The sequence below is a fragment of the Zootoca vivipara genome, chromosome 6, assembly GCF_965207765.1.
Source record: "Zootoca vivipara chromosome 6, rZooViv2.hap1.1, whole genome shotgun sequence".
NCBI classification, from domain to species: domain Eukaryota; kingdom Metazoa; phylum Chordata; class Lepidosauria; order Squamata; family Lacertidae; genus Zootoca; species Zootoca vivipara.
In genome coordinates this window covers 80,154,575-80,290,206 of record NC_142589.1, presented here as the reverse complement: position 1 = coordinate 80,290,206, position 135,632 = coordinate 80,154,575, and the positions used below count along the sequence as shown (strand labels likewise).

General features: G+C 45.0%; 7 protein-coding genes across 13 annotated transcripts in view; all 7 read left to right on the top strand.

Annotated features, from left to right (window-relative positions):
• Window positions 1-21,584: 21,584 nt before the first annotated feature.
• Window positions 21,585-41,313, top strand: LOC118086689 (cytochrome P450 2G1-like). Its single transcript, XM_035118614.3, has 9 exons — window positions 21,585-23,707; window positions 27,694-27,856; window positions 27,967-28,116; window positions 30,055-30,215; window positions 30,537-30,713; window positions 32,945-33,086; window positions 34,300-34,487; window positions 37,494-37,635; window positions 38,434-41,313. The coding sequence occupies exons 1-9, from the start codon at window positions 23,528-23,530 to the stop codon at window positions 38,613-38,615; spliced, it is 1,485 nt and encodes a 494-aa protein (XP_034974505.1). The 5' UTR covers window positions 21,585-23,527; the 3' UTR covers window positions 38,616-41,313.
• Window positions 41,314-47,685: 6,372 nt separating this feature from the next.
• Window positions 47,686-58,356, top strand: LOC118086693 (cytochrome P450 2G1-like). Of its 7 annotated transcripts, XM_035118624.1 has the most exons (11): window positions 47,686-47,698; window positions 49,129-49,269; window positions 49,744-49,769; window positions 50,501-50,663; window positions 51,381-51,530; window positions 51,655-51,815; window positions 52,594-52,770; window positions 54,035-54,176; window positions 56,795-56,982; window positions 57,126-57,267; window positions 58,175-58,356. In XM_035118624.1, the coding sequence occupies exons 1-11, from the start codon at window positions 47,686-47,688 to the stop codon at window positions 58,354-58,356; spliced, it is 1,485 nt and encodes a 494-aa protein (XP_034974515.1). The 7 variants fall into 7 exon arrangements, with proteins under 7 accessions (XP_034974515.1, XP_034974514.1, XP_034974512.1 ...); XM_035118623.1 differs by lacking the exon at window positions 49,744-49,769 and having other exon boundaries at window positions 49,129-49,295; XM_035118621.2 differs by lacking the exons at window positions 47,686-47,698; window positions 49,744-49,769 and having other exon boundaries at window positions 49,107-49,295.
• Window positions 58,357-66,366: 8,010 nt separating this feature from the next.
• On the top strand, window positions 66,367-84,352 carry LOC118086687 (cytochrome P450 2A13-like). Its single transcript, XM_035118611.3, has 9 exons — window positions 66,367-66,657; window positions 70,704-70,866; window positions 73,874-74,023; window positions 75,991-76,151; window positions 77,475-77,651; window positions 78,036-78,177; window positions 78,339-78,526; window positions 79,110-79,251; window positions 79,500-84,352. The coding sequence occupies exons 1-9, from the start codon at window positions 66,478-66,480 to the stop codon at window positions 79,679-79,681; spliced, it is 1,485 nt and encodes a 494-aa protein (XP_034974502.1). The 5' UTR covers window positions 66,367-66,477; the 3' UTR covers window positions 79,682-84,352.
• Window positions 84,353-85,854: 1,502 nt separating this feature from the next.
• LOC118086690 (cytochrome P450 2A13-like) lies at window positions 85,855-102,049 on the top strand. Its single transcript, XM_035118615.3, has 9 exons — window positions 85,855-86,104; window positions 95,145-95,307; window positions 96,398-96,547; window positions 96,843-97,003; window positions 98,785-98,961; window positions 99,212-99,353; window positions 99,474-99,661; window positions 100,094-100,235; window positions 100,917-102,049. Exons 1-9 carry the CDS (start codon window positions 85,925-85,927, stop codon window positions 101,096-101,098), a joined length of 1,485 nt encoding a protein of 494 aa, XP_034974506.3. The 5' UTR covers window positions 85,855-85,924; the 3' UTR covers window positions 101,099-102,049.
• Window positions 102,050-104,887: 2,838 nt separating this feature from the next.
• LOC118086694 (cytochrome P450 2A3-like) lies at window positions 104,888-112,292 on the top strand. The gene is made up of 9 exons (XM_060275495.2): window positions 104,888-105,114; window positions 106,238-106,400; window positions 106,786-106,935; window positions 107,273-107,433; window positions 108,343-108,519; window positions 110,418-110,559; window positions 110,787-110,974; window positions 111,498-111,639; window positions 111,731-112,292. Exons 1-9 carry the CDS (start codon window positions 104,935-104,937, stop codon window positions 111,910-111,912), a joined length of 1,485 nt encoding a protein of 494 aa, XP_060131478.1. The 5' UTR covers window positions 104,888-104,934; the 3' UTR covers window positions 111,913-112,292.
• A 3,488-nt stretch (window positions 112,293-115,780) lies between these two features.
• LOC132592281 (cytochrome P450 2A13-like) lies at window positions 115,781-126,120 on the top strand. Its single transcript, XM_060275497.2, has 9 exons — window positions 115,781-116,010; window positions 117,132-117,294; window positions 117,679-117,828; window positions 118,165-118,325; window positions 120,408-120,584; window positions 124,254-124,395; window positions 124,531-124,718; window positions 125,242-125,383; window positions 125,475-126,120. Exons 1-9 carry the CDS (start codon window positions 115,831-115,833, stop codon window positions 125,654-125,656), a joined length of 1,485 nt encoding a protein of 494 aa, XP_060131480.2. The 5' UTR covers window positions 115,781-115,830; the 3' UTR covers window positions 125,657-126,120.
• A 5,504-nt stretch (window positions 126,121-131,624) lies between these two features.
• Window positions 131,625-135,632, top strand: part of LOC132592282 (cytochrome P450 2A13-like) — a 5,314-nt gene continuing 1,306 nt past the window's right edge. The window contains exons 1-7 of the mRNA XM_060275498.2: window positions 131,625-131,831; window positions 132,091-132,253; window positions 132,635-132,784; window positions 133,118-133,278; window positions 134,053-134,229; window positions 134,757-134,898; window positions 135,034-135,221. Coding sequence (XP_060131481.2) covers window positions 131,652-131,831; window positions 132,091-132,253; window positions 132,635-132,784; window positions 133,118-133,278; window positions 134,053-134,229; window positions 134,757-134,898; window positions 135,034-135,221 — 1,161 coding nt within the window. The 5' untranslated portion in view covers window positions 131,625-131,651. The remainder of the gene's footprint in view (window positions 131,832-132,090; window positions 132,254-132,634; window positions 132,785-133,117; window positions 133,279-134,052; window positions 134,230-134,756; window positions 134,899-135,033; window positions 135,222-135,632) is intronic.

Genomic DNA, 135,632 nt, shown 5'->3' with positions numbered 1-135,632 from the left:
AATGGAGCTTGTGGATGGCAAATGGAAGGTTGCAGAGGCCTTCAAGGAGGGGTTTAGAAGAACCAAAAGTTTCATTTTCCATCCAGCAACTCTATCCATTCCATTGCCTTTTCTTTTTAAATCCAGATTATAGCGGTGGGGAGAGCAGCTTGCCTCCTGCTCAGGGCTCTGATACCAACCTCCAAGCAAATTTTTATGCCCCTCCTCCTAGACATCATTGAATTTGACAGTAGCAGCAGCAGCAAAACAAAACAAAACAAACTGGAGGGACGAACATATAGTTGAAAGAGCGAAAGAAACGCTGGTAGAATTCTTTGAAATTAATAAAAACCAAGGATCAGATATAAATGTAATTTGGGACATAAGCAAGGCCTACATGAGGGGTTTTGGGATACAACAAATGGCTAGGATAAAGAAGAAAAAGGAAAATAACATACAGTGGTACCTCGGTTTATGAACACAATTGGTTCCGGAAGTCTGTTCATAAACTGAAGCGTTCATAAACTGAAGCGAACTTTCCCATTGAAAGTAATGGAAAGTGGATTAATCCGTTCCAGACGGGTCCGCGGAGTACTTAAACTGAAGCGTTCATAAACTGAAGCATGGGTGTAATTGGTTCCGGAAGTCTGTTCATAAACTGAAGCGTTCATAAACTGAAGCGAACTTTCCCATTGAAAGTAATGGAAAATGAATTAATCCGTTCCAGATGGGTCCGCGGCGTTCGTAAACCGAAAATTCATAAACCGAGGTGTTCATAAACCGAGGTTCCACTGTACAAGAAATAATAAGACAGATAAGAGACATTGAAAAAGAACTGATTAAAAATCCAAAAAATGAAAGGATAAATCAAAATATAAAGATCCTACAACCACACATTTCCAATCTATTAAACAAAGAAGTAGAAAAGAAAATTAAATGGAAGAGACAAAGATATGTTGAATCTGCCAACAAGCCCAGCAGGATGTTAGCTTGGTTGATAATGAAAATGCAAACAGAATTATAAATAAAATAATAGATCAAGGGGAATAAATAGTTGACCCTGGAAAAATCAAAGAATTTTTTAATAAATTATTACAAAAAGTTATATAAAAAGAACAAAAAGATGGAAATAAAATAAAAGAGTATTTGCTACAAAATAAATTACTGGCAATTGTAGAAGAAGAATATAGACATCTAAATTCTAACATAGAAATAGAAGAAATTGTACAAGTAATAAGAAATATGAAAAATAGTAAATCACCAGGCCTGGATGGGATTACTATAAGTTATTATAAAAAAAATAGAAGGGGTTATACTTCCAATCTTGAAAAGAATTATGAATAACATAATAGAGGGAGGGAAAATTCCAGATTTATGGAAGGATGCATTAATAACACTAATCCCAAAACAAGGCGCAGATTTGAAAAATTCAAAAAATTATAGACCAATCTCACTATTGAATTCAGATTACAAAATCTTTACTGGAATACTAGCAAATAGATTGAAAAACCTCTTGAATAACAAAGACCAGGCTGCCTTCTTGCCGAGAAGGCAAATAAATAACAACACAAGGACAATAATTGATTTATTAGAATATGTGGAAATGAAACGTAGCAAAAAAGTAGCAATGTTACTAGTACATGCTGAAAAAGCCTTTGATAGTGTTTCATGGGACTTCCTATTGAAAGACTATCAAAGGGATGAGAATAGGAAACAAAATAGTAAACAGAATTAAAGCTCCAGTATTTATACTAGCCAGAAAGCAAAATTAATTATAAACAATTAAATTACAGAAGAGTTTGACATCTGTCACCACTTCTATTTATCATCATATTGTTGTTGTTTAGTCGTTTAGTCGTGTCCGACTCTTCGTGACCCCACGGACCATAGCACGCCAGGCACTCCTGTCTTGCACTGCCTCCCGCAGTTTGGTCAAACTCATGTTCGTAGCTTAGAGAACACTGTCCAACCATCTCGTCCTCTGTCATCCCCTTCTCCTAGTGCCCTCAATCTTTCCCAACATCAGGGTCTTTTCCAAGGATTCTTCTCTTCTCATGAGGTGGCCAAAGTTTTGGAGCCTCAGCTTCACGATCTGTCCTTCCAGGGAGCACTCAGGGCTGATTTCCTTAAGAATGGATAGGTTTGATCTTCTAGCAGTCCATGGGACTCTCAAGAGTCTCCTCCAGCACCATAATTCAAAAGCAATCATCATCATATTAGAAACACTATTTAAAAAGCTTTAAGGAATGAACCAAAAATAACAGGTATCAACTTAGGTAACCAGTATTATAAGCTTAAAGCCTTCTCAGATGATGTCATTATAACTACCAAAAACCCAATTGAGAGCATACAAGAAACTCTTTTAAAAATGAATGAATTTGGGGGAGTTTCCGGGTTCAAATTACATAAAGATAAATCAAAACTATTAGTGAAAAATATGCGTATAGAAGAACAGAAAGATTTAGAAACAGTAACAGGATTAAAAACAACAAATAAAGTAAAATATTTGGGGGTTTGGATTACAAATAGGAATTTAAATCTATACAAAGATAATTATGATAAAAAGAAAAAGAAATTAGAAAGAAATAAAAAAAAGATTTGGAGATCTGGGGGAGATTAAATTTGTCACTGTGGGGCAAGGTCTTTTCCAAAGATTCTTCTCTTCTCATGAGGTGGCCAAAGTATTGGAGCCTCAGCTTCACGATCTGTCCTTCCAGTGAGCACTCAGGGCTGATTTCCTTAAGAATGGATAGGTTTGATCTTCTTGCAGTCCATGGGACTCTCAAGAGTCTCCTCCAGCACCATAATTCAAAAGCATCAATTCTTCGGCGATCAGCCTTCTTTATGGTCCAGCTCTCACTTCCATACATCACTACCGGGAAAACCATAGCTTTAACTATACGGACCTTTGTAGGCAAGGTGATGTCTCTGCTTTTTAAGATGCTGTCTAGGTTTGTCATTGCTTTTCTCCCAAGAAGCAGGCGTCAGTAATTAAATGTCAGTATGGGGCAGAATGTCAGTAATTAAAATGATGGTACTTCCAAAGATGCTATTTCTATTCCAAACTATACCAATTATAAGCGGAGTTAAATGTTTTAGGGATTGGCAGAAAGACCTTGCGAAATTTATCTGGCAAGGGGAAAAGCCGCGAATTAAATTTAAATTATTAACGGAGATCAGTGATAGAGGAGGCTTCGCGGTCCCAGATCTCAAATTTTACTACGAAGCATCAAGCTTGACCTGGATTAAAGATTGGATACCAATACAGAATACAGAAATATTGGATTTAGAAGGCTGGGATAATGTTTTTGGATGTCACGGATACCTAGGATATGACAAAGTAAGATCATGTAGAGGATTCTTAGGCCATGTAGTGAGGAAAGCCCTGCACGCTGTTTGGGAGAGATACAAACTACTACTGGAACCGAGAACTCCATGGTGGTTCTGACTGACCGAAGCAACAGCGGTTCATAAGAAAAATATGAGTAATAACTGGTCAGTTTACAAGGACTTAACAGAGGAACTAAGTAACTGTCCAAAATTGAAGAACCACGAGGAGTTAAAAAGATAGGAATAACCTGGCTAGAACACCACCAATTAAACACTGTTTTTGAAAAAGACCTCTCAGACAAAGAAAAGAGAAAAGGAAAAAGTTAGCTCTCTTCTAGAGGCCTGTAGGCTCTTCTTGACCAGACTTGCTGATAAGGAGGATAATTTCAAAGGAGGGAAGTGGACCAAGGAGAGGATAAAAACAAGGCAGGTTTATCCATGCTTGGGTGGAACTGGAGGAGAGGACTGTACAAACAAACCCTCCCTTCCTGGCATTTGGCACACTAAGGCACTCCTGGGTTACCAAGGAGGTGTGCGTGACACTGAAAGAACTGTGAGAAAAGAGCTGGCAAAAGAGGCCAAAGCCTGTTGAATGACAGACCCCAAACTTAGATGGATGTCCCAACCTAACTTGCAAACATTTCCCATTTTACCATGCCAGACTTGGAGTGTGAAATTCACTTTCTGCAAGTGAAGCTTTATCTCAAAACTAGCTGGCCCTGCCACGCGTTGCTGTGGGTTATTTGTGTGATTTCCCCTACCCTGTGCCAATCCATGACGTATCTCTGTGATTCCTCCACTCCTCCCCCCACCCCCGGCTTATCCTTGTGATTCCCCCGTCATCCCCCTCCCTCATCCCTGTGAATCCCCCAACTCTGTTCTGATCCATGACCTATTATGACCCCTCTTGCCCCCACCCCGGCTTATCCCTGTGATTTCCTCCTCTCTCCTCCCCCTAACCCCCCCCCCACTTACCCCTGTGATTTCCATTCTCTCCTCCGTCCAACCCCCCCCCCCCCGGGTTATCCCTGTGACCCGTTCATTTTGCACACAATCATTCCCCCAATGCGCATGTTCTGTAAAATTTTGCCCTGTCCCAACGCTGACTCCCCTATCCACGTGTGTTATGTGAAATAACATTTATTCTACCCAAAGGCCCATATTCCGTTGATTCTATGCTGATTCTATATTTGACCCCCCACCCCCCACCCAGGAAGGCCCCTAAATCCACTCAGCCTAGTCTGCAAAGCCGAGGCGAGATACTGTGGAGAGGGCAGGTTTCATCCCTGTGTCTCTCCCCCCCCCCCCGTTCTGACCCATTACCTATCCCTGCCCCCTATTCACCGCCCCCCGGCAGGCCCCTACCTCCACTTGGCAATGTTGGGCCTTGTTGCTGCAAAAGGCCTGTTTTCAGTTGGTTGCTGTGGAATTTTGTGATGTCATCTGGTGGTGCGGCTTTGCAGGCAGCAGTGGGCGAACTGCCTTTCTATTGGATGCTGCTGGAGTCTTCAGAGCTTCCGCTGGTGATGTCTAATTTGGGCGCCACTTTTTTGTGTTTAATAATTATTTTAGGTGTGAAAGGTGTGGGTTTTTGGATTTTTTGAAATGCCAAATACCTCCCTGATGGGCAAGGTACGTTGTGGCCAAATTTGTTACATTACGGTTCAGCGGTTACGGTGAAAGGCTGTTACATCTGCGTCCGCAATGCCTACATTTTTATATATAGAGATTCAAGGCTTGGGTGTTCTTGATGTTTGGTGCTTATTGCGATTTTGGCACAAATCAAAGAAGTGTCTTTGGGCCCTCCCAGATGTCCTTTTTATTGCACATCCATCATGGTTTGTGCTCTTGGTGTTATTGGGGCGGCTAATGCACAGGGCCACTTTCAATCCTGTTTGTGCCTGCAAAGGGCTGGGCATCTGGGAAAGCTCAGTCTTTGGAGCATGAGCCTCTTAATGTCTGGGTCATGAGTTCAAGCCCCACACTGGGCAAAAAATTCCTGCTTCGGAGGAGGTTGGACTTATATGACCCTCATGGTCCCTTCCACCTCTACGATTCTACATTGCTTCATTTCCAATCAGTGCATACCCTTGCTGGAATCCCCCTGCCCCTTTTTGGCCCCACTTTTCAAATAGGAAATAAATGGAGGCTAAGAGGTCCCCTCCTTTTTGTGCCAGCTGGTCAGATCAGCTCAAATCTGAATTTAATTTGCTTATCACAACTGATTAACATTCAGAGATTTTATGCAATCCATCTGCTTGCTAGAAAGGGCTAAAAGGTAAACAGAGTGCACCATGAAAGGTAAGCAGGGCAAAGGACAGGTGCCTCAGATAACGGCAGCGTGAGAGCAAATTATAAGCTGTGGAACGGCAAGAAAAGGGGATCAATTTTACACAGAAAGTTCAGAACCTCTAGGGATTATCAAAAGAGCCTGAATTCCCCCCCCCCAGCCCATTTATATCCCATCCCACACTTGCTAATTTTTGGGTGGTTAACTGTAAAATCACACCAAAAAATTGCACTAAATTTGCAACAGAAAGAACTCCTCAGACAGTATCCAAGGACAGAGGCAGGAACTGCCTAATGGCCAGAATTTGAAAGCCAGCAGTGTAAGGACGCGGGTGGTGCTGTGGGTTAAACCACAGAGCCTAGGGCTTGCTGATCAGAAGGTTGGTGGTTCGAATCCCCATGACAGGGTGAGCTCCCGTTGCTCAGTCCCAGCTCCTGCCAACCTAGCAGTTTGAAAGCACGTCAGAGTGTAACTACATAAATAGGTACCACTCCAGCAGGAAGGTAAATGGCATTTCCGTGTGCTGCTCTGGTTCGCTAGAAGCGGCTTTGTCATGCTGGCCGCATGACCTGGAAGCTATACGCTGGCTCCCTCGGCCAGTAAAGTGAGGTGAGCGCTGCAACCCCAGAGTCGTCCGCAACTGGACCTAATGGTCAGGGGCATAGCTGCCAAGTCTCCCGTTTTTCATGGAAAACCCCCGGATTTTAATCCGTTTCCCGCTGTTATCCTGAATAGAAAAAAATCCCGGAAATCCCCCGGATTTCCTACCTGCCAGGGAGGCTTCATATCGGGTGCTGCTCTGCCCATATCTGGGCACCAGAAATCGGGCAGAGTGTCACTGGAAGTCGCTTCTACGCATGTCTGTCCCACCTCCCTACAGAGGGGAAGGGTCATGGAGAAGTCCAGTTGCACCAGGTAGTGATCTGACCATGGCACTTCTTTAGTTTTGCTTTTACTTAGTGTCAGATCACCAACATCCATAGAGGTAAACACCAGGTCCAAGGCATGTCTGCGGCTATGAGTTGGGCCAGACTTATTCAGGGACAGCCCCATGGAGGCCATGCTTTCCACGAAGTCCCGAGCAGCCCCTTGTAAGGCTGTGTCGGCGTGGATGTTAAAATCCCCTAGGACAACCAAACTAGGTGTCTCCAGGAGAACATCTGCCACAACCTGAAGCAGCTCGGGCAGGGAATCCTTGGTGCAGCGGGGAGGTCGGTACACCAAAAGGAATCCTGTACTGCCCCTATTGCCCAACTTCCAGAACATGCACTCAGAGAACTGGGTCTTCCCAATAGGACGCCTGGTGCAAACTAATGACTTCCTAAAAATCACTGCAACCCCCCCTCCCCACCCACAAGGCCTGGGTTGCTGTGTGTAAGAGAAATCTGGTGGACAAGCAGCAGCTAAAACAGGCCCATCTGTTTCATCCAACCAAGTCTCTGTTACACATGCCAGGTCAAGTCCTCCATCCACGATCAAGTCATGGATGGCAGTGGTCTTATGAATCATTGACCAGGCATTGCACAGCAGTACCTTCAGGTCGTGTGGGTATCCCTTGCTGATTCCAGTATCCATCCGGTCAAGACCAGACCCGGGGGCAGGGATAGTCCTCTGACAACGGCTAAGCCTGCCTCCTCAGTAATTACATGGTCTGGTCTTAGCGTAGCTCCTCCTCCTACCCATGATCACTGAGATCGGTTATCCCAGTACACCCCCCCCCCCGTGGAACCTGCCCCAGCCATTTTATTGGCTGGGACCCACTTCCAGGCAGCCCTGACCCCTCCCCCTAAAAACAAATTAAAACCTATATAAAACACACAATAAACTCAATAGAACAATACAAACCAAAAAAATAAAAATTACAAAAGTAACAAAATTAAACAAATTCCCAAACCCAACTAAACATCCAACCCACCCCCCACACCACAGCGTATTTAGAATGGTAAAAAAGGAAATTTTAAAACATTTTAAAAAGAACTCTGCACAGTTCAGAGTCCTCCTGGACAGCAACAGCGTTGGGGGCAACAGTCCCCAGGAGGCCCGCCCTGGGCCAGGTGGTGAGTGGCAGGAACGGGGCCCTCAGGCACTCATGCAGGGGAGTCCTCCTGGGCAGCAGCAGCGTTGGAAGCAGCAGTCCTTTTGAGGCCTGTCAGGCCCCATCCTGGGCCAGGTGGTAAGAGGTAGGGACAGGACCTGCAGGCACTCACGCAGGGGAGTCCTTCTCAAGATTAGTACAGCATGCAGCTGGGACCATCTATAGGGAAATCTTTCCTCAGAGAGCCACGTGGCCCTCATGCTGCCTTTCCACAGCCGGTTAAGCGAAGCGCTAGGCTTTGGGAAGCAGGAGCAAAGCTCTGGCAGGGTCCTCCAACAAAGCTGGGAGAGTGCAAAGTAGGCTTTAGGAAGGAGGCACAAAGACTCCAGGATCCTGCCAGTATTAGAGGTTACCGACCTTAACCACTTCCCAAAATGCCTAGCAGAGCTTCCTGGCAGCAGACGACAAGAACTGTAGTCACACTCAAATGCACTTTCAAGAACTACGGTACTTTATGCAAGCATTTGGTTATACAAGCAGTTTCTTTTTTTCCTTTTTTTTAAATTTTAAAAATATCTTTATTAGTTGTTTCAGATAAAAACACACATGAACAATTACACGCACGTACTCATGAACAAATGTTTGTAAGTTATGTTTCGAAACATTAATAACAAAAACATCTTTGATCGAAAAAAATATATATAGACAACTTAAATAAAGAAACTCGGAAAAATAGAAATAAATAAATAGGTAATCAAGAAAGAAAGAAAGGAAAAAGAGAGAGAGGAAAAGAAAAAGTAAAGGGCGGAGAAATCAAAAGAAACAGACAGAAATAGAGAAAGAGGCAAAGATTGAGAAGAGAAGAAAAGAGAGAGAAAAGAAAATAATAATAATATTGACTTCCACCGCTTCATCGTACAGTAAATAAATTGATACATTCTTAATTTAACTGTCTTTTTATCCTTTTGTCGACACTAAAATAAATTTTTCTTATTTACATCCTATAAACATCTCATTTCATCAACGACAGGGTTAGTCCAAGCATAGCCAGATTTTAGTTCCCAGACCTTGTTTACCTAGGTAATCATTTAGATATCCCCATTGTTTCCTTATCAAGGCTTTAGGTTTATTATTAATTACATCCGTCAATTTTGCTAATTCCAGATACTCGCAAATTTTATTAATCCATTCACCCTTTGTCGGGATGTCTGTGCTTTTCCATTTACTCGCGACTAGCATCCTGGCGGCAGTTGAAGCGTACATAAAAATGTTCCTCCTTTCACTAGGAATTTCGTTGTACAAAATGCCCAGCAAATACATTTCGGCCTTTTTGGGAGGAGACATTTTGATCAATTTTTTGGTCTCTTCATGAATTAATTCCCCAAATTTTTTGATCTTGGGACAAGCCCACCATATATGAAAAAAATTGCCCACCGCATTATCACATCTCCAGCATTTACCACTACACGAATTATTCATTTTTGCCAATTTGCTGGGCACCATGTACCAACGATGGTGCATCTTCATATAATTTTCCTTTAGAGTAACGCTAGCGGTAAAGTTTATACCCTTTGTCCAAAAATTACTCCAATTCTCGAATGCAATTTCATAACCCAAGTCTTGCTCCCATTTCAACATCCATTTTCCTTTTACATCTTCTTCCGATTCTGTGGGGCCTAATAATTTGTACATTTTGGCTATTATTTTTTCATTACTTAACAAAACCTCTTTTTCAAATTTGGTTATTTTAATTCCAATTCCATTACGTTTAATATCTTTCTCATATGTCGCTTTTAACTGAAAGAATTCTAGCCAGCTTATTCCTTTTGTTTTTAATATTTCATAATCTTTTAATTTTAAAGTATCATTTTTTTCCTCAATCATATCTCTATAGGTTGGCCAGACTTCTTTTTTATTGACTCTCAGAGTGGCATTTGCTTCTATCGGAGAAGCCCAACCAGGTATTCTATCTATGATTTTATCTTTAGTTCGATCCCATACCTCTAGTAACGCTTTCCTTACTAGATGGTTCTTAAAAACATTATGCATTGGGACTTTTCCATAAAATAGATAACCATGCCATCCAAATAGTTTATCCCATCCTTCTAGATTTAGAATTTCTATGTCTTTCAAAATTAGCCACTCCTTGATCCAACTCCAGCATGCTACCTCATAATATCTGGGAGTGCAAATCCGCCATTTTCTCTTGGTTTTATCAAATTCTCCATTTTTATCCTGGCCTTCTTCCCCTGCCAGATGAAGTCGGCTAGATCTTTTTGCCAATTCTTAAAATGTCTCAATCCTATCACTACTGGAATGTTTTGAAAAAGGAACATCATTTTCGGTAGTATCATCATTTTAACCATTGCAATTCTACCACATATTGTTAATTTTAATTTTTCCCATTTCCCCATGCTCTCTTTGATTTCTTTCCATTTTTTGATATAATTATCTTTAAACAAATTAGAATTATTGTTCGTAATCCAAATTCCTAAATAATTCACTTTATTTTCAATTTTAATTCCTGTTAATTTGGCCAATTCTTCCTTATTCTTCCCTCTCATATTTTTCACCAATAACTTTTCTTTATTTAATTTAAAGCCCGATACTTTACCGAATTCTTTCATTTTTTCTAATGCTTTAATAATGCTTTCCATGGGGTTTTCAGTTATTATAATCAGATCATCAGTGAAAGCTTTTGTCTTGTAGCAAATTGGTCCTAGATTTATTCCACTAATTTCTTTATCTTTTCTTAGTGCTATTAGAAGCGTTTCAAGTGTTAGAATAAATAACAGGGGGGACAGAGGACAACCTTGTCTTGTCCCCCTTTCGATGTTAAAGTCCTTTGAAATCTCATTATTGATAATTAATTTTGCTTTCTGTTGTTTGTAGATGGCCCGAATTCCGTTCAATATTTTACTCCCCATATTCAGACTTTCGCAGGTCTTAATCATAAATTGCCAAGACACGCTATCAAACGCTTTTTCTGCGTCCACTAAAAGCATTGACATCTCTATACTTGGGTTCATTTCCGCATACTCTATTATGTCTATGATTGTTCTCATATTATCTTTTATTTGTCTTCCTGGTAAGAAGCCAGCTTGGTCTTTTTTGATTATTCTATGTAGAACGACTTTTAATCTATTCGCTAATATGCCTGTGAATATTTTATAATCTATGTTAAGTAGCGAAATTGGTCTGTAATTCTTTATTAAATTCAAATCTGCGTCTTTTTTGGGAATCAACGTAATGAACGCCTCCTGCCAAGAATTCGGAATCTCACCCTTCTTTAATATTTCATTCATTAAAATCCTTAGTTTTGGTATTAATATTTCCTCTAATTTCTTGTAATAACTCATCGAGATCCCATCAGGACCAGGAGATTTCCCTTCTTTTAAATTTTTAATAACCTTTTTTATTTCATCTTCTTTAATATCCGCATTTAATAATTCATATTCTTTCGCATTAATTTCTGGTATATTATTTTCCAATAAATATTTATTAATTTCATTCTTATCTACACATTCTTCCTTATATAATCGTTTATAATAACTTACGAATCTATCTTTAATTTGGTCTATCTCGGTTATCTCATTTCCCTCTTCAACAATTTTATTAATTAGCCTTTCAATTTGCTTTTCTTTTACTGACCAGGCTAACAATCTTCCCGGTTTATTTGCCTGTTCGAAATATCTTTGCTTCGTCCATATAATTTTATTTTTCACCTCTTTATTAATCAAATCCTCTAAATGTGTTTGTAACCTTTTAATCTGTTGTTGAATCTCTTCATTCTTTGGGCTTTTGACTAATTCCTTCTCTTTCCCTCTAATTTGTTCATTTATCTCCATAATATTTTTCTTTTTTTCTTTTCTAATCCTGGCCATTTGTTGCATTGCAAACCCCCTCATATACGCTTTGCTTGTTTCCCAAATCACATTTTTATCTGTACCTTGACCCTCATTTATTTCAAAAAATTCTTTTAATAGCTCTTTGGCTTTATTTACCCTTTGTTCTTCTCTCCATATTTCGTCGTTGAGTCTCCATCTCCCTTTGGTTTTATTCCTAAATTTTATTTCAATTGTCACCGGGTTATGATCCGAAATTGATTTGTTTAATATATCAGCCTTGTCTAGATATAACATTAATTTTCTTGTTAGCCAAATGGCGTCTAGCCTGCCACCTGATTTCTGCGCGTCTGAATAATGGGTTATGTCTCTCACACTGGGATTTTTTGTTCTCCATGTATCATGCAAGTCAAAACTTTCCACCAACTGAAAGAAGGATTGTGGTAGTCTGCCTGAGTTGTTTGGTCTATCCCTTTCTGTTCTGTCCATTTCTGTGGACACTACCCCATTCCAATCCCCCATAATCATTATATTCTCTCTTACTTGGTCCCATAAAATCTCCTCTACCTTTTTATAGAATTCATCTTTTTTATTATTTGGGGCGTATATACCCACCACCGTTATTTTCCCTTCACAAGTGTTTATTTCGATTCCCAGAATTCTGCCTTCGTCATCTTTAAATATCTGTTTTGGTTTCAATTTTTCGTTTATATAAAAGACTATCCCTCTTTTCTTTTCATCTCCCGAGGATATAAATTCCAGTCCCAACCTGCTATTTTCTAATACTCTAGCATGATTTTTAGTTATATGTGTTTCTTGTAAACAAATGATGTCATATTTTCCCTTTTTCAATATGCATTCAACTCTGTTCCTTTTGTGTTTGCTGTTTAATCCATTGACATTCCATGAAATACACTTCATTATAATTACCCTTTATTGTTAAAAGATAGAAAAAAGAGATTGTGAAAAGAAAGACAAATGGCTCCCTTTGGGCCCTCCCAAACTTGTTTGTGGGAGAAGACAAAGAGAGTCTTTAAAAAAGAAAAAAAAGCATCAATTCATAGAAAATAAGAAGAAAAACACAAGCCCCAATTCAATTTATACATTCGGGTACTAGCTGAATTTCGTTCCTACACTTATTACTTGCTTTCCCCCCCCACCTCAGGCAATTTTTCTCCCCCCAGCTCCTCCCAATATTTCCTCCAAAAACTTCGTGTGTCATCAACCGATCTGAATGTTCTTTTCCTGTCCCTATAGGTAAAAGTTAGCCCCTCCGGGAACTCCCATTTAAATCTTATGTTGTTCTTCCATAGCGCCACAGTCATAAATTTATAATTTTCCCTTTTCTTTAGAATTCTTGACGGGATTTCTTTCATTATCTCCACTGTTGATCCATCGATGATGAGTGGATTAGATCTACCTTTCATAAGGAGTTTGTCTTTGAGCAGTCTTGAGTTGAGGAACATCAGGCAGTCTCCTGGCCCTTTCCTAGTTTTATTTTTACTTGAACGTATTCGGAATATTTTTTCGATGTCTAGTTGTAAATCTTCTTCTTCCACTCCCAGCCAGTCTGCGATAGCCTTTGTCAACTTTTCTGCGATGTCCTCATCATGGTTTTCCTTGACTCCCCTCACGCGGAGAGTTAGATCTTTCTGTTTCATTTCCAAAACTGCCATGGTGTCATATATTTCTTCTTTCATTTTCTTTAATTCATCAATCTCCTCTTTGTTTTTTTCCTGGAATCTTTTTAAATCCCTTTGATCTTGTTGCATTTTTTTCATTTGCTCTTCATGTTTCTGGGTTTTGACTTTGACTTCTTGTACAGTAGTTTCCATCTCTTTGTTTTTAACAGTCAGTTGATTTATTTGTTCCGAGAGGTCTACAATTAGTTTTGAGTTCTTTTCTATTTCGGAACCCATGTTGCCCATTTTATTGTCGAGTGTCTTTATATTTCCGTCCATTATTGTAATTTTATCTGTTATATTCTTTTCCATCCTCTCCATAAAGGCTAAGAGCTCCTTCGTGTCCATATTGCTTTCAGGCTCTAAAGTTGTAGATGTTCTGCGTTGGTTGCCTGCAGCAGTGTTCAAACCGCCTTGTAAGAGAGAGGGCTTGCAGAGAGCAGCCCACTCTGCTTACTTCCATCAGATGGGAGAGCAGCAGCAAGTCTGGGAGTTCAAATCAGGAACAGGAAGGGTTAAGACGGGTCCAGGGCTCTGCAGAGTCCTGGTGGCTCAGCTCCAGGTTGGTAGCAGGGGAGCAGGGGAGGAGCTAGCTTCAGCAGGGGCTGGAAAGGAGGGAGGAGAGGGAACGGCACCTCAGGAGCCTGGTTTGGGACCACGGAGGACCCATAGAGCAAGGAGGAGGGGCGTTTGGAGTCTTAAAAGGGGGGTCAGAGCCCACGAGACGCCATTGTGGGCTTCTGCCCCATGCAGAGCAGACATGATTTGAGACATCTCACCACTGTATATAGCATGCACAATAAAACTATGAAAATCCAGAGGATGTGTGGAGTGCTTACTCGGGAGTAGCCAACACCCCATCTGTGACAGCAAGCCCACAATCTTTTGATGGCTACCCCGAGGGAAGAGGGCTGCAAATGTAGCAGCCGGCATGAAGTTGGCAGCATCTAAAGCAGAAGAGAGAGATGCCAAGGGAGGATTGGCATGCGTGAGGGGTGTAGCAGAGAGCAAGCTGCAGCCAGCACCCTGCAACTATGGAACGGCTCAAGCACCAGGTAGGCACCCGGGCACAGGGGAAGCCAGGCTTAGTGAACCGAGCAGCTCTGAACACAGCCAAGACGGAGGAGTGGAGGCTGGACAAGCAGAGAGGACACTCGGGACGGGCCAGCACTTTGTAGGGCGACCCTCAGCACAAGCTGGCTCTAAGGCTGAGAGGCATGGTGGCGTGGAAGTGCAGGAGGCTGAGAGGCGAGTCCGGGCAGAGGGGACAGACGGAGGGGAAAGGCAGCGGCCACAAGCTCCCATACAGTCCCTGGAAGGCAGCTACAGCTCAGCACAGACCCCTCCAGCCAGATGTGATGCAGAGGGACAAAGCCCGCGCGCGGGTACTTTCAAACGCTGACGCGGGAAAACAGAGGGAAGAGAAAGGCGGGAGATGCCTTTACAATGCACCCAGCCACTGGGTGGAACACTGCCCCCAGAGGAAGGAATGGCGAGAGCAGGCAGGCACAGACACAAGCCTGGATGCCAGATCAGGAGGGGAGGGGCCAGGCAGAGCACCAACAACTGAGCCCTCCTGTAACACCCCACAGCACGACAAAGAGATGGAAGTAAGTCTGCAGCTGCCAAGAGGCCAGACCCAGGAGACAGTCGGGCTTCTCTGCAGGGGCAGCAGCAATGATTTCCTATCGGTGGACTTTGCTAGGCAGAATCAGATTCCCCTTTTCCCAAGGAAGCTTCCCATGAGCGTCTCGGCCATAGACGGCAGGGAATTGCAGGAGGGTGAGGTCACGCAACAGACCCCCTCTCGGAAGATGACAGTGAACAAGCACGCAGAAGTGCTAGCTTTGGACTTAATGGACAATGACCCTGTGGGCAGCCAGCGCCGGGGAGATCTCACCTTTGGAGATGCAGACGGCAAGGAGCACTGCAGGAAAGAAGGAGAATCCTCAGGATCGCACCACATCAGCTCCCCAGGCGGATGGAACGACGCCGAGGCGGGGATGCAGGAAGAGAAACTGAGCCAACTCACCAAAGAGGACACTTTTACCCAGAACATACGGAGGGACTTGAGGGAGGGAGAAGGGGCAGGGGAAGGGCTTGCAGAGAAAGAGGGGTTACTCTTTAGCAATGATGCCCGGTATATGCCCCAGGACTCCCTCAGAGGGAAGATTCTCAGGCAATATCATGACAACCCCACGGAGGGGCATGCAGTACATGTCTTCACGAGGCTCACACCCAGTAAGGCCAGTCTTGGGCGAAACCCCAGAGCCTTCCCAGAGCAGGGGGAGGGGGAGATTGGGGGACCACCTATTGAGGCATGGGGTGAGAGGAGGGAGACAGTACACCAACAACTGGATGGAGACGTGGCAAGGAGCAATGAGGCTTACAAGGAGGGGGCAGACCATCACGGGGGACTGGAGAAGGTCTTCCACGGAGGGGACAGGGTCTGGCTGTGGTCAGAAGGCCTTCCCATGGGGGGAAGGGGGAAGAAGCTGGCACCCAGAAGGCTGGGGCCCTTCAAGGTTCTGACACAGATCAACCCTGTCACCTTCAGGGGGGAAGTACCTACAGCGAGAAAGGTCCATCCCGTGGGTCACAGGTCTTTGCTCTCACACTTTAGGGAAAGCCCAAGGTTCAGAGGACGTGACACACATCCAACACAAGACGCTGACAGGAGGGAGGGGGAGGAAATCACACAAAAGACACTAGACAGAAGGGTGGAGGGAGAAGGCAGCCAAGAGGTTCCAGAAAGAAAGGAAGAGGAGGAGGTCTACAGTGCCACAGCGAGCCCGGGCTCCCGGTGGGGGGAGGGGGGGTTAAAATGTCTGATGGCCAGGCAGGGCACTCCTGCTTCCCAAAACGCGGAGGCAACCACGCACACCATGCAAGGGGAGGACCGCACACTGGAACTGCACGCTCCTTTCTCCCACAGACCCAAACCACCACACGTCAGTAGCACAGGGAACACAGAGGGGGAGGGCGATCCCAGGTGGGGAGCAGGGGAGACGCAGACCCAAGGAGCCCTCCGGGAATTGGAAGCAATTTTCCAGAGGGAGGAGGAGGATGACAACGGAAGGAACTACACGGACCAGCCACCCAGCACCGACTGGGAACAGGATTTTACACACACTACAGAGGAGGAAGACCTGTCAGGCTTCCAGCCCTCTTTACAGACATCAGACCAGGCAAACCAGGCCTCAGAAAGGGGGGGGAGCCTGGAGGGGGGTGGATGTAAGAGAGAGGGCTTGCAGAGAGCAGCCCACTCTGCTTACTTCCATCAGATGGGAGAGCAGCAGCAAGTCTGGGAGTTCAAATCAGGAACAGGAAGGGTTAAGACGGGTCCAGGGCTCTGCAGAGTCCTGGTGGCTCAGCTCCAGGTTGGTAGCAGGGAAGCAGGGGAGGAGCTAGCTTCAGCAGGGGCTGGAAAGGAGGGAGGAGAGGGAACGGCACCTCAGGAGCCTGGTTTGGGACCACGGAGGACCCATAGAGCAAGGAGGAGGGGCGTTTGGAGTCTTAAAAGGGGGGTCAGAGCCCACGAGACGCCATTGTGGGCTTCTGCCCCATGCAGAGCAGACATGATTTGAGACATCTCACCACTGTATATAGCATGCACAATAAAACTATGAAAATCCAGAGGATGTGTGGAGTGCTTACTCGGGAGTAGCCAACACCCCATCTGTGACACGCCTGTTAGACCTTTTCTTGATCCCATTGAAGATTATTTCTGACAGTCTTTTAATATCTTGTCTCTCTTTGTGACGGTCTTTATATATTAGGGAATTCCCTTCTGAGTCGTTTTTATTTGTCCATTTTAATTATCTATTCGAAAAATAAAAGTCTATTTAACAGTTGGCTTCTCACAACAGTCTTTGATGTGTAAATCTAATTTTCCAATTTTTTTTATATTTTCTTTTATTTTTGTTGTTATTATTAATTTTTTTTTATTTTGCAAGCAGGTAAGTTATTTTGTCAAATTATTTCCACCTGCCTTTCTCTTTTTAGCCTGAAGGTGGCGTTTGTCTCAATTGCCTGTGTTTCTCAATTGCCTGTGTTGTCTCAATTGCCTGTGTTTCTCCTATTCTCTATGTTGTCTTTACACCAGCTGGCCACCTGTGTCGCTGTTCTTAACTGCTGTTACTGCAAGGTCCTCTGGTTCTCTCTTTGTTATTCCTCTCCTCACCTTCTCTTCCGTTTTGCTCCCTATACAAGCAGTTTCAGTTACTACTATCTACAAACTATTTACAGTCCTTCTTCCTCTCTTCGGCACGGTATACTTTCAGTCTACTGCTCAGAACCTACCAATGAGATTACTGCTTGATTATCTTCCCATACTTGTACTGGATAATTACATTTCACACCTAAGTCATTGAGGATCTGTACATAATGTTTCATTTTGTTACATACGGTAGTTCTGATAATGCACAGTACTCAGCTTCTCCTGTTGAGGAAGTAGCCACAATTCCCTGTTTTCTGGATTTCCATCCCACCAAAGAATTACCAAATTTAAACACCATTCCAGACACAGATTTCCTATCTGGTAGATTTGCCCAATCACTATCAATGTAACATTGTAACTCTTCAGATTCTGTAGATGATAATTTAAAACAATACCCGGTACTCAATTGTATTTTGCAAATAACAAAGAATATGTTTCAAACCATTCACACATTTTCAGTGGGGTTACTTACAAGTCTACTAAGGATTCCAATTTTTGTTGTTGTTTAGTCGTTTAGTCCTGTCCGACTCTTTGTGACCCCATGGACCAGAGCACGCCAGGCACTAATGTCTTCCACTGCCTCCCGCAGTTTGGTCAGACTCATGTTGGTAGCTTTGAGAACACTGTCCAACCATCTCGTCCTCTGTCGTCCCCTTCTCCTTGTGCCCTCCATCTTTCCCAGCATCAGGGTCCTTTCCAGGGAGTCTTCTCTTCTCATGAGGTGGCCAAAGTATTGGAGCCTCAGCTTCAGGATCTGTCCTTCCAGTGAGCACTCAGGGTGATTTCCTTCAGAATGGATAGGTTTGATCTTCTTGCAGTCCATGGGACTCTCAAGAGTCTCCTCCAGCACCATAATTCAAAAGCATCCATTCACTTTTAGGATAAGACCCACGTTTACTCTTTGATTCTTTGCATACATTGCAATCAAGGAAAACTGAAAATTTTTTTTTCATTTTTACTCCTTTACTCAATTCAGGTACTTTTGCTATGCTGTGGAAATTTGAATGTCCTAACCGAAGATGCCACAAATGCCGAAGAAACTTCTGGAATGCTTTTTAAAAGTTTCCAGGAACTATTGATCTGTTTCGTGAAGAATGTATTCCTAACAGCCAGATCCCTCACGCCTCCTTCCCAAAGCCCAGCTCCTCACTTACCCAAGTTTGGGAATGCAATGTGAAGGCTGTGGCAGCTGGTGTGTGTCCAATGTTGCTGAGGACTGGCCCTTGGGCCATGTGTTGGACAGCCCTGCTCTAACCACTGTACCACCACTGGCTTGTGGTGTGAACTCAGGGAGGTAGTGACAGGGAGGGGGCCTTTTCAGCCGTGCAAAGTTCCTCACCCGGGAGAAGTTTTCCTGGTGTCAACTTGGGTGACCTTTGAGTGCCAGACACATCTCTGAGATCATCTGCAGGAACGTCACTGATCATTCTCTGATTTGGTGAGGTTCACTGGAGAGCAAGAAACCGAGACTTGGGCATCTTCGGCCCAATCCTGTGGAACACTGCCAACAGAGATTCAGCAGGCATCTTCTGTGCCAAGTTCTAAATGCCTGCTGAAAACTTTTCTAATTGATGTCTGTTTTTAACAACTTTTATGGTTTGTTTGTTTGTTTGTTTTATTAATTTTCAATAACACACTCATAAACAATCCAGCACTTTCCAAAGAAAAACAATACATATTCACAAGATATTCCATTTCAACCAATATACCCCACCCATTCCCAACACCAAAGAAAGACTATCATTCCCACCCCCTCCCTTCCCCCCCTCTGTTCCCACATTAGACTTCCTGTCAGTCTTAGATATATATCCTAAACTTAAAACAAATGTACATAACTCAATAATGATCTCTTACATCAAACCTCTAATACATTATTTTCTCTTAACTTGCCTCGGTAGAAACAAAGATAGTTTTCTTTAAAAATTAGCTCATTTTACAAGGTCATTCAAATGCTTGCATAGACAGTAAACCTTTACTATATTTTTGCACATGAATCTTAAATCTTTCCCAATTTTCCATGAATTTCTCTCTTGACTTGCCTCTTAATGAATTTGTTAAATATGCCATTTCCGCTAGTTCTTGCATTTTACCCTGCCATTCAATTATTGATGGGGTCTCCTGTTCTTTCCAATCCTTAGCCACCAACATTCTAGCCACCACTGTTGCGAAAAGGAAAATTTCTTTTACTGATTTTGGTATATCTTTTCCAACTATGCTCAACAAAAAAGCCTCAGGTCTTTTAATAAAAGTGATGCCCATCATTTTCTTCAACTCTTCATATATTTGTGTCCAAAAAATCTTAATCTTCCCGCAAGTCCACCACATGTGATAAAAATCAGCCCCATTTTCCCCACACCTCCAGCCTACGTTTGATAAATTATTATACATTTTTGACAGCCTGGCAGGAGTTAAGTACCAACGGTGCTGTAGTTTCATCATATTTTCCTTAATGCCGTAGCTTGTGGTGAAGTTCATATTAATCTTCCATAGATTTTTCTACTCGGACATCAAGATAGGACGCCCTATGTCTTGGGCCCATTTTATCATAGTGGCTTTAGTGCTTTCTTCTATCACTTCAAAATTTAAGAGGAGCCGGTACATTTTTGATATTGTTTTTGTTTTGCTATCTATTAAATCAGTTTCTAATTTTGTGGGTTCTGTTCCAAATCCTACTTTTTTGTCTTCTTTAAACAGTTCATATATTTGGTAATATTCTAGCTAGCTTGTAAGGAAGGTCTTCACTTCTTCATAAATTTTAATTTTTAATTGACCCTCACTTTCAATTAGTAGATTCTTATATGTTATCCAGCTCTCTTTCATGTTCTTTTCTTAAAATTGTAATTACCTCTTGAGGGGAAATCCATTTTGGCGTTTTTTGTTCTAAAAATCTTTTATATTTTCCCGAGACTTTAAACAAGGCATTTCTTATTTGAGAAGCTTTTGTGAGCCTTTATTTTTCCATAATTCAGATAGGCATGCCACCCAAATCAAATGTCATGTCCTTCTAAATCAAGTAGTTCAGTATTATTTAATACAATCCATTCCTTCAACCATGTCAAACACACAGCCTCATAATATAGTTTTAGGTCAGGAAGTCCAAAACCACCTCTATCATTAATATCTATCAGAACTTTATGTTTAATTCCAGGCCTCCTGACCATATAAATTTTGAGAAAGGAGTTTTGCCAAGCTTCAATATGTTGTTGTTTTTATTATTATCAGTATTGTCTGAAACAAAAATAATAGTTTCGGCAAGACATTTAACTTTATTGTTGAAATTCGTCCTAAAAAAGAAAGATGTAATCTATTCCATATTTCCATATCTTTTTTGATTTCTTCCCATGTTTTCATATAGTTGTCTTCAAAGAGATTAATATTTTTTGAAGTGAGCCAAATTCCCATGTATCTAATTTTGGAATATATTTTTAGTTTTGTTTTATTTTCAATTTCTTTCTGTTCTGCCAATGATAGGGGTTTTTTTGCTAATAATTTAGTTTTATTGATGTTTAATTTAAATCCAAAAACGTTTCCATATTCTTTCATAATATCCATTACCTTAATCAAACTTTCATTCGGCTGCTCCGTTGTTACAATAAGATCATCCGCAAATGATCTTATTTTATATTTATTTCTTCCCAATTGGATACCCTTGATGTTCTCTCCCTCTCTAATTTTTTTTACATAAAATCTCTAATGTCAAAATAAATATTAATGGTGAGAGGGGCATCCTTGCCTCACTCCTTTACTAATTTCACATTTCTGGGCAATGGATCCATTTATCAAGATTTTAGCTGTTTGTCTAGTTAGTATAAATGGCTTGAATACCCTTTTGATAAAGGTAAAGGGACCCCTGACCATTAGGTCCAATCGTGACCAACTCTGGGGAGCCGGCGTATAGCTTCCAGGTCATGTGGCCAGCATGACAAAGCCACTTCTGGTTTAACCACAGCGCCACCTGGGTCCACAACCCTTTTGATACTACTCCCCAAAATCAATGTGGTGGAGTAACCCTCTCATAAATTTCCAAGAAACCCTATCAAAGGCTTTTTCTGCATCAACTGCCATTAAGACAGCCGGTTTGTCAATTCTCAAATCTAAATATTCCAAAAGATCAACTATAATTCTAGTATTATTCTGTATGTGTCTTCTGGGGAGAACATCTTTTTATGGTTTTTATTGTATTTTTTTATGTTTTGTTGCTGTAATCTGCTTTGAAGATTTTTATGGCATAGTGGTATACACCAGTAAATATTTTTATAAATAAATCTTATTGCTAGTTCCAGAATTGTTTTACTTCTGTGGGATTCACTTGACTTTCTTGCCAATTGCTACATTAGTCATTCCCCCCCCCCCCGCCCCTTCAAATGCAGTTTTGCAGCCCAGGCCTATGCACATAGAATCATAGAATTGTAGGGACTCTTAAGGGTCATCTAGGCCAACCCCCTGCAATGCAGGAATCTTTTGCCCAACATGGGGCTTGAACTTACAACCCTGAGATCTAGAGTCTCATGTGCTACTGATGTAGTGAAACCAGAACCTACCTGTCTCCATTTAACACAGGGGTTGGCAACCTAAGGCCCATGGGCCACAAGCAGCCCACTGGGGTCATTTAACTGGCCCATGAGCCCCACCCCCGAACTGAGCCGCCTGCTCGGCAAGTCCCCGTGTGCTGCGCTAAACCGGCGCAGCACGGTGTGCGGACTAACTTCCACAGTGCCGGAAATCGTGTCTGCACAGACGCCGACACCAGAAATCGCAGGCGTGGGGGCGATCTGGCCAACTGAGGGCTCTCCACTGGAGTTAACCGGCCCAGGCGAGGTAAACCTTGCTGACCCCTGATTTAACAAGTTAAGTGACCCACCCAAATCATATTGAGTTCAACTGGAGTTCCTCCAAAATAAGTGTCCCCACGATTGAATGCTTGCATTGAGCTTCTTAAACATTGCCTTTTATTGTGTGTCACCCTGGGAGTCTGGCATTGCAGACTGGTCATTTGACCAGTTTGCATTTGGTTCTGGCTTGCATTTGGCCATTGATAGGTGACCATTAAATCCCAGCTGTTGTATGATGTGCTTTAGTTAGCTGGAAATAAACAGTAAATTGCAAGAACTCGGGCCAGAAGAAAAATGGATTTCAAATATATCTTCACAAGGTTTTATTTGTGTGATGAAGAGTTCAAATACTAATCAATCCCAGTATAGTAGGCAAATAAAAATAAATTCCAGTAAAAAATCAGGACAAGGCCCTGTTTCGACAATTCTTCGTCAGCAAAGATTCACAGGTCAGAGTGTACCAAGTCTGTTTCACTTTATCACTACCCAAAGGAGTCTCAAAGCGGCTAACATTCTCATTTCCCTTCCTCCTCCACAACAAACACTCTGTGAGGTGAGTGGGGTTGAGAGACTTCAGAGAAGTGTGACTAGCTCAAGGCCACCCAGCAGCTGGATGTGGAGGAGCGGGGAAGTGAACCCGGTTCACCAGATTACGAGTCTACCGCTCTTAACCACTACACCACACTGGCTCTCACTGGCAAGCTGAAAACAAATTTTAATTTAGCTGTAACATAGAATATGTTAACTATGAGCAACCTTCCTCTGCTACTCTGGCCAGGCCTCTCTTCACTCCTTGTTCCTTCCAGCCCCTCCACTTAAAGGAGGCTTTTAGTCTTGCAATCATCTTCAAAAAATAAAATTTAATAGTTACAGGTAGGTAGCCGTGTTGGTCTGCCATACTCGAAACAAAATAAAAAAATTCCTTCCAGTAGCACCTTAACAACCGTGGAAGCAATAAGCAATTATCAGGAGTCCAAAAGGCGGACAACATGACTTTTGCCTAGACATTTGCGTAGAAAACACTAGATAAAAAAGTTAAAAGGCGATTGGCATGGGAATCGTTTACTCACATGTCACGAAGAATGTGCACACAAACTCTCGTGCTCCTGGAACAAATATTCACAATCCTGATAACCAGGAAATAGATGATTAACGTTTGGCATAAGTTTATTGGGATTAAAGCTCTCAACAGGTTGGCCTAGTACAGTTACATAATGCAGAAGGTGGGGCCAAATCCAGCCTTGATTCAGTATCTAGAACCCTGTCAAAATGGGACAGTTGTCGGCACTGCAACAGACTGGTAGTGACCCCCATCATGGACCTGGCCGGCATTGTAACTCTCCTCCTTGTCATCTGCTTGACCTGGCTCCTCATTTCGGCAGCAATGAGGAGCATATCGAGCCATGGGAAGCTGCCCCCGGGACCCATGCCGCTACCTGTGATTGGAAATTTCCTGCAGCTCAAGTCATCAGAAACCTTGAAATCCCTCCTCAGGGTGAGTTTACTGACTCTGGGAACCAGGGACAGAAGGCACAGTTCGGTTTTGGTTTTCTGTTTCTCAGTTTTCCAATCTTAAATTCAGTTCTCAATATTTCTGGAGAAATGTGCAAACTATTTTTTTTTTTAAAAAGAAATCTTCATGGAAATCTACCAGCATTTTATAGTGCAAATCATAGAATCATAGAGTTGGAAGAGACCACAAGGGCCATCCAGTCCAACCCCCTGCCAAGCAGGAAACACCATCAAAGCATTCTTGACATATGCCTGTCAAGCCTCTGCTTAAAGACCTCCAAAGCAGGAGACTCCACCACACTCCCTGGTAGCAAATTCCACTGCGGAACAGCTCTTACTGTCAGGAAGTTCTTCCTAATGGTTAGGTGGAATCTTCTTTCTTGATGTCTCCTTATGAACACAACCCCCCCCCCCCGCATACTGTTTTGACTAATGTGCACATTTTTTCAAGTGATTTCCCTGAATGTTTTAATTTGCATGCACCCTTTCCTGTGGTATCTTCATTTGTCATTCTTTGGCTGGAGATCTGCATTGCAAAACTGGGATCCATGTGCTTCAGTTTGTGCATGGTTTTGGAAAGTGAAAGGTTGGTAGATTAGCCTTCCAATGGAAGCAGAACCAGATTTCTCCCCTAGCCCTTCTAGGAACAGAGCAGCAAGAGCAGCGCCCAGGAGTCAAAAGGGAATTCAATTAATTAAAATGCACCGAGGCATCAGTTTGCCTCCATCTTTCTCCTCTTCCATTTCCACCCTTTCTCTTGCACAGGAATATGCTCAGACTACAGTGCTTCCCCAACTAAGTGTCTCTGTGTCTTCTTTGTGGCTTTCTGGATATTCTTGTCTCTTTGCCTCTTGCCAAAACACCTTCCTCCATCTCTCTCCTTGTATCCTTCTGCCTGCCTCCAGTTGGGTAGATTAGATGACGGTTGCCCTGTCCATCCAAAAGGTCTTTTATAATGAGCAACAACTTTGATGAAACCTGGTCCCCTTTCTTTTCATACACAAGGGAAGTAGACAGCAAATTTCTCCCACCAATTTTTGCAAACATGTTTATGGACAACCTACACTGACACCTTAATGTTTTAAAATGATGTAAAATGGCACGATAAACTCAATGCTATGTTTATTATTATTATTATTATTATTATTATTATTATTATTATTACAGAGACTGTATTAATTTTTATTAAAAGGGGAGTTGACACACTTGGTAATCTTTTGCTTCTGTTTTCTTTCGATCCATATGTTCACCCATTTGCCTGATGTTTGCCTGATGCCAACTTAGTTTAATAACACAAAAAAACCCCTTATCCACTCTTACCTTTGCACTGCCTTTTCTTGGCACAGGTCTGTTTTTGAAAGCTCCCTGTTTGAACACTTTCCCTATTTTGCCCTGGTGCTTTCCCCATGAAAACCAGCTCTTTACTACGGAATCAATCAAACTGCAATTCTTAAAAAAAACAAAAAAAAACACAAATTGCTGTTTGTTCCAATTCAGTGTTAAAGAGCAGGTTTTCCTGGGGCAAGTGGAGGTGCAAAAAGAGCATTACTGCGAGTAGAAGTAACAGTAGTAAATCCACTTGCCTAGCTTTGCAAGGTTGTTGTGAGGACCAAAAGTTGAGATGCACTTTCAGCACACCATGCTAAGCATGATTCTTGCTAACTTCGAAAGCATTTTTTTAAAACAACAACAACTTAACAGCAATCCTACATGTTATCTTTCACAACCCTCCCCTTCTTTTCAAACTTTCCAACCTGTTTTGCATTCTGGTAGGCAGCATTTTGGAGACTCTAAATTTGGATAGAACCATAGAATTGTAAAGTTGGAAGGGACCCCCCAGGGTCATCCAGTCCAACCCCTGGCAATGTACGGATCTTTTGCCCAACATGGGACTCGAAACCACGTGTGACGAAAAAGTTGGTTTTGCTGGACTGGTTGGATCTACAAGTGTTTCTTTCTTTTTCTTTCTTTCCCTGCCAGCAAATGGTCAATGAACGGCAGCCTCTGATTGGCTATGGTTCCAGGAGGGAGCGTTTAAAAGGAGAGGATTTGAAGAGAGACAGGAGGGTTGAGAGCGTTGGTTGAGGTGGGTTGGAACTGAGGTTGGAGAGGGCTGGAGATAGGTAGGGAGACTGGTTAGGAGACAGGTTGAGCTTGGCTTTAACCATTTGCTCTGCCTTTGAGAAAGAACTGTGTATTACAGTGGAAATTGTTAAGCAACACCTGCCCCCTTTCGATGCTCAGCTTTTTCCCCTTGGTGATGAAATACTGGTGTGTCAACATAGTGAGGCTTTTTGTTCAGGCGTTGCTGGCATCATATTTCATAAACGTCTTCATTTATTTAAATATTTTTACTCTTACGTTTTTGTTCAACAGCAGGATCCTCATGGCAGCTCGTTGGAGGTCTTGTGGTTTATTTTCCCCTGCAAAGAGAAATGGATCAGGCGGCGGGGAGGATTTTGAGCAGCAAAATGGACCATGAAAAAAGGATTAAGTGCCTGGGAATGCCAGCCACTGCTTTAATCAAATTTGCCCTCCCTGCCAGCGCCTGTTGTTTTAAAGAAAAATAAAAGTGTTGGATGATTCATTCTCCCACCTAATATGGAGTTTGGCTCTATATGAGAGAGTATGCTCCTCCAGCTGATGAAACCCTGAAGTGGGACTCTGAGCCAGGTCTCATAGAATTATAGAAAGGGAGTTGGAAGGAACCCCCAGGGGTCATCTAGTGCAGAAATCGCAGCCCAAGAACCCCTGGCAGATGGGCATCAAACACCTGTTGGAAAACCTCCAGTGTAGGAGAGATCAGCACCTTCCAAGGGAGTCTGTTCCACTGCCAAACAGCTCTGACCCTCAGAAAGTTCTTCCAAAGGAATGCTCACTCCTCCAATTGTGGGTGCCCTTTGTGGGACCACACACAGCCACTGGCAGAGGAACGGGGGTGAGGTGGGTGTTGTCCGCCCCGCGTGTCATTCCTGAGGGATGTCATGGCTGCCCTGCCTCCTGGAACATTTGCCATTTGCCGCAGGGGCGCCCCGTGGGATGCTTGTCCCACCACCATGGGTGGCTCGCTCCGCCCCCAGGTGCACAGCATGTGCTCTGCTCCAGGTGCCGGAGCAGTTAGCTCTGCCTCTGCGCACAGCACCCCCGAGCCACATAAGACTTGCCAGCTGGTTGTACTGGTCTGCCTCCCTGACGTCACAGTCGTTGGGGGTTCCTGCCAAACCCCGGTTCAAATAATCCAATCAGCTGCTTTGGTGGAGGTGGGGCTTGAGGTGAATTTAAGGGGGGCAGAGCCAATAGTAAGTGTGCAACTCCCGGAGCTTCACCCATCCATTTGTCTAATGCTTGATTGCAGGTTAACCATTTTCCTTCCAGGTAAGCGGGCGTTGCTGTGATCTTATGATGGTTGCTGTTAAAGGACCAGGAAGGAATTTTCCCTGCATTGGCAGGTTTCACCTTCCCCGTAGCAATTGTCACAACTTTGGCGGTTCTATGCCTTGGGCAGAATCCTTTAGTCTATCTTCCCTAAATGGGGTGGGGGGGACGTGAAGTGGTGACTCCAGCTCCCCGTGGCGGCAATTCCAGGGTTCCCCGTTAAAGGGTTGTTGTTTTTTAAAGGGAGTCACTGGGCATACACTGAAAGGTTATCAGTGAACTCCCTTGCATTGTGCGGAAAAGGGGGCTGGCTGGCTGGCTGTGCCCCCTCCCTGGATCCGATTAACCCTGATGTGCCTCAGCCCCCTGGCCAGGGGGCTGGGAGGGATATATGCCCAATGCCTGAGCCAAGGTTTTCCTACATCTGAAAGGGTTAATAAAGTTGTGGCCAATTTTAATCCCATAATAAGTTGTCAAGATAAAAAATTTTTTAAAAAATTGTCTAGTAGTACCTTATAGATCAACTAAGTATGTTCTGGTATAAGCTTTCGTCTGCATGCACAAAAAGTAGCCTTTGTCCTTTCTCCTGTGCAGCTGCGCGACAAATATGGCCCAGTGTTCACCGTCTACTTTGGAAATCGCCCGGTTGTGGTCCTCTGTGGGCATGATGCTGTGAAGGAGGCCCTGATTGACAAGGCAGAAGAATTTAGCGGAAGGAAAACCAACCCCACACTGCAAAGGACCTTTGATGGTTATGGTGAGGAGAAGGAACCCAGGGTGGTCCAACTTGCAAGGCAGGAGTCTTGTGTCTGCTGTTTCCTGGCTGCTATTCAATCCCTCTCCCCTTTCTCCTCCCCATGCCTGCAGGGGTGGTGTTTTCTGAGGGAGAGCGCTGGAAGCAGCTGCGCCGCTTCTCCCTCACCATCTTGAGGAATTTTGGCATGGGGAAAAGAACAATTGAGGATCGGATCCAAGAGGAAGCCCAGTTCCTGCTGGAGGAATTACATAAGACCAAAGGTGAGTAGGTCAAGAGAAGGGGAGGGAGGAGGAGGTCAGCCCCACCAGGCTGGGCAGAAGCATGAGTTCCAAAGCCCAGACAGGCTGGGGCAGGAAGGCTTTTTGTCCCAAAGGCAATGGCAATTTCTGGGCTCAAGAAGGATAACAGGCAGGGAGGAAAGAGCACATACTGTACTTTGCCCCCAAAATAGGGGTAAGTAGAGATAAAGGGCGGAGAGAGAGAAACAGTGCTGTACAGGACGAGGAATTTCCACCTTTCAAAACTAATTATTTATTTAACTTATATACCACTTCATATTTCAATAGAAATCTTTAAGCTGTTTACATAGCCTGAGAAAAAAATGCTCCGCAGAGGGAGCCCTGTGCCATCTAACCAGTAGAAAGCTCTTAGGCATGGATGAGATGGTTTTAATTTGGCCGCCCAGTAACAGAGGTTCTCTTGGGCGATCACAAAAATGGTGGTATTATTATTATTATTATTATTATTATTATTATTATTATTATTAGTACTCTGCCCATCTGACTAGGTTGCCCCAGCCACTCTGGGTGGCTTCCAGCATATATAAAAACACTGTAAAACCATAAATCTTAAAAAGTTTCCCTATACAGGGCTGCCTTCAGATGCTTCCCAAATGTTAGATAATTGCTCAACTCTTAGATAATTGCTGTAGAGGGAAGTGAGGGGCAGATGGGAGCCCATCTGGGAGAAGGAAAACTGAGCCTAAACTTTTGCTGCCTTGCGGGAGATCTTTGGGAGAAGAAAAGGCCAAGGAGTGAACCTTGCACAAACCCAGAGCAGAGTCCCTAAGACGATTCAATGGCGCCTTGTACGCTTCCTTCCAGCAACTCCTGTAGCCAAGCTGGTGCCAAACATATTGCTCTGTTTCCTTTGGACCACACCAGTATGGCTAAGAAGAGGGTATTGTCACCTGCGCAGCCCACGACCTCTATACAGTGGTACCTCTACTTACAAATTTAATGCGTTCCGAACGCACATTCATAAGTCGAACAAAATTGTAAGTCGAATCCCATAGGAATGCATTGGGAGAAAAAATTCGTAAGTCAAAGCAACCCTATATAAAAATTCGTAAGTAGAAAAAATCCTATCTAAACCGCATTCAAGATGGCGGACGGAGCTCTGTTTGTAAGTAGAAACATTCGTAAGTAGAGTTATTCGTAAGTAGAGGTACCACTGTACATACTGCCCAGGCTTGCACCCCATGGAGGTCACTTCAGTGCTGCTAACATAGTAGTTTGACTTCCTCTGCAGAGGTGCCCTCCACCTTCTCTGGAAACAGGTGGCCACCAACTCTGGTTGGCCACTATGAGAGCGGCGTAATGGCCTAGATCAGGCATCTCCAAACTCGGACCTCCAGATGTTTTGGAACTACAATTCCCATCATCCCTGACCACTGGTCCTGTTAGCTAGGGATGGTGGGAGTAGTAGTCCCAAAACATCTGGAGGGCCGAGTTTGGGGATGCCTGGCCTAGATGGACCTGATCCAGCAGGTTCTTCTAATATTCTTAATTAAAGTAATAAATTGCAACATGCATAATACTATTAAACAATAAAAGTAGTGTTCGGAATAGTTCGCTGTGGCAAATATGTAATGAAACATGGATGGAAAGCCCAGAGCCAAAGCACAAATTGTTTAAAAGGCCTGGGTGAGTAAAAAAAGGCATTCACCAGATGCAACAAAAGTGAGACCATAATGATAGCACTGAGCGAGCTCTCTCGGGAGGCTGCTCCATAGCCAGTGAAGGTCTTCATTCTAGTAGCCTGGAAATAGATATCTTAAGTTCTGGGTAGGTACTGCAGATGAGAATAGTTTGGGAGAGGACTTTGCAGGTGTTCCACAGTTCCTCACACTTCCCAAGATATCCTGGCCCCTTCAGCACAATGAGTCTTCCTTCTTTTCCTCTGCCCTGGCATTGCAGAGAAGCCTTTCGACCCGACCCTCTCCCTCAGCCGTGCCGTCTCCAACGTTATCTGCTCCATTGTCTTTGGCAACCGCTTTGACTACGAAGACAAGGATTTCCAGTCCCTGATGCAGATGATGAATGACAGCTTCCGGGAGATGAGCACCGCCTGGTCTCAGGTACCTGGTCGCAAAGCAGACAGAGCAGAAATCCATTTCCCAATCACACACCTTTCTGATATTGTTGGAATGGAGCTCCCATCAACTTAATCATCCCTGAGCATTGGCCTTGCTGGCTGTGCTCTGTGCCTGATGGGATTTGGAGTCTAATCTCATGCGGAGAGCAGAAGGGCACCAGGCTGGACAAGGGCCTGAAAGCCAGCCATATTTTATAACAGCCACTTACCATCTAGTGTGGCCTCCTTGGCTTCCAAGGAATCTCTCCTGACCCTCAGGAGGCATTCCTGGTCAGCTGCCGCTGCCTGTTCTTTCTTCCTGCAGTTCTATGACATATATGCCAGCATTCTGAAGTACTTTCCAGGGCCACACACCAAGATCTATGACATTCTGGAAGACATGAGAGCCTACATTGCCAAGAGAGTGGAGAAGAACAAGGAGACCCTTGACCTTAATGCCCCTCGTGACTTCATTGACTGCTTCCTCATCCAGATGGAAAAGGTACCCTGTTGGCGTATGAAATGAGGTGGGATTTCCACAGGGAGCTGTAGGTTCACACAAGGATCACTAAGTCGCACATCACTTACAGAGAGATGTGATCTCTAGACTGCCACAGGGGCTCTGCATATTCTGCTGCTTGCTAACATACCTTGCTAATAATAAAGGTAAAGGGACCCCTGACCGTGCTTTCGAACTGCTAGGTTGGCAGGAGCTGGGACCAAGCAATAGAAGCTCACCCCGTCACAGGGATTCAAACCGCCGACCTTCTGATCAGCAAGCCCTAGGCTCAGTGGTTTAGCCCACAGTGCCACCTAGTTCCCTACCTTGCTAATAATACACTTTGCAAATACTTCATGATCAGGTGTGCTACCATTTCAGTCCCTGGTGAACCTAGAATGTGCTAGGCAAGCATGTAAAATTATCATGCAACGTTCAGTGAATGCTGCTCACCAACTGAGAGACCCCTCCAGGCTTGTGCCTTATCACTGGGTAAATTCTGCAATGTGTTCTTGACACAGTGCATTAATGGTGGGTCTATTTTGGTTCCCTAATTGTTATGTAATGCTTCTCCAATGCTACCATGCTATTGCTGTCCGGAGGGGCTGGAGTGCTACAAAAGCGGTACACAAAAATAAAATATTAATTTTGGTAAGAAGTTGCAGGATACACACTCCTTTGAAATGAAGCAGTGTGACCACCCCAAAACCTTTGCAGGTGCAAAGAGTATTGAAAGCTGAATTGTGTACATTGTGAATGCACAGTAAAAAGGATCTCTAGAGCAGGCATCCCCAAACTGCGGCCCTCCAGATGTTTTGGCCTACAACTCCCATGATCCCTAGCTAACAGGACCAGTGGTCGGGGAAGGTGGAAATTGTAGTCCAAAACATCTGGAGGGCTGACATTTGGGGATGCCTGCTCTAGAGGGACCATAAGTTGGTTCAACTAAACCTCATACATTTTTTTAGTTGCTTTGTCTCTCCAATGTACATTGGAAAGCCTTCTGGCAGTCCCCTCACTGTGAGAAAGTCTCTCCTCTTCACAGAGGGGAGGGCTTGTGAGTGGAAGCCGCTCCCGCGTAGACAAGGGGGCGTTTTGGCCCCTCGCCTACTTGCCCTCGCTGCCGCACCTCCAGGAGCCAGCCAATAGGACTGGCACAGGGGCGGGGTTTAGCTGCACTTATTGCAGCCACGGCAGACCTCAGCCTCCATTTTGCGTCAGGTTTTTTCTTCGGATCTCCCGCCCACCCTCCCTTTAGGTCAGGCTAGGTTTTGACATTACTACGGACTTCGGTTGGTCGCCTTGGTTGCCCAAGGGGTCTGGTAGGAGTTTTTTGTCCATTTGGCAAAATTGGCTTATGCCTCTTGGTTTTTCGTCTACCTTGTAGAAAATCGTCACAACTTTGTTGGCGGTTAGGCATTGGTATATCCATGATGTGTTGGAGGGGCCAAGGTTCGGGCCATCGCCTACCCCTCCATCTTTAGGGTATTCTGTTAAAGGAATCCGGCCGTTGTGGATTCCGTCCGATGCCCTGCTGGTGGCTAGGGCCATGGCACAACCCCCGGTGGCATCAGGGGGAGCTTCCAGTTGTATTTGCATCAACAGGCTCCACCTTCTGGTTGCTAACCTTTGATGACTCCACGCCGAGCGGGGGGAGTCATCTAGTCTGTCCAATCCAATGCCTAAGCCAATACCACTCACATGCTGTAACCAATATAGTTGTGGCCTTTCCCACCCATTAACTATAATACATTGTGTCCGTGTGTCTTTATTTCCCCAAGTGGGTGGCAGGTTCTCGACTCACAAGTGAAACTACAGGGAACCAGACAGAAGACCTTTTTGGTAGTCACACCCACCCCATGGAAGGCCCTCCTGGAAAACGTCAGAGTTCAACAGCTATATAATTTTTCACAGACATCTGGAGGCAGCCTTAGTTTGAGAAGCTTTTAATGGTTGTTGTTGTTTTTCCTGTATTTTTGTTGGAAGCCACCCAGAGCGGCTGGGGCAACCCAGTTCGATGCGTGGGGCATAAGAAATTTATCATCATTATCATTAATGATCTGATGGGGTGACATGTGGCCAGTCTGCCTAGTTTCTCTTCACCCCCAACAGACAAGTGACGTCCTTCTTCCATAAAAGGACTATAACAGAGGCAGCAAACCTAAAACCAGCTCCCCCTACTTCCCACCTACATGGGGGAATCCTAGTGACACTGGCTTCCTGTTTGTTTTCAGGAGAAAGACAACCCGTCCAGCGAATTCAACACCAAGAACCTAGAACTCACCACACTCAATTTGTTCTTTGCTGGGACGGAGACCGTCAGCTCCACCCTGAGATATGGGTTTCTGTTTCTGATGAAATACCCCAAAGTGCAAGGTAAGGAAGGGAACCAGCACATTGCAGCCATGCTGATTAAAGCCCAGCCTAGCCTGTTGGGGGGGGGTGAGAAAGGGGGAGATACGACAGAGGTGTGTAAAGTTAGGCTTGGTGTGGAGAAAGTGGGTAGGAACAGTTCTAATCCAACAGAGCCATCCAGTGAAGCTGAATGTTGGGAGATACATAGTGAGGAACTACGGAACTCAACAACACAAGATGTTGTGATGGCCACTGGGACAGATTTAAAAGAGGACTAGACCAATTCATGGAGGGTAAGACAAACCATGGCTCTTAATCATGATGGTGATGCTGTACTTTCACTGTTGGAGGCAGATATGCTTCTGGGCCCCAGTTGCTGGGAATTGCAAGTCAAGAGAGTCATGCTTGTTTGCTTTCCAGGGGTGTCTAGTTGGTGACAGGGAGACCAGGTTGCTAGACTGCATGGGTCCCCCTTTGGCCTGCCCCAGCAGGGCTTTTTATATGTGCTGTTTTTATTCTCTGTATTTTAATAGACTTGGTTTTTTTTTTAAAAGAATTGTTTTTTAAACCACTGAGCCTAGGGCTTGCCGATCGGAAGGTCGGAGGTTCAAATCCCCGCGACGGGGTGAGCTCCCGTTGTTCGGTCCCAGCTCCTGCCAACCTAGCAGTGCGAAAGCATGTCAAAGTGCAAGTAGATAAATAGGTACCACTCCGGCGGGAAAATAAACGGCATTTCTGTGCGTTGCTCTGGTTTGCCAGAAGCGGCTTTGTCATGCTGGCCACTTCACCTGGAAGCTGTACGCCGGCTCCCTCAGCCGATAATGCGAGATGAGCACCGCAACCCCAGAGTCGGTCACGACTGGACCTAATGGTCAGGGGTCCCCTTACCTTTACCTTTACCTAATTATTTATTAAACGATTGCCTTCTCATATGCTTTTAGCTTTTTGTAAAAAAAAATATCTTTCTTGTTTTAATTTGCCTAAGCTGCCTTAAGTCTGGAGAAATAAAGAAACATTTGGCTAGGTTCAAGCTGAAAACTGAACTGCATTTTGGTGCTAGAAGTCTTAAGTGAACGGATAGCTCAGGCAGTGGACTACGAGACTCAGGGTCATGGGTTCGAGCCCCATGTTGGGCCAAAGTTTTCTGCATTGCAGGGGGTTGGGCTGGATCACCCTCGTGGTCCCTTCCAACTCTGATTCTCTAATTCTTCTTTGATTTAAATGCATTGGACAGAAAAAATCCACCAGGAGATTGACCAAGTGATTGGCCAGAACCGTGCCCCAAACATTGAAGACCGGAGCCAAATGCCTTACATGGATGCTGTCATCCACGAAGTACAGAGGGTCAGTGACCTCATCCCTATGAACGTGGCCCACTCCGTGATCCGCGACACTGAATTCAGAGGCTACATCATCCCTAAGGTATCAGTTGTGGGGCAGAGGAAATAAAAAGTGTGTGGGACACAACAAAATGGGTTGTGTGGACCACGCGCGGACTGTCTCACCAGAGTGGTGCATGCTCTAGTTATCTCCCGCTTGGACTACTGCAATGCGCTCTATGTGGGGCTACCTTTGAAGGTGACTCAGGAACTACAACTAATCCAGAATGCGGCAGCTAGACTGGTAACTGGGAGTGGCTGCCGAGACCACATAACACCGGTCCTGAAAGACCTACACTGGCTCCCAGTACGTTCCCGAGCACAGTTCAAAGTGTTGGTGCTGACCTTTAAAGCCCTAAATGGCCTCAAAGGCCCAGTATACCTGAAGGAGCATCTCCACCCCCATTGTTCTGCCCGGACACTGAGGTCCAGCTCCGAGGGCCTTCTGGTGGTTCCCTCACTGCAAGAAGCCAAGTTGCAGGGAACCAGGCAGAAGGCCTTCTCGGTAGTGGCACCTGCCCTGTGGAATGCCCTTCCATCAGATGTCAGAGATAAACAACTACCTGACATTTATAAAACATCTGAAGGCAGCCCTGTTTAGGGAAGTTTTTAATGTGTGACATTTTAATGTATTTTAATCTTCGTTGAAAGCCGCCCAGAGTGGCTGGGGAAAACCAGCCAGATGGGCAGGGTACAAATAAAAAAATTTTTTAAAATTATTATTATTATTATTATTATTATTATTATTATTAGAGATTAGCAGTATTCACGTTTGTGCCTTGCCACCAACATCTGCCCACAACTGCAATAGTTGAGTCTTCATCTGACACAGAATCAACCTGTTGGAGGCGGGATGAGGTGATGTTGACTTCTGTTATTGGTGGGTATTTGGCAAAGGAAAAGGACTGGATACCCTCCAGGAGAGTGGTAAAGATTTGTCATTCCATTAAGCAGCCTTCACCAACCGGGTGCCCTCTAGATTTCTCGCATGGCCATGCTGGCTGGGATTGATCAGAGTTGCATTTCAAAACATCTAGAGGGCACCAGGTTGGCAAAAGCTGACATTAGCCATAGTACTTAAAACAACAACAACCACAACAGCCAATCCTCAAAGGATGGCCAGGGCCCAGCTGATAAAGTCTCACCCTGAACAGGATGTAGGGGATAAATTTGATCCCATTTGCCTTGAAAGGCAATCCTACCAAATTTGCATTTCCTGCAACAATACCTGAATTGAAACACAACAGCCATCCATCCTTTGAAATTTGCACGTTTCTGAATTTTGAAGCCCAGTTACCCAGCCACATTACTTGTACATTTACTAGGGTGAAATGTGCATAACATGCACATATTAGTGAAAGTAGCATAGAAAAGTGCATTAAATCAAGTGAAATGGCCTTGCAAATTGTGTTCTTGACATCTGTTTGTCTATGGAAACAATGGAGGATTGAGCCCTTTGGGGGCCAAGTCAGACTGTTGGAAGGTTACAGTACCTGCTGTGGCTATAAAGACCCTGATAAGGGAGAGACGTGTCTTGTTGCCACTTTGGCAGGTGCATATACGGCAAAATTGCAGGCAGAAATGTGCACATTGGGAGGAATTTGCACTAAAAATGCTGGTGAATTTTCATGACAACACTATTAAAACGAACAAAAAGATTCACAAACTGATGTGGAAATATGGAGAATTGAACTTAAGAGGTTGGATGACCATCTGTCATGGACACTTTAGTTGAGATTCCTGCAATGAAGGGGTTTGGATCTCGGGGTCCCTCCTAACTCTACAATTCTATGATATTTCATAGAACTGAAATGGCCTTGCAAATTGTGTTTACATATTCTATGACATATGGCTGGGAGAATGCGGAAGTGAGAGACACTGAAACAAACAGCTCCCCCATCCTTTAGAGCAGGGTGGTCCAACAGGTCAATTGTGATCTACCGGTCATTTGCGGGGCGTTTCTTGTGAATTGCGGTCAATTGCGTGATCCTGATGGATCGTCCCAAAATTAAAATAAAATAAAATGGGGGGGGGGGGGAAGAGCTCAACAACTTTGGTGAAGCCTCAACAAATGTGAGTGTTCCTCCCCAAAAGAAGCTCAACAACTATGGGTCTGACTCCCCCCAAAAAGCTCAACAACTTTGGTCAATCCAATGGGTAGATCACTGCCAGGGTTTTTATAGTGGGAGTAGATCACAGTTTCTTGGAAGTTGGACACCCCTGCTTTAGAGGAAGTTGAATGAGGAGAGCCACTGGTGGACCAGGATGAGTCCCTCCAGCGCTGGGGATGTGTGTCCACCCAGTAGAGACGAGGCTGTCCCACTGTCAGGTTCCATGCAGGGGTCTCTGCAGGGCTACCACCAGCACCAGCACACTGCAGATCTCCTTTCTTAAAAACTTCAGCAATTAATGTAGGAAATGGGGCACCAATCTGCACCAAAGGTCTCTCCATCCCGGCCAGGGCTTGCCCAAGGCAACTTGCTGCATAAGGTGAAAGCTCAAAGGGCGCTTCCCCTCCCATTCCATGCACAGAAGCGAACAGGCCTGTTGCTGGATCTTATTTCCAACACTGGTGATGGGACAGTATCCTCCTGCGGCTAGTTTACAGGGTGCATGGGGACACACCTGGCCTCCAACACCTGGCCTCTAGTCCTCACCCTCCAGCATATGCCGCTTGAAGCAGCTGGCTCACTCTGCCTAATGGTAAGGCTGGACCTCCTCTTGGCTTAAGCTGGACTACAGCCAGAGGTGGAATGCCTCCCTGACCCCAGATGGATGCCCACAGTGATGCTTCTGTAGAGTGGGGGGACGGGGACCTGTAGATCAACTGACCGTTTGACCAGATTGCATGAGATTTCTGTGGGTCAGCTACCCACGTGGTGCCTTCACATTCAGGCAGGGCAGTCTGTAGATGTCACAGGGAGGAGTTGGCCGGTGGTCAAATGTGGCCGGTAATCCACCAGTTGAGGGATGGGCTGGAGAGCTTCTCTCTGGACTTTCCCCGAATCTTTGCAATTCTGATCTCAATATTCTCTCCTCTTTTTCCTAGGGGACAGAAATCTACCCTATGCTCCACACTGTCCTGTACGACCCCACGAAGTTTAAAAACCCATTTGCTTTCGACCCCGAGAACTTCCTGGATGAGAACGGGCGCTTCAAGAAGAACGACGCTTTCGTGCCATTCTCCTCAGGTAGATCCCTTCCTCTTAAACCAGGCTTCCTCAACCTCGGCCCTCCAGATGCTTTGAGACCACAATTCCCATCATCCCTGACCACTGGTTCTGCTAGCTAGGGATCATGGGAGTTGTAGGTCAAAAACATCTGGAGGGCCTGAGGTTGAGGAAGCCTGTCTTAAACACATTTTTTTCTTATTTTTTGCAAATGAGAACCTCCCCTATTCCCTTCTCCTTCACTTTATGAAGTTGTGAACCTGGGTCTCCTACAGAAAACAAACCTTCTTTGCATTGTGGCTTTTACTTGGTCATTTGTAGTGTTTACACACACCCTACTCCCTAACACACGCCATAATAAATAAATATGCAAAGGAATGGGGAGATGTTAATAACAAATATACAGTGTGGGCAAAATCTGCTGGAAGGAAGTATTGGTTGTAGGTAGGGCTTTGGTCGGTCAAAGTAAGGGACAAATTCAGGGGTGGGGTGGGGGAGAGAATCGGTTCCCTTCCAGCTCTACGATTCTATGAATCTATAAGCCCATTTTACATACACAGTCTGAAGAAATACTTCCTTTTGCCATCCTGGATCTCTTGTCCCTAAGTTCCACGGGATGACAGACACACACTCACACAAAGAGATCTGCCACAACAACAACAACAAAAACAGGGTTTTAGTCCTATAAGAGAGGGAAACTCCCCTCTCTCCATTCACATGGATTTCAGCTGTTCTATTCACACCCCAAGGACGTTGGACTTGACCTAAACCTGACCTCTAATCCCCAAACCCATGATTCTTCTCCCTTTTGCCTTGTAGGGAAACGGGTGTGTCTCGGCGAAGCGCTGGCCCGAATGGAGCTCTTCCTTTTTTTCACCACCACCCTGCAGAGATTCCGCCTGAAGCCCCTTCTGGACCCCAAGGACATTGACACAGCCCCCCAGGAGTGCGGCTTTGCCACCATCCCGCCCTTCTACAAGCTCTGCATTGTCCCACGTTGAGTGGAGACCAAATCGTGTCTTTCCTCCCCTGCCACTGTGCTTTTGCACAAGCTGGTCTCTCTGGCTGCTCAGGGAGAGGGGAACGGTCTTCTTCCCTTTCCTGGCCCTCATCCCAAGGGCTTTTGTAATGGGCGTCGTCAAGATTTTGCTCTCAAATTAGGCCTTGTTCCTACCTGTGGCCTGGGGTTCTATGCCTCTCTGTGTTTATCATCCTTCTTTCCCCATTGAGGCCCTTCTCATCCTCTCCTCTGCTGAGCCCAAAGAACTCTGGTGCCTCTTGAATTCCCATCTGCTTCCAAAGTGTGTTTAAGCTTTGACCTTACGCCTGAAAAGAAAAGAAAAAATTGCAGCATTTGCTTCTGGACTTATTGGTTGTTATATGCTGGCAGGTCCCAAGAATCGACATGGCGGACCCCCAACCCTGGCTCCTGCCCTGTTGCTGTGGACTTTCAAATAAAGCATGATGGAATGTGGGCATAAAGCCAGGTGTCCCTATTATGTGGCATTCACATGAGAAAAGCAAAGAAAATAATTCACAGGCAGGCCTCCTTTGATGGAAATGTCTAAGCTCAACTTTGCTCATACCACTTATTCGACCTCTTGCTGTTCTTCAGCACCCAACATGGCTCTCATAATATAGTGGCATCATCAACTAGTACAGAAAAGGTTTTTGTTTTCTGTTTGCAATCAAAATATATTTTATTATATACCGCATTGGCCCGAATATAAGCTGCACTTTCCCTCCAAATTGTGACCATGCATAGTTAAAGTGTGGCTTATATTCATGACTTTACAATATCACTGCTGAAACAGCTGCCCACAGGGGTCGTTGGGGGTGCAGGACAACAGCACCTGTCCCAACTGCAGCTCCCAAGCCTCCCCCAAACCGCCGGAAAGAAGGGGGAGGGGGGGTAAGGCCGCCGGCAAAGCGGCGCGGCTCCCTCCCCCCAAGAGCAGCCCAGGAGTGCGGGGAAATGGTACCTGTGGGATTTTCTTCTACATTTGCCATTTACAGGTGTGAGTGCCTGTGGAATTTTAAGGGAGTGGCTTATCTTCGGTATTCTCTCCTCCCCCCCTTTGAATTTTAAAGTTGTGGCTTATTTAGATACTGTAGAAAAAGTATGTGTCACCAAGCTTTATGCAAACATTTCTCTAGCACTGTTAGAGCACAAATGATTGTTCTTTCCTTGCCTGCTGTGCTTTGCATTCTCTCCTTGGGTGATGGGGGCTTAGGAGAGGGAGGTGGAAAGTGGAGTTGGCAGCCATGGAGTTAAGCACAGGATTCTGAGAGACTGGTGTGGCTCAGAAACTCACCAGAGGGAATTCTCATATCCCTGGTGTCTTCTAGCCCAGACAGAAAACATCATCAACAACAACAACAACAAGAACAACAACAACAATGGCATGTTGCTCTAGGCTCTGATATTCATTACTTCCCCTGCAGGCTCCAAACTCAAGATAGCACAACAAAATGTCATAATAAATCCATCACCCAGCAAAGCAATGCAAGAAAATTACCAGCAAACCCTTTCCCATCTAGATGTTCTAAGTGTTCTCTCACCAGTCCCCCATTCTAACTACAGTATTCAGGTGTGTGTGTGTGGGGGGGGGGGAATAAGAAATAGTAAAGGAGCTTCTCCTAGCTAGAAGCATCGAGGGTGCCCTCTCCACTCTGCCACCCATTCTAACAATTCAGGGGTTTGGGGAGAACAAGTAGACTATGGAAATAACTTCCCCTTCCCCAAACAATATATGCAGGTTGGAGCAAGTTGGAGACCTGGGTGAAACTGGTCCAAATTTACAGATAAGGGGCAATTTTTGCCATCCAACCTGTTGAATTCCTGACCCTCCAGGACACAAATAGCCCTTCTACTGAGACAGGGAAGGCATAAACTGGTGGGCATTGCCCAGCTGAAGGCTCTCCTTGGTTTGAGGCAAAAACTTGTGTGTGTGTGACATGTAGGCTCCTCTGTGCAACTGAGAGCTGGATTTGGGCTGAGAGGGGCCAATCGAGCTAAACTGACCTTTGCTGTCACCTGAGGTTTGTCCGTGCTTGTGTGGCGGGGTCATCAGAGGGTACATTTGTCTGGAAAACCAAACCAGTCCTTGAAATACATTCACCAGCTGAGTGGGGGAGAGGGGGAATGCTGGTGAGAATTGTTTCTATGGCAGCCAGTCTGGTGAGGAGCACTTGGGAGGCAGGGGAGCTACCACAGGACTCCTGGCAGTGGGGCACTGTTGTGAGGCAGGGCAAGACAGTACTGAGGACCGGGGGCATTAGTAGAGTGCAGAAGTCCTCCTGTTGCACCAAAACCCACCCATGACTCCCAAGCCTCCCCCAGCTGTCAAAATGAAGGGGGAAGGGGGGAATGTCGCCAGCAAAGCGGCACAGCTCCCCCCTTCCCCTGACGGCTTGGGGTGGGCTTCGGAGTCACGGGCGGGCGGCACGCCAAATGTCACCCCCCCCTCAGCGAAAACACTCAGGGCGGACCACACACCCCTTCCTCTGCCCCTGTGGATGACCTATCTGCTGGCAGTGGGACTGATGCCAGGAGACTGGGTAACAATACTGACTTAACTGCTCCTGGCAACCCTGAAATCGGTGGCCGAGAAAATTTTTCTAATTGTTTTTCGAATGCTTAAAATAAAATATTGATGTGCTTGCTGCCCTGGGCAAGAAATAAGTTGAAATAACAACTATGGTGTAATCATCTTTCTTCCACCCCCACCCACCACAATATGGGTTTATAGCAAGACTGGATTACTTTATAAGTCAGATCTCTAAGAAACACACACACACACAGCACTTGCATGTTAGGTATACCAGATATCCAGATTGCCATTTGCATCCGCAGTGTCATTTAAAAAATGTCTGCAAACCAAAAATAAGCAAATCAGCACCCCAATCCCATGTAATAAGACCTAGGAAAGATTGTGAACTTGTTGCTACCTTTTTCCCCGGGGCTGATTCTAAACTCTTCTGTCGCTGCTACACCAAAATCCTGGGTTCCTCTGTTATTTCCTGAGGTCAGCTAACACGTCTGCCTGTAGGAAGATGGAAAACTGGCTTCAAAGTAAACTTATGCTCAGGGCTATTCTTTATCGCCTGCCTTATACTACTAAGGGCTCGTCCACACTTTCCTTTGCTGCATCCTGGGGGAAGCAGCAGGGCATAAAAATGTGCTTGGACATAGACTGGGAAAGCGCGGACCTGTGTGGAGAAAGCACTGGGCAACAGGTTAAGTGTGGATGAGCCTGAGGTTTATCAAAATGAGGCTTATGTGAACCATTGACAAGATCATCTGCTATATTTGTAGAACGGACCACTCCTCAATAGCCAAAGAACTCCACTTTAATTGAGATTCAGAACATGGGCGTAGGTAGGGGGGGCAGGAGGGGGCAGCTGCCCCCCCTAGAAGCAAAAAATTAATGTATTTTACAGACCATAACCAGCACTTTTCCCCTCCAAAAACTGAAGTGGAAAGGGCTTTGCTTTAGCAAGAGCATCTAAGTCTCCCCCGGGGGGGGGGGGGAGAGAGACAGCTGTAACAAAAACACATCAAATAAATAAAGCAAAGTGGCTACCAGTAGTTAAGCAGTTAAGACAATGGAGCATATATCCCCAGGCAAGATTCGATAGCTGACCATTTCACCCTATTGTTCTTAAGTGGGAGTTGTTAATGAGCATTCAGGAGCATTAAGAGTTCTATTGGCGATTTAATGAGGGTGCAGACTCAGAGGATTCAATTTGACTACAGTGGCTCTGCAAGGCTAAAAGGAAGTGAATAAGAAAGGGGGGGCTGCAGCTTTGACAGACACAGTGATGTTTATAAAAAGCAGTGGTGTTCCAGTCTGCCCCTCCTGCTGCATCTGTATACTGTAAATCAGGGGTGGCCACCTCCCAAGAGACTCTGATCTACTTACAGAGTTTAAAACTGGGGGTGATCTATCCCCTTTTGGGGGGTTCAGGTCAAAGCTGTTGAGTTTTTTTAAGGAAGGGAAGCCCTGTTTTTTGGGTTTAGGTCAAACTTGTTGAGCTTCTTTTAGGAGGGAGGGAGGCCCATTTTTTGTTTAGGGCTTCAGGTCATAGTTCAACTTTTTTTAGGGAGGAGGAAAATTTTGGGTGAGCTTTTTTTTTAGGGGTGCCAGTGACCTACCAGTGATCTACCACAGACATCCAGTGATCTACTGGTAGATCACAATCTACCTGTTGGACGTGCCTGCTGTAAATCAAGCAGAGAGAAAGCTGCTTACAAGGCTCCTGTACATGCAGAGTTCCAGCATCACAGCGTCACCGAGAGACACCCACAAATATGAGTTATCTCTCTCTCTATTTCTTCCTTCCTTCCCTCCCTCTTCCATCCTTAATAAAATACGGGGGGGCAGATAAGCCCCACATAGAAAGCCCATCAATATGGGGGGATGACTCTCTCAAATACGGTATTTACCAGTAATTGGGGGGGGGGGAGGCACCTAGGCCTCTAGGAGTTGGCTGCTATGCCTAGGAGTAGGACAATTCAAGAAAGCAGAATGATGCATATGCTATGGTAATATATCAATAGAATCATAGAATTGTAGTCGGAAGGGACCACAAGGGTCATCTAGTCCAACCCCCTGCAATGCAGGATTTTTTCCTAAGGTGGGGCTTGAACCATGGTTGAAATATTATGCTGATATGCAGCAACACCTCGGAGCCATCGTGGCTGCGGCCGTGCCTTGCCTTGCCCGCCCTGCCACCCCCTCTCGCCTCCCGACCCTCCCATCCTCTCCAGCCAAGCAGGGTAGCCGCCAACGCTGCCAGCCCCAGAAGCACAAGGTGGCCGCTGCTGCCGCCGCCACGATATCATCAGGCCCGCTGGCCCTTTAGCCCCGCCCACATTCCCACTTTGTGGCCCCTCCCCTCCTGTGCCTTGGCCCCGCCCCTGAACGACCATGGCTTGCCCCCCCCCCCCTAGTTTTGATCCTGGCTACGCCCCTGATTCGGAAAGGAACTGGCTCACTCTGGACCAGATAGCCTCATCACCAAGATTCACAGGCTCTGCCTTTTCTGGTTTCAGCCTTTTCAAATCTCCTGCTCAGGCCAAATCTAAATTAATTTCTTATTGGCAAAAACCAGCAGTATCCAATGAGGATGGGACCCAGGTGGCGCTGTGGTTAAACCACTGAGCCTAGGGCTTGCTGATCAGAAGGTCGGCGGTTCGAATCCCTGTGACGGGGTGAGCTCCCGTTGCTTGGTCCCAGCTCCTGCCAACCTAGCAGTTCGAAAGCACGTCAAAATGCAAGTAGATAAATAGGAACCGCTACAGCGGGAAGGTAAACGGCGTTTCCATGTGCTGCTCTGGTTCGCCAGAAGCAGCTTTGTCATGCTGGCCACATGACCTGGAAGCTGTCTTCGGACAAACGCCGGCTCCCTCGGCCAATAATGCGAGATGAGCGCGCAACCCCAGAGTCGGTCACGACTGGACCTAATGGTCAGGGGTCCCTTTACCTTTACCTTTTTTCCAATGAGGATACTGACAGGATTTGCTAGTACAGATTGAACTATTTATGACTTTTGGAAACAGCTGCCACTTTTCCCACCCAGAGCCAAGGGTTTGGGCTTGGACTGTACTCTCCATTGATCCCAGCCACAGATATTCTTGAGACAGCCCCCTTTTCCCTTTCGGGAAGAGCTGCGGCTCAGGGGTAGAGCACTTGCTTTGCATGCAAAAGGTCCCAGGTTCTATACCTGGCAGCACCTCCAGATAGGGCTGTTGATTTCCCCTTCCTGAAATCCTGAGAGAACCACTGCCAATTCGTGTCAAGAGAATACTGAGCCAGTCTGGCTCAGAATAAGGCCTCCTGTGTTCCTTTTCCCAGTTTCGATGTTACTGAGCCAGCTCTAAGCGGCTTCTGTCCGCATATCCCAGCCTCAGCCCCCTGGCAAGTTGTGCGCAACAGTTCCCTGGCCCTCGCCAGATATCTTCAGCCTTTGCACACATGGATTTTGTTGCTCTCACGTGGCTGAAGCCCATGACAATTTGGGCAACACATATTGTCCGAGCCGCAGAATGTTTTCCTTACACAACCTACTTAAGTGGCTCCTTTTTCAAGGACATAATGAGGAACTTGTTTGGACCAACCCTTTGAGAGGTCTAGCGTTACCCTTTTGTGCTCAGGGTGGATTCCCCAAAGGCTAATCCTGTCTTTTCACAGCCTTTTGTCCTTCGTAGATTCTCTTTCTTTCCCTTGCTTGCTCCTTCTGGCATCTCAGGGAACTGTGACGGTACGATTAGGCACAATGAGTTTGGCAAGCCCTGGGCGCCTGATTGTGTAACTGGCACTGGGCTGCCACCATTACTCTGCAGCTGAAAACAGAAAGCATGAACAATGGTTAGAACCAAAGGCCCAGACCATCAGCAGTACAATTGAGTGGGTTTTTATATTAAAAAATACATGGATATTATGTTTACCGGGGGGGACCACCTTTGGATCTTTTGGGCAGGTCATAATTCTTAAGGAACACTGGACAGAGATGTATGATGTGGGGCATTTATATCATTCAGATATGCTGAGCCAAAATTGGTGGGAGTGGTGGGGGCTTTGCTGCAGTGGTGGGGGAGGGAGTAAGGTGCCAAGACAGATACAGAATACCTCTGTTAAGGTGGGGGGGGGGGAAATCCAGGGTGAGAGACTACTCAACAGCCCAGCTCATCAGGGTGCAAGTACCAATGGGTCCATGCAGTCAGTAAAAGAAGGAAGTTCCAGCCAAGTACTGTAATTTGGAGCAAAACAGTGGTCAATAGACCACAATCATTATTGTTGCACGACAGGTCCCCACAGGAGTAAGAACCCCGAGCATGGGGTGACATCCTTTTTCAAAACTTCCCTCTTTCCCCTATAATACACTTCGAGCAGCATCATTGATACATCATCACTACATCACCAGCATGTTGCAAATGGGGAGGGGTACACATGGGTTACACAAGTTCAACATTAGGTCACTTGATCAGGCACCTTTCCCAACACCTCTTAAATCCCCATCACCGAAAGAACAATAAATCTCTTTACATCTCCTTGCCCTCAGGACTTGACTGGAAGATGGGCTTTCAGAACACCTGACTTGCTCAACTGCCTCTGCGGATGTCTAGTGTTGCCCCCTTGGTGGGGGGCCCGTGTCTGTGCTCACACACTTGGGGAATTATGTTCCTGCTGCCCACATGACTTCCTGCTTCTTGGTTCATGGAGGGAGGTGGAGCCCAAATTCACCTTTCTTTAAGGGTTTAAAATGGTGTTGGAATGAGGAGACACGGATAATGTATGGATTTTCTGCAAATTTATAAACCTAGATGTGCCCCCCGTCATTTCCGTAACACTCATGAAAGCCTGTCAAAAGTGTGTTGTGTTGGGGGGGAATGACCTGCCGCAGGTTGTCTACATTGCGCTGCCTGTCAGAGGCATCTCAGGTCTTTTCATGCCTTGATAAATATTAGTCAGCTGAGGCCATACATGTTTGAGGTATGGAGGATCAGTTAGTGTTCTCACTGCCTCGCCTCTGTTGACAAGGGTTTGAGTGATTGGTGGGTAAACAAAGGCACTCAAAGTGCAAAGTCAGGCTCCCAAAGAGAGAGTTATTCCCTTGCAGGGGATTGCGTAACACCAGCTGCAACCCAATCTCGTTTTACATAACTGCTGATACAAAGCTCAGCCCCCCACCTCCTCGCCTGCTTCTGTTGATCCTCTTGCTTGCAGAGCACTTCCCAATCTCTAATTGATTTTAATGCTTGTAAAATGCTTTTCTGTTTGCTAATGTTTTAAATGAAGCAATCATCAAGCATTCTTGACATAGGACAGTTGCCTGAAAGGCCAAGGCCACTGAGTTGAGAGTTGACAACACCTGTTATTGATTTTGAGGTAGCCATGAGTTTACCTGCTGATGCTAAAGCATGGAAGTGCCTCGTTGTTCCTTTTAAAAAAATGATTTTTATTAAAGATTTCAATTTTTCGAAATAAACATTTTACAAACTTTAAGATTTCCACTGACTCCCCTTCTTCTCCTTCCATGGTTTGTTTTGCATATGCATATCCTCTGTTCCTGCATATTTTACCTTAACCATTCAAATCAGATTTCTGCTTTTACAACAATCTATTATTATAATCCCCATGATGGGGTGAGCTCCCATTCCTTGGTCCCTGTTCCTGCCAACCTAGCAGTTCAAAAGCACATCAAAGTGCAAGTAGATAAATAGGTACCGCTATAGCGGGAAGGTAAACGGCGTTTCCGTGTGCTGCTCTGGTTCACCACATGACCTGGAAGCTGTACGCCGGCTCCCTCAGCCAATAATGTGAGATGAGCGCCACGACCCCAGAGTCAGTCACGAATGGACCTAATGGTCAGGGGTCCCTTTACCTTTATTATTACTTACACTGTTGAATTTATCTTAACGCTGCCAGCCTTTTCAGCTGCGTATAGTTGTTTTCCACATATTCACCGAATATTTCCCACTCATCTTTAAATATCTATATGTTAAACCTGCGCATTCTGCAAATTCCAACATCTTAAGTTGCCAATCCTCTTTAGTTGAGACCTCGCTCACTTTCCATTTTGGGGCTAACAAAACATGGGCTGCTGTTGCTGCCTACATATGCAGGCTTTTCTGACACCTAGGGATTTCTGTCTGGATTATTCCCAATAGAAAGGACTTTGGTCTTTTTTGGGAAAGCAATTTTAAATATTTTTCCCCAACTCATTATAAATCACTTCCCAAGGAAGTGCCTTGTCATTCTTTGGGCAGCTGGAACCCTTGCATCACATGAATTTTTGAATGGGTCTCATTTTCCAAGTGGTGCCCTGTTGAAATTGCCCTGGATGAGACAAGACTCCCAAGCCTTGTACGAAGTCAGACCACCCAGCCCCAAACAGTTTACTCCACTCAGAGTTTGTTTCCGCACCATGGGGTGGAGAATCTTCAGGCAGGGCTTTGGCAGTGGCCTCTAAACCATGCAGAGATGGGAAGGACAGAGAGAGAATAACCTCCCTGTGATGTTTCAAGGTTTTCTGTGCACAAGGGGAAAGGGAGTGCTGTCAGGCATGGAGCCCTTGGGTGGCTCGTCTTGAGCTGGCCTCAGTTTACCAGCTGGAACATAGCAAACTGTCTTCCACTGAGTCAGAACACTGGTCCTTCCAGTTTGTCATAGTCTGCACTGACTGGCAGTGGCTCTCCAGAGTTTCAGACAGAGAGTCTCTTATAGCTCCATCTGGATATGCCAGGGATTGAACCTGGTCCTGAGGCCTTCTGCATGCATGGCAGCTCACAGAACTGTAGCTGGAAGGGACCCCAAGGGTCATCTAGCCAAACCCTATGCAATGCAGGAATCACAGCTGAAGCCTTCTTTCCCAGCCTGGCTATGAGATGCTGTTAGAGATTGAACCCAGCACCTTCTGCATGTGGGGCAGGTGACCTGCCACTGAGCTAGGGCCCTGCCTGGGCAGGCGATAGTTCTCCCTATGATCTCGAACAAACATCTTTCAGTATAGAACTTTTAACTGGAGGCTGCTTCTGGGACCTAGCAATGGGCTCATACATGGCGGAGCAAAGATCTCCATGGCCCAGTATACAAGCAGAGGCTGTAGATCATAGGAGTTAACTCCTAGGGAGAGCCAGTGTGGTGTAGTGGTTAAGAGCGGTAGACTTGTAATCTGGGGAACCGGGTTCACGTCTCCGCTCCTCCACATGCAGCTGCTGGGTGACCTTGGGCTAGTCACACCTCAGCCTCACCACCTCACAGGGTGTCTGTTGTGGGGGAGGAGGGGAAAGGAGATTGTTAGCCGCTTTGAGACTCCTTCGGGTAGTGATAAAGTGGGATATCAAATCCAAACTCTTCTTCTTCTTCTTCTAGGGGCCAAGGTCCCTTTGGCCCCCAATAAAATATTTGAGCCCCCCCCCAAAAAAGTTGATGGGCATTTCCATTCAAATGGTGTGCATGCATTTGTGATAAATTATGTGGGGCGGGAATTACCTCCCCCCCCCCCCGATATTTTATTCAAGTTGGCACCACTGCTGTAAATCATCATCATCATCATCATCATCATCATCATCATCATCATCACATACAAATCTCCTGGAAGCTCAAAGGAACTTTCCTGATAAATATTGACAGCAAGGCTGTGTCATTGATTTCTGCAGACTTTGAACTCTGATCCTAAATCTGCCTGCTTCTGTAAGATACAGTAGGAAGGTGGGAAGCTATGCAGTTTTTTTGTTTTGTTTTTTTAAAAAAGCATTCTTCAGTTTAGCCAAGAAATCTTCCACGTGCCCCTAATGCTCACTTTGAACTTAGAGAGGAATCCGTCCATCCTCTACCTTCCCCACACAATGAATGTTATATTGAAACCCAATCTTGTTTTCCTGCTCTGCAACCAAGTCCAAGAGGCCAGGCTAGCTGGTTTCACTTACACGGCACGGGCATATAATGGGTGCGCCGAGGTTGGCCTTCAGCTGAATTCTCAGCCACTTGGCCATGGAGCTTGGAGGGGCACTGAGCATCTTCCTGGGCATCTGCGTCTCCTGCTTGCTCCTCATCTCAACATGGAAGAGGATGTACAAGGAAGGCAAGTTGCCCCCTGGGCCAACACCCTTGCCTTTCATTGGCAACTTGCTGCAAATCAAAACCAGCGAGCCCTTTAAGTCCTTCTTGGCGGTGAGTTGTGCTCTCTTTGCCATCAGAAGCTTGGGATGAAATGGGGGGGGAGGGTGTATGGATGGGCTGGGGCTGTATGCTTAGTTTTCAAGAATTCTTGTGTTTCAAACTGCCCGAGTGGAGCCAGGGAACAGTTATGAGCGCATGTTCCCCCTTCCGCAAGGTAGCTCTTATGACTCCATGAAGGCTCCAGCCAGGTGAGACCAGAGGTCTGCTCAGCACAGCATCTGTGACTGAGCACAACTCTCTGGAAAGCCCCCAGACGGGCCTGTAGGCAACATCACCCACACTTTTTGCTTCACAAAGGCTACTCAGAGGTATGTTGCCTCTGAAAAAGGAAGCTACCAGTATATATCACCTTTTATGAGCAAATACCCACCCTGCATGAATTTATTTTATTTCTACTTACGGCCACCCAAGCAAGTGTCCACCACCATAATTGTCTACCACCATCACCACTTAACTCTATGTTGTGTGAAGTAGAACTTTCCCCGCCTCTGTTCTGAATCTCTTGCTAACGAATCTCTTTGAATGACAGCATGTTATAAAATTAATTGCAGTGTGTGTGTGTGTGTGTGTGTGTGTGTGTGTCTGTCTGTCTGTCTGTCCACTCTCTCCACGCCATATATGCCAGCCTGGACTACAACTCCCATCAGCCTCAGCCAGCATGGTTATGGTAGCTAGGGCTGATTGAAGTTGTAGACCAAAACACCTGGATGGCACCAGGTTGACCCAGAGGGATTGTAGGCTTTTACAACCTTCTTTCATGCCTCCCGCTTTGCCTGTTTCCCCATTGTCTTCTTAACTATACGTTTCCGAGCACAGTTCAAAGTGTTGGTGCTGACCTTTAAAGCCCTAAACGGCCTCGGTCCAGTATACCTAAAGGAGCATCTCCACCCCCATCGTTCTGCCCGGACACTGAGGTCCAGCTCCGAGGGCCTTCTGGCGGTTCCCTCATTGCGAGAAGCCAAGTTGCAGGGAACCAGGCAGAGGGCCTTCTCGGTGGTGGCGCCTGCCCTGTGGAACGCCCTCCCATCAGATGTCAAAAAGGAAAACAGATACCAGATTTTTAGAAGACATCTGAAGGCAGCTCTGTTTAGGGAGGCTTTTAATGTTTAAGAAATTAGTATATTTTAATGTTTCTGTTGGAAACATTATTATTATTATTATTATTATTATTATTATTATTATTATTTCTCCTGCAGCTGCAGCAAAAATATGGTCCCGTGTTCACAGTGTATCTTGGGCCACGGAGAGTTGTGGTCCTGTGCGGACATGAGGCAGTGAAGGAAGCTCTGGTGGACCAAGCTGAGGAGTTCAGTGGGCGGGGGGAGATGGCTTCTATTGACCGGAACTTCAATGGCTTTGGTGAGTCGAGTAGATCTGGTGGTTTCTGCCAATACAACATGGATAAACTTTTATGATTGGTAAAGGAGAGTCTGTTCTGCACGTAGGAATAGAGCAGAAATTCATATTTAAAGGTGAACTGGTTGAATCTGACCTTTTTGAAGCAATACATAAACCATCATTCAGAATTTGCCAGCTCTCCAAATTTTGCAGTGCAATTCTCCAAACAAGTAACGCGTACCAAAATGTGTCCGCTAGTGTCCATAAAAATGCATATGTAAGATTCAAATATCCTTTATATTAGGGGGAATTGGTTGCAAAAAAAAAAATGTATATACTAGGAGAATATCACACTTGCAGGTTGGTTAAAATTCATGGATTTCAAACTGGCATGGGAATGTGGAGGACCAAACTTAAGTTTGGGAAAATATGAAAGGGGAAGAAACTGAGATCTACAGATTTTCCCATCTCTAGTTGGGGACAGCCTTTCTCAACTGGGTGTTCTACAGCTGTTTTGAACGACAGACAGTGAGGTCTGCTGTAAACTGGGGGAGTTTATTGGGGGCAGGCCCAGATTGCCACCAGAATTTCTTAAGTTTCCTGCCAGACAGAACCTCTCCTGGGTTTGTGAGTCGAGGAGCTGAGTTGTAATATGTGCCTGCCTTGTGGCAGGGCAGGAGATGAGGCTTTTTTCCCAACCACGGCTGCCCTAATGAATGTCACTGCCTTCATTTCCAGGAGTTGCTTTGGCCAACGGGGAACGGTGGAAGCAGCTGCGTCGCTTCTCCCTCACCACACTGAGGAATTTTGGGATGGGGAAACGGTCCATTGAGGAGCGGATCCAGGAGGAGGCCCAGTACTTGCTGGAGGAGTTTAGGAAAACTAAAGGTTAGTTTTGGCCTCGCCCAACTCCTCCCACAGTGCTGCTGCTGCCGCCGCCGCCAGTGGCTTGTGGAGACGGAAATGGGGCAAGGGTGCCGTTGACAATGACCCTTGGCTTTGTGCTTTTCAGGACTGCCCTTTGATCCCACCTTCTTCCTAAGCCGCACAGTCTCCAATGTCATCAGCTCCGTTGTCTTTGGCAGTCGCTTTGAATATGACGACAAGGTTTTTCTCTCCTTGTTGCGCATGATCAACGAGAGCTTCATTGAGATGAGCACCCCTTGGGCACAGGTAATGGATAAATCTGGAGGGGAGTCTGTCTGTCCTTCTTTCTGCAAGGGGGAAGCATTCCAAAAATGGAACCTCGGTTTCTCAAGAAGACAATGCGGAGAGGCAATAGACCCCTTCTCTGGGAGTCTCTGCTCTTTATTTATTTATCTATAATATTTTTTTATTTGATTTTACAGCTCCTTTCCCAATCATGAACACACATGGTAAAAATAGCACAAGATTCTTCTGAATCTCAAAACCTCCCCCCTCCCCTCCATGGGTTCTTCAGGTGATTTTTTTTAAACTGCATATAATAAGTCCATTTAGTTTACTATCCTCCATTGTATCCAAAATAATTTCAAGAGTTATTAAAAACCTGCACAAGAGTTCAAGTATCTACAGTGGTCTTTCAAATAGAATGTAAATTTGTCCCATTCTTTATTGAGGCTTTGATCCTCCTGATTTCTGATATTCCCAGTTAATCTTGTGTATCTGAAGAAGTGTGCATGCACACGAAAGCTCATACCAAAATATAAACTTAGTTGGTCTTTAAGGTGCTACTGAAGGAATTTTTTTATTTTGCTTCGACTCAGACCAACACGGCTACCTACCTGTTCCCAGTTAATTTTGCCATCTCTGCATAGTCCAGTAGTTTCTGCCAGTCCTCCTTGGTGGGAATCTTACCTTCTTTCCATCTCTGGGCAAGAGTCTTTGCTCTTTATTCATCTCAGTGTACAAGTTGTGTTCCTTGGGTGCATGATCTCAGAATACAGCAACAACAGCTGCTTTCCCCTTCCAGCTCTACGACATGTATTCCTGCGTCATGCGATACTTGCCCGGGAGACACAACCGCATCTACTACCTCATCGAGGAGCTCAAGGATTTCATTGCAGAGAGAATCAAAACGAACCAAGCGACACTCGATCCCAACAACCCGCGGGATTTCATTGACTGCTTCCTTATCCAGATGGAGAAGGTACCAGAATGGATCCCCAACTTCAGCGGCAGCCACAGGAGAAGGGAAGAGAACCAAACTGGACCGTATTGTTTGAAATTGGGAGGGAAGGCACCCCCCCCCCCTGCCAGGATAGGGGCAGCAATACTTGGAATCCTGGTTGTGTGTGCAGCTCTCGTCACTCAGAAACATGCGCTGAAAGCCAACCAAAATGCTTGGGAGTGGCTTAGTGCATTTCCCCCTATGATGAAAGGCTACAATATCGGGTTTTCTGGTTGGGGGAAAAAAAGACAGCTCAGAGGAGACATAGCAGAAATTTGTCCAATTATGCATGGTGTATGCCAAGGGTGGGGGACAGTTTTCTGCCCTAGGGCCATTTCCCCACAGCAGCGGTGAATGGAACCAGAGGAAAAAGTGGGCTGAGCAATGAATTTGAATGTGACCTTTGCATGGCAGTTTCTGTAACACCCACACCCCTCCCTATCTGTCCAGACAAGCAAGAGGCATTAGCAGAGTCAGTGCTGGATTTACGTATAAGCTAAACAAGCTATAGCTTAGGGGCCCACTCTCTTGGGGCCCCCCAAAAAAATAAAGGAAAAAAGAAAACTGCATGTACATTTCAAAATACGAGATAAAAAACAAATAAAATAAAACCTACATACAGTTAGAGCCTAATAATTATTTCACTATTACAGTGATACTTCGGGTTGCGGACCCGATCCATTCCGGGGTGTCGTTCGCACCCCGATAAGCCCACAACCTGAGCAGCGCTTTTGCACATGCACGAAAGTGCGATGGAGCACTTCTGCGCATGCGTGCGGGGGCGAAACCCAGAAGTAAGCACTTCTGGGTCCGCCACATTCGTAACACGGAAAAACGCAACCTGCAGCAGACGCAACACGAGGTATGACTGTAATATACTTTTTCTTAATTGCATTTCTCTATTAATATACTTCTTCTTAATTGTATTTCAGTTCAACAATGACTTTGATAAAATACAAATTTCGTTATGTGCAAATGGCTTAAGATACCTATTAGGTCCATAAATTACCATGTAGCATATATTCAACACAAAAAAGCAGCAATTTGTTGTTGACAAGCTGGACATATAAAGGGCCCCATTACCTTCAGTATCTTAGGGCCTCATCAGACCTAAATCCGGCCCTGAGCAGAGTTAAAGCACACTTTTGAACCATAAAACCATTCTTCCCACCAATGGCCATGCTTGCATATACAGTACGGTGCACATGCACAAACATATGCTAATTTCTTTGTTCCTTCAAAGGAAAAAGGGAACCCTTCCAGTGAATTCAACCTGAAGAATTTGGTCCTCACCACCCTTAACCTGTTCTTTGCTGGGACAGAGACAGTCAGCTCCACCCTGAGATATGGATTCCTCTTCTTGATGAAACACCCAGAAGTGGAAGGTATGGAGGATGACATCTGGGACTGGCAGAAGTCATGCAAGTGCTGAAGCTGCCTTATAGCCAGTCAGACGTTTGTTCCATCTAGCTCAGTACTGTCAACACTTACTGTCAGCACCTCACCAGAGAGCCTCTCCTGGCCTGGAGATGCCATTGGGGATTGGACCTGAGACCTTCCCCCATTGAGCCATGGCTCTTCTACAAGCCTAGTTAGTTGCTATCACATTCATTTAGGGCAGCCTTCATCTGCCTGGGGCTCTTCAGGTATTTGGCGCTACAACGCCCATCAGACATGGGTGGAGCTGTGGTCTAAACCACTGAGCCTCTTGGGCTTGCCAATCAGAAGGTTGGCAGTTCGAATCCCCGCGACACGATGAGCTCCTGTTGCTCAGTCCCAGCTCCTGCCAACCTAGCAGTTCAAAAACATGCCCCAAAGTGTAAGTAGAAAAATAGGTACCGCTCCGGCGGGAAGGTAAACGGTGTTTACGTACGCTACTCTGGTTTCAGTGTTCTGTTGTGCCAGAAGCAGCTTCGTCATGCTGGCCACATGACCCAGAAAAACTGTCTGCAAACGCCGGCTCCCTCGGCCTGTAAAGCGAGATGAGCGCTGCTACCTCAGAGTCGCTTTGACTGGACTTAACTGTCAGGGGTCCCTTTACCTTTACCTTTTTTCATCTGCCTGGGGCTCTTCGGGTATTTTGGGCTACAACGCCCATCAGACCCAGTCGGCACAGCAATTTTAGTCCGAAATATATAGAAGCACCAAGTTGGTAAAGGCTGGTTTAGTATAGCAATCCAGGTCTGTAGCCAAATACTACCCATTAAGGCTTCGATAGCAGTTTGTAGCCATCGTCATTTATCATTGATAAGATGATTAAATGATGGCAGCTAATATGCATTAGCAGCTGTATCGAAATCAGAAGAACCAGGAGACTAGAGGTACCCAACTAGACACAGTGCTAAATCATCATGAGGATGGCTGACAGGAGGGAGGGAGGGAGGGAGGGAGGGAGGGAGGGAGGGAGGGAGGGAGGGAGGGAGAGAGAGAGAGAGAGAGAGAGAGAGAGAGAGAGAGAGAGAGAGAGAGAGAGAGAGAGAGACTGTCTTCCTTCAGTTCCTATGAAATGTGCTGCCTCACTCTGCTTTTAGTCATGGAAGGCAAGCTTCTGCTGCCGCCAATGGGGACTTTCCCCCAGAGTCTAATAGCGGGGGGGGGGGGGGGGCTTTCATTGAGATCACAGTGAAGTAAAGGTAAAGGGACCCCTGACCATTAGGTCCAGTTGTGACCGACTCTGGGGTTCTGCCACTCATCTCGCTTTACTGGCCGAGGGAGCCGGCGTACAGCTTCCAGGTCATGTGGCCAGCATGACAAAGCCGCTTCTGGCAAACCAGAGCAGCACATGGAAACACTGTTTACCTTCCCGCTGGAGCGGTACCTATTTATCTACTTGCACTTTGACATGCTTTCGAACTGCTAGGTTGGCAGGAGCTGTGACCTGCTAGAGTAGGGAACAGCTAATCCCATGCCCCCGTGGGCAGCCCCCACCTGCCTGCCTTTCCCCACATGTCCAGTCCAAGGAGTGGAACCTACCTGCCAGCTTTCTCTTCCTCCCCAGCCTCAATTTTCCTCATTGCAGAACTCAGCAGGGAGGATGAAAAATGGGGGGCAAAGCTGGGTTAGTTGGCTCTGCTTGTCACTGACTCTGGCACCACCTGCTGTTGGGCTGTCTGCCTTCCACCCAGCCAGTCCCAAGGGGCACCAGCGGCCACTGGCAAAACCTGCTCTCTCTCTGTTGTGGTCCCAATGAAAGCTGGCCTTCGCATGCCTTCTCTGAAAAAAGAAAAGAAAAGACTGGCTTCCCAATTACGTGTTTAACATTAGATCTAAGTAAGCCCTAAGAAACAGAAGAGGAGAAGAATTGGAGGGCAAAACAAAAATATCTCAGTGTGAGATGGAGAAGAGGCCAGGTGCATATTGTAGTGAAAGAGCTCCCCTTCCATCCTTACAGACCTTCAGGGTGGAAGTGCTCACACACCTTCCTTTCCCTACAGCGATTTATTGATTCCCACATTAAAGTTCAACAGGAGACAACTTCATTCATTCCTGCCCCCTTCACATGGTTAGTTGGTGAGTGATTCAATTACGGCTGCTCACCTCAGTTTTGACCCAATAATGAGGAGAAGAGAAAAAGTAGCCACTGCATATGAGTGAGGGGATATGGAAGTGGCCATCTCTGAAAGGCTTCCCTCTAGCTAACTCTTCTGCTAAGGAGGACTGAAGCAATTACTCCCTACTTCGGAGCCATCTGTATTGTCTGCCACAATGTCCCAGGTAGATAGCAGTAAGTTACGACAGCCGGAGCTTCCAGGCGTTGTTTGATACCAGCTTCTTCCAGCCCCATAGGAACTGAACAAGGATGAGGAACTGTCAGGCAGCAAGTCCACTTGTTTCCAGTTTAAGGTTTGATGGCTCGACATGATATACAGCTTCCAATTCTAATCCCAGGGCCGTTCCACTCGCATCCATAATGCGCTTCTTTCTCTCACTGATGTGCTCAGAAAGCCACGTTTTCACTTCCCCTGGTTGCTCTCGTAGAAGGTGTTTCTTGATGTCTCCACAGAGAAGGTCCACCAGGAAATTGACCACATCATTGGCCTCAACCGCATCCCTGCCAGCGAGGACAGGATGAACATGCCCTACACAGACGCCGTCATCCATGAGATCCAGAGGCTGACAGACATAGTCCCCATGGGAGTGCCACACACTGTGATGCGAGACACTCAATTCCGGGGGTACCACCTCCCCAAGGTGAGACAAGAGGGGAGTTAAGTTAAAAAGGAACAACCCTATGGAAAAGGGGGGGGTGAAAGAGTGATCCATATCTGTTTATGAGGCCCTCGCTGTCCCGTCAGTTCCATTTCAATATGGACCTCTATCTCATGTCTTTCCAGGGCACCAATGTCTTCCCCTTATTAGGCTCAGTCTTAGGTGATCCCAAATATTTCAGCAACCCCCAGAAGTTCAACCCTGGGCATTTCCTGGATGAGAAAGGACGCTTTAAGAAGAACGATGCTTTTGTGCCATTTTCTTCGGGTAGGTCTTTCATAGAATCATAGAATCATAGAATCATAGAATCATAGAATCATAGAGTTGGAAGAGACCACAAGGGCCATCCAGTCCAACCCCCTGCCAAGCAGGAAACACCATCAAAGCATTCCTGACAGATGGCTGTCAAGCCTCTGCTTAAAGACCTCCAAAGAAGGAGACTCCACCACACTCCTTGGCAGCAAATTCCACTGCCGAACAGCTCTTACTGTCAGGAAGTTCTTCCTAATGTTTAGGTGGAATTTTCTTTCTTGTAGTTTGAATCCATTGCTCCGTGTCCGCTTCTCTGGAGCAGCAGAAAACAACCTTTCTCCCTCCTCTATATGACATCCTTTTATATATTTGAACATGGTTATCATATCACCCCTTAACCTTCTCTTCTCCAGGCTAAACATACCCAGCTCCCAAAGCCGTTCCTCATAAGGCATCTTTGTCTCTGTTTGCTTTTTACTGCTTACTGAAAGTGGCCTTTGGCTAGTCAGCTCCATAGCTGCCAAGTTATCCCTTATTTTAAGGGATTTTCCCTTATGCTGAATAGGCTTCCTCGCGAGAAAAGGGAAAACTTGGCAGCTATGGTCAGCTCCCTTGTAACTTAACCGAGCCTGCAGCTCTGTTGTGAAGATACAATAGGATGATTCCTTTGTGTGCCACCCTGAAAACCTTGGAAGAAATGTGGGTAACAAAAGATGGTGATGTTTAAGAATAATAGCAGTGGTAGTGATAGCAATGGTGGTCATAATAGTATTGACAGAGAACAATGTGCGAGAGAAATATAAAGGCCAAAGGGAAGGTGGCTTTCCGAGACCTCTGTAGCATCTGCAGGCAGAGTGGAGCCCCCCTTGGCCAAGCAAATTATGACTTGTTCGGGTTGTTTTCTATCTCTCTCTCTCCACAGGGAAGCGTGTCTGCCTGGGGGAAGCCATGGCCCGCATGGAGCTCTTCCTCTACTTCACCACCATCTTGCAAAGCTTCTCTCTGAAATCCCTTGTGGCTGCAAAGGACATTGACCTCTCCCCCAAACTGAGTGGCTTTGGGAATATCCCCCCAACATACGAGGTGTGCTTAGTGCCTCGCTGATCCCAGATTTGGCAAGCCATTCCCTGTGGTGGGTGGGTGGGTGGGAAGCCTGAGGGAGGGAGGGGAGAAGATGCAAATTGGGTTCACCTGTTCATCATGGGTCCTGTACGTTTTCATTTCGCCCTAAGCTGCTCCAGAACTATGCAAGAAACACACACACCCTTATTTAGTCATATTTGTAAGCCTGTCTGGGCTATGTGACTTTCCTCTCTCCTGCCCTGCTCTGTTGTGAGCTCCTGGGAACAGAAGATTGGGATAGGTGGATTTGCTTAGTTTGACCCTGTGGGGCAATTCTGACAAAAAAAAAACCATAAGAACACAATCAGGAGCTGCTGGATCAGGTCACCAGCCTACAGGTGAAACTTAGAAAATTGGAATATCGTTGAAAAGTGCATTTATTTCAGTAATGCAACTTAAAAGGTGAAACCAATATATGAGATAGATGCATGACATGCAAAGCAAGATATGCCAAGCCTTTATTTCTTGTAATTGTAATTATTTGTCGTTAGGCGGGTCAATTATAAGTGGAATGTAATTAATGAAATGTAATAGCGATGTTGATTTTTGTATTATTGTAACAATTTGTTTTATTTCTGTGGAATTTCCAAAAGAACGCATTTGTAAAAAATTAGAAGGAAAATAAAAAAATAATAAGTTGCATTACTGAAATAAATGCACTTTTCGACGATATTCTAATTTTTCGAGTATCACCATCTAGCCTAGCATCCTGTTCTAACAGTGGCCAGCCAGATGTCTGTGGGAACCCTGCAAGTTTGACATGAGGGCAACAGTACTTTCCCCTCCTGAGATTTCCAGCAACTCATCTTTCGAAGCATTAGTTCCTCTGACAAAGGAGATAGAGCAGGCACCCCCAAACTGCGGCCCTCCAGATGTTTTGGCCTACAACTCCCATGATCCCTAGCTAACAGGACCAGTGGTAGGGGAAGATGGGAATTGTAGTCCAAAACATCTGGAGGGCCAAAGTTTGGGGATGCCTGAGATAAGAGCATAGACATCCTGTCTAGTAGCCAATGATAGCCCTCTCCTCCTCCATTAATGTGTCCAATCCTCTTTTAAAGCCATGTAAATTGGTGACCATCACTTCCTCCTGTAGGAGAGAGTTCCATAGTTTAACTCTGAAATGCATGAGGAAGGACTTTCTTTTCTCTGTCCTGAATCTTCCAACATTCAGCTTCATTGGATGTCCATGTCATGCATAATTTTAGAAACTTCTATCATGATGCCTCTTACTGGCCTCTTCTCTAAACTGAAAAGTCCCAAGCGCTGCAGCCTTTCTTCATTGGGAAGTTGCTCCGTCTCCTTGATCATTTTGGTTGTCCTTTTCTAAACCTTTTCCCGATTCTGCAATATCGTTTTTGAGGCGGAGCAACCAGAACTGCACCGTGACATTCTCCAAGGTTATGCTAGTATTGTCCCGATGCTGTTTCTGTCCAGATCTCCTAGACTCTATGCCTTTAACAGCCACCTTGTGGCCAGAGTCAGCCTATTGAACATCTACAGATGGTACTCAGTGGAGGGAGGTCGACAGGTCTTGGACCACAAATAGTCACAAGCAACCAGAGAGCTACATGGCACCCCAACATGGCAGCCTCCTGCAACCTGGCGCCCTCCAGCTGCTTCAGACTACAATGAGTTGTAGTCCAAAACAGCTGGAGGGCACCAGGTTGAGTAAGACTGCTCTGTGGCACTGGTCTTCAGCTGGTGGGCCAGGGCCCTACTATAGGGTCACAGCTTAGCTAAGGTGGAGGGCAACAACCATGCAGACGGATGGTAAAATTGGGAATTAGTCCATAAATGCCTGTTTGCGTTAAAGGTGCGTCCCAGGTCAGAAATAGAATTGCTCTGTGTGATGGTGGAGCACACTCTTTGGTTCAAATGCTGCAAAATCTCCTGTATAAATAGCAGCCACCTGGCTTTTGAAATCTTCACAGACGCTCTCGTTTTCATTAGAAACATACCCAGAAACATAGCTGCCAAGTTCTCCCCTTTTTTAAGGGAAATTCCCTTATGCTGAATAGGCTTCCTCACGAGAAAAGGGAAAACTTGGCAGCTATGCCCAGAAAGATGTGAGAGGTCACCTTTGACCAGAGCCTGCCTCCTTCTGTTTCAAGGTGTTTCTCTATCATCCGTCCCTGCTGGGGGCTGGGGTGGTTCTGAGGCACTGGTGGAGGAAGAGGAGTGGGGAGGGGAGTGCACTGCCCCTGGCAGCGCGATCCCGGTGGGGTGCCATTGTGGCTGCTCCCCTGCCCACGCTCAGCACCACGCCCCTGCAAGCGGCATGCCACGCCCCCAGGACACATGCCACCCCCTATGGGTGGCGTGCCATGCCCCCGGGACGCGTTCCATGTCCCCCCCCTTTTTATTTTCATAATACAACAGAAAAAAGAAATTAAGAAATAGAAATAAATATACTTCCAAAACAACATTGATAATAAATATACAAATAATAATACAACAAAATACAAAGAAAAAACTACCAAATAAATCAAGATAAATAGTTCCCTCCCACCCCCTTGTGTGACTTCAAGCCTATTCTCTATTTTGACATTGGTTTCCCAAAAAAATTTTGGTATACCTTTTTGGATATTTTATATCTTGATTATTTATATTGCTTGAACTCTTCACCTGTCTGCTAAGAGGTTGGCGTTTTCCACAAATTTCTTCTTATAATAATTGAATTTTTCCCAACCTTTATCGACTTTGTGTTCAGATATCCCTTTTATATCATAATTTGGAGTTAAAATTTATATCTTTAGTCAACATTTTTTTCCCATTTTCCGGCCAAAATCGGTTTTGCCAAATCCTGCCCCCATTTTTATCATGAAATCCTTTGTTAATTCATCTTTTGTATCCCACTCTAATAATAGATCGTACAAATTTTTAATATAATTTTTATTTTCACCAATTATTATCTTTTAAAATTTTGAGGTACCATTTTCAAACCCTAATACTTTATCTATTTGAAATCTTTGATTAATTTGAAAATATTGAAGCCAAACTTTTAAATATTTTTGTACCTCTTTATAATCTTTCAATGTCCCTATGAGCAGCGCGCCATGCCCCTGGGACGCTTGCCAGCCACGTCCCCGCCTGCTCTCTGCTCCCCCCCCCCCGGTGCCGCAGCATGAAGCTCTGCCTCTGTTCTGAGGTTGCCTATTAGCAAATACACAAACAGCCTTGACCAGAATGTTCACTTGCATGGCAAATGCCTCTGCGAAGCTTTCTCTCTTGCATGAGCAACCGTCAATTGGTCATTACCCAGGAGAGATCATTTCCATCACATGATTCAACATAGCCACTCTATAATGCCAGGGGGATCCAGAATGAGAGAGTAAATACCCCAGTTGATTCCGATATCTCAAGCATCGCACAGATTAGAATCCATTATCTACCCAAGACTTCTTGGGAAAAAGAAGTGGGGACAGCCTGCCTTTTTAATTACTGTACTGGGTCCAAAGTGTGTTTAAGGCATATTTAGGCACAAAGCAATGGAACTGAAACAAGCTAGAGAGTGGACCAATGAGTGGCTGGGGGAAAAGGAAGTTCTCAAGCAAATTCTCAGAGACTGAATCTACTTGCAAAAAAAATCAGATAGATTTTCCTCTGAATTTTAAATTTCCCATCGTTAGTAGATAATGTGTTGTAATAGAGGTTCTAGAAAGATAGAATGAAAAATACTGCATCAAGCAAGATAATGCTTCCCATTATTGTTTTTATGTTATATTGCTGATTGTTAAACATATAATAAAATGTATTTTATCAACAAGAGAATATGGATTTAATTTATAAAGGTTGCCTTCAGACTGGAGCACAAATATGGTGTGTGGGTGTTGGCACAAGAGAGTCCCAGTCCTTTGTGGGGGAGGGACCTAAAAGCCACAATAGTGTACTGCCAATGTTATGACCCTCCTATGCCTTTTGACTCATTTACAGAATCAGTCCAAATCAATTATAATTTCACTCCTCCTCTGTTGGCAAGCAATTAACTTTGCCCCAGAAGCATCTTGTGTTGGCATGCACACTTCTGCTCATACCAATGACAAACTTAGTTGGTCTCTAAAATTTAATAACAACTGTGGAAGCAATGAGCAATTATCAGGAGAATCCAAAGGTGGACAACGTGATTTTTGACTGGACTTTTGCCTAGAAAACACTAGATAAAAAAGTTTAAAGGTGATTGGCATGGAAATCGTTTACCCACATGGGGCTGGCTGGTTCTGCACTGGATCCCTATTTTGTTTCGAAAACAGGGATGTTAGAGAATTCCACCAGAAATGGAAGCATCATTGCTTTTTTAAGTGAGTAACCATTTCATGTACTTTTTAAATTAAAAAAAAATCATTTTTTTATTTTTTGCATTGTTTTTGACATCCCCCTTCCATTGAAATGCACTGAAATTATTTAGTTTTGGCCATAGCAGATAGTAAAATGGATAGCACAGGTTTCAGCGGAAGAACGAAAAGTAGTAGGACACGAAGGGTGCTGAGTTTTGTGATAAGCACAGGATGGGGTGGAAATTGCTGCCTCCTTAGAGCCCTAAGAGCACATTGCCTGGAGATTTGTAGTCCAGTGTGAGCTGTTGCCAGGACCGGCCCTAAAGCAAGGCTGGGTGGCGCAGGGCCGCCAGGGGGGCGTCGCGCTGCAGCGCCCGTGAAAGCCGGACAGCGCCCGCCAGACAGCCGCACGCTCGGAAACCGGGGGGGGGGGGCGGAGGGATAGTTCGCACCAGGGCGCCAGCTACGCTTAAGACGGCCCCAGCTGTTGCACCACCTGCTGCCAACCCCCATGGCAGAAACCCCACATGAGACACAATGGTGGCTCCCTCCCTGGGACTCACTGGGCTGTCGCAAATGGTTCCTTGCTGGCTCGGTGTGAGCAATCTCTCACTCACAGTGGCAAGGGTTTCTCTATATTAGATGGGGGAAAGGCAGGTCACCTGGAGAATATTTCCCCCTTATAGGCACCCCCCCTGGCATTTATTCAGAGTTAACCTGTGGTGTCTGGTGTCCACTAGACCTGACAGGGCAACTAGGAGATCATGGGAACATGGTCTCAGGGGCATGGCCAAGGAGGTCAAGCCGACATGGTCAAGCTATTCTCCCCTCCCCCGCCGCATCTTTCCCTCTTGCAAATATATTAGGAATATTTATGAATTGCACTTCTACAAATATTTAGTACCTAACTTAGCTTGGTTCTGAAAGCTGGTCCCTGCTGTCCCTGTTGCTTCCCTGCATGCCCTCCTGTTCTGGTTCCATCCCTGTAGTCCTGTTTTGCAAAGAAAACAAGAAGCATTCAACAGCAACATACACATTTATTGTGGGATGAAGATAATGCTCTGCTAGGATGATGAAATAACAAAAGCATTCAGCAGCACATACAGACACAGGCTGCAGTCCTAACCTCAAATACTAGAAGGAACAACACATCCAAAGTCAATGGGGAACTGTGCAAAACACACACACACACACACACACACATTCTCAGGCTGCTACGGTAATAATAATGAAGATTATGAGAAAGCAACAGCAGAGAAATTGAGCTACGGATGCACACACAGGCTGCCATTCTAACCCTAATGTGTGCTAATAATGAGCTCCCTCTCCGAAATAAAATAAGTGAACTCACATTGGAGGCAGCCAAAAGGGCAGGAATCCCCCCCCCCAAACCCAAGGCCAAGCCAGGCATGAGAAGGCTGCTAATGGGTCAGGTGCGGCTGCCATTTTTGCACCCACCTCTGTCACACACATACACACCCAAAGAAGGGAAACTTGTTTTAAAGTTGGTGGGTGGGGATATGGGGAAACCGCAAAGGCACCCATGGGGCTGGGCAAGGCAGAAGGAGGGTAACAGGCAAGGTGCACCCACCATTTTTGCACCTGTCTCCACACATACTGCGAGAAAAGAACAAGCTGCCTGTGGCCAGTCTCCATTTTGCTATGTATATGTGTGTAAAAGAGAGGGGGGAGTCTGCCCAGGCCTGACAGGACATTCACGAGACCCACTTGACACAGGACAAGGCTTGTGGTTGTGCTAATGCCTCAGGAGGGTTGTGGCGCATAAAACTATAGCCCTCCATGGGTGGCAAAGGATCTCCTCCCTCTTTGCGTTCCAGCTCAGATCTGCAAAGGGTTTTACCTCTAGGTGTGGGGCTCTGCATTTGTGCGATGCAATCACTGCCACCTGTAATTTTTCACAATAACTTTGAACTGGGTTGGGTTTTTGTGGATGTGTGTAGTGTAATCTCTGCATTTTGGGTCCCAGATTCTGTGGTTTTCTGAGCGCCTAGCACCTTCCCTCAGAAACCTATGGCTTGTCTGCCTCCATTCCCTCTTCCCTCAGAGACTTACGGGGTGAGACATCTGGTGAGGAATGAAATGAGTCCTGGGATTGTTTCTGTGGAGAAATAAGACCCCTTTTCTCTCCCCTCAGACCAGACAAGGGATGTGAGCAAATTGAGCAGAGGCAATGCAGCCGTCCTCTAGCGGAGGCGTTTCCCCACCCTTTCCCCCTCCCCCACCATGAAGAGGCTAAATTAACACCAGGCTCAAAATGGCTGCCTTTATGCCAGGAGCTGCCTCTCCCTCTCTCCCTTTCTCTCTCTCCTCACGGGCTGGAGGGTCAGGGGAGCCTTTCCAAGGCCGTGGGCCTTTAGAGAGCCGCAGGAGTTGCCTCAGGATTTTGTTTTTTAATGGAGATCCAAAAGGTTCTCCTGCTCTCTCCCCTCCCCCCCCCGGAGTAAGCCCTTCTCAATGGCCCTTCTAAACAGCTACCGTCTGAAATAAATTAATCACTACACATGCCTCGTTCTGAAATAAATTAATCACTATGCACACCTCACGAGTCCCCGAGGAATTTGGAAGGTTCCCCTAGATCAGGCATCCCCAAACTGCGGCCCTCCAGATGTTTTGGCCTACAACTCCCATGATCCCTAGCTAACAGGACCAGTGGACAGGGAAGATGGGAATTGTAGTCCAAAACATCTGGAGGGCCGAAGTTTGGGGGTGCCTGCCCTAGAGGATGGCTTGGAATTGCATTGCTGGGTGAAACTGCAAGATGGCCTTGTCCCTTTTCCTTGTTTCCTTAGGTTTCCCCTCAGCTATTGAAAAGGCATAGCTGCTTCTCTTTTACCACAGCTTTCCAAATCATTGTCTTGAGGAACTCTTGAAATCCACTATGTCCTGTCCACCCTTGACTATAGAAAGCAAATAACTCATCTTTCATCCCAGGTTTTTGATTTTTGCCTTGTTTTTGAGAAAACCATCAGTATTGCATCTTTGAAATATCTGCCAAGGTAGTAATTTATTTCACGTAAAACGTTTTTGTCTTAAATAAGCTAAACCTCTTGTCACATGCTTAGCATATTGCAACTTTATTTCTTGCAACTGATAGGTATCCTGTGAGGGGTCATTTTTTTATGCTACACCTCAAATTGAGAAAGCCCCAATATCTCATCTTTCCTCCTGTTTCACTGCCAGTCAGATCAGTCGGAAAGTCCCCCAAAACCGCCGTCATAGGTCCCTTGCCTCTGGAGAAGAGGACGGGTCCTGCAAGCCTAAATCTCAATTGGAATTGAACTGACCATGACAAGGGAATGATGTCTAGAGCCCTCACTTTCAGATCACACCCACCATGCCCAGTTGAGAAAACTAGGTCCAGAATGTGGACTGCCACATGCATTGAGCTGGTGACAGGTTGGTACATTCTCACGGTCGCCATGGCAGCCCTGAAGTCCTGAGCTACCCGACAGTCAGTCGCCTTGGCATGGGTGTTGAAGTCTTCCAACACAAGCAGTCTGGGAGTCCTCAACAGTCACCACCTCCAAAGCCAGCTGTCTCAGCTCAGGCAGGTAGGCTGCCAGGCAGCGAGGTAGGTGGCAAGCCAGCAGAATCTCTAATCTGTCCTGATTGCCCAATGCCCGGAACACAAACTCTACATCCCCCTCCCAACTGGATAGAGAGGCTGGAGAGAGAGAGATGGAATAACTCCAAAAGGGTGTGTGTGATCCTTCAGCAAAATTTATATAAGAGCCTCAGTTCTGGCTACGTGGGCACTTTCTCTTCCCAGCTACTCAGAGCTCCACAGGCCACCCACAACCTCCCCATGGATGCCCTCGGAGCAGCAGCCCTTTTCCTGGTCATCTGCCTCTCTTGCCTGACGGTCCTCTCAACATGGCGGCAGATTCACCGCAAAAGCCAGATGCCACCTGGACCAACTCCCCTCCCCTTCATCGGGAACCTGCTGCAAGTCAACACAAGTGATATGTGCCGTTCACTCATGAAGGTAACTTTCTATAATGTGTCAGTTTTCCACTCTCTGATTTGTTATTATAAAATCATTTTTATATATTGCTGATTAATGAGGTTACAGGTAGGTAGCCGTGTTGGTCTGACACAGTCAAAATGAAAATAAAAAATCCTTCCAGTAGCACCTTAGAGACCAACTAAGTTTGTCATAGGTATGAGCTTCCGTGTGCATGCACACTTCTTCAGATACAATGAAACAGAAGTCACCAGACCCTTATGTATAGTCAGAGGGTGGGTGTGGGGGGTGATGGGAATGGGTGATAGGAGTGGTAAAGCTGTTGATGACTGTTAACGACTGTTAACGACTGTTAACGATCCAATTGCAGTCATTAACAGTCATTAACAGTCCTGACAAGACAGAAGTACTGTTTGCGGGGGACAGGAGGTGGGCAGGAGTGGGGGACTCCCTGGTCCTGAATGGGGTAACTGTGCCCCTGAAAGGACCAGGTGCGCAGCCTGGGAGTCATTTTGGACTCACAACTGTCCATGGAGGCACAGGTCAATTCTGTATCCAGGGCAGCTGTTTATCAGCTCCATCTGGTACGCAGGCTGAAACCCTACCTGCCCGAGGACTGTCTCACCAGAGTGGTGCATGCTCTAGTTATCTCTCGCTTGGACTACTGCAATGCGCTCTATGTGGGGCTACCTTTGAAGGTGACCCAGAAACTACAATTAATCCAGAATGCGGCAGCTAGACTGGTGACCGGGAGCAGCCGCCGAGACCACATAACACCGGTCTTGAAAGACCTGCATTGGCTCCCAGTACGTTTCTGAGCACAATTCAAAGTGTTGGTGCTGACTTTTAAAGCCCTAAATGGCCTTGGTCCAGTATACCTGAAGGAGCATCTCACCTCCATCGCTCTGCCCAGACACTGAGGTCCAGTGCTGAGGGCCTTCTGAAGGTTCCCTCACTGCGAGAAGCAAAGCTACAGGGAACCAGGCAGAGGGCCTTCTCGGTAGTGGCACCCGCCCTGTGGAACGCCCTCTCACCAGATGTCAAAAAGAAAAACAACTACCAGAATTTTAGAGGACATCTGAAGGCAGCCCTGTTTAGGGAAGCTTTTAATCTTTAAGAAATTTGTGTATTTTAATATTTCTGTTGGAAGCCGCTCATAGTGGCTGGGGAAACCCAGCCAGATGGGCGGGGTATGAATAATAAATTGTTGTTGTTGTTGTTGTTTAGTCGTTTAGTCGTGTTTAGTCGTGTCCGACTCTTCGTGACCCCATGGACCATAGCACGCCATAATATTATTATTATAATATATTATTATATTCCATCATATTATCCAGCTTCTTATTCTTCTGCTGGTGGGCTGCTCTTGATTTCTAAGCCACCTCTGGGGCTAAAAAAGACCCCTAAGGCGGCTCACAAATAATAAACGCACACAACTGCAAAAGCAAACAACACAAACGATCATTTATATATATACACACACACAGAGAGTGTATACATTTTGTGAATCTTTGTACTTTCTTCCATTTACTGTATTTATTTCTCCCCAATTTGAACTATAGGTGATTTTCTTGAGTCTGAATGAGAGTACCCCTAAACCTTTTTAAAGAAAAAAAAAAGCTCTGTGTATATTAACAGCTATCAATTGGCCCTGAAATCTACCTATGTAAGTGGTGTAAACCAGCTGAATTTGGACAGGAAAAATATCAGCCATGAAGCAGGAGGGACAAAGTCCTGGGAGAACAAGACCCCTGTCTTAATCCAAGATCTTGTTCTCCCAGGCCTTTGTGTGGATCCAGATTCAGCTTGTTGGCACCAAGATTACAAGGCAATTTTATAACTGAAGCCAGCCAAGGTTTAACCACAAATCTGGTGATGGAGGAGAAGTTTTGTCATGATAGTCTGCTGGTGTCGTGTGGCTGTAGAGGTGGTTGAATCTGTTTCTCTCACGTTCTCATTTCGGTTTCCTGCACTGAAGGGGGTTGGGCTAGATGACCCTTGGGATACCCTTCCAACACTATAATTCCATGATACCAATCTTAAGTTCAGTTCACCACATTTCTTTATCAGTTTGCACGTTTTAAATCTGTCTGGACATTCAACAGAATTTTAGTGTGCATTTTTATATGAGCATATTATAAAAGCATTTTTATAGGCAATTCTGGCCTATATCCAGCTTTATCCAAGGAACTTTCCAAAATATAATGCATTTTTGTATGTTATTTTCACAAATATATGCCTTCGATGCACACTTTCATATACATTCTTTGGTTGGAGAAGTTCGTTGCAAAATTCGAGGAACTGTGGATTTAAAAGGAGAGTCCTTGTTTGGTTTGAATATTGTTTTCCAATAGGTTTGCATTATAATGTGAACAAAACCAAATTACTCCGTCATCCCTATGAGACACATACCATACTTTTCTGTCTATAAGACGCCCCCATGTATAAGATTCAAATTTGGGGGACTCAAATTTAAGAAAATGGGGGGGAGATGGCACAGAGTTGTTGAGCTTCTTTGGGGGGGGGTAATCCAGGGTTATTGAGCTTTCTTCTTTCTTTTGCATCGTAAAATCCACCTCCCATCTGTCCCATCGCTGGCAGAAGCTGCCAATCGCCCGCCCAACTGCTGGAGTGTCTGCCAATCAACACCACTCATTGACGCAGCAACCAATAACATGCATAATAACTACTGACAGCCACAGAAGCTACCAATCAAACACCTACCCTATGCAGTATCCATGTATAAGACAACCCCCACTTCTTAGCATGATTTTTAAAGAAAAATACACAGAAAATACGGTACATAGAGCAAAAGGGCTCAGTTTACCTTACAGTATTTGAGTAGCTTCCATTGTCCATTTAAGTTTGCAAACACAGACCAGCTGCCCAAAATCTGGCTGCTTTGTTCAACATGCCCAATGAATCCTGTCTCCTAGATAAGAGAATACAGTACAGTGGTACCTCGCAAACAAATGCCCTACAAGACGAATTTTTTGCAAGACGAATGCGTTTTGCGATCTGATGGTGATCTGATGGTGACTCGCAAGACGAATTCGTTTTGCAAAAAATTCATCTTGTGAATCGCGGTTTCTCATAGGAATGCATTGAAATTTAATTAATGTGTTCCTATGGGCGGAAAAAGAAATTTCAATGCATTCCTATGGGAAACCGTGATTTGCAAGATGAATTTTTTGCAAAATGAATTGACTCGTGGAACGAATTAAATTCGTCTTGCGAGGCACCACTGTACTGGCCTGGCAGGAATACTGGAGTCTGGTTAGACAGTGGTGGAAGCCACCTCTGGTCTGAGCTCTGACTTGCGATGGTTTGGGTACACCAGATGCTTATGGGATGAAAGCATATAATCATAGAGTTGGAAGAGACCTTCTACAAAACCTCACTTCCCTCGCTGAGTCGTTTTTGTCAACATTCTATTGTTTCAATTTTCCTCTGAGCATTCCATGATATCACAAGAGGTTAGCCCATGGCTTTTTTTCATCTGTAACTCGCTCAAACTCAGTTCCAGCACCTCTTAGATGGGCACCATTGCCATTATAAGGCAAGGGAGGTGTTCATGGTGAGTTCTGACACCTCCAGACCCTCCAAGTGTCTCTGTTTTCCAGGGACGTCCCTGATTTAGAGAAGCCATCCTGGTTTCTGATTTGATCCCGGAATATCACTATTTTCACTAGAGAAATGTTGGAGGGTATGGAGTTATCCGACTCCCGAGCCGTCTGACGGCAATCTTGTATAGGGGAGGTTTTTTTAAAAAAAAAATTCATGTTTTATTATGTTTTTATATATGTTGGAAGCTGCCCAGAGTGGCTGGGGCAACCCTGTAAGATGTGTGGGGTATAAATAGTAAAATTATCATTATGGAATGGGATGTCCCTGTTTTCATCAGAGAAATGTTGGAAGGTATGCAACTCTTTTTCTACAAAAATTCCACTGGGTCAGCTGATGCTAAGGAGGGTAGCCAGTTTTTAATCTTGCTTGTCTTCCTGAAAACCAACCTATTTGTTCCATCTGTCCATCCGATTTCACACAATGCCCTCCCCCTCTTTTCACAGATTCATGAGAAATATGGACCTGTCTACACCATCCACTTAGGGCCCCGCCGTGTTGTGGTCTTGTGTGGATACGATGCCGTGAAGGAGGCCCTGGTGAATCAGGCTGAAGAGTTCAGCGGCCGTGGAGAGCAAGCCGCATTTGACTGGATTTTCCGGGGTTACGGTGAGTCTCTTCTTGGGCAACCCTTGGCCAGAGAGCATCATTACTGGCATTTTTATAGGATTTCTAGTGAATTTAGCAATGGTCCTTCACGCAGTCCTGTGAAGATTTTTTTGCATACCCATTTTTCAGTGGGTCTGAGAAAGGGTTTCTCTAGGCAATTAAAATGAGTCATAGAAGAGATGGGATTTGCATTTTGATATCCAAAGCCAAGTAGAGAACCAATGATGTAATTTAGTGGCAGGGGCGTAGCCAGGATCAAAACTAGGGGGGGGGCAAGCCATGGTCGTTCAGGGGCGGGGCCAAGGCACGGAAGGGGAGGGGCCACAAAGTGGGCGGGGCTAAAGGGCCAGCGGGCCTGATGACATCGTGGCGGTGGCAGCAGCGGCCACCTTGTGCTTCTGGGGCTGGCAGCGTTGGCGGCTACCCTGCTTGGCTGGAGAGGACGGGAAGGTCGGGCAGGCGAGAGGGGGTGGCAGGGTGGGCGAGGGCGAGGCAAGACACGGCCGCAGCCACGACGGCTCCGAGGCGTTGCTGCATATCAGCATAATATTTCAACCATGTTGTGGGTTCAAGCCCCACCTTAGGAAAAAAATCCTGCATTGCAGGGGGTTGGACTAGATGACCCTTGTGGTCCCTTCCGACTACAATTCTATGATTCTATTGATATATTACCATAGCATATGCATCATTCTGCTTTCTTGAATTGTCCTACTCCTAGGCATAGCATCCAACTCCTAGAGGCCTAGGTGCCCCCCCCAATTACTGGTAAATACCGTATTTGAAAGAGTCATCCCCCCATGTTGGTGGGCTTTCTATGTGGGGCTTATCTGCCCCCCCATATTTTATTAAGGATGGAAGAGGGAGGGAAGGAAGGAAGAAATAGAGAGAGAGATAACTCATATTTGTGGGTGTCTCTGGATGACGCTGTGATGCTGGAACTCTGCAGCAAGAGGACGGGAGGGTCGGGCGGGGGGGGTGGCAGGGCGGGCGAGGGCGAGGCAAGGCATGGCCGCAGCCACGACGGCTCCGAGGCGTTGCTGCATATTGGCATAATATTTCAACCATGGTTCAAGCCCCACCTTAGGAAAAAAATCCTGCATTGCAGCGGGTTGGACAAGATGACCCTTGTGGTCCCTTCCGACTACAATTCTACCATTCTATTGATATATTACCATACCATATGCATCGTTCTGCTTTCTTGAATTGTCCTACTCCTAGGCATAGCAGCCAACTCCTAGAGGCCTAGGTGCCTCTCCCCCCCCCCCAATTACTGGTAAATACCGTATTTGAAAGAGTCATCCCCCCATGTTGATGGGCTTTCTATGTGGGGCTTATCTGCCCCCCCCGTATTTTATTAAGGATGGAAGAGGGAGGGAAGGAAGGAAGAAATAGAGAGAGGGATAACTCATATTTGTGGGTGCCTCTGGGTGACGCTGTGATGCTGGAACTCTGCATGTACAGGAGCCTTGTAAGCAGCTTTCTCTCTGCTTGATTTACAGCAGGCACGTCCAACAGGTAGATTGTGATCTACCAGTAGATCACTGGATGTCTGTGGTAGATCACTGGTAGGTCACTGGCAGCCCTAAAAAAAGCTCACCCAAAATTTTCCTCCTCCCTCAAAAAAGTTGAACTATGACCTGAAGCCCTAAACAAAAATGGGCCTCCCTCCCTCCTAAAAGAAGCTCAACAAGTTTGACCTAAACCCCCAAAAACAGGGCTTCCCTTCCTTTAAAAAAACTCAACAGCTTTGACCTGAACCCCCCAAAAGGGGGTAGATCACCCCCAGTTTTAAACTCTGAGTAGATCAGAGTCTCTTGGGAGGTGGCCACCCCTGATTTACAGTATACAGATGCAGGAGGAGGGGCAGACTGGAACACCAATGCTTTTTATAAACATCACTGTGTCTGTCAAAGCTACAGCCCCCCCCTTTCTTATTCACTTCTTTTTAGCCTTGCAGAGCCACCTTAGTCAAATTGAATCCTCTGAGTCTGCACCCTCATTAAATCGCCAATAGAACTCTTAATGCTCCTGAATGCTCATTAACAACTCCCACTTAAGAACAATAGGGTGAAATGGTCAGCTATCGAATCTTGCCTGGGGATATATGCTCCATTGTCTTAACTGCTTAATTACTGGTAGCCACTTTGCTTTATTTATTTGATGTGTTTTTGTTACTGCTGTGTGTCCCCCCCCCCCAGCAAGCGGAGACTTAGCTGCTCTTGCTAAAGCAAAGCCCTTTCCACTTCAGTTTTTGGAGGGGAAAAGTGCTGGTTATGGTCTGTAAAATACATTAATTTTTTTGCTTCTAGGGGGGGCAGCTGCCCCCTCCTGCCCCCCCTGCCTACACCCATGTTTAGTGGCTTTGCAAGTTTAAATGATCGTGCCTGCACTTGGAGAAAGCTCTGGGCTTTGCATGTGGCTTCCATCAGCTGATTGTCAGCTGTGTCTTTTCCTCTATTGTTCTCCCACCCACTCTTAAAGACCTCAACTGTCTTCACACACAAACACACCCACAAGAGAGAGAGAGAGAGAGAGAGAGAGAGAGAGAGAGAGAGAGAGAGAGAGAGAGAATGTGAGGCAAGGTCCGCAAACTAAGGCCCCGGGGCCGGATGCGGCCCAATTGCCTTCTAAATCCGGCCCGCAGACGGTCCAGGAATCAGCATGTTTTTACATGAGTAGAATGTGTCTTTTTATTTAAAATGCATCTCTGGGTTATTTGTGGGGCATAGGAATTCATTCATTTCCCCCCAAAAAATATAGTCCAGCCCCCCACAAGGTCTGAGGGACAGTGGACCGGCCCCCTGCTGAAAAGGTTTGCTGACCCCTGATGTGAGGGAACACTTACACTTAGAATGTTCTTCAAAGTGCTGAAATTGCAACTTTAAAAACCAGTCAACAAAGATTTCATTGGGGGGGGGATCTCCATCACTGTGTGTTTTCAGCCACATTCCCACTGAGTGCACATTCTCCTTCTCCTCCTTCCCTTTACTCCTCCTTTGCTTCTCAGGGGTTGCCTTCAGTAACGGGGAACGGGCTAAACAGCTACGCCGATTCTCCATCATGACGCTGAGGAATTTTGGGATGGGAAAGAGATCCGTCGAAGAGCGGATCCTGGAGGAAGCCCACTTCCTGCTGGAGTCCCTGAGGGCAACAAAAAGTGAGCTCAGTTTTGGTATCTTCAAGAAATGCTGCTTAAAGAGTTACAGGTAATAGTTAGAAACTGGACAGTTATCTGGGCATTTGAACGCTGATAACCTGAACCTTCTCACTGCATCAGTTGATTCCCGATTGTATGTTGGACATCCCCAAGGCTGCAAGGAGCAAGAGCTAAAAGTGCCACTCTCTGCTTTCCTCAGACAAAATAAACCAGACACACAATAGCAAAATGTGACCCAAGTGATCCAAGCATTAAAACTGACAAAGGTGAAAGTTATAAAACCTCAAAAGATATTAATGAACAATTAATATCTCGGCCCAAGATACCTGAAGGAGTGTCTCCAGCCCCATTGTTCAGCCCAGACACTGAGGTCCAGCTCCGAGGGCCTGCTGGTGGTTCCCTCCCCGCAAGAAGTGAGATTTCAGAGAACCAGGCAGAGGGACTCCTTGGTAGTGGCGCCCACCCTGTGGAATACCCTTCCATCAGATGTCAATGAAATAAACAACTATGTGACATTTTGAAGACATCTGAGGGCAGCCTTGTTTATGGAAGTTTTTAATGACTAATGTTTTAATGTATTTTTAATCTTTTGTTGGAAGCTGCCCAGAGTTGCTGGGGAGACCCAGCCAAATGGGTGGGGTAGAAATAATAATAATAATAATAATAATAATAATAATAATAATAAATTATTATTATTATTTCAGAATTATTTACTAAACTGAAAGACATCCCTCACAAAGATATGAAGGTCTTTTTTAATAGAATAAAACTACCCCATTTAGATGATATACAAAAACAAATGCTATTAACACCTATACTGTATCGGAGGCAAGAATTAAGCAAACTGTGCTTAAAATGACAGGTGGCAAAACACAATGATTGGATGGAATCGCCATTGAATGGTATAAGATCTATTGGTACCAAAACTTCATCAATTGTATGATGGGATACTTGATAAAGTATCAGCAATATGTAACCAAGCTTATATTACAGTTATTCCCAAACCAGATAAAGATGCAAGTTTTCAGTCTATAGCATATCTTTGATTAATGTTGATACAAATATTTTACAGCAATTATCAAGGATGACAGATCAACTTTATAAAAAAACAAGACAAGGAGAAGCTGCAGATAATATTAGATTAGTGGTGGATTTGGTAGATTAAAATAAAAATCAAGGCCAGTTTGTAATCCTATCACTTGACACTGAAAAGGCTTTTCATAAAATTTATGAACAACTTTAATTAAATTTGGATTTCCTTTGGACTTTATAAAATGGATTAAAGTAATGTACGAGGCACCTACCGGTACCTCAAGAGTCAAAGTGTATGGTATTATGTCTGCCACCTTTCCTCTCGTCATTGCTTTCTAATATTTGCTTAGATCGCTTGGTTTGTGCCATTATATAACATGGTGAGATTCATGAGGTGGTTCATAAAACACTTGAATATAATTTAGTTTTATTCGCAGATGACATACTTTTGTTTATTTCAAAACCTCAGAATAGTATTCCTATCTTGATGCAAATGATAGATGCTTTTGGTAAAATACCTGGTTATTCTATTAACTGGTCCAAATCGGAATTGATTGGAATAACACTTGTAGTTTAATGTTGAATTCTGGACACAATTGAGATGAAAAAGATTTTGATTATTTTAAAAGATACAGGAGGAAATTGTTAACAAAAGGACCCACAAAGGGGAGGAGGGAAGTTCAGGAGATTCTTTGGAATCTTGTTTTTATGTTGGTTGTTGGATAATTGATTGTAAAAAAAGCTGAACTGAAAAATTAAATAAATTTTAAAAAACCACAAATTGGAATTGATGCCAGTAGGTCAAAAATTTGATTGCACATTCATTAAAGGAATATCAATTTAGGATTTGTTCCGAATCTGTTAAATACCTAGGCATCTTAATAACAAGAGATATAACACAGTTAGTTACTGTTAATATATATATATATTTCTAGGTGCGCCTTTTGACCCCACCTACGTCCTGAGCCGTTCAGTGTCCAACGTGATCAGCTCCATTGCCTTTGGCAACCGCTTTGAATATGAAGATAAGGAGTTCCTCTTCTTGCTCAGCATTTCGCTGGAAATCTTCCAGTTTACTTCCACCGCTTGGGGACAGGTAAGTGGAGGAGAGGGGGAGAACTTTCAGCATGAGATTGTGAATAATGCAATTTCTCGTAATCTGCTCAAGGCACAGCATGCAGGGCAGCCAGCGGCAGGTGGGGCCTTGTCATTACCCCAAAGGCCATCAGTGGTCAAGGCACAGAGTTAGAAGCAGCAGCAGTGCCAGCTAAGGAGCCAGACCACATTCAGGGGTCTGAGTGAGCCTGACCAATAGAAGCCCACAGCACAAGCTCCCATAGCACCAGGGACTGTAGAACCACAGCAGGACCAGGACCCTCGCAGGTGCCTTTCACAAATGAACCAAATATCTCTCCCAGTATTTCACAGGAACTGCACCAAGAGAGGAGAAACTAAGTTCTCCACAAGTGGGCAGAACCTGGGAAAGGCTTGAAAATGTTTTGCTATTTGTTGGAGCAAGCGTCTCACTCTGAGCTCTCCGTGGTGCTGCAATTCCTGTTCTGCCTTAATCCAGCCAGAGCAACTTTTCAATGTTCTTCAAACAGAGTTTATCCCAGATTGAGACACTGAAGCTGCTGGCTTTGTAAGCAATTCATCCACACAGCCTGATTCTTCCTCCAAATTGCCTTCCTCCAAATTGCCAGGTGGGGCCTTGTCATTACCCCAAAGTCCAGCAGTGGTCAAGACACAGGGTTAGAAGCTGCAGCATCACCAGCTAAGGAGCTAGATCAAATTCAGGGGTCTGAGTGAGCCTGACCAGAAAAGCTAATATTACAGTCTTCCATACCAGCAGAAACTACGTAAGTTCTCCACAAGTGGGCAGAACTTGGGAAAAGCTTTAAAATGGTTTTGATATCTGTTGGAGCAAGCGTCTCACTCTGAGCTCTCCATGGTGCTGAAACTCCTTATCTGCCTTGCTCTTTGGTCAGGCTCTGAGCAAGTTTACAATGTTGCTTCAACCACAGCAAATCTCAGATTGAGGCACTGAAGCTGCTGGCTTTGTAAGTAATTCCTCCTCACCCCCTGATTCTTCCTCCAAGTTGCCTTCCTTGTCACTCAAAGAGGAGAAGTAAGGCCCTGAGGTTGTGTCTGTGACACGTTTATGGCTTAGTCAGCACCAATTTATATCTGGGTGGAGTCAGGAGTTCCCTCTGTCTGTTCTTCTTGGAGAGACACTTCTCCAGCCTCCCTTTTCAAGCCACCTGTTTCTTCCAAACCTTCCATGATAATGAGGAACCAAGGGAGGGAGGAACTCCTGCTTCTTCCTGCCCCCCAAATCCATTTCATCTTACTTTGTTCAATATCTGTTCTCTCTCTTCCTCCCCCTAACTCTGCATTCCTCCAAACCCAACACACACAGCTCTACGACATGTTCTCGGGCATCATGCAGCACCTGCCTGGCCCACAAGATAAAACCTTCAAGAAGGTGTCGGGTCTGAAGGAGTTCATTAAAAGGAAGGTAAAAGAAAACATGGAGACCCTGGACCCCAACAACCCTCGGGATTTCATTGATTGCTTCCTAGTGAAAATGCAGCAGGTAAGATTATGTTCTTCTAAGGACTATGATCAATTTCTCCATAAGGAAAGTTTGTAGACCCTGCACCCACTGGGAGGATACTGTAACTAAAGCAAATTCAGACACAGGAAGAAAAATGTTGGAGGATTCAGGACAGATCAAAGAAAGTATTTCTTCATGCAGCATTTGATTAAACTCCCCCTCCACCCACCCATCTGTTTCCCACAAAATCATTGGGCTGCTTTTCAGCACTCCACAACTGTCCCTTCCCCCTCATTGGATTGAGCATGACATCACTGCAGCTCAGCCAATCAGTAGGGGGGGCGGAGAGCTTTATAGAGAGGAGGCAGGCAGATTTTAGCCTATCCCAAGAAATAATAAGTGAATACGTTTTCTTCTGGCTAGGAAAAGGAAAACCCAAACTCAGAGTTCTTCCTAGAGAACCTGGTTTCTACAACAGCTAACCTCTTCTTCGCTGGCACAGAAACGGTCAGCACCACCTTGCGCTATGGCTTCCTGCTTCTGCTGAAATACCCGGAGGTTCAAGGTGAATGTGGAGAGGGGTGAGAAGGAGGGTGGAGAGATGTGTCCTTGCCTTCCTATGGGAGGGTCCCTCTTTGTTTTCCCAGCTATGAGCTGGGATCCTTCTTTAGCTCCCTGGAAGGTGCAAATAGCACTTTTGGTCTCATCCTGCTGATTTCTCAACAGAGAAAGTCCACGAAGAGATTGACCGGGTGATTGGCTCGAATCGCACTCCCAACATGGATGACCGTCCCCTGATGCCCTACACGGAGGCTGTGATCCACGAGATCCAGAGATTCGCTGACATGCTCCCCTTGGGGGTAGCAAGGCGTGTGACCCGTGATACCCAGTTCCGGGGATACACCATTCCCAAGGTACTGTGGTTCTATTAATTCCTCAGACTTACACTCCACCCTTCCAGATATAGTTTGTGGCTCAGTGAAGTTCCCCAAGCACATCTGTTCTACCTGTCCTTACCCTATGAGTGATAATAATCAGGGAGACAGAGGCACCACACCAAGGGCGGTGTCCCAGAAGTGGGGAACGGTCACTGTAAATAATAAAAAAATATTATTATTATCACACCTCAGGGTAAGTGGAAAGACAGTTCTCTTGCATTGCCAATGGCAATAATAATAATAATAATAATAATAATAATAATAATAATAATAATAAATTTATTGTTTATACCCCGCCAGTCTGGCTGAGTTTCCCCAGCCACTCAGTGACCTTGTATTGTTTGTTAATGGCCCTAGCTTGGCCAGGTTATTCTGCATAGGCTAGCCCAGGAACTCCTATTCAGCTCTCTCCCAAATAATCAAAAACCTGCCATTTACTAATTTATAAAGTTTAGGGAGCTCACCCACCCCCCAAAAAACTATAATAGTAATTTCTTGCCCACGAGAAGAATATTCCATTTCTCCCCTCTCTTCTCATTTCTCTCCCTCTCTTGTTCAGGGAACTGAAGTGTTTGCTTTGCTGGGATCCGTGCTGAGAGACCCCAAACATTTTGCAAGACCAGACATGTTTGACCCACAACATTTCCTGGATGGGAATGGGCAGTTCAAGAAGAATGACGCTTTTATGCCATTCTCTACTGGTGAGTCCTCAGCAGCCGCTTGGCAGTTTACAGCAAAGAGTATCCTAACATAGTCAACCAACTGAAGTGAGAAGAATTAGCCAGAAAGTGTTGATGATGATGATGTACCCCTGTCTCTCCAAACAGTATCTCAAATTGCCTTCTACAGAAAAATCCATTTTTGAACCATGCACACCAAAATTGTTTTTATTATTTATTAAATTTGTATATTTATTATTTATTAAATTTGCTTTCCTCCTCCTTCCTAGGGAAACGTTATTGCTTTGGAGAGCAGCTGGCCCGAATGGAACTTTTCTTCTTCTTCACCAGCATCCTGCAGAACTTCCGCTTAAAATCTCCTGTCCCTCCTGAAAAGATCGACATGTCTCCCATGCTGGTTGGTTTTGCCACCGTTCCACGTTTCTATGAAATGTGTGCCATTCCCTTGTGAAGGCAGACAGGTGTCTTGAAAAAGCGGAGGACTGTTGTCACCCACCTTGGCTGCCCCAAGTGCAAAAGTTGGAGAGAGCTTGAACTCATGAAGGGCCAGAACAGGTTGACCCTCCCACCTCCAGAATCTTTCTTTTTAAGCTCCATGATCTCTGTTTCCATCCCGATTCTGCCGGGATCAGAATGCGGCCAGGATCTCATCCGCTCAGGTATTTGAGGACTAGAACAGCCTCATTTGTAGGTTGGGGACACACACACACACCCCACACACAAATTTATGCCAGGGGCAGAAGGGGCTCCATGCTGACGATTTCCTTTGCTTCTGTAGATAACCTTAGCATAAGTATCTTAACGCGTGTCTACTCAAAAGTAAGTCCCATTTGAATTCAGTGGAGGTTACTCCCTAGGCGGATATAAGATTTATTTCAGGTTTATAACTAACCTTGAATTGAATTTAGTGAGGCTTGCTTCAAGGAAAGTAAGTGTAGGATTACACTATTAAAGTGAGAGCATGTTTACTCGCAGGTAAACTCCATCCCCAAGATCTGCATTACAGGATCCCTAAAAAGTTTACTAAATTAATATATGTCAGATGTTTTCAAGTTTATGCAATATAGATGATAATATCAGGGACTGCTGTTTATGGACAATTTCTCAGTGCCTTTAAAAGCTGCATACCGGAAATCAACTGATGGAGCTACTCCTTGTTGCAGTGATGGAAACAACTTCACCTGCTGAAGGCAAACAGCTTCTGTCTATGAAAGAGCAACAAACCTATCAAAACGCAATTGACAAGTTTCCCAAGAATATATATTTATTTGGAAACTGCTACTCCCCCCCCCTCTTTACAAAAGACACAGAAAAATGTTACAGATAACACATCTAAAGAAAGGATAATTTGCAAGTCAATTGTATAAAAAAGGGCAGCTGCATGCACACTCTATAAACATTTGCAAAATATTTTTATTTTGCTGCGCTCGCTGGGGCACCCCTGGGGGGGCCGGCGCCCTGTGTTTGATATATGATTGGCCGGGGGGGGGGGAGAAGGTGATCTCACCTAGGGCGCAAAAAACCCTAGCACCGGCCCTGAATACGATACAATGTAACAAGTAAAAATAAGATGACTTCAAAGTCCAGACTTTCCGTTTAAGGCCAAAATCGCTCTAGAGAAGAAACTGTTCTTGAGAGGGCTCGTTCTTGCCTGCATTGTTCTGTATCTCCGTCCCGATGGCAGGACCTTGAAGAAACGGTGACCAGGATGCGATGGACCTCTTGATATGTTGGAAGAGGAAGAGTGGGAGTGTGGTGACGAAGAGGGAAGAAGAAGGGTGTGGGGCCAGGATAGTGGTGGTTTAGGTTAGGCTTAGGATAACTTGAAGTTAAAGTCTGACAGAGTTAATGTATAACTGTAACTAAGCTTGTAAACTTATGCATTGTTAAGAAAAGAAAAAACTATGTTCTCAAGAAAATAAAATTCATCTTCTTTTTGTGTCAAAGAGTATCGTCTTGGTTACTCCAGCAGCGTATTATTATTCCAGCAGCAGGTGGAGACTCAGAATAGGGCAAAACTTACCTAAGGAAAAGGGGATAGTTTGTGTCCTAGAGTCACACAGGAAGGGCAGTATGGTGAAAACCTAGAGTGCCACAAGTTTGCCAGGGTGATATGGCAGACTGATACAGTGGGGATCTGAGTTGAGGGAGTCCCTGTTCTGTAGGCAAGAGGTTGTTCATTCAAATAGCCCTGAGTGTTTGTGAGATCAGGCCACGAAAGCTGGAATTAGACTCTCTTTACTGAGAAGCCCAGAATTGAGGGGTTTATTTTAAGGCGTAAGGAATTGAGTGGGGATTGCTTTACCCCTGTACCCTTTCGTCTCGTAATCTAATCAACGTCGGCGAGGGGGTTCGTCGCACTCCTCCTGAGGCCGGAAGAACATCGGCCGGCTATTATTTTATTGATTTAATATGCTCTACACCGCTTTGAGGTTTTTATTAAAAATATAAAGCGGTATAGAAATTAAAACAAACAAACAAACAAACAAACTTCCTGGTGAGTACCGGCACCTTTTCTTTCTAGAAAGAAAGAAAAAAAGCACTGAGCCCATCCATTCATGGGAGCTTCTTTTTCTTAGCTTTCTGGCTATATTCTATTGGTTCTGCTCTCACTGAACCCATCTCTGTTTAAGAATTTATTTATTTATTTTAAGATTCAAATTACCCAGTAATTCTAAGATACTGTCATTAACTGGATTTCTTGAATTACAACGTTGGCTATAGAAAGCAAATAACTGCACTTTTGTTCATCCCTGGTTTTTTGGGTTTTTTGCCTTGTTTTCGTAGCAACCCTCAGTATTGCATTTTTAAAATAACTGCCAAGCTAGTAATTTCTCTTGCATTGCCCCTTCTCAAAACATATTCATCTTCAATAAGCTAAAGGTCTCTCTGCATGTTTAGTGTCATGCAGCTTATTTCTTGTTAATGGTCATTTTTCTGCTGTCCCTCCAGTTGAAAAGCCGCAAGATCAAATATTTCCTCCTGTTTCTCTGTTCTGTTATCTTCCTCACACTTCTATTTATAAAACACTGCTCAAATCACTGCTGTAAACGCTTCTCACAAAGTTCTAATGTCATATGCTGTCCCCGTGTTGTGAATAAATAAATCACAGGTTTCCCTTAGGACCTGTCCTTTGACTCCCAATTCCTGTAGATCATTTGCATCTAAGTTCCATATCCTATCTCTTATTGACACATTCTATACTTACAGGGGCATGATCAAGAAGAAGTTTGATTCCGGGTTTCCAGTTATGTCACAAGTCAATGGTGGTTGCTCCTTGCTGCCCTCTGCGGGCAGCAAGGAGGTTCAGGCAGGGGAAAGCCAGGATTTACAGTATGAGGCAAAAATTCCGGCAATGCCCTCCAGTTTGGTCTGGGGAACTCACTGTATCCCACTGTGCTGTGCAAGCCTGTGTCTGCCAACTTGAAAGGCAGAGTGGGTGCAACCTGGGAGTGTGTCCCTGCCATAGATGAGCCTCTGTCTCTGGCATGATTTGTGGTTGGTTCCTCTATAATTTGGACAATTGGCATGAATCAAGAGGCACTCCTGGACCGACATATGCTAATGGGCTGCAATCAGTCAGCTGCCGAAAGGACTAGGCTTGGGTCTTTGAAAGTATCTGAATGTTTTCTTTGGAGCTTGAGAACCCTTACAATAGCTGGAAAAGGAAGGGGGGGCAAGGAGCTTTGTGCTTCTTTATGGTTTTCAAATGGTCTCCTTTCCTCTTGTCCTCCCCTGCAAAATGAAAGAGATGTGTGTAGCCGCTGTTATGTTATTTTGTTTGTTACTTCAGAAAAGAGGGGGGAGGCTTTCGATTTATGCTCAACAAGGAATTTAACAAGGTTTTACTATGCCCTCATCCCCAACCAAGGCTGAATGGACTTTATTTGAAATGATTCCTGGACTGGACTAGGAGTGCTGATGGAGTAATGCAGTGAAAAAAAGAATGAACTGCTGCTGAACAGATCTGGCAAAGAGGCTGAATTTGAGGGAGAAAGAGGCTGAATTTGAGGGCCTTCTGAAGGTTCCCTCGCTGTGAGAAGTCAAGTTACAGGGAACCAGGCAGAGGGCGTTCTTGGTAGTGGCACCCGCCCTGTGGAACGCCCTCCCATCAGATGTCAAAAAGAAAAACAACTACCAGACTTTTAGAGGGCATCTGAAGGCAGCCCTGTTTAGGGAAGCTTTTCATCTTTAAGAAATTAGTGTATTTTAATATTTAATATTTATGTTGGAAGCCGCCCAGAGTGGCTGGGGAAGCCCAGCCAGATGGGCGGGGTATAAATAATAAATTATTATTATTATTATTATTATTATTATTATTATTATTATTATTATTATTTCTAATTGTGTGCCAAGGAAGAACTCCAGAGCAGAATTTTAATGGCAGAGTTTGGATATGCTCTCTGTAAGTTCTTTATGGCTGCAGCTTGTACGCTAGTTGGTAAACAGTGGAAGGAGTGGAATGTGAACTTGTACTATCCAGATAAACACTGCAAAGAACCGAATAATTTGCTGTTGTTGATTAGTCGTTTAGTCGTGTCCGACTCTTCGTGACCCCATGGACCAGAGCATGCCAGGCACTCCTGTCTTGCACTGCCTCCCGCAGTTTGGTCAAGCTCAGGTTGGTAGCTTTGAGAACACTGTCCAACCATCTTGTCCTCTGTCATCCCCTTCTCCTAGTGCCCTCAATATTTCCCAACATCAGGGTCTTTTCCAGGGAGTCTTCTCTTCTCATGAGGTGGCACTCATGGCTGATTTCCTTCAGCACTCAGGGCTGATTTCCTTAAGAATAGATAGGTTTGATCTTCTTGCAGTCCATGGGACTCTCAAGAGTCTCCTCCAGAACTGAATAATGGAAGATAGCAATGAACTCTCCCAGCACACCAGGTCTGGAACAATGTACACACGTTAAATGGATTACTTATTTATAAAATGTAATGGAGGTGCTGTTTTGTAAGGCAGAAAAAGTAGTCAGCTGGAAGAATGGTTTAATGGCAAGTGAAGTGTGTCAACTGGACTCTGAATAAGAAATGATGACTCTAAATAAGCTATGTGAGGAAATGGTGATGATCATATGCTTGGAACCGGAGCAGGAAACCTGATTTTTAGAAATTGTATTAGATTAAATTAATTTGGTTTGTAATAATTTGAAAAAATAATAAAATAATTTGGAAAAAAGAAGAGGTTTAATTCCAATTTTTGCCTTTGAAAAGTCCTGGTGGCATAAAAATACAACTAGTCCTAGGGTAAGAATGATCACTTACAAGTATAGTTTATCTCTTTCTCAATTGTGGTGTCTAAATTCATTTTGATTGGCCAGAATATCAGGATGCATTCCCACTATTTCCTCTATCCAATGCCTTTCAATACTCAGTTTTTCTCCCACCCAATAAATGGAGGTTAATAGCTTTCCTCACCTGTAGGCTAATATATTTCAGTAAGATTTCTCTAGGGTATTCCACCCTATTGGCCTGATTTATGCCTACTCATGTCCTTCATTCTAGCAGAAGGATCTGCCTACCCACAGTGGCTAGAGAGCAGCTGCCATGTTTATGGAGGGCAAAGAGCTCAATGCAATGGATTCTTCTATTTGTGAACAACATGGGACACCTCTGCTGGAAGTGCTGCACTGGGTGCCGATCTTCCATTGAGCCTCTGCACCCTGCAAGCCCTAGAATAATAGAATTGTAAAGTTAGAAGAGACCCTAAGGGTCATCTACTCCAATTCCCTGCAATGCAGGAAAGAAAGCCATGGATCAGGCATAGGCAAAGTCAGCCCTCCAGATGTTTTGGGACTACAACTCCCATCATCCCGGACCACTGGTCCTGTTAGCTAGGGATGATGGGAGTTGTAGTCCCAAAACATCTGGAGGGCTGACTTTGCCTATGCCTGATCCATGGATAGATTTGAGCCATCAATCTAATCCAGATCTGGAAATGAAAGACACATTGAAGAGAGCCTCGACCAATTCACCCAGTGCCAGGAAGATACCTTAAATAACCTCAGCCATCTTCACTCCTGCATGTGAGGAGGTTTGATGTGAGGAGGTTTGATGTGGTAACCGAGTCCATCACGGCCACATGTACTTCAGCTGCCTCCATCTCTGGGTCTCCCTTCCTTGTTTTATACTACCAGAGACCCTGTCCAACAATTGGGAGGGAATTGTGCATGTCCCGGGGACTCCATGAAGGTCTCCATGAAGGGCTTGGGCAGGTCATTCTCTCGGAATTGCCTCTCTCCTTGATAGCTTTGTGCTTCTGTTTGTGGAAATCATTTGGGTCTCTCTCTGTCATGCTATGTTATTACACTGAGACACAGAATCCACCCATGTCTGCCTAAAGAGTTGACAACGGATGCAGAGGAGCCATCCTCTGCCTGGGAAATAATCTCCAAATAGTGCCAGTTGTATGAGTTCCCTCTTGACTTGTACATAAAGCATGAAAAATCAATGAAGCAGGCCTGTCTCATGCAAAAAAATAAGAGCTCTGTACTTTTGGCAGGAGGCTCATCTCTTCTTGAATAGAAAGGAGACCAAGAGGTGTGCCTGCAAACAAGTTGCATAACTTCCACAAAGGGTGTTACACAAAGGGTGTTACACAGCAGCCTCAACTGGGGCTGCGCATGTATTTTCCCTTCCCAGCTGGTCAGCAACACATTGCCTGTAGAGCTCCACAGGCCACCTGCAACCTCTCCATGGATCTCCTGGGAGCAGCAGCCCTTTTCCTGGTCATCTGCCTCTCTTGCCTGACCATCCTCTCAACATGGCGGCAGATGCACCGCAAAAGCCAGATGCCACCTGGACCAACTCCCCTCCCCTTCATTGGGAACCTGCTCCAAGTCAACACAAGTGATGTGTACCGTTCACTCATGAAGGTAACTTTCTATAATGTATCAGAGCACAATGTCCCATTCTCTGAATTGTTGTTATAAAATCATTTTTATATATTGCTGATTAATGAAGGTCACTCCCATCTACCTACCCATCTTTTTTTCTCTCTCTCCCACTTGACTCATCTTCTCCTCATAATTCTCCTTCCATCACATTCTCCAGCTTTTGATTCTCTCTCTCTTTATATTTCTGCCTGAGTGAAGGGATGGGCACACCTGTCAATTCTCATGTCCTCAAGAAAATTAGTCAGCATTTTAGTGTGCATTTCCTTTTAAATAAATAATTTTTAAATAAATAATATAATGTTGTTGTTGTTTAGTCGTTTAGTCGTGTCCGACTCTTCGTGACCCCATGGACCATAGCACACCAGGCACTCCTGTCTTCCACTACCTCCCGCAGTTTGGTCAAACTCATGTTGGTAGCTTCGAGAACACTGTCCAACCATCTCATCCTCTGTCGTCCCCTTTTCCTTGTGCCCTCAATCTTTCCCAATATCAGGGTCTTTTCCAGGGAGTCTTTTCTTCTCATGAGTTCCTCTGTGGTCCCCTTCTCCTAGTGCCCTTAGAATAAAGTTTGAAACCAGTGAAGATAAAATGCCAAGAACTTCAAAGAGGTGGCCAACCTGTGGCTGTTGAACTCCCTTTAAAGCTGGTTAACAATTCTTGGCTCTTCAGGGAGTAAACCAACACAAAAAAGGCCCTTGTCCCCTGATAAATTAGGTAGCTGCTGTTGCGAATTAACAGGCTGAATGGAAAATACCACACTGTTGCATGAGAAGACTAAAGGAACTGAACAACAAATTAAGCAAACAACTGAACAACAAATTAAGCAAACAAACAAAGGACTCTCTGAGCACTTTCATGTAGCACGTGGGCCCCTTCTGTATTATGCACATACTTTGGCATGTGGTAAGAAAATAAGGAGGAAGGCCATTCCTGGTACCTTTAGGACGGAATGTCTCCTGATACAATGGGGCAACTCTTCGGTGCAAGATTAGCTGCAGGTCTCTAATTGCCACACTGCTAAGACAGCAAAAACACTATCACATAAAGAGAAAAACAAACAAAGCCCAATTAAAAAAATCACCCAGAAATAAATATTGCACTGCGCAAGGAGTTCCAGCTATTGGATTCTTCGAATCAGTTGGAAATCCGACACCGAGCAGAACCTGCTCTGCCAGGTAGGTGAAAATGGAGACTGTGCTAAGCTTGTCCAGGCAGGGAGGTGGTGCCCAGGGATTATCCAGATGGCATGTTACGTTATGTTGTGTTATATTATGTAATTTATTTATTATACTCATTAATTTATTATACTCACCTTTCAACCCAAAAAGTCCCCTAAGGTGGTTGACAAATAACAAATGCATACAAATACAAAAACAAACAAATGATCAAAGTTCAAAACAAAATCTTAGCAGCTATCAAATGGCCCTGCAATTTAACTATGTAAGTGGTGCAATTCAGCTTGCTGGCACCAACTACGCAGGTAGATTACAGGGCAACTTGATATCTGAGACCAGCCCAGATTTAACCACAAATCTGGTGATGGAGGAGAAGTTTTCTCAGCTTAGCCTGCTGGTGTCATGTGACTGTCGAGGTCGTTGAATCTGTTTCTCTCATTGTTCTCATTTCTCTCGGTTTCCTGCACTGAAGGGTGTTGGGCTAGATAACCCTTGGGGTACCTTCCAACTTTATAAATCAAATCAAAAAGTTTATTGCATTAGCCATATAGCCATAGCACATATAAAAGATCAAACAGGCAACTGTCGCACAACAACATAGAATACAACAAATACAACTATAACATTAAATATAAAATCCAGCTGAGTGCGGCTGGTAAGGTAAAAGACAAAGCGAGGCATGTCAACTGTGAGTACAACAGGGATTTGCATAGGACTAGGGCTGGGCAAGTTAGCCCAAAAGGTGGCCCTGAGTTTCAGGGCCTGTAAAATGTAGGTGGCCACATCGCATGAAACCAAGGGGTTGGTGTCCACCAATAAGTAGTTCATGTGGTCGATGTCCCATGCGATGGTCGTCGGGATTAAAGAGAGAAGCCTGGATCTTACTGAGGCATATAAAGGACAGTAAAAGAAAAAGTGTAAATAGTCCTCAATCTTTCTCTCATTGCATGGGCAGAGTCGAAGGTTCAATGGTGTGTTGGGGGGGAAACGCCATGTAAGAATGCTGTGGGGATGACGTGGAATTGAGCTAGAGTGAAGGTCCTTCTTAATGTGGAGTTTGTCAATTCGCTCAAATAGTGGGCCAGAGATCTAACTGCCTTCACGTGGGGAAACCACGTGCAGAGTTTGGCCGCTTTAGATTGTGCTAGATTGAAAGCTTCATCCCTAGCTAGGATCCAACTGCAGATTTTATCGTTATCCCATGAGGTCACGGCAGCAAAGTCTGGAAGGGAGTAGCAGTCACAGATGAATTCCATGGCCTTAGACCAGGTACTGCTGCCGGTAAGGGCTGTAAAAGCTTGTTTAACTAGTCAGGAGTTTTGAATTTCTGCAAGGGATTTGTAATAGATAATTATCCTGGCATGGGCTTTAGCTACTATAGATGGTAATCCCAATTCTAGTCTCAATTGGGCGGCCATGGACCCATTAGGGAGGCCCAAGATTTTTCTTGCCAGGAGATTTTGCAGAGACTCCAGACGCTGGAGTACATTCATGTTCCATCCCCATATTTCCACCCCGTATAGCAGCATTGGGGGTACTTTGCTGATGTAGATCTTTCTGGTCTACATCTGGTCGGCGCCACCAGTTGTCCACCATTTCCAAAGAAAAATTTCACCAAAGCACCGATGGTCCGGCGAGCGGCCAAAATAATCGTGTTTAAATGGGCTGTCCAAGACAATCTATAGTGAAAAGTGATGCCCAAGTATTTAAAAACTGAGCATTGGTCAATGGTGTGATCCCCGAGGTACCACGGTGGGTTTGGTTTTGTCTTGCCAAAAGGGATTATTTTGGTTTTGGAAAAATTGATTGTTAGGAAGTTTTCTACGCAAAATTTCATCAGTCCTCTCATCATGTTGTTAAGTCCCCACTTTGTTAGCGAGAGGACTGCCATGTCATCAGCATACAGTAAGATGGGAATTTTTGCTTGTTGCAAGGATGGGGCAGGTTGATTAAGGGCTTTAATGTTGGAATTTTTGAATAATCAAGTTACTTTAGAGCCGGTCTAATGTAAATACTGTCTGTTTAAGAGAAACAGGTGTCTGTGTTTCTGTTAATTGCTCACAGGCGTGGGCTCTGTTTTTTGTATATAAGGCTCTGCCCACAAGCCTTCTGTATCTCTTAGTTAGATCTTTCAGTTTGATTCATCTCTAAGTAGATCACTCTCTCAGTTGTTCTCAGTTTAAGAGATTCCTTAGTTGAATCTTAGTATGATTGCTTAGTTATAATGCTAGAATGTTGTTAATTCTCGGGTATTTAATTTAATTGGGGGTTTGTGGGAGGTTTTGGAAAGTGGGTAGATAACATTGCTAAGAGAGAAAGCATTTATCTTTAGTTTAAAGTCTCTTTAGAGTCAGTTTGTTTTTCAGTTAAAGAAACCCAACCATTTGTATTTTCATCTGCATACTTTTACAAGTGTGCAGCTAGTAAGGGGTTTCATATAAGGGAGATAATTCTTAGAATTTTGAAGTGTCAGGCATAGCTCTAGTGGCTTTAGCCCAAACGTAGCAGAGTTTTCCTGCACAGCGCAGAAGCTAGTTGAGGTGGAAATGACTAGTCGGCTAGACGCAGAATAACTTGGTTTGATATTTGTCAATCAGAGATTGAAGGACTAGGCAGTGGCCTGAGGTGTTATGGCCTTTCCGAAAACCTGCTTGTTCTGGGTGGAATATACTAATTTCATCAGCCCAGTTGGTCAACTTCTCAAGGAGAGTCTAGTCTTTATAATTCCATGATTCCAATCTTAATTTCAGTTCCCCGCATGGAGGAGAGGTTTCCTCATGGTAGCCCGCTAGTGTTGCATGCCTTTAGTGTTGGATGAATCTGTTTCTTTCAGTTTCTCTCAGTCCATTACATTCTGCATCAGTTTGTATGTTTTAAACCCTTATGGAAATTCCTCAAAAAATGGCAACAAGAAATATCTAAATTTATATGGGAGGGCAGGAGACCCAGGATTAAACATAAAATTTTAATAGATGCAAAGGATAGAGGTGGCTTTGCCCTGCCCGATTTGAAATTGTATTACGAGGCAGCCTGCCTCACGTGGATGAAGGAATGGTACAATTTGAAAGATATGGATATGTTGGACTTGGAGGGACATAATAACTGTTGGGGTTGGCACGCTTATTTAATATATGGAAAGGCAAAAATACACAGATTTCTCAAATCGTATCATAAGGAGATCACTTCTTAAAGTTTGGCAGAAATATAAAGATTAATGGTTGGAGTTCAAAATCCCATGGTGGGCCTCTCCAGTAGAGGCCACAGTGGTGAAGAAAAAAAATATGTCGGAAAATTGGCCTACCTATAAAACACTTTTAAAAGAAGAAGAGAACCAATTGAAACGTAAGAGCTTTGAGGAATTAAGAAATGTCATTACAGATTGGTTCCAATATTATCAAATATTCAAAAGATTTAAAGTAGATAAACAAAAAGGATTTGCCAAGGAAACCTCGGGATTTGAATCTGACGTAATAAATTCAAAAAGTAAAACCCTCTCTAAAGCTTATCACCTCCTCCTTGACTGGGATTTTGAGGAGGAGGAAGCTACATCAGCCTTGATAAAGTGGTCTCAAGACTTTGGGTATGCTGTAACAATGTCCCAATGGGAAAAACCTGTGGAAGAATAATTGGAAATTTACTACGTCCTATGCCATAAAGGAAAACTTGTTAAAAATGCAACACCAGTGGTATTTAACTCCATGGAAATTAGCCAAAATGTACAATGGAGCCAAAAGTAATTGTTGAAGATGTGGAGACCAAACAGGCTTACTGTACCATATATGATGGCAATATAGCAAAATAAAGAATTTTTGGGAGGAAATCCACTTTGAACGAGAAAAAATGTTAAGAATCTCATTTATTAGGAAACCAGAGGCATTTCTGTTGGGCATTACTGATTCAGATATTCCTTTAAAAATTAAATATCTTTTTTGTACGCAACAGTGGCAGTGAGACTTCTTATAGCTACAGGGTGGAAGAGCGACATAATTCCTTCTAGACAAGAGTGGATACAAAAATTGACTGAATATGCTGAATTAGATAGTCTATCTGAAAAAAATAAAAAAACAAACCAAGAATTGAATTTGTATCAAAATGGGAGGCTTTCAGAACATATCTTAAACAAAATTATACCATGTTAAAATATGTAGCAGCTTTTGAGTGGTCCCAGCAGTTTTTATTAATTCCTTATATAAATATAAATATTTATAAATTGTGAAAATATTAATATAAAAATAGTATTTTGATATGGCAGGAATAAGGAATAAATGGGAGGTTGGGTATAAAAGATAATGAGATTTTTATTTTTATTGTAACATGAAATTGCAATCACAAATTTATGTCATAATTTTTATCTTATTAACAGATTGTGTAAATTTTATTTTCTTTCCTTTTCTTTCCCCTCTTAAGTTGTACCCCTTTTCAGTATTGTGCTTTTTGTATGTAATAAGCATGGGGGGGGGGGACAATAAATTTTTTTAAAAAAATACTCATAGAAATTCATCAGAATTTCATTGTGCATTTTCCTTATAGAATACAGTATACACATTTTTTTGTGGGCAGATCTGCCTTATATCCACATTTATGTAGTGAATCCACCCCAAATATAATGCAATTTTGTATGTTATGTTCACAAATGTATGCCTTTAAATGCACACTTTGTATACTTGTGGGTATTTGGGGGGGGTTGGAGAAATTCATTGCAAAATTTGAGGAACTGCAAATTTCAACCACTACCTTCTGAGGGATTCCACTGTAGAATTGTTGTTTAGTCGTTTAGTCGTGTCCGACTCTTCGTGACCCCATGGACCATAGCACGCCAGGCACTCCTGTCTTGCACTGCCTCCCGCAGTTTGGTCAAACTCATGTTCGTAGCTTCGAGAACACTGTCCAACCATCTCGTCCTCTGTCGTCCCCTTCTCCTTGTGCCCTCAATCTTTCCCAACATCAGGGTCTTTTCCAAGGATTCTTCTCTTCTCATGAGGTGGCCAAAGTATTGGAGCCTCAGCTTCACGATCTGTCCTTCCAGGGAGCACTCAGGGCTGATTTCCTTAAGAATAGATAGGTTTGATCTTCTTGCAGTCCATGGGACTCTCAAGAGTCTCCTCCAGCACCATAATTCAAAAGCATCAATTCTTCGGCGATCAGCCTTCCTTATGGTCCAGCTCTCACTTCCATACATCACTACTGGGAAAACCATAGCTTTAACTATACGGACCTTTGTCGGCAAGGTGATGTCTCTGCTTTTTAAGATGCTGTCTAGGTTTGTCATTGCTTTTCTCCAAAGAAGCAGGCGTCTTTTAATTTCATGACTGCTGTCACCATCTGCAGTGATCAAGGAGCCCAAGAAAGTAAAATCTCTCACTGCCTCCATTTCTTCCCCTTCTATTTGCCAGGAGGTGATGGGAGCAGTGGCCAAGATCTTGGTTTTTTTGATGTTGAGCTTCAGACCATATTTTGCGCTCTCCTCTTTCACCCTCATTAAAAGGTTCTTTAATTCCTCCTCGCTTTCTGCCATCAAGGTTGTGTCATCTGCATATCTGAGGTTGTTGATATTTCTTCCGGCAATCTTAATTCCGGTTTGGGATTCATCTAGTCCAGCCTTTCGCATGATGAATTCTGCATATAAGTTAAATAAGCAGGGAGACAATATACAACCTTGTCGTACTCCTTTCCCAATTTTGAACCAATCAGTTGTTCCATATCCAGTTCTAACTGTAGCTTCTTGTCCCACATAGAGATTTCTCAGGAGACAGATGAGGTGATCAGGCACTCCCATTTCTTTAAGAACTTGCCATAGTTTGCTGTGGTCGACACAGTCAAAGGCTTTTGCATAGTCAATGAAGCAGAAGTAGACGTTTTTCTGGAACTCTCTAGCTTTCTCCATAATCCAGCGCATGTTTGCTATTTGGTCTCTGGTTCCTCTGCCCTTTCGAAATCCAGCTTGCACTTCTGGGAGTTCTCGGTCCACATACTGCCTAAGCCACTGTAGAATAGGTCTTACCATCAGAAAGTTCTTTCTGAGGTTAAGCCAGAAGCTCTTTTCTCATTACATGAATACATTGGGTTGGTCCTACCTCTTAGTGTTTTTAAGTGTCAGGTATAACATCAACCTGAATACAGCAGAGTTTGCGCAGGTTTTCCAGAAGCTTCTGGCGGTAGCGTAATGACTAGACGTCTGGACGCAGAATAACTATATACAGTGTTTATTGGACAATCAGTATCCAGAGTTACTATGTACAAACTTCAGAACACAAAAGAAATAAAACAAAATCCTTTCCTCTCTGTCTCTCTCTCTCACACACACACACACACACAACACCTGTTACAAAAACCACAGTCTTTTTCTTCTCCTCTGCCTTAACATCACACAATCCTTATCTTTTAGGAGCTTGTTATCCAATCAGAGAGTAGTTGCTAGGCTCCTGTTACCATGCTGTGAGAGAGCTGATCTTTTGCACGTATGCACTTTGCAAAAACCCGAACACTACCCTCTGGCACAGGAGCAAACAAGCTTGTTCTATTTTCCAGGTGACAGTCCTTTAGATATTTGAAGAAGGCTCTCCCTAGTCTTCTCTTATCATGGCAAAACATACCCAACTCCTTCAACCGTTCCTCATAAGGCTTCATCTCCAGACCCTTGATCATCTTGGTCGCCCTTCTCTGCACATGTTCCAGCTTCCCAACATCCTTCTTGGGGTGCCACAGGATTCTGTCTTGGGCCCAATCTTATTCAACATCTTTATCAATGACTTAGATGATGGGCTTGAGGGCATCCTGAGCAAGTTTACAGATGACACCAAATTGGGAGGGGTGGCTAATACCCCAGAGGACAGGATCACACTTCAAAATGACCTTAACAGATTAGACAACTGGGCCAAAGCAAACAAGATGAATTTTAACAAGGAGAAATGTAAGGTACTACACTTGGGCAAAAAAAAATGAAAGGCACAAATACAGGATGGGTGACACCTGGCTTGAGAGCAGTACATGTGAAAAGGATCTAGGAGTCTTGGTAGACCACAAACTTAACATGAGTCAGCAGTGTGATGCAGCAGCTAAAAAAGCCAATGCAATTCTGGGCTGCATCAATAGGAGTATAGCATCTAGATCAAGGGAAGTAATAGTACCACTGTATTCTGCTCTGGTCAGACCTCACCTGGAGTACTGTGTCCAGTTCTGGGCACCACAGTTCAAGAAGGATACTGACAAGCTGGAACGTGTCCAGAAGAGGGCAACCAAAATGGTCAAAGGCCTGGAAACGATGCCTTATGAGGAACGGCTTAGGGAGCTGGGTATGTTTAGCCTGGAGAAGAGAAGGTTAAGGGGTGATATGATAGCCATGTTCAAATATATGAAAGAATGTCATATGGAGGAGGGAGAAAGATTGTTTTCTGCTGCTCCAGAGAAGCGGACACGGAGCAATGGATTCAAACTTCAAGAAAGAAGATTCCACCTAAACATTAGGAAGAACTTCCTGACAGTAAGAGCTGTTCGGCAGTGGAATTTGCTGCCAAGGAGTGTGGTGGAGTCTTCTTCTTTGGAGGTCTTTAAGCAGAGGCTTGACAGCCATATGTCAAGAATGCTTTGATGGTGTTTCCTGCTTGGCAGGGGGTTGGACTGGATGGCCCTTGTGGTCTCTTCCAACTCTATGATTCTATGATTCTTAAATTCTGGTACCCAGATAATGGAGAACAAAAGGTGCATCATAAAGGATGTGTTTTTCATTGCCTAATTAGGCTTAGGCTGTCAGGAGCTACTAATCTCTGCAGAGGTAGGGGAGCAATTTGCTCCATCTCTCCGTCAGTTCCATGACCTCACACAATGCCCTCCCCCTCTTTTCACAGATCCGTGAGAAATATGGTCCTGTCTACACCATTCACTTAGGGCCTCGCCGTGTTGTGGTCTTGTGTGGATACGATGCCGTGAAGGAGGCGCTGGTGGATCAGGCTGAAGAGTTCGGTGGCCGTGGAAAGCAAGCCACGTTTGACTGGCTTTTCCGGGGTTACGGTCAGTCTCTGCTTGGGCAACCCTTGGCCAGAGCGCATCCTTATTAGCATTGTTTTGGCACTGAACTTAGCAGTGGTCCTTCCTGTGGTCCTGTGAAGTACCAGTAGATCTTTTTATACCAGTTTCGCTGAGGTTAGAAGTGAGGTTGCAAGAGGGCTTCCCAACATCATTCAGACAAGTCATAGATGGGATTTGCATCTGAATATTCATAGCCAAGTTACTAATAGCCAAGCCACTGGTGTAACTTATGGCTTTGCAAGCATAGATAATGTTGTTGATTGTCAACTGTCCCTTTGCCTCTTTTGTTCTCACAGTTACTCTTAAATGTTGGGATGTGAATAGATGGTAGGAGATAATATATTTATTAGATATTATCCTTTCTTCCACAGGGACGTGGGTGGTGCTGTGGGTTAAACCACAGAGCCTAGGGCTTGCCGATCGGAAGGTTGGTGGTTTGAATCCCCTCGACGGGGTGAGCTCCCGGTGCTCGGTCCCTGCTCCTGCCAACCTAGCAGTTTGAAAGCAAGTCAAGTGCAAGTAGATAAATAGGTACCGCTCCGGCGGGAAGATAAACGGCATTTCCGTGTGCTGCTCTGGTTTGCCAGAAACAGCTTAGTCATGCTGGCCACACGACCTGGAAGCTGTACACTGGCTCTCTCGGCCAGTAAAGCGAGATGAGCTCCACAACCCCAGAGTCATCCACAACTGGACCTAACGGTCAGGGGTCCCTTTACCTTCATCCTTTCTTCCTCACATTTCCGAGTTCCGTAGAGTGCATCCCTTTGCAGGGAAGCTTTGATAAGCTAAAAGGCTAAAACTAGCCTAACTAATCCAGGATGTTTTAAGGCAGACTGGATTCTCCTGGTATTTCCCCCTTTTCTTCCCCTTAAAATAATCCCACAAAATGGGAAAACAGCATTACTCACTCAGAATACCTGTTGAAGAGTAACTGAAATACCGTAGCAGCATTTTCCTGGGAGTCTTAATATCGCAATCCAGTTTAAAATACATACTTAAGTCTAGCTTAAAATGGTGTCACCCTCCAGCTCCTCGTTCTCCTCCTTACTTCTCTGGCTCCTTTGCTTCTCAGGGGTTGCCTTCAGTAACGGGGAACGGGCCAAACAGCTACGCCGATTCTCCATCATGACGCTGAGGAATTTTGGGATGGGAAAGAGATCCGTCGAAGAGCGGATCCTGGAGGAAGCCCACTTCCTGCTGGAATCCCTGAGGGCAACAAAAAGTGAGCTCAGTTTTGGTATCTTCAAGAAATGCTGCTTAATTAGTTACAGGTGATAGTTAGAAACTGTGGGCTGTTAAGTGGCTTTATGCTGAAAATTATCATGGCTGCTTTTATGTTTGGTAATGGGCGGGAAAAGACATAACTTAGCCTGAGCTAAATACATCACCAACACTCTACATCCTCTCAAAGGAATTAAGAGGTAAGAGTGGACTGCTTTGCAAAGTGTATTCTTGATTTGTTCCTGGGTTGAGTGACTTGCTTTCTAGGTGCACCCTTTGTGTGTCTTTCTTTCTAGGTGCCCCCTTTGACCCCACCTACATGCTGAGCCGCACGGTGTCCAACGTCATCAGCTCCATCGCCTTTGGCGACCGCTTTGAATACGAAGATCAGGAGTTCCACTCCTTGCTGAGCATGATGCTGGGTAGCCTCCGGTTCACTGCCACCTCTTGGGGACAGGTAAATTGGAGGGCAGGGGGAGGACTTCCATAGTGAGTGAGTGAGTGAGTGAGTGAGTGAATAATGCCACTCCTCTTAATCTGTCATTACCCCAAAGTCCAGCAGTGATCAAGACACAGAGTCAGAAGCTGCAGCATTGCCACCTAAGAAGCAGACAACCTTCAGGGGTCTGAGTGAAGCTGACCATTACAGAAGCTCACAGTACAAATAGCACCAGAACCAGGAGAGATGTCTTCCCCTGAGCCTGAGAAACCAAATACCTCACACAACACCTCACCAATCTAGGAGTGCACCAGAGACATGTCCCTTGAAGGGCTTATACAACTTCTGTTTGTCTCTGTGCCTGCTGTCACAGCCTGTCCCAGATAAGGATGGCACCAGTCTGATAGTTAATTCTTTATTGGCAAGAGAAACACTTCCAGGTTTCTGACCACGCCCATGGCTGAATGGCAGGTGCATGGCCTCAAATCCTTTGCCTCATCGGCTTGCAGTGCGATGAACCCCCTCGCCAACGTTGCCGATAGATTGAGACGAAAGGGTACAGGGGTAAAGCAATCCCCACTCAATTCCTTATGCCTTAAAATAAACCCCTCAATTCTGGGCTTCTCAGTAAAGAGAGTCTCATTCCAGCTTTCGTGGCCTGATCTCACAAACACTCAGGGCTATTTGAATGAACAACCTCTTGCCTACAGAACAGGGACTCCCTCAACTCAGATCCCCACTGTATCACCCTGCCATATCACCCTGGCAAACTTGTGGCACTCTAGGTTTTCACCATACTGCCCTTCCTGTGTGACTCTAGGACACAAACTGTCCCCTTTTCCTTAGGTAAGTTTTGCCCTTTTCTGAGTCTCCACCTCTGTGAGTTTTAATACACTGCTGGAATAACCAAGAGTAGACGATACTCTTTGGCACAAAAAGAAAATGAATTTTATTTTCTTGAGAACATAGGTTTTTCTTTTCTTAACGATGCATAAGTTTACAAGCTTAGTTACAGTTATACATTAACTCTGTCAGGCTTTAACTTCAAGTTGTTGTTGTTGTTGTTTAGTCGTGTCCGACTCTTCGTGACCCCATGGACCATAGCACGCCAGGCACTCCTGTCTTGCACTGCCTCCCGCAGTTTGGTCAAACTCATGTTCGTAGCTTCGAGAACACTGTCCAACCATCTCGTCCTCTGCCGTCCCCTTCTCCTAGTGCCCTCAATCTTTCCCAACATCAGGGTCTTTTCCAAGGAACTTCAAGTTATCCTAAGCCTAACCTAAACCACCACTATCCTGGCCCCACATCCTTCTTCTTCCCTCTTCGTCACCACACTCCCTCTCTCCCTCTTCCAACTGCCAAAATGGTTATTCCCTCTTTTTTAAACCGGGCACCGTCCTACCTCCTAAAGATGCGCTGTCAGTTAAGATGGAGGTGGATTAACTCTTTCTAATCCAGGGTGTAATAAATCTTCCACAGCCTGTCCCAGATCAGGAAGGCACCCGTCTGATAGTTAATTCTTTATTGGCAAGAGAAACTCTTCCAGGTTTCCGACCACGCCCATGGCTGAATGGCAGGTGCGTGGCCTCAGGTCCTTTGCCTCATCGGCTTGCAGCAGCACATCTCCCACTGCCCTGTCAAAGGCATCAGCCTCCACCATAAAGGGAGGATCGGGGTTGGGTGTGTTAGGTGAGCCTCAGAGGCAAATAGCACCTTTATCTCAGCTTCACTTTGGGGAATATCTGGTTTCTCTCTCTTCCTCCCCACGACTCTGCACTCCTCCAACCTGTCCCATGCAGCTCTACGAAATGTTCTCAGGCATCATGCAGTACCTGCCAGGCCCACAGCAGGAAGCCTTCAAGCAACTCTTAGGGTTGGAGAAGTTCATCACAAGGAAAGTAAAAGCCAATGAGGAGACCCTGGACCCCAACTCCCCTCGGGATTTCATCGACTGTTTCCTTGTGAAAATGCAAGAGGTATGATTATTCCGTTCTAAGAACTGTGGTGATTTTCTTGGGAAAGAAACTTGTCTTGCCCCATGCCAACTTGGAGGGCCATGAATTGAAGGCACCTTTTCAACAGTCTGCGGCTGTCCATATCCCCTTATCTGATTGACCATTGCAGCTCAGCTGAACAGTAAGAGAAAGACGCCTTGTAGGAAAGGCTTTAGACTATAACAATGTTTAATAAAAGAAACCTCCTCCTTCCCCTCTTCCTTCTGGCTAGGAAAAGGAAAACCCACACTCTGAGTTCTCCCTAAGGAATCTGGTTTTGACTACCCTCGCCGTTTTCTTTGCTGGCACAGAAACTGTCAGCACCACCTTGCGTTATGGCTTCCTTCTTCTGCTGAAATACCCAGAGGTTCAAGGTGACTGCAGAATGGGGCGGAAGGGGGGGATACCGCCTTCCTTCCTTTGCGAGGATGCCTGTTAGCTTTCCCAGCTATGAGAGGTCTCCCTTTTCTTATATCCTGCTGATTTCTCAATAGAGAAGGTCCAAAAGGAGATTGAGCGTGTGATTGGCCGGAATCGCAGTCCCAGCATGAACGACCGGCCCCTGATGCCCTATACGGATGCTGTGATCCATGAGATCCAGAGATTCTCTGACATAATTCCTATGGGAGTATCACGACGAGTGACCCGTGATACTCAATTCTGGGGATACACCATTCCCAAGGTATTACTTTTTCCTCCTTTTTTTTTTATAAAAAAAATCCCCTTTTAAAAAAAATTCCTGAGACCCCACCCTTCAGTGCTATTTCCAGATATGGATAATGGGCCAGTTAATATTCCCAATATTCTCATCTGTCATTCGCTGTGGAGTCAAAACCATAATAAAAGCAGAGAAGCCCAGCCAGATGAAACCACCTTGGGTCCATCATGCCTAGCATTCCTCTTCCCCAAAATGGCTAACCAGATCCCTGTGAGAAGACCACACAAAGAGGACAGGCGTGTTTTAAAATTCCTTATGAGTGTTTATTATTATGAGGGAGGGAGGCACACTTCACCAAGGGAGGAAATATAGAAATGGGGAACTGTCACAGATTTCATAACAGAAGAATCTGCCATTTCTCCCGTATCTTCTCATTTCTCTCCCTCTCTTGCTCAGGGAACTGAAGTGTTTCCCATGCTTGGGTCTGTGCTGAGAGACCCTCGACATTTTGCAAGACCAGACATGTTTGACCCCCAGCACTTTCTGGATGGGAATGGGCAGTTCAAGAAGAATGAGGCTTTTATGCCTTTCTCTATTGGTGAGTCCTCAGCAGCCCCGGGGGTGGGGGGAGTTTACAGCAAATCATAGCCCAACCACCGGTAACAATAGTGGACCAATTGAAGTGAGAGAAATTGCTAGAAGATGGTGCTGCTGCAGATTCCACCCCCAGAATTACGCTGTCTGTCCAGCGGTATCTCTTTTCCCTTCTACATAAAATCCCTTTGCCAACTAGAGGTAAAACTCGGGAAATTAGAATATCGCCGAAAAGTGTGTTTATTTCAGTAATGCAACTTATTATTATTATTTTTTAATTTTTACAAATGCTTTCTTTTGGAAATTCCACAGTAATAAAACAAATAGTTACAATAATGCAAAAAATAAACAAAAATAAACATCGCTATTACATTTCATTAATTACATTCCATTTATAATTGACCCACCTAACGACAAATAATTACAATTACAACAAATAAAGGCTTGACATATCTTGCTTTGCATGTCATGCATCTATCTCATATATTGTTTTTGCCTTTTAAGCTGCATTACTGAAATAAATGCACTTTTCAACGATATTCTAATTTTCCGAGTTTCACCTGTATGCACACCAAAGGACCAATGGTGTTATTTTATGCATGGTTGTGTGGGTTGGAGGAGTTTTTGCCCGAACATTTCCAAGCAGCCTATAACAGCCTGCCTTTGCTTTCTTCCTCTTCCCTAGGGAAACGCTATTGCTTTGGAGAGCAGCTAGCCCGGATGCAACTCTTCCTCTTCTTCACCAGCATCCTGCAGAACTTCCACATCAAATCTCCCATCCCACCTGAAAAGATTGACGTCTCTCCCATGCTGGTTGGCTTTGTCACCCTTCCACATTTTTATGAGATGTGTGCCATTCCCCTCTGAAGCAGGACTTGAAGAAGTGGAGCCCCATCGTCACCCACCTTGGCCACCCAAGTGTCAAAGGAGGAGGCATTTTTCAACATGTAAAACACCAGAACAGGCTAACCATACCAAGTCTTGATTCTTTCTTTTGAATTTCCATTAGCTCTGTTTCCATTTGTGGAATTTCTTTACTCTGCATTTCTTTTGGAATCGATCTCACAGGTGAATAAATATCTGGTCCCTGGCTCTCTGCCCTCTTCCTCCTCTACCCACTTCCCCGAGGCACCTCTCCTCTTTCCCCTTTCTGACCATCAGCATCCCTCCTGGCATCTAGTCCAACCATGGAATGCCCCCCCCCCATCCTTCTTTCCCTTGTGGTCTGTTTGCCAACATTCCTTTGCTGACACTTTCCCAGTGAGTAGCTAAGGAAGAATAGTTAACCCTGCGGGTTATGACAGTTGCTGGTAGGGTTTACAGCCAGAGGTCAGCCATAACCTAGGAAATCTTGCCTCTCTGGGATCTTGTCATCTCTCAATCCACAGTATGAGGAGGGACAGGAGGCAACGCTGGTGCATTGTTTGGATCTGAGTCCTCCTCGGGAAGACTCAGGGACCCTGAAGAGGGGACATCACATCATCTGCCAACTAAGGGCACCTTTTGAGCCCCACCTCCATTGTAACTCAAAGTTTCTTCAATGTCATCTGTTCCATTAACCTTGGGAATATGTTTGAGCGTGGAGATGGAAAATTTCTCACCTTTAACCAGCTGATAATGCAACTACTTCAGTCCCCTTTATAAATTTTTCTCAATGCCTCAAATACTTAGGGCCATTTTACCCTGTCAAAGGCTTTTGTAGCACGTAAAAATAATAAAACAGTAACTTGTTTATCTCTGCTTTCCTCACAATGTATACTACTTTTTCAATATATGTACTCAGGTTCCTTCTCTTAATAAATCTAGTTAATATAATCCATTAATGTTTTTGAGTCTTCTTGCTATGGCAATTGCCAGAATTTTAGCAATGACCATTTTTAACAATTTTCTAATTTTCTGAAATTACTTCTTTGTCTACATATTTAGTATCTTGCAGCTTTATTTCTTGTGAATGTTCATTTTTCTGCTGCACCCCTAATTGAGGAAGCTGCAAGATCAAATATTTCATCTTGGTTCTCTATTCTCTTCTCTTACCCACATTTCTGCTTATAAGGCATACCCGAAACATGGCTGTAAAATCTTCCCACAGTGTTCCAATGTCATCAGCTGTTCCCACGTTGTGAATAAAGAAATAACAAAAATTGCATTGTTTAAATCTACTTTTCAACTGTATATGCCTTTTGTTGCACACTTTACTAAGGTTGCCCCAAGATTTTGTAAGACCAGACATGTTTGGCCTCCAACACTTTCTGGATGGGAATGGACAGTTCAAGAAGAATGAGGCTTTTTTGCATTTCTCTGTTGGTGAGGCCTCAGCAGCCGCTGGGAGAGGAGGGGTGACAGCGCATAACAGCCCAACATAGTCGACCAATAGAAGTGCAAAGAATTCGCCAGTTCAAAACACCTGCAGTTGCTGCTGCAGATGTAACCCTGAATTACCCTGTCTCTCCAAACAGTCTCTCTTTTCCTTTCTACAGAAAAATCATTTTGCAAACCATAAGTGTTTTATCCAGGGGTGTGTGGTTTAGAGGAGTCTTAGCACAAGCACTCACAAGCAGGTTACAGCAACAGCCTTAAAGCCCATCTTTGCCTCCATCCTCTTTCCTAGGAAAACATGATTGCTTTGGAGAGTGGCTGAGCCATTTCACTTCCCTTGCTTCTCAAAATAGCCCTTATTAAATAAAGCTATCTCCACATATTTAGTATCTTGCAACTTTACATTTCCTTGCAACCAGCAGTTGTTCATAGGAACCTGTGACCAGTCACTTATACGCTGCAATTCAGATTAAGAAAGATCCAAGATTGAATCTTCCCTCCTCTGTTTCTTTTACTTTCTGTTACCAGCACCAATATATATATATATATATATATATATATATATATATATATATATATATATGTTTATATGTTTATATAGAAATATACATTTATATATGTATAAAACAGCCTGAGGGAAGAGGATTCTGACAGAGCTCACGCAACTCTGACGTCATATCTGCCTTGGTCCTTGCAGAGGGAGAAACAGACAAGGACAAAGATATTTATACCTTTAATTATCAGATGGGCAGCCTTGAGTTTCTTTGAAACCTGTGCTTCAAAGTTTTGGGAAAGTTGACTCAGACAGCTCACAGGCAGCAGAGAGAGTTTTAGCAAACTTCACCTGGGCAATAAAAAGAAACTGCCAGCTCCAAAAAGCCCGTAAGCACTAAATTTGAGATAAATCTGAGAACAGACAGAAAATAATACTGCATTTTCAAAATACCAACAGAGCAATTCTTCTTTGGTTAGTTGGCTAGGCTACAAACGGGGATGGGCTCTTGTTCAGAACTGGGCTGTTCACATTTCATAAGAAGGAAATATTTTGGGCCAATGAAGGAGTCTTCAAAGTCGAACCTGAAAACAGGACCTCGTCTTGACTATTCAAAAAGCACAAACTTCCCTGTCTCTCTCACACACACAGCCAAATAATCAAGAGGGCTTTTCTGAAATGTGTAAAAACTCCCTGTAGTGTCATGAGAGAGAGAAAATTCTCTATGCACTTTCTCCATGTCATGCATAATTTTGTAAAATTATATCAGGTCCCCTCTTGCTTTTTATCTAAGCTAAAAAGGCTGCAATCTTTCAACATAGCGAAGTTGCTCAATCCCCTTGATCATCTTGGTTGTCCCTTCCTGAGTCTTTTCTCAACTCTAAAATGTCCTTTTCAGGTGAGCTTATGAGAACTGCACACTAACGTTCTCTGTCCACTGGAAGAAGCACTCAGCCTAACCGGCCCAGTTCTATTTCTGTTCAAATGACCCAGTTTCCGAGCGTTCTTGTAAACTGATATCTGAAGTGCATGTGCTCAAGATGACAACCTCCATAGCCATGCCTTTTTGAAGGCTATGCAGCAAAAAAAATCAAAGCAGGCCTTTTCTTTTTAATACCAAGCCATATTTCTCCACATAATTCCCAATGGCCCTCACTGTGCTTAACGTCCAGCCTGATAAAGAAGTCCTGCTGTACTCAGAGGCTTGTGGAATAAAGGAACTTTGAGGGTTTTCAAGATAAAAGTGACCATGCCTGCTCATGTCACAAATACCCACTTTCAATGTTTGGCTGATTTGGTGGGCTTCTCCCTGAGAAAAGCTTATATATATATGGTTGACAAATGGTGCTGCATTCTTCCTTTGACATAAATGGTGGTGCTTTGCCCCTGCCTGTTCCTGTTCTGCTTACACCATTGTTGGGGACTACTGCAATGCACTTTATGTGGGCCTGCCCTTGTATTTGATTCTGGGATTCTGTCTCTATCATTGACTCCCTGGACTACTCTATCACTGCCGCAGCCACCCCTTTGCAGCCTCTTTCTCAGCTGCTCTCCTCCTAGTCTTAGACCAGCAGAGACCCTGTCAAATGATTCAGAATTCTGAGCAATGGGGTGAGAGAATTGTGCTTGCCTCTGGGACTCCTTGAAGCTCCCTTGGTTGGTGCAGGCAACTCCCTTTCACCACTATCTGTCCATCTGAACTTTGCTCTGGAAGGTCTTCTCTTGACCTGAAAGAAGATGTTGAGCAGAGAGTAAACAAGTTGCACAACTTCAAGAAGCGGGTTCTTTCAAAGATATGTAAAAGGCTCAAGTCAGGCTGGGCAGGTATTTTCTCTTCCCAGCTGGTCAGTAACACATTGCCTGTAGAGCTCCACAGGAGACCCGCAACCTCCCCATGGATCCCCTGGGAGCAGCAGCCCTTTTCCTGGTCATCTGCCTCTCTTGCCTGATGGTCCTCTCAACATGGCAGCAGATGCACCGCAAAAGCCAGATGCCACCTGGACCAACACCCCTCCCCTTCATTGGGAACCTGCTCCAAGTCAACACAAGTGATATGTACCGTTCACTCATAAAGGTAACTTTCTATAGTGTGTCAGTTATCCACTCTCTGATTTGTTATTATCAAATCGTTTTGTATACTGCTGCTTAATGAAGATAACTCATATCCACCCACCCACCCAACCTCTCTCTCTCTCTCTCTCTCCCCCCCCCACTTGACACAACATCTCCTCATAACTCTCCTTCCACCACATTCTCCAACTTTTGATCTCTCTGAGGTCTATGAGGTGTTGGGGAGAAGCAGTATACCTGGTGGGGGACACAGCATGTTCCTTTTGGGTTGTTAATTCCCTCTCCCCTCCATGGCTCCAAGAAGCTGTCAGCATGCAACAGTGGCCAGACGCCAGGAAACAGCTGAAACTCACCGGCTGAAACAGGTGAAGGAATCCAGTGGGTTGCAAACCCTTAGTTAGTTAGGGAGGTGCCTAGTATGCGATGATCAGCTGCAGAAGACTGAGACCAAATGCAGGTCCAACAGTCAAGAAAGCAGTTTCTGCATGAAGAGAGAAATGGGGGACAGAAGGGGCTCATCAACCTGAGAAGGAAGAAAACCTAGGAGAACTCTTATCCTAAACCACCACTGCTTTGTGATTACACTCATTCATGGGAAAGGAGGAAACCCCGAGGGGAGGGGAAATCTGTACCCGCTGCCTTGTGAGATATCTTTGGGGGATAAAGATTAGACCATATGCAAATCCAGAGTGGAGTCCCTAAGGCGCTTGGATGATGTCTTGCTCACCTCCTTCTGGCAACTCCTGCAGCCAAGCTGGTGCAAGTGTATTGCTTTGTTTCCCCTCGGGCCACATCACTGAGGCTGTGAATAGGATCTTGTCCAGGAACCCCCTACACACTGCCCAGGCTTGCACCCCGGAAAGGTAACTTTGGTGCTGTAGATACAGATTTTCTCTCTTCATTATTCTGTTTCATGGAATTTGGGAATGGAGGGAACTGCCGATAGCTGATAGCCGCAATGGATCTGCTTTGCCTCCACAGTTGGAGGCAGCAATGCCTCTGCATCCCAGTTTCTGGAAACCACATGAGGGCATCTGGCTGGTCACTCTAAGGACAGGATAATGGACTCTAGATGTGCTCCCTTTTAACCTGATCCAGCAGGCTCTCCTTGTGCTCTCTTTTCACAGATCCATGAAAAATATGGTCCTGTCTACACCATCCACTTAGGGCCTCGCCGTGTTGTGGTCTTGTGTGGATACGATGCTGTGAAGGAGGCCCTGGTGGACAAGGCTGAAGAGTTCAGCGGCCGTGGAGTGCATGCCACGTTTGACTGGCTTTTCCAGGGTTACGGTCAGTCTCTTCTTGGGCAGTCCTTGGCCAGAGCACATTATTACTGGCATTTATATGGCACCTTTTAGCAAGCATAGTACTGGAGTGTCTCAATGGTGGTTCTGTGCCATAGATTATTGTTATTTCCATTTTACTGAGGAGGTAAGTGAGCCTGGGAGTCTCTCTCCATATAAAAAAAACACCACACATATCTTAGGATGTTCTCCCAAAACCTGAATTCTGAACTTTAAAACTGCACAAGATTTGAAAATGAAGACATTTTCATCATTATTATTTGTTGGAGGTGGGGGGGAATCTCCATCACTGTGTGTTTTCAGCCACATTCCCACTGAGTGCACATTCTCCTCCTCCTCCTCCTTCCCTTTACTCCTCCTTTGCTTTTTAGGGGTTTGCTTCTGTACCTGGGAACGGGCCAAACCGCTACGCCGATTCTCCATCACGACGCTGAGGAATTTTGGGATGGGAAAGAGATCCGCCGAAGAGCGGATCCTGGAGGAGACCCACTTCCTGCTGGAATCCCTGAGGGCAACAAAAAGTGAGCTCAGTTTTGGTATCTTCAAGAAATGTGGCATAATGGCTTACAGATACTGTAATGGAAACTGTTGGCAGTTAGCTGAGAATTTAATGCTGATAAACAGAATCTTTGGGTTTAATTTAGATGATGTTTCATGAGTTTTTACAATAAGAATTAATTGTTGTTTTTATGTGATACTCTTCTAATTAATATTCTGCAAGCCACCTTGAGGGCTTTAGATGAACAGCGAGGGAGAAATCTGCAGATAAAAGAAAAAACCATTAAAGACTGGATTGATTTGCAAAGGGTTGCCTTGATTTGCTCCAGGGTTGAGTGACTTGGGGGTCTCTCTTTCTAGGTGAACCCTTTGACCCAACTTTTGTCCTGAGCCGCTCAGTGTCCAACATCATCAGCTCCATCACCTTTGGCAACCGCTTTGAATACGAAGATCAGGAGTTTCTCTCCATGCTCCTCACTATGCTGGAAACCTTCCAGTTTACTTCCACCTCTTGGGGACAGGTAAATTGGAGGAGAAGTGGAGGACTTCCATCGTGAGTTTGTGAATAATGCAATTTCTCTTTATCTACTCAAGGCATGGTATGCAGGACAGCCACCACTGGGTGGGGCTCTCTCATTACCCCAAAGTCCAGCAATGGTCAAGACACAGGGTTAGAAGCTGCAGCATCACCAGCTAAGGAGCTAGATCACATTCAGGGGTCTGAGTGAGCCTGACCAGAAAAGCTAATATTACAGTCTTCCATACCAGCAGAAACTACGCAGGTTCTCCACAAGTGGGCAGAACTTGGGAGAAGCTTAAAAATGGTTTTGATATCTGTTGGAGCAGGGGCGTACCCAGGATCAAAATTAGGAGGGCAAGGGGCGTGGCCAAGGCACAGGAGGGGAGGGGCCACAGTGGGAATATGGGCGGGGCTACGTGGCCTGCGCCTTTCAGCTCTTCCAAGGAGGCGGCCCCAGGCTCCCGCTCCCGGCGCGAAGCTCCAAAAGCGCGCGGGGAGCGTAAGCCTGTGGCCGCCACGCTGCGCCCTTCAGCTTTTGGTTCTAGGGGGGCAACTGCCCCCTCCCCCCGCCTACGCCCATGTGTTGGAGCAAGCATCTCACTCTGAGCTCTCCATGGTGCTGCAACACCTTATCTGCCTTGCTCTTTGGTCAGGCTCTGCCCGGAGCCAGTTTACACTTTGCTTCAACCAGAGCAAATCTCAGATTGAGGCACTGAAGCTTGAATTCCACACTTTTCCAGTCTCCCTTCTTTTCAAGACTCCTGTTTTTCCCAAACCTTTCATGATAACGATGACCCAAGGGAGGGAGGAACTCCTGCTTCTGCCTGCCCCCAAAATCAATCTAAACTGAATTTGTTCAATATCTTTTCTCTCTCTTCCTCCACTGAACTCTGCATTCCTCCAAACACAGCTGTACGACATGTTCTCGGGCATCATGCAGCACCTGCCTGGCCCACAAGATAAAACCTTCAAGAAGCTGTTGGGTCTGAAGGAGTTTATTACAAAGAAGGCAAAAGCAAACATGGAGACCCTGGACCCCAACAACCCTCGAGATTTCATTGATTGCTTCCTAGTGAAAATGCAGCAGGTAAGATTATGTTCTTCTAAGGACTATGATGAATTTCTGTGGACAGAAACTTTGTAGACTCTGTTTCTGTCTGTCTTTCTTTCTTTAATAAATCTTTATTGAATTAAAATACAAATATATACACATACATATACATACATAAAGATAAAAAGAAAAGGTTAATTCGAAACGAGAGGAAAAAAGAAAAAAACACTGAAAAAAGAAATTTGCATTATTATAAAATCATTCATTAAATTTCTAAATAAAACTTCCAATTCTTCTCATTGTACCTCTATCGTTATTTACATTTAGCGCACAGCCTTCTGTTACCCTTATTTATCTTCGTGTACTCTAGTAAATTAACATTTACACATTGTGTTTTACAAGGATCAATTGAATTCTGCAAGGAGCTTGTTACTTGTACTGTATGTTTTTAAGTAATCTTTTAATAATTTCCACTCTTTGTATACTTTCTGATTGGAAAGCCCTCTTACTTTCCCTGTCATCTTTGCCAGTTGGAGGTATTCAGTCATAAGCGTCTGCCATTCTATTATCGTGGGTACTGTTTCTTTTTTCCAATTTCTTACCACTAATATTCTGGCTGCTGTAGTTCCATACATAAACAATGGCCTTAAAGCTTTTCCGATTTCCGCTGTCATTATTCCTAGGAGGAAGGCTTCTGGCCTTTTTCCGAATGTAAATCTAAATAACTTTTTGAATTCAATGTATAGTGGTACCTCGGGTTAAGAACTTAATTCATTCTGGAGGTCTGTTCTTAACCTGAAACTGTTCTTAACCTGAGGTACCACTTTAGCTAATGGGGCCTCCCGCTGCCACCACGCCACCGGAGCACGATTTCTGTTCTCATCCTGAAACAAAGTTCTTAACCTGAGGTACTATTTCTGGGTTAGCGGAGTCTGTAACCTGAGGCATCTGTAACCCGAGGGAAAGGGAAAGGGACCCCTGACCATTCGGTCTAGTTGCGGACGACTCTGGGGTTGTGGCGCTCATCTCACTTTACTGACCGAGGCAGCCGGCGTACAGCTTCACGGGGTCATATGTCCAGCATGACTAAGCCGCTTCTGGTGAAACCAGAGCAGCGCACAGAAACGCTGTTTACCTTCCTGCCGGAGCGGTACCTATTTATCTACTTGCACTTTGACATGCTTTTGAACTGCTAGGTTGGCAGAAAGTAACCCGAGGTACCACTGTATAATTTATCCCAAAATTCATGGATGACTGTGCAGTTCCACCACATGTGTAAGTATGACCCAGTCTCTTTTTTGCATCTCCAGCAGATTGGTGATCTGCCTTTCTATATTTTAATAAGTTTTGCTGGAGTATGATGCCATCTATAAATCATTTTCATTATGTTCTCTCTAACATTATAGCACGCCATGAATTTCATGGATGGCTTTAAAAGAGGATTAGACACAATGATGAGGAGAGTTCTATTGAAGGCTATTGGCCAGGATGGCTGTACCCTGCGCTCCGCAGTTGGTTGCAACCATGCTTCTCAATACAGTTTGTTGGAAACCACGGGAGGGGAGAAGACTCTTCTGTTCGAACCCTCCTTCCCAGTGGGGCATCTGGTTGGCTGCTGTGAAAACAGGATGCTGGACTAGATGGGCCTGATTCAGCAGGCACCTCTCCTTTGCCTATGTAACCGTTTTGCGCAAAAGGACTGTGTGACACCTCCCTCCCACTCCACCCAACCATCTGTTCCCCACACAATTACTGGGCTCCTTTTCAGCACTCCACGACTGTCCCCTCCCCCTCATTGGATTGAGCATGACATCACTGCAGCTCAGCCAATCAGTAGGGGGGAGAGAGCTTCATAGACAGGAGGCAGTTGGATAGTAGCCTATCCCAAAATATAATCTGTGAATCATCCTCTTTCTCCTTTTTCTTCTTGCTAGGAAAAGGAAAACCCAAACTCAGAGTTCTTCCTAGAAAATTTGGTTTATACGACAGCTAACATCTTCTTTGGTGGCACAGAAACAGTCAGCACCACCTTGCGCTATGGGATTCTGCTTCTTCTGAAATACCCGGAGATTGAAGGTGAATGCTGAAGCAGGTGAAAAGGAGGGTGGAGAAACGTCTTTGTTTTTGCCAGTTATGAACTGGGATTCTTGTTTAGCTCCCCGGAAGGTACAAATGGACATGTGTCCTTGCCTTCCTATGGGAGGGTCCCTCTTTGTTTTCCCAGCTATGAGCTGGGATTCTTCTTTAGCTCCCTGGAAGGTGCAAATAGCACTTTTGGTCTCATCCTGCTGATTTCTCAACAGAGAAAGTCCACGAAGAGATTGAACATGTGATTGGCCTGAATCGCATTCCCAACATGGATGACCGTCCCCTGATGCCCTATACGGATGCTGTGATCCACGAGATCCAGAGATTTGGTGACATGCTCCCCTTGAGTTTAGCAAGACGTGTGACCTGTGATACCAAGTTCCGGGGATACACCATTCCCAAGGTACTGTGGTTTCATTTATTCCTGAGCCTCCTACTCTTCTGCTCCACCCTCCAGTACAATTTACAGACATGTTTTGTGGGCTAGCAAATTCCCCTGAGGCACCTCTGTCTCTGACTGGTCTGCCATCATCATTTTGGGGGTATCCGAGTCAAATCCAGAATAAGACCTGAAGAACCCAGCCAGATGATTTGGTGTTGGTTCCACATCTTCTAGTGCTGCCTTCCCCAAAGGAGTGTTGGTAGTTACAGGGCTTAAAGGGGTTTCATTCTAAACATTTCCCTCTTCCCTTCGCATCAGGAAGAACTCTTTGAGGGTAATAGCTTTGGGGCTGTGGAATGGGCTGCCTCAGAAGGTGGTGGAATCTCTTTCCATTAAGGTTTTTCCAACCGAGGTTGGATGGCCATCTGTAATGGATGCTTTAGTTGAGATTTCTTTGTCACAGGTGGTTGCACTAGATGGCCCACAGGATCCTATCCAGCTCTGCAATTCTATGATTCTTAGATTCTCTCCCTCTCTTGTTCAGGGGACTGAAGTCTTCCCTGTGCTTGGATCTGTGCTGAGAGACCCCAAACATTTTGCAAGACCAGATGTGTTTGACCCCCAACATTTCCTGGATGACAATGGGCAGTTCAAGAAGAATAAGGCTTTTATGCCTTTCTCGGTTGGTGAGTGAGTCCCCTTCCCTTTCCAAACCACTCCCAAGCTCTTTATAACAGCCCCCTGAAAGCCTGTATTCACCTTCCTTCTCTTTCCTAGGGAAACGCTATTGCTTTGGGGAGCACCTCGCTCGGATGGAGCTCTTCCTCATCCTCACCAGCATCCTGCAGAACTTCTGCCTCAAATCTCCCATCCCACCTGAAAAGATAGACATCTCTCCCATGCTGGTTGGCTTTGCCACTGTTCCGCATTTTTATGAAATGTGTGCCATTCCTCTCTGAAGGTGGTCAGGTGTCTTGGAGAAGCAGAATCCCATTGTCACCCACATTGGCCACCTAAAGAAGGTACACACACAATCTAATGTCCACACCACCAGAAATTTAGCAATGACAATGTTTAACATTTTCCTATTTTCTGGAATTATTTTCTTTGTCTACATGTTTAGTATATTAGTATCTTGTGAATGTTTATTTTTCTGCTGCACCTCTAATTGTGGAAGCTGTAAGATCAAATATTTTGTCTTGGTTCTCTATTCTCTTCTTTTGCCTGCATTTCTATTTATAAGGCATACCCGAACCACAGCTGTAAAATCACCCTACAAAATTCTAATGTCGTCTGCTATTGCCATGTTGTGAATAAAGAGATTACAGATTTCACTTTGGAGCTGTCTTTTGACTCCACTTTCTTGTAGGACAGTTGACTCTACCTTCCATATTATGTGCCCTGACTGTTTTGTTTTTTAAAAAATAATATTCATTAAAAATTTCCAATCAAACCAAATAATATATTCCAGATTATACCTATAATCCAATAATCAAACAATCCCAATGTTATGCCTAATTATAAATTATTTATTTATTTATTTACTATTTAGCTGGCTTCCCATTCTTTGAGATCAGAGGGAATCCTAATCATCTCATAGTTCTACTGCATTTAAAAATATTACAATAATTCCCTTCATATATTCTGGTGTTAACCATTCATTATCACTGGGAAGTGAACTGGGGTCCTCTATCTGACATGATGTGACGAGGTAGCCCGTACAGCCAGAAAATATTATCAATGAACAGACGGGCTGTTTCTTGGGCTGTCGGCAGTCCTTACAGACCACGAAGTGGGCCATCTTGGTGAAAAGATCCACAACCACCCAGAACACCATCTGATGTTGTGAAGCCGGGAGGTCTGTGATGAAGTCCATGGCTATTGGTTCCCATGGTCCTTCTGGAGTGGGTAGAGGTTGCAGGAGTCCCGCTGGCGCTTCCCATGGCCTCCTGGCCTGCTGGCAGACCTCACAGGCTCTGACGTACTCCCAAACATCCTTCCGCACTTGCGGCCACCAAAAGTGGTGTATCACATGATACAGTGTCTTGTAGCGCCCGAAATGGCCCGCCGTTGGACAGTCATGACATTGGCGCAGCACCCTTGCCCACAGTTCCCTGTCTGGCACATACAGCGCCTCTCTGTGGTATAGTAGACCATTCTTCTCAGAAAACGGATCCACCCCAGGACTACCTTCTCTTAGCACTGCGAGTTTATCCCTGGCGAACGGGTCTGCTGTTGTATGGTGCCGGAATTCAGGGACGGCCACCGCTGAGCCCGTGGTTAACTGCAGCCGGTGGGGTTGCAATATGTGTCACAACACAGGGTCTGGGCTGGTATTCCCATCATGGGCGTAGGCAGGGGGCAGGAGGGGGCAGCTGCCCCCCCCCCCCTAGAAGCAAAAAATTAATGTATTTTACAGACCATACCCAGCACTTTTCCCCTCCAAAAACTGAAGTGGAAAAAGCTTTGCTTTAGCAAGAGCAGCTAAGTCTCCGCTTCCTGGGGGGGGGGGACACAGCTGTAACAAAAACACATCAAATAAATAAAGCAAAGTCGCTACCAGTAGTTAAGCAGTTAAGACAATGGAGCAGATATCCCCAGGCAATATTCGATACCTGACCACTTCACCCTATTGTTATTCAGTGGAAGTTGTTAATGAGCATTCAGGAATCACATTAAGAGTTCTATTGGCGATTTAATGAGGGTGCAGAGGATTCAATTTGACTAAGGTGGCTCTGCAAGGCTAAAAGGAAGTGAATAAGAAAGGGGGGTGTAGCTTTGACAGTGATGTTTATTTAAGCAGGGGTGTTCCAGTCTGCCCCTCCTCCTGCATCTGTATACTGTAAATCAGGGGTGGCCACCTCCCAAGAGACTCTGATCTACTCACAGAGTTTAAAACTGGGAGTGATCTACCCCCTTGTAGATCTCTCACTTCTCTTGTTCAGGTCAAAGCTGTTGAGTTTTTTTAAGGAAGGGAAGCCCTGTTTTGGGGGGTTTATGTCAAACTTGTTGAGCTTCTTTTAGGAGGGAGGGAGGCCCATTTTTGTTTAGGGCTTCAGGTCATAGTTCAACTTTTTTTAGGGAGGAGGAAAATTTTGGGTGAGCTTTTTTTAGGGGTGCCAGTGACCTACCATTGATCTACCACAAACATCCAGTGATCTACAAATATGAGTTATCACTCTCTCTATTTCTTCCTTCCTTCCCTCCCTCTTCCATCCTTAATAAAATACTAGGGGGGGGCAGATAAGCCCCACATAGAAAGCACATCAACATGACTCTTTCAAATATGGTATTTACCAGTAATTTGGGGGGGGGGGGAGAGGCACCTAGGCCTCTAGGAGTTGGCTGCTATGCCTAGGAGTAGGACAATTCAAGAAAGCAGAATGATGCATATGCTATGGTAATATATCAATAGAATCATAGAATTGTAGTCGGAAGGGACCACAAGGGTCATCTAGTCCAACCCCCTGCAATACAGGAGTTTTTTTCTAAGGTGGGGCTTGAACCCACGACATGGTTGAAATATTATGCTGATATGCAGCAACGCCTCGGAGCTGTCGTGACCACAAACCACAAACTTCCCCCTCTCTCACACACACAGCCAAATAATCAAGAGGGCTTTTCTGAAATGTGTTAAAACTCCCTGTAGTGTCATGAGAGAGAAAAACTTCTCTATGCACTTTCTCCATGTCATGCATAATTTTATAAAATTGTATCAGGTCCCATATTACTTTTTATCTAAGCTAAAAAGGCTGCAATCTTTCAACATAGCGAAGTTGCTCCATCCCTTTGATAATCTTGGTTGTCCTTTCCTGAGTCTATTCTCAACTCTAAAATGTCCCTTTTCAGGTGAGCTTATGAGAACTGCACACTAACATTCTCTGTCCACTGGAAGAAGCCCTCAGCCTAACCGGCCCAGTGCTATTTCTGTTCAAATGCCCCAGTTTCCGAGTGTTCTGGTAAACTGATCTCTGAAGTGCATGTGCTCAAGATGACAACCTCCATAGCCATGCCTTTTTGAAGGCTATGCAGCGAAAATCAAGGCAGGCCTTTTGTTTTTAATACCAAATCATATTTCTCCACATAATTCCCAATGGTCCTCACTGTGCTTAACGTCCAGCCTGATAAAGAAGTCCTGCTGTACTCAGAGGCATGCGCAGTATTTTGTGACATTCTGTGTTGGCCCCAATAAAGGGACCTTGAGGGTTTTTAAGATAAATGTGGCCATGCCTACTCATGTCACCACCCACTTTCAATGCTTGGCTTATTTGGTGAGTTTCTCCCTGAGAAAAGCTCATATACTGTGTGTGTGTGTGTGTGGTTGACAAATGGTGCTGCATTCTGTGCAATAAATGGTGATGCTTTCCCCCTGCCTGTTCCTGTTCTGCTTACACCATTGTTGGGGACTACTGCAATGCACTTTATGTGGGCCTGCCCTTGTATTTGATTCTGGGATTCTGTCTCTATCGTTGACTCCCTGGACTACTCTATCACTGCCGCAGCCACCCCTTTGCAGCCTCTTTCTCAGCTGCTCTCCTCCTAGTCTTAGACCAGCAGAGACCCTGTCAAATGATTCAGAATTCTGAGCAATGGGGTGAGAGAATTGTGCTTGCCTCTGGGACTCCTTGAAGCTCCCTTGGTTGGTGCAGGCAACTCCCTTTCACCACTATCTGTCCATCTGAACTTTGCTCTGGAAGGTCTTCTCTTGACCTGAAAGAAGATGTTGAGCAGAGAGTAAACAAGTTGCACAACTTCAAGAAGCGGGTTCTTTCAAAGATATGTAAAAGGCTCAAGTCAGGCTGGGCAGGTATTTTCTCTTCCCAGCTGGTCAGTAACACATTGCCTGTAGAGCTCCACAGGAGACCCGCAACCTCCCCATGGATCTCCTGACAGCAGCAGCCCTTTTCCTGGTCATCTGCCTCTCTTGCCTGACGGTCCTCTCAACATGGCAGCAGATGCACCGCAAAAGCCAGATGCCACCTGGACCAACACCCCTCCCCTTCATTGGGAACCTGCTCCAAGTCAACACAAGTGATATGTACCGTTCACTCATAAAGGTAACTTTCTATAATGTGTCAGTTATCCACTCTCTGATTTGTTATTATCAAATCGTTTTGTATACTGCTGCTTAATGAAGATCCCTCATATCCATACCCAACCTTCTCTCTCTCTCTCTCTCTCTTCTCCCTCCCCCCTCCACTTGACACAACATCTCCTCATAACTCTCCTTCCACCACATTCTCCAACTTTTGATCTCTCTGAGGTCTATGAGGTGTTGGGGAGAAGCAGTATACCTGGTGGGGGACACAGCATGTTCCTTTTGGGTTGTTAATTCCCTCTCCCCTCCATGGCTCCAAGAAGCTGTCAGCATGCAACAGTGGCCAGACGCCAGGAAACAGCTGAAACTCACCGGCTGAAACAGGTGAAGGAATCCAGTGGGTTGCAAACCCTTAGTTAGTTAGGGAGGTGCCTAGTATGCGATGATCAGCTGCAGAAGACTGAGACCAAATGCAGGTCCAACAGTCAAGAAAGCAGTTTCTGCATGAAGAGAGAAATGGGGGACAGAAGGGGCTCATCAACCTGAGAAGGAAGAAAACCTAGGAGAACTCTTATCCTAAACCACCACTGCTTTGTGATTACACTCATTCATGGGAAAGGAGGAAACCCCGAGGGGAGGGGAAATCTGTACCCGCTGCCTTGTGAGATATCTTTGGGGGATAAAGATTAGACCATATGCAAATCCAGAGTGGAGTCCCTAAGGCGCTTGGATGATGTCTTGCTCACCTCCTTCTGGCAACTCCTGCAGCCAAGCTGGTGCAAGTGTATTGCTTTGTTTCCCCTCGGGCCACAGCACTGAGGCTGAGAATAGGGTCTTGCCCAGGAACCCCCTACACACTGACCAGGCTTGCACCCCGGAAAGGTAACTTTGGTGCTGTAGATACAGATTTTCTCTCTTCATTATTCTGTTTCATGGAATTTGGGAATGGAGGGAACTGCCGATAGCTGATAGCCACAATGGATCTGCTTTGCCTCCGCAGTTGGAGGCAGCAATGCATCCCAGTTTCTGGAAACCACATGAGGGCATCTGGCTGGTCACTCTAAGGACAGGATACTGGACTCTAGATGTGCTCCCTTTTAACCTGATACAGCAGTCTCTCCTTGTGCTCTCTTTTCACAGATTCGTGAGAAATATGGTCCTGTCTACACCATCCACTTAGGGCCCCGTCGTGTTGTGGTTTTGTGTGGATACGATGCCGTGAAGGAGGCCCTGGTGGATCAGGCTGAAGAGTTCAGCGGCCGTGGAGTGCATGCCACGTTTGACTGGCTATTCCAGGGTTACGGTCAGTCTCTTCTTGGGCAGTCCTTGGCCAGAGCACATTATTACTGGCATTTATATGGCACCTTTTAGCAAGCATAGTACTGGAGAGTCTCAATGGTGGGTCTGTGCCATAGATTATTGTTATTTCCATTTTACTGTGGAGGTAAGTGAGCCTGAGACTCTCTCTCCCTATAAAAAAACCACACACATATCTTAGGATGTTCTCCCAAAACCTAAATTCTGAACTTTAAAACTGGACAAGATTTGAAAATGAAGACATTTTCATCATTATTATTTGTTGGAGGTGGGGGGGGGGGATCTCCATCACTGTGTGTTTTCAGCCACATTCCCACTGAGTGCACATTCTCCTGCTCCTCCTTCCCTTTACTCCTCCTTTGCTTCTCAGGGGTTGGCTTCTGTACCTGGGAACGGGCCAAACCGCTACGCCGATTTTCCATCACGACACTGAGGAATTTTGGGATGGGAAAGAGATCCGCCGAAGAGCGGATCCTGGAGGAGACCCACTTCCTGCTGGAATCCCTGAGGGCGACAAAAAGTGAGCTCGGTTTTGGTATCTTCAAGAAATGTGGCATAATGGCTTACAGATACTGTAATGGAAACTGTTGGCGGTTAACTGTGAATTTAATGCTGATAAACTGAATCTTTGGGTTTAATTTAGATGATGTTTCATGAGTTTTTACAATAAGTATTAATTGTTGTTTTTTGTGATACTCTTCTAATTAATATTCTGCAAGCCACCTTGAGGGCTTTAGATGAACAGCGAGGGAGAAATCACCAGATGAAAGAAAACACCATTAAAGACTGGGTTGATTTGCAAAGGGTTGCCTTGATTTGCTCCAGGGTTGAGTGACTTGGGGGTCTCTCTTTCTAGGTGAACCCTTTGACCCCACTTTTGTCCTGAGCCGCTCAGTGTCCAACATCATCAGCTCCATCACCTTTGGCAACCGCTTTGAATACGAAGATCAGGAGTTTCTCTCCATGCTCCGCACTATGCTGGAAACCTTCCAGTTTACTTCCACCTCTTGGGGACAGGTAAATTGGAGGGGAAGTGGAGGACTTCCATCGTGAGTTTGTGAATAATGCAATTTCTCTTTATCTACTCAAGGCATGGTATGCAGGACAGCCACCACTGGGTGGGGCTCTCTCATTACCCCAAAGTCCAGCAGTGGTCAAGACACAGGGTTAGAAGCTGCAGCATCACCAGCTAAGGAGCTAGATCAAATTCTTTTTTTTATAATCTATTTTTATTAATTTTCCAATTAAAACACGATTATATCACATTCATTATTTCGAATTATACAAATACATATCAATTAAACCGAATATTATGCCAAATCATATAATATTTTCTGGAGTTCCCATGCTTCAAAAATTTGGGGATTCCTCGCACCCGTCTACTGCCGTCTTTTTCTAAAGTCCAAATCTTCTCTCAAAATCCAAAATAATCCCGATCATTCCCCACCAGTCACTAAAATATTTTCTTCTTTCATCCGATTTTTTTCACAGCTGCTGAAATAAGTATCAAACGAGAGTTCACATATATTCTTTCTCCTGTGTGAGTTTTAATCGTCCTGCCTCCCCCCCATATATCTTCTGTCTGGAATGTCCTGTTGCGTCAGCCTTTCAACACGGAGCAGCGCCATCTTAAAAAGCTTAGATCACTTTCGTTTTCTTAAGCTTTTTATTTTTTAAACCACCGATCTTTGTAAAATTTACAGCTTTTCCAGGCAAAGAAACAGCAGTCACCTTATGTATAGACTCTTGATAAGTTTGTGGCTCTCCTTGCCCTGTAGCTGAACTTAGCTTCAGATCGCTGTTCAAATTCAAAGTGCGTCACAACCATAAATCCACCGAACGCATTCCAGGGACTCCGACCATCCAGTTAAAGGGGGGCCTCTCTCTTCAGTAGTTTTACAACTTCAAAGGATATGCTCAGTAGAATAGTTTATAGTTCATTACTCACTCAGGTATTCTTTATCTCTCATTTGTTCCAAACAAACAAGGACGTCCCGTCCGGGAAGGTATGGAGTAACTCGTAGAGTATATGAAAAAAATAAAAAAGTTCGCTTCCCTTCTCGTTACGTCCCCATCAATCTTTCTTCCAGATAAAATACAGCTTTGACTTCTCACCCTCAGCAGCACAAATTCCTTGGCAGTAAACAGAGCTTCTTCCCCTCCTTCCGAAGCATGTCCATGAATACGCCTAATTATCTTCTTTAATCATGGAGATCCCGCTCTGCAAGTTGGCGTCCGGGAGATCCGACATTTCATGAGTGCTCTCAGCCCAGGCCCCCCCCCCACTCCTTGAACAGTCGGAGTGGGTTTTGGGGCATTGCGGGCCCGCGGGCCCTCTCCGTAACCCCCGGAGAGGTAAGGGGGTTGCCTTTAACTCCCCTGGCAACCGCCGAATTCCTCATGAAGGTCGGAGGGATGGAACAAGGGTCAGCCATTCCTGCAGGCGGAAGCGGAACTGTCGGAGCTAGATCAAATTCAGGGGTCTGAGTGAGCCTGACCAGAAAAGCTAATATTACAGTCTTCCATACCAGCAGAAACTACGTAAGTTCTCCACAAGTGGGCAGAACTTGGGAAAAGCTTAAAAATGGTTTTGATATCTGTTGGAGCAAGCGTCTCACTCTGAGCTCTCCATGGTGCTGCAACTCCTTATCTGCCTTGCTCTTTGGTCAGGCTCTGCCCGGAGCAAGTTTACAATGTTGCTTCAACCACAGCAAATTTCAGATTGAGGCACTGAAGCTGCTGGCTTTGTAAGGAATTCCTCCTCACCCCCTGATTCTTCCTCCAAGTTGCCTTCCTTGTCACTCAAAGAGGAGAAGTCAGGTCCTGAGGTTTTGTCTGTGACGAGTTTATGGCTTAGTCAGCACCAAGTTATATCTGTGTGGAATCAGGTGTACCTTCTGTCTGTTCTTCTTGGAGACACACTTCTCCAGTCTCCCTTCTTTTCAAGCCTCCTGTTTTCCCCAATCCTTCCATGATAACGAGGACCCAAGGGATGGAGGAACTCCTGCTTCTGCCTGCCCCCAAAATCAATCTCAACTGACTTTGTTCAATATCTTTTCTCTCTCTTCTTCCCCGAACTCTGCATTCCTCCAAACACAGCTGTATGACATGTTCTCGGGCATCATGCAGCACCTACCTGGCCCACAAGATAAAACCTTCAAGGAGCTGTTGGGTCTGAAGGAGTTTATTACGAAGAAGGCAAAAGCAAACAAGGAGACCTTGGACCCCAACAACCCTCGGGATTTTATTGATTGCTTCCTAGTGAAAATGCAGCAGGTAAGATTATGTTCTTCTAAGGACTATGATCAATTTCTGTGTACAGAAACTTTGTAGACTCTGTTTCTTTCTTTCTTTCTTTAATAAATCTTTATTGAATTTGTGAGCTGAGGGGTTAACTGCTGTGAGCTGAGGGGTTAACTGCTCAGCAGTCGTCCTGTATCATGTGGGGCCTGTTCTCATGTAAACAGGAAGTATTGGTGATGTGGCATGTAAACAGGAAACAGGAACTGTGTGTAATCCCTGTTACTGTTGGTTTCTGTTATATGAGAACGTTATGTGTACTGTTTGTCAGTCTGCCGTTTGCAGTCTGTTCTGTTGTTATGCAGTTCGTCGCAGCTGAAGCATCATGGAGATGAACACTCCTGGCTGAGCTGCACTAACTTTAATAAATCTCTGTTTTAATGAACAAGGGAGTGAAAGTGATTTATTTTCTCAGGCACGCAAGAGTGTTGAAAGCTGAATAAGTCTTCCGCTGCCACAGAAGACTGCAGGCTGTTATCTAAACTTCAGAAGGGAAATTCCTGGACGTTTAGAAACCAGGCTTGACTTTGGGACGCAGAAGGAAGCGGGCTGGACATACTCTGCTACGCAGCTGGAATCGTGTGCAGGCAGATAAATTGCCTGACAAGGCTGCGATCACTGTTGTTTACCAATTGCTTAACTGGACAACATTCTAACAGAATTAAAGTACTAATATATACACATATATTAAAGAATTAAAGTACTAATATATACCGCACAATTGCGCTCATTTCGCACGCTAGCAAGGTTATGCTTAAAATTCTACAAGGCAGGCTTAGGCAGTATGTGGACCGAGAACTCCCAGAAGCGCAAGCTGGATTTCGAAGGGGCAGAGGAACCAGAGACCAAATAGCAAACATGCGCTGGATTATGGAGAAAGCTAGAGAGTTCCAGAAAAATGTCTACTTCTGCTTCATTGACTATGCAAAAGCCTTTGACTGTGTTGACCACAGCAAACTATGGCAAGTTCTTAAAGAAATGGGAGTGCCTGATCACCTCATCTGTCTCCTGAGAAATCTCTATGTGGGACAAGAAGCTACAGATAGAACTGGATATGGAACAACTGATTGGTTCAAAATTGGGAAAGGAGTACGACAAGGTTGTATATTGTCTCCCTGCTTATTTAACTTATATGCAGAATTTATCATGCGAAAGGCTGGACTAGATGAATCCCAAGCCGGAATTAAGATTGCCGGAAGAAATATCAACAACCTCAGATATGCAGATGACACAACCTTGATGGCAGAAAGTGAGGAGGAATTAAATAACCTTTTAATGAGGGTGAAAGAGGAGAGCGCAAAATATGGTCTGAAGCTCAACATCAAAAAAACCAAGATCGTGGCCACTGGTCCCATCACCTGCTGGCAAATAGAAGGGGAAGAAATGGAGGCAGTGAGAGATGGAGGCAGTGACAAACCTAGACAGCATCTTAAAAAGCAGAGACATCACCTTGCCTACAAAGGTCCGTATAGTTAAAGCTATGGTTTTCCCAGTAGTGATGTATGGAAGTGAGAGCTGGACCATAAAGAAGGCTGATCGCCGAAGAATTGATGCTTTTGAATTATGGTGCTGGAGGAGACTCTTGAGAGTCCCATGGACTGCAAGAAGATCAAACCTATCCATTCTTAAGGAAATCAGCCCTGAGTGCTCACTGGAAGGACAGATCGTGAAGCTGGGGCTCCAATACTTTGGCCACCTCATGAGAAGAGAAGAATCCTTGGAAAAGACCTTGATGTAGGGAAAGATGGAGGGCACTAGGAGAAGGGGACGACAGAGGACGAGATGGTTGGACAGTGTTCTCGAAGCTATGAACATGAGTTTGACCAAACTGCGGGAGGCAGTGCAAGACAGGAGTGCCTGGCGTGCTATGGTCCATGGGGTCACGAAGAGTCGGACACGACTAAACGACTAAACAACAACATATACACATACATATATACATACATAAAGATAAAAAGAAAAGATTAAGATGAAAGGAGAGAGAAAAAGAAAGAAAACACACTGAAAAAAGAAATTTGCATTATTATACAATCATTCATTAAATTTCTCAATAAAAGACTTCCAGTTATTCTCATTGTACTTGTATCATTATTTACATTTAACACACAGCCTTCTGTTACCCTTATTTATCTTCGTGTACTCTAGTAAATAAACATTTACACATTGTGTTTTACAATGATCAATTGAATTCTGCAAGGAGCTTTTTACTTGTACTGTATGTTTTCAAGTAATCTTTTAATAATTTCCACTCTTTGTATACTTTCTGATTGGAAAGCCCTCTTACTTTCCCTGTCATCTTTGCCAGTTGGAGGTATTCAGTCATAAGAGTCTGCCATTCTATTATCGTGGGTACTGTTTCTTTTTTCCAATTTCTTACCACTAATATTCTGGCTGCTGTAGTTCCATACTTAAACAATGGCCTTAAAGCTTTTCTGATTTCCGCTGTCATTATTCCTAGGAGGAAGGCTTCTGACCTTTTTCTGTATGTAAATCTAAATAACTTTTTGAATTCAATGTACAGTGGTACCTCGGGTTAAGAACTTAATTCGTTCTGGAGGTCCGTTCTTAACCGGATTTCTGTTCTCATCCTGAAACAAAGTTCTTAACCTGAGGTACTATTTCTGGGTTAGCGGAGTCTATAACCTGAGGCATCTGTAACCTGAAGTGTCTGTAACCCGAGGGAAAGGTAAAGGGACCCCTGAGCATTAGGTCCAGTCGCAGACAATTCTGGGATTGTGGCACTCATCTCACTTTACTGACCGAGGGAGCCGGCATACAGCTTCACGGGTCATGTGTCCAGCATGACTGAGCTGTTTCTGGTGAAACCAAAGCAGCCCACAGAAATGCCGTTTACCTTCCTGCCGGAGTGGTACCTATTTATCTACTTGCACTTTGACATGCTTTCGAACTGCTAGGTTGGCAGAAAGTAACCCGAGGTACCACTGTATAATTTATCCCAAAATTCACGGATGACTGTGCAGTTCCACCACATGTGTAAGTGTGATCCTGTCTCTTTTTTGCATCTCCAACAGATTGGTGATCTGCCTTTATACATTTTCATAAGTTTTGCTGGAGTGTGATGCCATCTATAAATCATTTTCATTACGTTCTCCCTAACATTATACCACGCCATGAATTTTATGGATGGCTTTAAAAGAGGATTAGACACAATGATGAGAGTTCTATTGAAGGCTACTAGCCAGGATGGCTGTACCCTGCGCTCCACAGTTGGTTGCAACCATGCTTCTGAATACAGTTTGTTGGAAACCACGGGAGGGAGAGGGCTCTTCTGTTCAAACCCTCCTTCCCAGTGGGGCATCTGGTTGGCTGCTGTGAGAACAGGATGCTGGACTAGATGGGCCAGATTCAGCAGGCACTTCTCCTTTGCCTCTGTAACCTTTCTGCACAAAAGGACTGTGTGACACCTCCCTTCCGCTCCACCCAGCCATCTGTTCCCCACACAATCACTGGGCTCCTTTTCAGCACTCCACGACTGTCCCATCCCCTTATTGGATTGAGCATGACATCACTGCAGCTCAGCCAATCAGTAGGGGGGGAGCTTCATAGATAGGAGGCAGTCAGATTGTAGCCTATCCCAAAATATAATCTATGAAACACCCTCTTTCTCCTTTTTCCTCTTGCTAGGAAAAGGAAAACCCAAACTCAGAGTTCTTCCTAGAAAATTTGGTGTATACGACAGCTAACATCTTCTTTGGTGGCACAGAAACAGTCAGCACCACCTTGCGCTATGGGATTCTGCTTCTTCTGAAATACCCGGAGATTGAAGGTGAATGTGGAAGCAGGTGAAAATGAGGGTGGAGAAACGTCTTTGTTCTTGCCAGTTAAGAACTGGCATTCTTGTTTAGCTCCCTGGAAGGTGCAAACGGACACTTTTTGTCACATCTTGCTGATTTCTCAACAGAGAAGATCCACAACGAGATCGAACGTGTGATTGGTCTGAATCGCATTCCCAACATGGATGACCGTCCCCTGATGCCCTACACAGATGCTGTGATCCACGAGATCCAGAGATTTGGTGACATGCTCCCCTTGAGTTTAGCAAGACGTGTGACCTGTGATACCAAGTTCCGGGGATACACCATTCCCAAGGTACTGTGGTTTCATTCATTCCTGAGCCTCCTGCTCTTCTGCTCCACCCTCCAGTACAATTTCCAGACAAGTTTTGTGGGCTAGCAAATTCCCCTGAGGCACCTCTGTCTCTGACCTGTCTGCCATCATCATTGTGGGGGTATCCGAGTCAAATCCAAAATAAGACCTGAAGAGCCCAGCCAGATGATGTGGTGTTGCTTCCACATCTGCTCGTGCTGCCTTCACCAAAGGAGTGGTGGTAATTATAGGGCTTAAAGGGGTTTCATTCTAAACATTTTCCCCTTCCCTTCTCATCAGGAAGAACTTTTCGAGGGTAATAGCTTTGGGGCTGTAGAAAGGGCTCCCTCAGAAATTGATGGAATCTCTTTCCAACAAGGTTTTTCCAACCGAGGTTGGATGGCCATTTGTCATGGATGTTTTCGTTGAGATTTCTTCATCACAGGTGGTTGCACTAGATGGCCCACAGGATCCTATCCAGCTCTACAATTCTATGCATCTAAGATTCTCTCCCTCTCTTGTTCAGGGGACTGAAGTCATCCCTGTGCTTGGATCTGTGCTGAGAGACCCCAAACATTTTGGAAGACCAGATGTGTTTGACCCCCAACATTTCCTGGATGACAATGGGCAGTTCAAGAAGAATAAGGCTTTTATGCCTTTCTCGGTTGGTGAGTGAGGCCCCTTCCCTTTCCAAGGTACTGCCAAGCCCTTTATAACAGCCCCCTGAAAGCCTGAATTCACCTCCCTCCTCTTTCCTAGGGAAACGCTATTGCTTTGGGGAACACCTCGCTCGGATGGAGCTCTTCCTCATCCTCACCAGTATCCTGCAGAACTTCCGCCTCAAATCTCCCATCCCACCTGAAGACATAGACATCTCTCCCATGCTGGTTGGCTTTGCCACCCTTCCGCATTTTTATGAAATGTGTGCCATTCCCCTCTGAAGGTGGTCAGGTGTCTTGGAGAAGCAAAACCCCATTGTCACCCACCTTGGCCACCTAAAGGAAGGTACACACACACACACACATGTCCACACCACCATAATTTTAACAATGACAATGTTTAACATTTTTCCATTTTCTGGAATTACTTCTTTGTCTACATATTTAGTATATTAGTATCTTGTGAATGTTTATTTTTCTGCTGCACCCCTAATTGAGGAAGCTGTAAGATCAAATATTTCATCTTGGTTCTCTAATCTCTTCTTTTACCTGCACTTCTTTTTATAAGCCATGCACAAACCCCAGCTGTAAAATCACCCCACAAAATTCTAATGCCGTCTGCTATTGCCATGTTTTGAATAAAGAGATTACAGATTTCACTTTGGAGCTGTCTTTTCACTCCACTTTCTTGTAGAACAGTTGACTCTACCTTCCATATCATGCGCCCTGACTGTTTTGGTTTTTTAAAAATAATATTTATTAAAAAATTCCAATCAAACCAAATAATATATTCCAGATTATACCTATAATCCAATAATAAAAAATCCCAATGTTATGCCTAATTATAAATTATTTATTTATCTATTTATTATTCAGCTGGCTTCCCATTCTTTGAGATCGGAGGGAATCCTAATCATCTCATAGTTCTACCGCATTTAAAAATATTACAATAATTCCCTTCATATATTCTGGTGTTCACCCTTCATTATCACTGGGAAGTGAACTGGGGTCCTCTATCTGACATGATGTGACGAGGTAGCCCGTACAGCCAGAAAATATGATCAATGACCAGACGGGCTGTTTCTTGGGATGTCGGCAGTCCTTACAGACCACGAAGTGGGCCATCTTGGTGAAAAGATCCACAACCACCCAGAACACCATCTGGTGTTGTGAAGCCTGGAGATCTGTGATGAACTCCATGGCTATTGGTTCCCACGGTCCTTCTGGAGTGGGTAGAGGTTGCAGGAGTCCCGCTGGCGCTTCCCATGGCCTCCTGGCCTGCTGGCAGACCTCACAGGCTCTGACATGCTCCCAAACATCCTTCCGCACTTGCGGCCACCAAAATTGGCGTATCACATGATACAGTGTCTTGTACCGCCCAAAATGGCCCACCGTTGGACAGTCATGACATTGGCGCAGCACCCTTGCCTGCAGTTCCCTGTCCGGCACATACAGCGCCTCTCTGTGGTATAGTAGACCATTCTTCTCAGAAAATGGATCCACCCCAGGACTGCCTTCTCTTATTACTGCGAGTTTATCCCTGGCGAACGGGTCTGCTGTTGTATGGTGCTGGAATTCAGGGACGGCCACCGCTGAGCCCGTGGTTAACTGCAGCTGGTGGGGTTGCAATATGTGTCACAACACAGGGTCTGGGCTGGCATTCCCATACTCGGGCTTCCGGGACAACGCTTCAGCCCCTCCATTTTGTCTGCTCAGCACATATACCACCCTACAGTTGAATCTAGAAAAGAATTGAGACCACCAGATCTGCCTCTGATTGAGGTGGCAGGCCGTTTGCCAGTATTCTAAGTTGTGGTGGTCAGTACGGAACTCTATTAGGTGCTGGGCACCCTCCAGGAAATGTCTCCAGGCTGCAAAGGCATCCTTGATGGCTAGCAACTCTTTGTCCCAGATTGTGTAAATCCTTTCTGAATTGTTCAGCTTCCGAGAGTGGAATGTGCAGGGCCGCAAGAATCCTTCCTTGTCAGCTTGCAACAACACTGCACCAATGGCCCTATCAGAGGCATCAGTCTCTACTACAAAAGGCTATCGGGGGTCTGCATGGGCCAGGTATGCCTCAAACGAGAACAGTTTCCTGAGGCGTTCAAACGCTTGTTGCGCCTCTTCTGTCCACCGAAACGGCTTCTTACCCCTCAAGCAATCAGTGAGGGGTGTGGTGAGTTGGGAGTAACTGGGTAGGAACTTCCTGTAATAGTTTGTGAAACCTAAAAACCATTGTAGGTCCTTCGTTGATCGTAGGGCTTGCCAGGATCACACACTCTGCACCTTAGCTAGGTCCATTTGTATACCTTCAGGAGTCAGACGGTAACCCAGGAAGTCTACCGTGGAGACGTGAAAGTTACACTTCTCTTACTTCGCATACAAGCGATTCTTCCTTGGTTAGTTGGTTGGGCTACAAATGGAGATGGGCTTGGGGCCCCCACCAATAAACAACACGTTGGGCAGTCTCTACTGAGAGATGACTCTCCTGTTCTCACTAGAGTTATGGTACAATTTTTGACCAGGATCTTTGAAATTAAATCTGGGGTAGTTTGGCCTGTATAATAGTGATTGCCGAGGATTCCCTCTTTACTGTATGTTTTAGAATTATAACACATATGGACGGTCTATGTGGTTTTTATTGTCTTATATATTCCAATAAAGCTGATGAATTGAAAATGGGGGTGGGCTCTTGTTCAGACCTGGGCTGTTCACATTTCACATTTCTGAAGAAGGAAATATTCTGGGCCCATGAAGGAGTCTTCAAAGTCCAACCTGAAAACTGATCCTTGTCTTGTCTATTCAAAAACCACAAACTTCCCTCTCTCTCACACACACAGCCAAATAATCGAGAGGGCTTTTCTGAAATGTGTAAAAACTCCCTGTAGTGTCATGAGAGAGAAAAAATGCTCTATGCACTTTCTCCATGTCATGCAAAATTTTGTAAAATTGTATCAGGTCCCATATTACATTTTATCTAAGCTAAAAAGGCTGCAATCTTTCAACATAGCGAAGTTGCTCCATCCCTTTGATAATCTTGGTTGTCCTTTCCTGAGTCTTTTCCCAACTCTAAAATGTCCCTTTTCAGGTGAGCTTATGAGAACTGCACACTGACATTCTCTGTCCACTGGAACAAGCCCTCAGCCTAACCGTCCCAGTGCTATTTCCGTTCAAATGCCCTAGTTTCTGAATGTTCTGGTAAACTGATCTTTGAAGTGCATGTGCTCAAGATGACAACCTCCATAGCCATGCCTTTTTGAAGGTTATGCAGCAAAAATCAAGGGAGGCCTTTTGTTTTTAATGTTGTTATTTAGTCGTTTAGTCGTGTCCGATTCTTCGTGACCCCATGGACCAGAGCACGCCAGGCCCTCCTGTCTTCCACTGCCTGCCGCAGTTTGGTCAAACTCATGTTTGTAGCTTCAAGAACACTGTCCAACCATCTCATCCTTTGTCGTCCCCTTCTCCTTGTGCCCTCAATCTTTCCCAACATCAGGGTCTTTTCCAGGGAGTCTTCTCTTCTCATGAGGTGGCCAAAGTATTGGAGCCTCAGCTTCACGATCTGTCCTTCCAGTGAGCACTCAGGGCTGATTTCCTTCAGAATGAATAAGTTTGTTTTTCTTGCAGTCCATGGGACTCTCAAGAGTCTCCTCCAGCACCATAATGCAAAAGCATCAATTCTTCGGTGACCATCCTTCTTTATGGTCCAGCTCTCACTTCCATCCATCACTACTGGGAAAACCATAGCTTTAACTATATGGACCTTTGTTGGCAAGGTGATGTCTCTGCTTTTTAAGATGCTGTCTAGGTTTGCCATTACTTTTCTCCCAAGAAGCAGGCGTCTTTTAATTTCATGACTGCTGTCACCATCTGCTGTGATCAAGGAGCCCAAGAAAGTAAAATCTCTCACTGCCTCCATTTCTTCCCCTTCTATTTGCCAGGAGGTGATGGGACCAGTGGCCATGATCTTGGTTTTTTTGGTGTTGAGCTTCAGACCATATTTTGTGCTCTCCTCTTTCACCCTCATTAAAAGGTTATTTAATTCCTCCTCACTTTCTGCCATCAAGGTTGTGTCATCTGCATGTCTGAGGTTGCTGATATTTCTTCCGGCAATGTTTTTAATACCAAACCATATTTCTTCACATAATTCCCAGTGGCCCTTGCTGTGCTTAACGTCCAGCCTGATAAAGAGTCCTGCTGGACTCAGAGGCTTGCACAGTATTTTGTGACATTCTGGGTTGACCCCAATAAAGGGACTTTGAGGGTTTTCAAGATAAATGTGGCCATGCCTGCTCATGTCACCACCCACTTTCAATGCTTGGCTTATTTGGTGAGCTTTGTGGGAATGTTAGGGATGTGGATTAGGATATATTATTAGATAGATCCTATCCAAGTTTGTGTTAGCAAGCTTCCAATATCAGCAGAGTGACATTCCCCTTTTGTGCGCAGCAAAGCATGTGCGTTAGGTTCGCTAGAAGCTCTATAACAATAATATTATACTTTATACTTCAATATTACACTTCCTGGCAAAGTCCCCTTTGTCCCTCTTAAAAGAAATACACAACACGGTGTTTATAAAATAAGATAGAGTTTACTTACAGTTTCAACCTGAGTTACAGCATAATCTCAGAAAGGCAGGCTTGCTTAGAAAAGTTACAAATATATACATGAAGAGACTACTTAGTAAAGTAAGACTCCATTTGGTCTCACTCTTGGCTGAAGGCCAAGAGAGAGAACCATCCTATCTGTAGATTCTCTGGAGATGTGTTCCCATCGAAGGAGGAAGTAGCTAAGAGAGCGAGTGACTGTTGGCTAGGGGCTTAAATCAGCTAATCCAACTCATCTGCATATCTGGAGGGAACAGGAATTGACCTGTAGTCAGGTGTCCCTCCAGGTGAGTTCCTGTTAGTGGACACTCTAGGAACTGTTGTGACTTGTCTGCCCCAGTGTTCCATCCCACAAACCCCTTCTCAGGCAATTCACAACATTCATTACATACAAAACAAAACATAAACAACTTTATTCAACCACCCAAGAGTCCCAGCTTGACACGCAGGTTCTGGAAACTCTGTCTTGGCAAGGGTTTCGGCAGGATGTCTGCTGTCATCTCTGAAGTGCAGCAGTACGACAGTTCGACAAGTCCATCTTGTATCATCTGGCAAACGTAGTGGTACCTGACCCCAATGTGTTTTGAGCGTGCTAGGAACTTCTCATTCTGCGCCAGCTTTAGACAGCTTTGATTGTCCTCCAGCAGGCTTATAGGTTCCTTTCTCTCCACGGCAAAGTCTGTTAGGAGTTAGTCCAGCCAGGAAATCTCTCTGCACGCTTCTGTAGCCGCAACATATTCCGACTCTGTAGACGATAAAGCTATACATTTCTGTTTATAACTGCCCCATGTGATAGCTCAGTCCCCATACATAAAAACATGCCCACTTGTGGATTTATAATCAGAATTATCACCCGCCCAGTCAGCATCAGTGTACCCAATGAGCTTAGGGTCACTGACAGCTGATAACTTTAATTTACAATTCATTGTACCCTTAAGATATCGAACCACCCTCTTCACACCAACCCAATCTGGACTGGATGGCCCTTGTGGTCTCTTCCAACTCTATGATTCTATGATTCAATCATGCTCAGTGGGACTACTCACTGTCTGCCCCAGTGTTCCATCCCACAAGCTTCTCCCTGAGAAAATCTCATATACTCTCTCTCTCTCTGTGTGTGTGTGGTTGACAAATGGTGCTGCATTCCTCCTGTGACATAAATGGTGATGCTTTCCCCCTGCCTGTTCCTGTTCTGCTTACACCATTGTTGGGGACTACCACAATGCACTTTATGGGGGGGGCTTGAATTTGATTCTGGCTCTATCATTGACTCCCTGGACTACTCTATTACTGCCGCAGCCACCCCTTTGCAGCCTCTTTCTCAGCTGCTCTCCTTCTAGTCTTAAACCAGCAGAGACCCTGTCAAATGATACGGACTTCTGAGAAACGGGATGAGAGAATTGTGCTTGCCTCTGGGACTCCTTGAAGCTCCCTTGGTGGTGCAGGGAACTCCCTGTCACCACTATCTGTCCATCTGAACTTTGCTCTGGAAGGTCTTCTCTTGACTTGCAAGAAGACATTGAGCAGAGAGTAAACAAGTTGCACAATTTCAAGGAGGGGGTTCTTCCAAAGGTATGTAACAGGCTCAAGTCGGACTGTGCAGGTATTTTCCCTTCCCAGCCGGTCATCAACACATTGCCTGTAGAGCTCCACAGGCCACCCGCAACCTTCCCATGGATCTCCTGACAGCAGCAGCCCTTATCCTGGTCACCTGCCTCTCTTGCCTGACGGTCCTCTCAACATGGCGGCAGATGCACCGCAAAAGCCAGATGCCACCTGGACCAACTCCCCTCCCCTTCATTGGGAACCTGCTCCAAGTCAACACAAGTGATATGTACCATTCACTCATGAAGGTAACTTTCTATAATGTATCAGTTATCCACTCTCTGATTTGTTATTATGAAATCGTTTCTATATACTGCTGCTTAATGAAGATCACTCCACACGTGGAAAGAGCGCTCTTGTGTTCGGGTCCTGCTTGCATTCAGGTCCTGCTTAAAGGGTTCCCAGAAGTGGTAGCTGGTTGGTCACTCTGAGAACAGGATACTGGACTCTAGATGTGCTCCCTTTTAACCTGATCCAGCAGGCTCTCCTTGTGCTCTCTTTTCACAGATTCGTGAGAAATATGGTCCTGTCTACACCATCCACTTAGGGCCCCGCCGTGTTGTGGTCTTGTGTGGATACGATGCCGTGAAGGAGGCCCTGGTGGATCAGGCTGAAGAGTTTGGTGGCCGTGGAGAGCTAGCCGTATTTAATTGGCTTTTCCGGGGTTATGGTCAGTCTCTTCTTGGGCAATTTTTGGCATGAGCGCATTATTACTGGCATTTATATGGCACCTTTCAGCAAGCTTAGCACCGGAGAGTCTCAATGCTGGGTCTCTGCCATAGATTATTGTTATATCCATTTTGCTGAGGAGGTAAATGAGCCTGAGAGCCTCTCTCCCTATAAAAAATACTCACACATATCTTAGGATGTTCTCCCAAAAGGTGAATTCTGAACTTGAAAACTGGACAAGATTTGAAAATGAAGACGTTTTCATCATTATTATTTCTTGGAGGTGGGGGGGAATCGCCATCATTGTGTGTTTTCAGCCACATTCCCACTGAGTGCACATTCTCCTGTTCCTCCTTCCCTTTTCTCCTCCTTTGCTTCTCAGGGGTTTTCTTGAGTAATGGGGAAAGGGCCAAACAGCTACGCCGATTCTCCATCACAACGCTGAGGAATTTTGGGGTGGGAAAGAGATCCTTCGAAGAGCAGATCCTGGAGGAGACCCACTTCCTGCTGGAATCCCTAAGGGCAACAAAAAGTGAGCTCAGTTTTGGTATCTTCAAGAAATGTGGCATAATGGCTTACAAGGAATAGAAACTGTTGACGGATAACTGGGAATTTAATGCTGATAAACTGAATCTTTGGGTTTAATTTAGAAGATGTTTCATGAGTTTTTACAATAAGTATTAATTGTTGTTTTTATGTGTATACTCTTCTAATTAATATTCTGCAAGCCACCTTGAGAACTTTAGATGAACAGCGAGGGAGAAATCTGCAGATAAAAGAAAACACCATTAAAGACTGGGTTGATTTGCAAAGGGTTGCCTTGATTTGCTCCAGGGTTGAGTGACTTGGGGGTCTCTCTTTCTAGGTGAACCCTTTGACCCCACTTTTGTCCTGAGCCGCTCAGTGTCCAACATCATCAGCTCCATCACCTTTGGCAACCGCTTTGAATATGAAGATCACGAGTTTCTCTTCTTGCTCCGCGCTATTCTGGAAACCTTCGAGTTTGCTTCCACCTCTTGGGGACAGGTAAATTGGAGGGGAAGTGGAGAACTTCCATCGTGAGTTTGTGAATAATGCAATTTCTCTTTATCTACTCAAAGCATGGTATGCAGGACAGCCACCACTGGGTGGGGCTCTCTCATTACCCCAGTAGTCAAGACACAGGGTTAGAAGCTAAGGAGCTAGATCACATTCAGGGGTCTGAGTGAGCCTGACAAACCAAAGCCAATATTACAGTCTTCCATACCAGCAGGAACTAAGTTCTCCACAAGTGGGCAGAACTTGGGAAAAGCTTTAAAATGGTTTTGATATTTGTGGGAGCAATCGTCTCACTCTGACCTCTCCATGGTGCTGCAACTCCTTATCTGCCTTGCTCTTTGGTCAGGCTCTGCCCGGAGCAAGTTTACAATGTTGCTTCAACCAGAGCAAATCTCAGATTGAGGCACTGAAGCTTGAATTCCTCCCCACCCCCTGATTCTTCCTCCATGTTGCCTTCCTTGTTACTCAAAGAGGAGAAGTCAGGTCCTGAGGTTTTGTCTGTGACGAGTTTATGGCTTAGTCAGCACCAAGTTATATATGGGTGGAATCAGGTGTACCTTCTGTCTGTTCTTCTTGGATACACACTTCTCCAGTCTCCCTTCTTTTCAAGCCTCCTGTGTTCCCCAAACCTTCCATGATAACGAGGAACCTAGGGAGGGAGGAACTCCTGCTTCTGCCTGCCCCCAAAATCAATCTCAACTGGCTTTGTTCAATATCTTTTCTCTCTCTTCTTCCCCGAACTCTGCATTCCTCCAAACACAGCTGTACGACATGTTCTCGGGCATCATGCAGCACCTGCCTGGCCCACAAGATAAAACCTTCAAGAAGCTGTTGGGTCTGAAGGAGTTTATTATGAAGAAGGTAAAAGCGAACAAGGAGACCCTGGACCCCAACAACCCTCGGGATTTTATTGATTGCTTCCTAGTGAAAATGCAGCAGGTAAGATTATGTTCTTCTAAGGACTATGGTCAATTTCTGTGCAAGAAAACTTTGTAGATTCTGTTTCAACCAGGAAAAGTTTGAAACTTGGATGGCTTTAAAAGAGGGTTAGACACAATGATGGGGAAAGTTCTACTGAAGGCTACGGGCCAGGATGGCTGTACCCTGCTCTGCGCAGGTTGGTTGCAACAATGCTTCTGAATACAGTTTGTTGGAAACCATGGGAGGGGAGAGGGCTCTTCTGTTCAAACCCTCCTTCCCAGTGGGGCATCTGGTTGGCATCTGCACAAAAGGACTGTGTGACACCTCCCTCCCACTCCACCCAACCCTCTGTTCCCCACACAATCACTGGGCTCCTTTTCAGCATGCCATGACTGTCCCCTCCCCCTCATTGGATTGAGCATGACATCACTGCAGCTCAGCCAATCATTAGGGGGGGAGCTTCATAGACAGGAGGCAGTCAGATTGTAGCCTATCCCAAGATATAATCTGTGAAACATCCTCTTTCTCCTTTTTCTTCTTGCTAGGAAGAAGAAAACCCAAACTCAGAGTTCTTCCTAGAGAATCTCATTATGACAACCATCAATGTCTTCTTTGGTGGCACAGAAACAGTCAGCACCACCTTGCGCTATGGGATTCTTCTTCTGCTGAAATACCCGGAGATTGAAGGTGAATGCAGAAGCAGGTGAAAAGGAGGGTGGAGAAGCATCTTTGTTTTTGCTAGTTATGAACTGGGATTCTTGTTTAGCTCCCCGGAAGGTGCAAATGGACACTTTTTGACACATTCTGCTGATTTCTCAACAGAGAAGATCCACAAAGAGATTGAACATGTGATTGGCCTGAATCGCATTCCCAACATGGATGACCGTCCCCTGATGCCCTACACAGATGCTGTGATCCACGAGATCCAGAGATTCTCAGATCTGGTCCCAACAGGCGTAGTAAGATGTGTGACCCGTGATACACAGTTCTGGGGATACACGATTCCCAAGGTATTGTGGTCCTATTAATTCCTGAGACGAAGACTCTGCCCTCCAGTACAATTTGCAGACATGTTTTGTGGGCCAGAATAATTCCCCTGAGGCACCTCTGTCTCTGACCTGCCTGCCATCATCATTGTGGGGGTATCCGAGTCAAATCCAAAATAAGCCCTGAAGAACCCAGCCGGATGATGTGGTGTTGGTTCCACATCTGCTAGTGCTGCCTTTCCCACAGGAGTGGTGGTGGTTATGGTGCTTAAAGGGGTTTAATTCAAACCCTGCAAAAGCCATGTTTCCCTTCCCTTCTCATCTCATCAGGAAGAACTTTTTGAGGGCAAGTGCTTTTGGACTGTGGAAAGGGCTCCCTCCGAAGGTGGTGGAATCTCTTTCCAGCAAGGTTTTTCCAACCGAGGTTGGATGGCC

What these genes read in the sequence shown, in the direction of transcription:
- LOC132592281 (XM_060275497.2), top strand. Translation starts at nt 115,831, where the DNA reads ATGGATCTCCTGACAGCAGCAGCCCTTTTCCTGGTCATCTGCCTCTCT. An exon ending in CTGGCTATTCCAGGGTTACG is followed by an intron (nt 117,295 to 117,678) that starts GTCAGTCTCTTC and finishes TTTGCTTCTCAG; the next exon opens with GGGTTGGCTTCTGTACCTGG. An exon ending in TCCTAGTGAAAATGCAGCAG is followed by an intron (nt 120,585 to 124,253) that starts GTAAGATTATGT and finishes TCCTCTTGCTAG; the next exon opens with GAAAAGGAAAACCCAAACTC.
- LOC118086689 (XM_035118614.3), top strand. Translation starts at nt 23,528, where the DNA reads ATGGACCTGGCCGGCATTGTAACTCTCCTCCTTGTCATCTGCTTGACC. An exon ending in CCTTGAAATCCCTCCTCAGG is followed by an intron (nt 23,708 to 27,693) that starts GTGAGTTTACTG and finishes TCTCCTGTGCAG; the next exon opens with CTGCGCGACAAATATGGCCC. An exon ending in TTTCGTGCCATTCTCCTCAG is followed by an intron (nt 37,636 to 38,433) that starts GTAGATCCCTTC and finishes TTTGCCTTGTAG; the next exon opens with GGAAACGGGTGTGTCTCGGC.
- LOC118086694 (XM_060275495.2), top strand. Translation starts at nt 104,935, where the DNA reads ATGGATCCCCTGGGAGCAGCAGCCCTTTTCCTGGTCATCTGCCTCTCT. An exon ending in TGTACCGTTCACTCATAAAG is followed by an intron (nt 105,115 to 106,237) that starts GTAACTTTCTAT and finishes CTCTTTTCACAG; the next exon opens with ATCCATGAAAAATATGGTCC. An exon ending in TCCTAGTGAAAATGCAGCAG is followed by an intron (nt 108,520 to 110,417) that starts GTAAGATTATGT and finishes TCTTCTTGCTAG; the next exon opens with GAAAAGGAAAACCCAAACTC.
- LOC118086687 (XM_035118611.3), top strand. Translation starts at nt 66,478, where the DNA reads ATGGATGCCCTCGGAGCAGCAGCCCTTTTCCTGGTCATCTGCCTCTCT. An exon ending in CTTCCACCGCTTGGGGACAG is followed by an intron (nt 76,152 to 77,474) that starts GTAAGTGGAGGA and finishes CAACACACACAG; the next exon opens with CTCTACGACATGTTCTCGGG. An exon ending in GAAATACCCGGAGGTTCAAG is followed by an intron (nt 78,178 to 78,338) that starts GTGAATGTGGAG and finishes ATTTCTCAACAG; the next exon opens with AGAAAGTCCACGAAGAGATT.
- LOC118086693 (XM_088672787.1), top strand. Translation starts at nt 49,116, where the DNA reads ATGGAGCTTGGAGGGGCACTGAGCATCTTCCTGGGCATCTGCGTCTCC. An exon ending in CCGGAACTTCAATGGCTTTG is followed by an intron (nt 50,664 to 51,380) that starts GTGAGTCGAGTA and finishes CTTCATTTCCAG; the next exon opens with GAGTTGCTTTGGCCAACGGG. An exon ending in GGAGTTTAGGAAAACTAAAG is followed by an intron (nt 51,531 to 51,654) that starts GTTAGTTTTGGC and finishes TGTGCTTTTCAG; the next exon opens with GACTGCCCTTTGATCCCACC.
- LOC118086690 (XM_035118615.3), top strand. Translation starts at nt 85,925, where the DNA reads ATGGATCTCCTGGGAGCAGCAGCCCTTTTCCTGGTCATCTGCCTCTCT. An exon ending in CTGGCTTTTCCGGGGTTACG is followed by an intron (nt 95,308 to 96,397) that starts GTCAGTCTCTGC and finishes TTTGCTTCTCAG; the next exon opens with GGGTTGCCTTCAGTAACGGG. An exon ending in TTTTATGCCTTTCTCTATTG is followed by an intron (nt 100,236 to 100,916) that starts GTGAGTCCTCAG and finishes CCTCTTCCCTAG; the next exon opens with GGAAACGCTATTGCTTTGGA.